The 107190-nt window shown below is 39.6% G+C and overlaps 2 protein-coding genes across 10 annotated transcripts; one reads left to right on the forward strand and one right to left on the reverse strand.

The window, feature by feature from the left end:
* The first annotated feature begins 27836 nt into the window (after window positions 1-27836).
* Window positions 27837-79724, forward strand: LYN (LYN proto-oncogene, Src family tyrosine kinase). Of its 5 annotated transcripts, none has more exons than XM_027638848.1 (13): window positions 27837-27901; window positions 49726-49862; window positions 51077-51125; window positions 51218-51323; window positions 51797-51895; window positions 52001-52104; window positions 53553-53702; window positions 54980-55132; window positions 61861-62043; window positions 62928-63004; window positions 71012-71165; window positions 72929-73060; window positions 78094-79724. In XM_027638848.1, the coding sequence occupies exons 2-13, from the start codon at window positions 49731-49733 to the stop codon at window positions 78294-78296; spliced, it is 1542 nt and encodes a 513-aa protein (XP_027494649.1). In that variant the 5' UTR covers window positions 27837-27901; window positions 49726-49730; the 3' UTR covers window positions 78297-79724. The 5 variants fall into 5 exon arrangements, with proteins under 5 accessions (XP_027494649.1, XP_027494652.1, XP_027494650.1 ...); XM_027638851.1 differs by having other exon boundaries at window positions 49726-49799; XM_027638849.1 differs by lacking the exon at window positions 27837-27901 and adding an exon at window positions 28034-28111.
* On the reverse strand, window positions 76317-106848 carry LOC113945027 (kinesin-like protein KIF20A). Of its 5 annotated transcripts, none has more exons than XM_027638843.1 (19): window positions 106306-106690; window positions 105009-105083; window positions 101789-101908; window positions 100775-100913; window positions 100504-100688; window positions 97031-97127; window positions 96372-96566; window positions 96172-96283; window positions 94624-94695; window positions 92527-92673; window positions 91135-91300; window positions 89188-89358; window positions 88365-88504; window positions 86772-86937; window positions 85016-85133; window positions 84866-84933; window positions 83113-83232; window positions 81632-81910; window positions 76317-76327 (listed from the first exon to the last, which is right to left on the reverse strand). In XM_027638843.1, exons 1-18 carry the CDS (start codon window positions 106489-106491, stop codon window positions 81635-81637), a joined length of 2553 nt encoding a protein of 850 aa, XP_027494644.1. In that variant the 5' UTR covers window positions 106492-106690; the 3' UTR covers window positions 76317-76327; window positions 81632-81634. The 5 variants fall into 5 exon arrangements, with proteins under 5 accessions (XP_027494644.1, XP_027494646.1, XP_027494648.1 ...); XM_027638845.1 differs by lacking the exon at window positions 76317-76327 and adding an exon at window positions 106812-106848 and having other exon boundaries at window positions 81010-81910; window positions 106306-106454; XM_027638847.1 differs by lacking the exon at window positions 76317-76327 and having other exon boundaries at window positions 81010-81910; window positions 106306-106454; window positions 106585-106696.
* Window positions 106849-107190: the final 342 nt, after the last annotated feature.

A 107190-nucleotide genomic window follows, 5' to 3' on the forward strand; every position in this document is an offset into this window, starting at 1 on the left:
TAGAAAGATTAAACACAACCAGCTTTGTTTAGGAGAACTCCAAACTGGCAGAGCCCATCACCCCAGAGGGTCACTTGTGGGGGGCTACTTGTGCCAAATGCCTGGGCTGGTGCAAGAATGATTTCTGTGGGTGCAGGTTGCAGCTGAACTTATCCAAGGGGTTCTCTCAGGAGTCTGAACATTCGGGTGTTCCCAGCAGATGCAATGCTATTTGTAGCTCAGGCTCTGACCTGTACGTCTGGAAAGCTCCAAAGCAGAAGCTGGAGTTCCCCAGGAAGCAACTGTGTGGGGAACTCTGGGCTGTGGCTCCTGCTACAGGAGAAACCGTGTTCTAGGAAGTGCTTTTAGTGATGGATGGGCTTTGACACCAAAAAGCCCAGTTCTCCCAGGAAAAGTGAGCATTGTGGGGGTTCTTCACCTTATACAGAAATTACCCACCAGGGTATTCATTAACTCTCCCAAGAGGAGGTGCTGTTAGGAGTCAGGTTTGAGAACAACTCTTCCGGTCATGTAATGTAGAGTGGGACATCAACAAGCAGGGGGTCCTGATTGCCCAAGGCTGAGCTGAGTACTGGGAGCAGGACAGAGCACGGGGCCAGCAGAGCCGTGTTCAGTCTGCAGAGCTGAATGCCGTGGTGCCTAGGTTGTGGTTTCTGCAAGACACAGTGCTTGTGTTCACTTTTGCTTCTTGCTGCCAAGTTTTGTGACTTCACTGTCAGTCTTTTGATTTTTTTTCTCCAACTTGTAAAGAGCATTCTCTGAGAAAAAACCTCCAATCTTTATCTAAAAATAAATCTGTAGTCCTTGCAGCTAAAAAAAAAACAAACCCAAACAAAAATAGCTGACACAGAAACAAGACCTGAATGCACTATAATAGTTCAGAAATCAGATAAGAATGTCTGAAATGTAAGTAATTTGCAATTGCTTTGTAGGTAGGTTCACCTCATATTTTGCCCTGAGGCATAGAGATAGAGGCTGACATGATTTTTCAGCAGTTTGGATTGACCATGCTGCTTGTCCCTGCTGCTACTCTGATTTATCAACTTTGTTTAAAGATCAAAGCATTTAGTATAAATAAGTTAAAGTAGGAAAGTCTGACTTCTTGCACGTTTATTTTCTCTATTAATGTGAAGAATGACAATCTGGATGAATTGACAAAATTACCACTGTCCAGTTAGCTAAAAAATAGCTATACTGGTACAGAAGATGCAAAAAACCCTGGAAGATTCATGATCTCTACCGAGCTCAGAGGAGGAACCAGCAGTGAGCAGCTGTTTGATGGCTACGAACCATGAGGGAAGTGAACCTGAGTATCTGGTCAGCTCAGAGCATGTTGGCAGACATGATAAGTGACAGGGATTAGGGACATGAGAAAACTGCCAAGAGGAGAAATTCAAAGGAGCACTGGGTCCCAGCTTGGAAGTCACCTGTTTGGGTGAGAATTAAAAAGAGCCAGAATTTATAGATCACATTTTATATGTATCTGGTCCTGCAGAAAGTTCATGAGTCTTAAGAGAGAAAGAAGCAGCAGATTGTCTTACCCAGGCTAGTGCAGGTGCTTGAGGGTGTGTCTGGGAGCCAGCCTGGATTACTGCATAGTTTTTGCTGGTGCTAAAAGATGCTGCTGCCTTGCAATGCTGCAGAACCATCATCAGCAAAGAGGAATAGCAAAAATCCATGGCAATTTGCAATAGCTTAAATGAAGCAGGATTAAGAAAGATCAAATTCCTGCTGGAGTCCATGTTGCGTTAAGCAAACACTGCCCCTTCCTTTCCTCTCTTCATCTGCAATATGAGTTTTGTATTGCTTTTGGACCATGCAGGGATCTTTACTCTTCATTTACTCAAGAAAAACAATCAGGCGACCTTGGTGACAGGTATCAAGTCATGTTTTTGAGACCACACGCTGAGCAGCAATGCTAGGATCCCCACCAGCACTATCAATTTCCACAGCTTACTGCAGAGGAAGTAAACACACAAGTTGCTCCATGCTGGCCACAGCAGGACTCTCAAGCCCTGTAGCACATCAGGCAAACTGCGTTTTCAAGAAAAATACCACAGATGCTTCAACTGGTAGGCGTGGGAGCCATGCTGGGAGTAAAGAATAACTGGCCAATGTGACACAAACAGGTACCAGGTATCTTCTTCACAGCATCTGAAACTCTTCAAGCTCCCCATGGGTCTCTGAAGAAAACCAGGGTAAGGAGGCAGTGCAACCAGTGGTCAACCCCCATCTAGGCAGGGTGGCACCTGCACTGTCCTTTCCTGGTTAGATCTTCATTAAAAGCAGGTCAAAATGAGTCAGTGTCCTAAGGCAGTGACACCTGCTGGGGTGTGATAACTGTTAGCTTTCTGACCTTAAGAAAAAATAACAATGCTGCAGTTTGCTGCTTGCACTATAAAATGTATTTGCTAAGACCATTGGGGGTTAATTATTGGGTTAATACAAAGAGCTGTGAGTACACAATATCAGTAAGAGTATACAGTAGAAGTTCTGAAGTCATGACTTCTAGCTGATGCCTGGTTATTCCAGGTGAATGTTTACTTGGTACCACAGGCAGCATGAACCCTAAATCCCTTTCTTGTAGCTGAAGAGAGATTCCCAGACTTCTTTCTGTCATTCCTACTAGGGCAACCCAGATTCCGATCCCAAAATCGGTATCGAAACATGCCGGAGAAGTTACCACAGCTAGGTGTGCGTAATCAAGTCATGCAACACCCTGGGAAGGGAGCTACAGAGGAGCAGCCAGAGCAGAGGTCCATGCAACACACATCACTGTGATTTTATCACAGACTAGCTCTCACTCAGTCCTGTGGGTCACATGTGCACTGGTGGTTGGAGTGATCCGATTAAGTTTCCTCTGGCAGGAATCCAGATTGCACACTCCAGGGACTATGCTGCGATGTGAGCCACAATAAGGGGAGCAGCCACAAAATTAATTCTAAAAATGTGTCCATGATCCAAATTAAACTACCAGCCTGTAAATACCTAGAGATAACTAGTGCCTTACCCAGTGCCTAAATTCAGCACCTTGTGGGTCGCTAAACCCCATCCAGCTCAGCATCCCAACACTCTCTAACTGGGAGAACTGGAGGACCAATTGTAGCTGATAAAAAAGAAAGAATCACTGCTAGCATCTGTCCTTCTCCATATTTCTGTGTGTGTCTGTCTCTACAGACAGCAACTGAATGCTTATACTTTTCAAAATAATTTCAGTCTGCTTTCACTTAAAATTTGTTTCATTTTGAGGTGGGTGATGTCAGGCTGGCTAATGACCAGTATCTCAGTCTCTAGGGAACAGCAGTCCCAGATGGGACTGTACAAGCAGGGGCCACTAGCTGCCAGCAAGGTCCCTGTGGTTGCAGAGCCTGCATCCAAGCCATGAAGGCTGGTTTGAAGGAGCAAAAGGCAGCCGGGAATTGGAGTAGCACTGACATAGCCCAGGAAAGGGAACACCCAGATCCTGGCTTCCTCTCCAAAATTATAATTCTTTCCTTTTCATGGCATTCTCTAAGGACTAAAACTATGTGTCATCTCATGTGAGAGCTGCAGATATGCTGCCCACCCTTACAGGTATTGGCTCAGAGATTAATTTAAAAATAAATATTATTCTGTTAATTATGTGTCTGCCATGGGTTTTCTTAAAATACCAGATGCTGCTATGTAAACACCACAGTTATCTAGATAGGTTATCTCACACCCTGCCTCCACCTCTTTCCCATTTCTCTCCATCATGTGATGCCCCAAATGCACACAGCTGCTGGCCATCCTTATGCCCATAGGTTCTTGGGACAGCACGGCCTCAGAGCTGCAATGCAGAAGTGGATCTGCTGGGTGTAACTCAGAGAAGAAATGATGCAACCCTTAGAAATTAATGAAGTAGTAGCAAGTAGGGCAAGATTGTTTTGAAATGAGAATTAATTATTATTGCATACTAAGCTGGTTATGCATCCAGGTTGAGATGTACAGAGTGGGTGGGCTACACTATAGCTGGGAGAAGTGAGGCACACAGCCAACTCCATACAATGTGTGTGTTTGTGTGGCTGGTGGCAAGAAAATCCGTCACCCTCTTTGGAGAGTACTGTAAATGTGAGCAGAGTCTGCCAGATGGCAGACATCCGGAGAGACACAAGGAGGGAGCAAAGTGTAACTGCATTGTGCATGGCAGTGCGCACACTGGGTCTGTCCACACATGGAAATTTGCAAATCCCAGCCCTTGGGTGAGCTCATGGGAAAACGCTGGCAAAGTCAGACCTCAACTCCCCAGACTCCTCTGAGAAACTGAAAAACCAGGACAAGATCCAGATCAATCTCATTTTCTAAGGCTGTACAAATCTGGAAGAAATGGCAAGCCTGGATGTGGCTGAGCTACTCTTGGTGCAGGGTGCACAGAGAGACTTTAGAAAGACAAACTGACTGACAGCTCATTAGCTCTGGGACTAATTAGAGTCTGGATTATAATCTACAGACGTATTCTCTGTCTATAAACCTGTCTATGGAGTAGACAGAATAATATTTCAAAATCAGAAAGCACAAGGAATGCAAATAATGTTCCTTTTTCCTCCTCTGGCTTCCTTTGCTTGTCACTCTCCCTGGGCAGCCACAGGGCAAGGTATCCTAGAGCTCCTGAATGCCAATGTGGAATAGGGAGGGGGAATTTTTATGTAGCTGTTTTCTTAGTTGCATCATGCTACTATTTCCAAAAATTGAATTCCATGAAATGAAGACAAGAATGACTGTAAGAAAAGAAAGTTTGTTTCTTTTTTCCCCCTACAGAATTCTGTCTGTATTTGACTAAATTACTTCCTTCTTTGCAAAACTTTTTGTCTGTTTTCTCCTTCAAGGCAGGCTGAGAAAACAGAGAGCAACATGGAACTTGTGTCTGTGTCCTCCTCCTTTGCCTCGCCTGCCTCAACTCAAGACACAGGAGGGCAAAGATGGGGAGAGGGTGCTTACCTGAGACTTCTGACTTAGGCAACTGACTGTGAAACACACTTTCTGAATCACTCCTCTATATGACAAATAGGGCTAGTCTTTTTGCTTCATGTGTCCTTTAGTTTTATTCTTATCCCAAGTAAGAGAAGCCTAAGATGTCTATCTCAATCCAAATGAAAACAGATAGCTTGGAATAGTTGATTTGATTTACACCAAAGGACAAACCTGTTTAGACAAACTGGTATGTGTTTTGAAGCCAGGTACTGATAAGTCTTCCTGATAAGTTCTTCTGAGTTGTGCTTTACTCCAGAAACAAAAAGACCTAGCAGAAACACCATAATTTGGGTGTTGATCTGTGATATATTTTAACATCTTCTATGCAGCAGCTCTTGAGACTACGTTGGGGTGTGTATATGTGTCAAGGATCTACAGAAGGGTGCTTTGTAAAGGTACAAGGCTCTTCCATGCTGCTGTGATATAATGGTTTGTTAGTGGCTTGTCAGTTCATGTTTTCAATTACTGTTATTACTATTATTTTAAAACTGTGGGTGTTTCCAAAATTGCTTTATATCAGATAATAAGTATACTCATTCTTCAGTTACACTAATTAGTGTTCTTAGTTTGATTCTGCCACCTCAATGGCTCCAAGAGCTGGGACTGGTTACCATACACACAAAGCTCTTAGCTCTTTTCCATAAATAAATTACAACCTCATAGTTTTAACTCTTAATGTCCCAAAGATGATCATTCCTTCCTCTGGCTTTTCCGTGGCTCATTGCTGTTACTTCTTTAGAGTTTCTCTCCCACCCGATGATGTATTTTGCAAAAGAATTAATCTTTTTGACCAAAATAAAAATGCAATCCCTAAGCAATACCCATTCCATAGCATGTTGCTGTAGAGCACATTTATTTGAAGTGTCCCTAGTGAACAGCTTCCACATTAGCCTCTCCTAGGCCACTCTTATGTTTCCTCCCAATTTTGCATGTATTCCCCAGCCCTGCAAGGGTACACTTCTGACCACTGCCAGGCTACAGCCTGGAGTAGCCTGAAAATGCTGTGTGTGCACATCTAGCCGAAAACAAAGCTGATCAGCAGTGAGTAGATCAGAGAAAAATCTTGCTTTTAAAAGCTGCCTTAAGAAAATATCTGAATCTGGCCTAAAAAGAAGCAAAGTAGAAGAGCAAGTCAATCAGAGCAAAGAGAGGAGAGGATTCAGTAGTGTGGCACTGCTGCATGCAATGAGGCTTAAGGTAGGTTATCATACCAGAAAAAAATACTTTCCTGAAAATCTTGTGGTATTCACTGGAGAAATCTCTAAAGGGGCATTTCAAAGGAAGAAGAAACCAAAGAAACAAAAAAAAATCCAGACCATAGGAAACCTTGGAAGATGGTCCACAAGGACTTGCATTAAACTGAGGAAAAGAGGAAGGGTTATCTAATAGAAGTGACTGAATTTTTTTTTAAAGCCTTCTGAGGAGTGTGTATGCATTTTATGGTCCACCTCCTGTCTGAAGAATATAATTTTCTCAGTGAAAATCAAAATATGCCTTTTTAATGATTGGGAGATACCTAGAGTCCTGAAACTGTGGCACAACTAAATCTATTTAATGAGGTAAACTGTTTTTCTCTTCACTGGCCTATACTTGCATATCTTACCTACTTACCTTCTCATCCAGAGGTTTGTTGGTCTCCAGTCACCAGATGAAGCATCTCAGCTTATTTTCTTACAATATGAACATAAAGCAGCTGCTGGTAGGTATAAGCTATGAAGCTCACTTCACACCTTAGGTTTACCATCAAACGAGTCCCTTCACTTTCCAGGCCCACTATAAACCTACTCCTTTTCTCATCACTGATACTGGGTTTTCTGTTTATGCAGTAGCTTGAATGGCTCACATAGCAGATGCCCATTCCATTGAACTGCCAACATGGCGAGAGATGACATGGTCATCTTGGAGCTAAGGATAGAACCAGGTCTGTTGATGGCTGCCTGGGTGTGTTGGCACACAGGACACTTCACTACAGCCACCATCCAACAGCTGTGAACTGATATGTGGCTTCACTAAAGGTGCAAAAAGAGTCAAAGTGACTCTTCACTTGAAAATGCCAGGATTAGAAGATATTGTGTTTATTTTAAGAAAAAAATATACAAATGCTCCTATTTATAGGATATTGATTTGATTTCTAGCAGGTCTATTTGTAGCACATGTTTCCATCAACACTAGGAGACAGCTTCCCAATCTAACCAACCAATGGTCCACTTACTGCATTAAATCAATACATCTTCCTTACTGTGGTAGTTGTATTAATAAAGCAAACAACAACCAAATCATAAAAATGAGCTCAAAACACTGCTCCTGGCTTGGCTTCTGCCAGGGGACACATTGTAGATGTGATGAACTCAGACGCTTTCCCTTGTTTTTGATGTGCTGGGGACATGTCTTGGGGTGCCAGAAATACCATAGAAGCTGTTTAACTCTTCCTTGAAGGCTGAATCCCAAAATAAACCCCCTGCCTTCAGGAGAACAGTGCCAACCCATTATTCACTGCTGTTGAGGAGGATTGTAGCTTGTTAAGATGCAGTGAGTAATATGTTTGAGAATGTAATTAAAAAGTTTTTCTATCATTAATGGAAACTCTTTTAATGCAGAATAAAGCTTGATAATGTCTGTGATTGTACTTTGACCTGATGAAAGCTCTGAACGGAAACTTGTACAGTAGGTAATATTTATTCTGGCAGTGTGTCAGTAGGCAATGTCTACTGCTTTTATTGCTCTGTGGAATAAAAGTTTTGAATTTTGCTCTGTACTGAACCATTTATTGTCTTGAAATTGGCACCAGTAACACCCAGCTGGATGCCGGTATGTTTTGTGTTTGTGAACAGACTGATCCATGGGAAACAATCTAGCAGACAAATCAACCTCATTAGGAATTAAGCAAAATCTTTACTTGGGTATGAGACATTTGAGCCTGAGGGAGCTATTATTTTGGAAAAGGCCCATAAAAGGACTTTTTAAGACATGGACATCGTGAGTCTTAAGTGTGATACTCTTAGATTGCCTTTAGTTATGCCTTGCTTTGCATAACACAGCGGACTTTTATAAAACAACTGCTTCTATGTAAATGGTGCTGCAATCCCAAGCTCTGAGTTGAAAGTCAGAACAGAGCTTAGTGTCTTGCAAAGCCAGTGAGATGCTTAAATTCTTCTTCTTCTGCCTCCCACCTTTTTTTTCTGCCCATCCCTGGGACAGGAACTGCCACTTCCTATCTGTACCTCTATTGCAGAGCACTGAAAAATTGCTTAGTATAAGCAAAGAGAGAGGTAGAAAGTTTACCCAGAAATAACTGAGTGTTCAGTACCAAAAATAAGCATAGCATGAAGAGATAATTCTGTGTGCTTAGAGCCAGTCCTATCGACTCTCACAGTCTTGTGGATGTCATGGGATCTGATGTTTTCTTAGTTCCCCGGCTGATGGTAATCGAGGAACCACATGATAACCTTGATTTCATTAACACAATAAAAAAAAGTCACATGTAAATTTCTCTCTTTGTGGTTGTTGAGAAAATATGAAGCCAGTTTTAAATTTCAAAGGTAAATAAAATCACCTGATGGTCATTCTGACCCTTTTTTTTACTCTTTCTCTGTTAACATGCCTAATGTTTCTAAGCTTCTTCTTAGGCATGGCCACACAAAACATTAGGTCATCATGAAATATCCTGTAACAGTCTTTGCATTTACTCCAAGTCAGCCATCTTTATGATTTTTTTTCTCCTTCACTGGTCCAAAAGTGTGTGCTGACAATCAGCCCACACCGGTATATGTTGGATATTCTCACAACTTACAAGCTACAGCTTGTTCTTGCTGTAGCTTTAACAAAGGCCTCACGTGGTTTTTTTCTTCCTAAAATGCTGTATACTCAGGCTAATACTCATTGGAAATAGTTTCCATTCTCACAGACTTCCCACATGACTTTGGGAAAGCCACCATAACAGTCCCATTATTTTTTCTATATGAAATGAGGAAAATTGTATTTCTGTCCCTGATCTGTTTGGGACAGATCGTTTCTTAACACAGGTATGTACAGGGCAGTACTCAGCCAGGCTTTATAATTAATCTCTGTTTACTTTATAATCAATCTCTGTTTACTTTATATGTCCTTTGAAGCAGGGACTGGGATTCAACTTTCCCCCCTGTCAGGCTGGGCCAGAGGAGATGTGACAAAGGGAGGAAGCAGACCAAACTTCCCCACAGCTGTGCACAGGCCATGTGCCAGTGATCCACAGCCTGGACACTCAGAGGTGAGCAACCTTGCACTGGGTTCCATAAAACACAAATCAGGAGTTTAAGGTTGTTAATGCTGCTGTGAATTGGGGTGAGCACGACTAACCATCCATGGGACTTTTTTAAATTACAAAAAAAAAAATCAGGTTCAGTCTTTAATCTATGTCAAAGAATATGCCCTGGGCAGGACTTTTCCTAGTGATTGGGATGATACTGTTTGCTTTCTTGTTGCATAGCTTTCAGAGATGGGCAGGCAGGTTTTTGTCACGTGACTTTTTTCTGGACTATGACAAGCTTCAAAGATAGACTAAGTTTCCTTATTCTTTCCTTGAATTCATATAGCTTTAAGATATTGCCTTTAGCCATGTTTCACAGTTTGAACGCTTGATATTTTCAGGAAGAAATGTGAGAAAGAAAGAAAAACATAATAGTTTCCGATCATCAAATATTTTGGGTGACTCAGTCGCCTGCATCGCCAGATAAATGCAACAGGACATCCTGTAACTGTTGGGCAGTTTCTTTAACTTCTCCTTTTTTATCCCTACAACATAAATAGTGAAGTAGGGAAGACAGTGGCAGTGGAGTCCTGTCCAGACACTCCCCTTTGCTTGTATTCTTTCCCAGCAGAGGGGGAAAGAATCAGTAGAGGGAAGTCAGTCACCTGTGGTGGTACTACCTACCTTGGTACTCGGATGTACAGATGTATTGTGCTTTGCTCCCTGTCGGTGGCAGAGAATTCAAAGGCAAAGCCTCCTGAGGGATTTATGAGAAGCTGATGTTATTTTCGTGAGCATTTTGCCTTGTGGAGGAGTTTCTGCCATCAGAGGGAGAGTAAAGCTATGAGTCTTCACTGGAGCTTTCCTGGAAAAGACCTGGAAGGAGGATTTCTGTACCACCAGTCCTTTCTCTCACCCACAGTCTTGAGACTAAGCTCCCCCAGTCATTTTTTAGCTCTTGTATGATGCCAGTATTTTTCTAAGAGATTTCTTGTCTTTCTTTGGATGCTGATAAAGGGATACAGTTGATCAGAATACCAATAAGAGTGATATAACTCTTATTGCAGTCAAGCAAATGCTGCTTCCAAAACAAGAAAGAAAGAAATCAGAAGACCAGAATTCTGGTCATAGACTTGACATATTTAAAGGTAACAGAGACAGAAGGAAAAAGTGAAAACTTGGCAAAATAAAATGTACTTTCTTCTTTCCACTCCATCTGCAAGTACAAACAAAGCTTTGAAACTCAGATCTATCAAAAGCCAATCTGATCTTACCCAAAAGCTTTGGAAAAAAAAATCTGATCTGTGGAAGATATATATCTAGTCGGAAGTCTTAGAGGAGGCCTGAGAAACAGTTTGCATATGTGTGAGTATACATATATAATCACCAAAAATTAAACAGACAACTTTATGTTGACAGATCAAGTGAAAGGAAATTAGTGGAGAGATAGCAAATTAATAAAGCAAAACTTTCAGCAATAATTCTTGACAGAACTTTGGAGGCATGACTTCACATGAAATAGCTGGAATCTCCTGAAACTCATCTCCATCCTCAAAATCCCTTTTCAAGACTTGTCCCTACTATGACACTTAAAAGCTGATGAAACTGGAATGGTCATGTATTACAGAGGATTTTTTTTTCATTTTTCATTGTCAGTTCTTATATATTCCCTTTACTTCATGTCAGTAAATGCCTTTCTGTGTTTACAAAGTACATAGTAGAGTGGTCTTCAGTTGTGGAAATGGTTTCAAGTAACCCCATTAATAAGTACCAGGAGACAATTCTGTCAATAATAAGTCTCATAACTTCGTGATCTGACAGTGAAATGGGGAAGTCAATGTCCAGCTACTATCATATGTGTTTAATTGTGGCACTGTTCTTCTCCTCTCTCCCATACGCACACAGCCTCAGCAGACAGAACAATAAAGATGAGGCTCCTTGGTTTCATTAGTTACTTACATCAGCATTTTCTTCAGGGTGAGCAGTTCCCAATAGTTCTTTTGAACACATCTCATCTGCACTTCTCCCACTCCCTCATTCTTTGAGTCTTTTCCTGATCTGATACAGGTATGTTGGCAGCCGGCATTTTAGCTTTTGTATTGGCAAACTTTTTTTTCCCATTTTTCAATCACTGATTCTCCTGTCCTCTTCAAGTGGAAGAATCACAACAGGTTTTGTCAACAAAGCATCTTCCACTCCCTATCTGCTCTTCACATCAGATTCATGCCTAAAGTCAAGACTGAGAAGTCTATGGGACAGGGACTGTCTCTAGGCTAACATGTATGTATGTTTACTTATTCTCAAAAAACCCCAGCCCCAAACCTCAGAGTCCTGTTAGAGTAACTAATATTGGTGTGGGTGAAAAAGCTTTAGTCTATTTATTCCAGGAAACACTCTAAACACTCTTTTCTGACCTTAACCAAAAGGCAAAGGTTACTATCCACTTCTTCATTGCCCTCCTAACCCTTGAGCTCTTCTTTCATCCAGCTTCAGGCTGTTTGACAATAGTAATAGGGAGCCTTTTCTTTTCTCCCTTTTTATATTGCCTTCCTGAATAATTGGGGCTTTCCCTGCTTTTTTTCAAATACTACCTAAATCGTATCTACCTCTCCTAGTCGTTCTTACAGTATTGTTTTCTAAAACTTTTGATTTAGTTGGCTTAGTAATATATGCTATGAAAAAATGCCACAGGAAAGAAAGTGTTGCTTTGTTCTAGGTGGTATTTTTATTTCTGTAATAACTGGGAACACTTTACAATTTACCCACTAACCTGCTTTCAGTGTTTGTTGTTGTTGATTGTGGTATCCCTTTTCTTTTATGTTCTTATCACCTAGTCTAGTGTAATCACTGCAGTCCTTTACTGCTCTTTGTACTTCAGAGTACAACTAACACACCAGTTTAGAGTTGTTCTTATTTCCTTTATCTTTGATGACTGACACAGTTGAGTCAGTTCACAAAAATAGACTTTTCTGAGTAGTTAATTGAAAGGTTTTGTTTAAATTGTCACAGAAAATAAATAGTGAAGGTGGGAAGGGAAAGAGAGTTTTTGTTATGCTGCTGTTAGATCTTTACATTCATCATTGTGTGTATTTATTTTTGTAAAGCCTGTTTCAACATAACCTACATACTGGATAATGTCAAGAAGCATAATACTCACAAAGCATATGCAGCAGTGTGTTAAGAAGCAACGTGCTTGTTTTCACATGAGGTAATTCTCTGCCCACTGTCCATATCTAACCTGCTTCATCTGGCCAAAATACTTCTCTGTCAGAGGACTGCTGTATGGCTTATATGGAGGTCATCACTGTCCCTTTCCTTTAGTACAGCAAAAACCATCCTCAGGGTCCATGTTGTTGTTTGCAGGCAATGCAGGAGAATGATAAGGGAACAAAGGAAACTGCCCTTTCATGGCTTGGCTTTGCCCCAGTCTCCTGGGGCTGGAAAAGGCTGGGTGATGGAGCCTGAAGCTGAAGGCAGTGGTGTCCAGGGAGGGGAATATGGTGTTACTTCCCAGAAGCCATGACCTGTGCCTGCAGTTGCATGAGGCTCTGGCAAATGCTGCATGACTCCTCTGCACAGGAGTTTGATCCTAGCTGATGCACTCAGCCTCGGAGGGCTGTACACAGCTGCTGTCAGAGGTAGGTGTGCAGTGTGGTGCTCTTGGGCAGGTGCTTCCTGACTGTCTTGGAGCTGAGGCAGGATTAAACACCCCTCCTCTGCATAGCCTTCCCTTCACCCACACAACCAGATGAACAAGAACCATAAGACTGTCCTACAGATGTCTTTGTGGCTCACAAACTTCTACTTCTGCCTCTCTTTGCCTTCATGTCCTGCCCCAGTAAAGTGTGGCAGACATATTCCCAGTACCAGGAAAGCTGTCCTGGGATCCTGGCTGAAGCTCACCCCCATAGCTGGGGGTCTTGTTCCCACAAGACCTTGTTGCATTCACACACTCCCTATCTGAGGGTCCACACGGTTTTGGGATCTCCTTGTCAGCTCCTTCCTGGCACATGCCAGCAAAGTGTGGCTGCTCAGTGGAGAAGTCCTCTACACTACCAAGTCCCTCTTTCCTCCACTGTGTCCTTCAACCTGACAGTTTCTTTGAGCAGTGGGAGTCCCATAGGACTCCTTCACAGAGATTTTTGCTGTTTCTCTTTTTAAAGAAGTGGCTCATACCAGTTCCTGTTTATCTTCATTAGTGTTCTCCACTGTGCAGTTGAGGGGGAAGCCACAAGATCAAAAGTAAATGGGCTGCTTAGTCCTTGAAGACTTTATCTGCTGTGCCTGGGGGATCTGTCATGTCAATGGCATTTTTAAGTGCTAAAATTAAATATTTTTATCATTCTAAGCAGTTTGTGTTATGCGCTAATTCTTTTAGGAAACTTCAGTGAGCTAGGTTTCTGTGTGTTTACGAGTGAGGGTCTTAACTTTGCTCTGCATGCCATGATAAAAAGTTGATACCGTTGTTGGTAATCAGAACTAGACTCTTGCCAAAACTGGTATTCATAACTTGCCTTCCAAGAAATAATATACTACTGACTGCTGCTACCATGCAGTTCTCAGGCATTTGCTACTTTGATTTTTGTTTATATGTAATTAAATATTAGGCTTTTTTTATACACTTTGCCACAGTGATAAACTTGGAACAAATGTGTCTTAATATCTGTTATGTTTTTATGGTTTTTCATCAGGATTTTTCAATTCTTGTCATTACAGTAAATTGGATGTTAAAAACTGTATTTCTAAATCCGGGGTTTAATTATCAAGCAGGGAAATAGCTGCACACAGTGTAAGGAAGTGCTGTCCTATGCACTCACTGGATACAGCATCAGGATGCAATCTGGATGGGTGGGCTCAACCTCATATGCAACAAGCTGGGTGTGACTCTTTCAGCAGTTTTATTTTTGTTCAGTAGATTTCTTCCAGTCACTACCTGCAGAGCAGTGAAGAGCTAAAGGAACTTCTTCCAGTTTAAAGACAGTCAGGCAGGGGAGAGCATGATAAAAAATTGCAGCGTGGACAGTGTGCACGTGAATGAATAGCATGGTCTCACTTTGGGGCCACTGTTGCTGATGGTGACCAGGTAGAGCAGAAGGCTTGACTGGGGTGGGTTAAAATGAAGCTTATTTGAAACCAAAACCTTAAGAAAACAGAGGTTAGCAGACCAAGATAAAACCAGAGAACAATTTATGTTGGAGTTCAACTTCTCACTAATATCAGGGCTAGCTTCAAAGTTGTATTGGGTTGATGAGGGCCCTCTCTCGGAGTTTTGAGTATCTCCAAGAATGGAGATCCTACAGGCTCTCTGGGCACCTGTACATTTAACCACTCTCATGAAGAAAATACTTTTCCTTAGATACATCTGGGATTTTTACTTCTGTAACTTCAGCTATTGCATCTTATCATCTCATTCTGCACACCCAAGAATCTGGCACCTTCTCTATAACACGTCTTCAAGTAGCTGAAGAGTATGATTAAAACTTCACTGAGCCATCTCTTCTTCATGATGAACACAGGTTTCAGATTTTCCTCATGCATCATGTGATCCAGTTCTCCAATCATCTTTGTGGCCCTCTGCTGAACCAGCTCCAGTTTGCAAATTGATCCCTGATGACAAGAGTTGAAAGATAACAGGATAGGAAAAAAGGCAGAAGAATAAAGAGAACAAGGAGGGAAACCTTCAAAAACCAAAACCCAGAGCAGTTAGAATACTGCATGCAAAAGAAAATGGAAGGCAGGAAGACAAAAAAATAGTATGAGAAAAGTGGCCATATAGTTCCAGCTCTACTCTGTAGTAGCTCTTTGGCTAGAGCATCTTAAGAATTTGTTCCAAAAAGCTTTCATTGGAGAGGGCTGTTGTTCCACTGATTCATTTCAAAGGTTAGTGTTGATGTGGGTTTCTCTCAAAAATGGCTTACTAAAAATCTAATTAATTTTGCAGTGGTGTGCATAAATTATGGAGAGTATGAAATGGAAGGTTACTCACATAAGACAATTATCCAGAAAAGTGAGTGATTCCAGGTTTTGCACTAGGCTTATTCTCTCACAGACACAGATGCCTAAGACAGATAACTCTGAGACACAGATGTAGGGGTAGCAGATAGTGATGCCCAGGCTCCAATTCCTTAATATTCTTTAACATAAAAGGCATATCCACTCACTTGCTGTGCAGTCACATTCCCATCTGTTTTGCAGCATACTCATCTTCTGGAATCCACTCTCATAAGAGTCACTTGACAGTTTTTGCTAAAAATGGTCATCAGGGCTGTGGCTATCACTAGTAGCAAGTTCCTCTACTGCTTCAGGACTTCTGTGAACCATTCCTCTGATCATGAGCTTGACGGATCAACTGGCTGCTGCTCAGTGACCCTGTCACTGTAGCTGGCAGACATGGATTTGACACATCAGGGCACGCAGGTACTTTGGAGGCCGGGTAACGTCAGTCCCTGACAACGCACTACACTCATGTAGAGGTGATGGCAAAGCAGAGCAACATTTTGAGTAATGTTACCAAGCAATGGGACAGTAGCTACCATGGTTAAAATATGTGCACATTTCTGTTTCTAGAGAAATCATTTAGTGTATTACTCAGTCAAGAGATATTTTACATTTTCAGCAACATCTGCAAATTAAGAAGTATCTACCTCTGCTGTGAGTGGTTTTTTTCCCATTTTTAAAAATATTTCTATAACTAATCAATCTCATTAAGCATCTAAGTAGATGTCAATAGTTATCCAAAACGGTGACCTGTTCTGCAATAATAATGTTATTGATAAAGAGCATTTGAAAATTTACAGAAAGAGATGAAATCTTCATAGTTCCTCTATATACTCTTATATAAGTCTAAATGCCAAATTGAAGAGGAAATCAGAAGTCAGAGAAGTAGAACATGCAGTGTCAGATATGGTCATCTGTGTCCCATTTTAGCCCATTTAAGAGCCTGAAAATGATGCAGTTTCACAAAGAGTAAGTTCTGTCTGTCCAACCTAGTGGCCTTGTACGATTGAGTGACTACATCAGTGGACAAGGGAATGGTTACAGATATCATTTGTCTGGACCGCTGTAAAACCTTTGACACAGTCTTCCACAACATCCTTCTCTCTTAATTGGAGAGAAGTGGATTTAATGAGTGGACTGTTAGATGGATAAGAAATTGATGGGACTGTTGCATTCAAGGGTAGTAGTCAATGGCTCAGACTCTCAGTGTACATCAGTGACAAGTGGTGCCCCTCAGGTGTCTGTATTGGGACCGGTGTTATTTCCTACCTTCATTAATGACATAGATCAAGGAATCGAGTGCACCCTCAGCAAATTTGCAGATTACCCCAAGCTGAGTGGTGCAGTTGACCCACCTGAAGGACAGGATGCCATCCAGAGGGACCTGGAAAAGCCCAAGAAGTGGACCCATGAGAATCTCATGAGGTTTAACAAGACCAAGTGCGAGGTGCTCTACCTGGGCTGGGGAAACCTCCTGTATCAACATAGGCTAGTGGATGAACAGATTGAGAGCAGCCCTGCCAAGAAGGATTTGGGGTGCTGGTGGATGAGAGGCTGGATGTGAGCCAGCAATATGTGCTCACAGCCCACAAAGCCAATGGTATCCTGGGCTGCATCACAAGCAGTGTGGCCAGCAGGTCAAGGGAGGTGACTCTGCCCCTCTACTCCACTCTGGTGAGACCCCACATAGAGAGCTCTGGGGTCCCCCCAACACAAGAAGGACATTGACCTGCTGGAGCAAGTCCAAAAGAGTGTCACCAAGATGATTAAAGGGATAGAGCACTTCTCCTACGAGGAAAGGCTGAAAGCATTGTGTTGGTTCAGCCTAGAAAAGACTTGAGGGTAACTTAATTATGACCTTCTAGCACCTGAAGGTAGCCTTGAAGAAAGATGGAGAGGGACTTTTTATGAGAGCATGTAGTAACAGGACAAGGGGGAATGGATTCAAACAGAAGAAGAGTAGGTTTAGGTTAGATATTAGGAAGAAATTCTTTACTGTGAGAGTGGTAAGGCCCTGGCACAGGTTGCCCAGAGAAGCTGTGGATGCCCCATCCCTGGCAGTGTTCAAGGCTAAGCTGGATGGAGCTCTGAGAAACCTGGTCTAGTAATAGGTGTCCCTGCCCATGGTAGGGGCTTGGAACTAGATGATCTTTAAGGTCCTTTCCAACCTGAACCATTCTATGATTCTATGAATCCAAGTGAGCTCTTTTAGTGACAATGTCCAAGATGCTGGGAGACCCTTAGCAGCTACACATCTTCTGGACGGTTCTGATAGCCAACACTCTCCTTGTAGTTCCCTATTTGGTGGTCTTCCCAGGAGAAAAAAGACTTGGAAAAGACATATTATCCTTTTGACTTTTCAGGTCCGAAATAAGAGGGTTTTTTTTCCTATTTACTTTCAACAGCTTTATTTAGCGTAAGTTGTAAAGGCTGGAAAAAATGTTGCTACAGTAATTTACATAGTACATTAGAATCAGATTAGAATCTACTCTGTATCACATAGTTAAGAATGTTAAAGATTGGGTTCATTCAGTTTATCCCTGGGCTTGCACATTTTACAAGGCCCCATTTTACAAGCCCCCCACCTGAAGAAATGCTGTTATAGACACACAAATAGCAAATTAGGCATACTTATCATTAAGCAATTTGCATGCCTAATGCAATGTATGCCTCTCTGTTGGTTTGGGGAGTATACAGTGCATGTCTGCGTTTCCTTTTTCGAGCAAGGTTTATTTACTGCTGAGTACCAGAGTGCCTAAATTTAATCCTTTGTGAGCAAGAGGACAGTGACAGTGACAGCAGTGTGTGCACACATATGGGACCTAATTGCAGTTCTGATAACCTCGCATTGGTAGCGTGAACTGTTTTATTTGTTAATGGAAGTTGTTAAATAAAATTTAATGTTACAGTATGGACCACAGAAAAAAATTTGTCCATATGCTTTTCAATTTACTTCATACGAATGTTACTTCATATGAAAATTAACTTAGCTAATCTGACATCTCTTAACAGGCATGCCATCTACAACAATAGCCTAATCCCTCCAGAGCTCAGTCTGAAATTGATTTTGACATTTGGGTTGTATTTATAGTGCCACCCTTGCCTCCAAGGCTGTTGTTCAACACAACAGTAAAACTCACTTTAAATAATACTGGACCATCACTACAGTGGCTATCTAATACAAAACACTGCCCTGATACATACAGTAGAATATTTTGATGGATTAAATTTGTATCAATTTATTTTAAGCTGGCTTTGCTGTAGTATAAATTCAGTGGCTCTCTCACAGCTAGCACCACTCCAAGAGTCTGCTCCGATGCCCTCTTGCCTCCACTCTGTTCAAAGATAACTATCCTTGGATGTAACCTGCAAACGTCTCATCTTACATGCACGGCTGTCTCTACTGGACACTCACCAGTCAGACTTCATTTTCGTAGATCTTACCCTAGATTCATGCCTTGTCTCACATCTCTTCATCAGTTCTTTTCCTTAACCCTTCTCTTTGCCTCAGCATTCTCACAGAGAGTCTGCTAATACATCATTGTCATTGACTCAGAGCCAAGCTAACTAAAGTCAAGCCATAAATCTGTGCAAGCCATAAATATAACTGGTGTTCCTCAGAAACCACCCCTGAGGCTGCACCACACTGCAGACCTTTGTAGGCAGTATATAGCAAGATACAGTTCACCATTTCCCACAGATGCTTCAGTGGGGACATCAAAGGGACTTGGGAAAGTTCAGGGCAGAAGACACACCTCTGAAAAAATCTGCAAGGTGGTTAGGGGCAACAGTGGAAAGGAAAGGATGGGTGCTGACAGCTTTATGGTGTCATTATGGACCATATCCTAAGCAGGGACGTACACATACTTTCAAAGAAAAGGGATTCCATGTCATAGAATATAGGTATTCCTTTGTTATACTTAAGTATACCACTCACTTTAAGGTAGAGGACAAATCTGAGCAGAAAACCTGCCCAAATGGAAAAGACAGTCAAGGAGAAATTAAATAGCCTCAGTAGCCAAAAGCCCAATCAATTCACAAGTGCTCCAAGAAGGCTTTATTTTTTTCTCTTTTCCTGGATTATCTTAGCATTTTTTAGGCATTCACTCTGGTCTCAAGTACTATACCAACAAACTAGCACACAAGGGATGCTGCCCTCTTACTCTTGCATGCCCTTAAGTCTATGCCAGAGGCTTCTGCCTTGGTTTGTCCCAGGCTTGTGCTCTATGGTACCTCCCCATTACTACCCAACACGTCCTGACCCCCACACCACCACAGTGTTTGTCAGGTTGGATTGCATGTCATACTTCTGCAAGCCTTCCAGGTCTGTGATTGCAGTGCATCCCAGTATTGCTCTCTAATCCCCAGAAGCCCCCTCCCTTGGAAAGTGCCACTTACCACATTTTCAAGAGTTAGTCTTGTCTGTAAAGTAGAAGAGGTGTCACCAGTGAAGCAATCTGCCTTTGCTGTCATCCACCTTGTTGCAAGTCCACACTTATTTTCTGTCTCCAAGGCATCATGCCATGCATCCTTCAGAAATGTATATGCTTCCACTCATCCTAGGAGGTCTCGTTTTCCCCAAAACCCAACATAAGTTTGTCATCCCTCACTCCAGCCCACAGCCCTTCACAGCTAAGGACCCATCTATCCAAAGAATATGCTCACAGAAGCTGCCAACAGCTGAGCCGATCCAGGCAGGGCAGGAGCTGCTGATGTACACTTTCAAATAACCTTTGGAAAGTTTAATGGTTTATTTAGATAAGGAAAGAAGAAGGATTACTTTTATTTACTTACTAAACCAATTCTGCTAACTGTGGCAAAAAAAGAACAGCAAGCACAGGGTATGCATGGTAGCCAGTAAGCTCAACAGTTCTGTGGCAGCAAATGTGTGGATGCAATGAAGATGTGATGACAAGAAAGAACAGCCTTCATCCTGGACTAAACAAAATAACATAGAACATCCAAAGAGTGGAACCAGGTGACAAATACATCCTCTGGTGAGATCACATGTGCTAATATAGAGTCAGAATAGGTTGGTTACACCATAATTAACATTAGTAACTCCTACTTTCTCAGAATCTCTTGCTACCTCAGGCTTAACCTTCCTGACCCCTTCATATCCTATCCTAAACGCTTCCATGCCAGATAACTTAGTTGAGGCTCAGTGGCTGCTAAGGAACAACTCCTACTAGAGCAGGCACTGCCCACAGGAGACACTGTATGAGATATTTGCAACAAGCTGATCCAGGACAGGAACTCTGGTAATGCCCATCTTCCACACTCCAAGTGTGTGTGAAAATAGTTTCTGCTTACAATTTTGTTCAAGATTTGATTTTCTTTTTGCCTTTGTTTTTCAATTACTTCCTACTTTTAATTTGTTTCCAGCTGAGATCATTATTTGGGGGGTCTCACAGCAGGGCTGGGTGGCATCAAAGGTGTTCAGGGTTGAAATTTCAAACATTTCAAAGCCTGGGGCAAAGACCATTGCAGAACTGCAATGGATGGGACAGCACAGCTGGGATTCCAAAGTCAGCAGGGCCTGGCTCCAAGAACGGGATACAAAGGGGCTTCAGGGTAAAACAACAACTAGAAACAGGAAAGTCAGAGAAAAGTTGATTTACTGCTTGTCCAACATAGGCACGATTTCAAGTTACAGCAAACAGCTGTCAACCACTCAACAGAAAATGATTAGTCAGGTTGTCCCTCACAATGTGACCCACCCAAATTTCACAGGAAACGATCAAGTTACAGCTGGCGGAGGGACTGGCTGTAGTTCCACTTGTTACACTCCTACCCTGCCACCATCTGCTCTTTTGGCTTTCCGGGTTTTTGTAAAGGACGCAGCATGCAAACGAGAGCCTGGTTCGGAAGGGAAGTTCAGTAGCCCTCCAGTATCCTTCTAGACATGCTGGACAGACATTTTGAAGCCTGACCCTGAGGTGGTAAACAAGAGATTCTAGCAACAGCTAAGTTGCTGCTAAGTGCAAGAAGAGGTAAGCAGGCTCATCTAGTACGAGGGCGATTCAGCAGCTCCATTGCTCCAAATGGACTCAGCAGCAGGCTTGGCAAGGCTGCACAGCATCAGACAGGCAGGAGATATGAAAGACTTGAGTTCCATATGCCTTGCCAGACCAGCCAGCCTGAGCTGACAACAGTAAAGTATCTGTAAAAATGATCCAAGATGGCTCCTCTAAACATTCCTGATGATGGAAACTTGTACCAGGTCAGGAGATGGGGAATAAAGAGATATTACCATTACAGGTAGCGTAGCCTTCTAATACATCCTCCCTGTCCACAGAGGATGCAGGATGAGAACTTTATGGGTTGCAGGTGTCACCTCCTAACCTACACAGGTAGTTGTCATATTCCTAAGCCCAGGCTGATGAGTAATGTACCAGCAAAAGTTAGATGTTTCCAGGTTTTACATAACCAAGGCAATCTTCTTCTTGATGCCCAGAGTTGCTCCAGTGATAACTATTTTCTGTCCCAGATAAGAGCTACTTCTCACAAACTCTGTGCAACAAGGGAAGGGGTTTGGTAACTTTAACTGGTATCAATTTTTATCCCTCAGTGCTGCCAGCTTTGACATAATTAACTCAACATCAACGTATGTTGCCTGATGTTCTTCTCCCAGAGGAAAATGAAAGCTGCATGTGGTACATGGATGCTTCATACTGCTGTGTGTCTGTGTCCAGCAATGGGACTACCTGCCTACTGCTACTGCAGCTGTTAAAGAGCAACGTGAGCACAGCAGCAATGCTAACAATGGTCCAGTGCCTTTCCACGAGGAAATTTTCTGTAGCAAATGCCGAATCCTTGAAAAGGAAAGCTACTCTCCCACAGCAGACCACTGTGGAAGCTGCCTCCAGAAACAGCCATGTTGTTTCTGAACTAACAATTCATGTGGTACAGGACAGGCAAGATGCAGGCTGGATGCCCATCCAGGCTAACGATACTAGGTGTAATGCCCTGAGTATAAGGCAGAAAACAAACAAGCAGACCAAAATATCACCACCGTGTGATCTTGCTAATTTGAAATGATCACATACCTGCTTCTGAATTGGCTCATATATGTTCTTTCAGGTAATTCAATATTAGTGATCACAGAACTGTGTACTAAATTAGTCATCAGTTAAACACATTCTTTAGTAGCCTCTTCAGACCAATAAGGGTATCTGCAAATGGCCACAAATCTTTGAAAGCAGAGGGCTCCCGTAACAGCTTGTTTCCAGCTCACCCTTCTCATTGCTTATCCAAATGAGTTGTGAAGAACCATCAGTCCAGCTGCTTTTCTTGGCTCTGAAAGATGATATTCTTAGCACAGCAATCCTTTATTTGAGCTGCCATTTCTACAGAAAGGCAATTGGGATATTCTATAAAGTCCATGTAGACCATTTGCAGCCTCCATCAGGTTACTCAGGATACGGTCCCACCAACACAACCTAGTTCATTCCAGACTGTTCTCAAACTGGTTTCCAGTGTTGGATGCATTTTGATTCACTAAATAGCAATTTTTCTGCTCAGAGTCATGAAAGAAATGGGAACAAAATGGAAAAGATTCCTATGTATAAAAACAGGCAATAGGAGGTGAATAAAATATTTAAAATCAGCAAAGACAGAAGGAGTAGCATTTATTAACTTTCAGAATTAGAGTACCTCAAGACAAGCACTTTTTCTATGTGCTGTAATATTTTGAGTTGTTCATCGGAATTGGAAGTAACAAGATGAAACAAAAAAGGCTGAATTTAGGATTTATGGTCAGAAAATATAGGTGTAATAAAATGTAAGTGGCTGTACATTAGGTGGACCACTGTCTACAGAAAAGATGCCAGCTTTCCCAGCTTTAGCCTATTGAGTATGTGTAGTGTTCAGGTCATGAACAACAGGTCAGTAGAGGGACCTGTGTATTATTCGTCAAAGTATTTTTAAATATTTTCCAAAATTTTAGTCATAAATTTAGTCAAGATTGTAAATTATTGTGTGATACATTTCAAATAAACACAGTGGAACTACCATTAGAAATTAAGAATGTTTTTCTTTGTTTGTTTTCATTTCTCTTAAGTGTTGTAAAACTTGTTTTCCCAGGCTCCAAACTGGAAACAAGAACAGGAACTGATGAATATCCACACATCAAAGTGCAACTTATTGCCTTATACTTGAAAGTAAAATTTATTTCCTACATTATTTTTCCTTGAACAAATAAAAGCAACCCATCTTTATCACATGAAGAGCACATTTCTTAGAATCAAATTTGTAAATATTCTTATTACATTGGTCAACATGACTTTCTCTAAAATAGTAGGAAATAAGAATACACTACAATAAGAAAGGAAATGATGAAAAAAATAATGTCAAAACATACTGCTTTTATTTTCTGGGGATTTGGGGTTTTTTCTGGGACAATATTGGGTGAAGAATGTCTGACTCGGATTGCATTTTTTGTAATCCACTCTTCACTACTTGTTTTAAAACTGCTACATTATTATAAAGTAGGTTGACAATTTGGACTTTAAGTACTTAATGATAATGCCTTGAGGAAGAAATAATATACAGAAAACCAATGCAAGTGGTGACCAGGTAAATGCTGGAATTTCTAGAGAAAAGACATTCTACCCTGTTAACAAATTGAGAATGAGTTTCCAAAACTCTGGCTCATACATGCCTCAGTGGTTTAGTTTTACATATGTCTTTGCTTTATCTTTGCCTCTTCTTCTATGAAGAATGTAAATCCTTGTAAACCTAATTTTATACAGTGAACTTTTCCCTGTGTTTTTTTCATTGAATGAACTCAAGTGTTCCTTGGAGTCTCTCTCAAATTGCTGTCCTGTCTGTGCCACTTATGTTTTAATGAGTGTCTATTATTTTTCTATTACTGCTTCTTTTATATTATTTTAAATTCTTTTATTATATTCTGAGTTGTGAGGGACCCACAAGGATCATCGAGTCCAACTCTTAAGTGAATGGCCCATTCAGGGATCAAACCCACAACCCTGGTGTTGTTAGCACCATGCTCTGACCAACTGAGCTAAGCTCAGGCTATGCATTCAAGCATCCTATAGAAAGTACTCAGCAACAATGAGATTAAGGACTATATAAAATATAGAGTGAAGTTTGCTGTCTGCTTTCATTGTCCATGACAAAGTTTGATTTACTGCTGAGAGCCACTGTTCCCCACAGTTTGTGCAACTTCACGCTCCCGGACACAATCCAAACAGTGATCAGCAGCTACCATACATGGGTATGTAGCTGGATTGGTCTGGACCCTACAGGGCGATGTACAGGGCTCTGAGTCTACTGACAAATTTCTGGACTGATCCCTGGCCCAGGCCACTCACCACTCAAAAAAAATCCTGAGGTGAGTTGGAAGTAAACATGGTGTTATGGTTTAACCCCAACTGGCAACGGGGTTACCCCGATACCATGCAACTGCTTGCTCACTGTCCCTCCCCCATGGGATGGGGAGGAGAGTTAGAAAAAAGTAAAAACTCAAGGGTTGAGAAAAGAACAGTTTAATAATTGAAACAAAATAAAATATAATACAAGTAACTGTGATACTGATAACAATAATATTATTATTAATAATAACAACAACAACTGTAATGTAAAGGAGAGAGAGAGAGGAATAAAACCCAAGAAAATACAAGTGGTTCCCGATACGGTTGCTCACCACTCACTGCTTGATGCCTAGCCCATTCTTGAGCCATTATTGGCCTCTTCCTGGGAAACTCCCCTCAGTTTATATACTGAGCACAACATTTCGAGGTATGGAATATCCCTTTGGCTAGTTCAGATCAGCTGCCCTGGCTGTGCTCCCTCCCAGCTTGTTGTGCACCTGCCTGCTGGCAGACCATGGGAACCTGAAAAGTCCTTGACTTAGGGTAAGCACTACTGAGCAACAACTAAACTGCAGCGTGTTATCAGCATTATTCTCATACTAAATCCAAAACATCACACTGCACCAGCTAATAAGAAGAAAATGAACTCTATCCCAGCAGAAACCAGGATACATGGGCCGGTTTGGTATGGTCCTCATGTTCTGGGTGCCAAGAGCACAGACATGGACTCCTACATCACCAGTTGGTCTCCATACTGGAGACCAATTAAGCAAGCCTTGCAGCCTTGCTTAATTCAGCAGTAGAGACATTGCCTGGGATTCAAATCTTCCCAAAGCAGAAAATCAATTGCTGAGCGTGAACACTGGCTGGCTAACGTGACTCACAGTCCTTCCTACAAGGACTTCCACTTCAGTAACAAGCTTGAAGTTCAGTTCTTACCCTGTTTTATACCACCCCCAACTTTCTTGATCTATACACAAAGACATTTAAAACACATGAAGAACAGCTGATCTACAGATGTAAGGGAGGTTGGAATCAGCTCTTTTTCCCTTTTGATGAATATATAATGAGAGAGAGAATTACTTTTCTGCTTATGCTTTCTAAAGTAGATTTTGTACATATTCCTCTAAGCAATGGCAACAAGGATACACAAAACCACAACTTATTTCACATTATACTAACAATTTGTCTTTGTTTTTATTTCTTATGAAGCACAGTGTATTTATTCCTCTCTAACCCTTTTTTATATTACTTCTTTCAGGGCAGAACTGATGAGTTTGTGCTATGCCTCCTCAATCTACTAATGCACAGCAGCCTATTAAGGGTAATTCAGCATCTCTTTTATTTTTCCAGATTAATCACATTATAGGCAAGTGTGTATTCTACTAGACTTCTAGACTCTATTATGCACTTATTTTATGCACTAAATTTTATTTTCACTAACGCTTTGATAGGAGAAGGTGAGTGTTAAACTTAGTGGAATACTTGATAATGAAATGAAGAAACAAGGAGGAAAGGAGAGAGAACAAGATAGATGTGGGATCTGTACCCTATTTCTCCAAGAAGAAAGATACAATATCAAAGTACTTACCTGATAGAGAAAATGGAAACATGAGGCACTAACAGTGAACTTCCAAACAGAGATAGCTCATTTTACATAAACTTTTGGAATCCAAATCTCCTACCAAAAAAAAAAAATCTCCAAACCCAAGATGATGTATATTTAGTTAGATCTTTCCTTTTCGCATAAACTTGTCATATGTAACAAGGTTGCTATGTGGTTGTTGGGGTTTTTTTGTTTTATTGTTTGTTGTTGTTGTTGTTATTATACACCTTTACATAGATTGGGGGAAGGGAGAAAACGTTTACCAACCTTTCATTAATACCAACTTTTTATTAATTATTGAGGAATTTCGTACTGTCTCACCTTATAATAGTTACACCGAGTATCTACATGAGTTTATTTTAATAACTGATGATGCAATTAAAAGAATACCAGAAACTATTGCCCACTGCATTTCAGAGATGCTGAGGGATATCTGGGACTGATTACGAAATGTGACAGATTATGGTCTCACTGTATATACAGACTGTTTCTTCCACAGGATCATCAAGCCTGTGTGCTGGAGTCACAGACCAAGACAGGACTGCAGCAAACACTAGAGAGAAAGGATTGTGCCAATTGCACATCACCATGAGTGGTAGGTCTTTATATCAGCACTAAAGATCTTTAAGTCCTATTGGCACGATTCAAGTTCTCCAAAACTCAGCAGAGTGTGAGCTGCACTGAGCTATTTTCAGCTATTTATATGCCCCCTTACAAATCCCCATCAGCTCCCCAGTCAACTTCAACATACAATTAGACTGTATCGGTGGACTTCAGGAAAGTGCACAGAGGTACCTTTGAATATCTAGCATTCCATACCACTTTGACTGTTCCTCAAGCAGCGTCCACTATTGTCAACACTTTATGTCGAAACCTTAAATGCTTTTCTTTTGATATTTTGCCTTTGAAATCTCCGTAACCTGAACTTGCCCATGTGGTCTGGCAGCATATATATGACACCTTGACTCCAGTTCTTGTAAAGCTTTTCAGCTGCATCCTCTGGCTGTTACGTCCACGCATTCATATTTCCTGTTTTGCTGACCTGTGAAATTTTTATTTCACTTTTCATCAGGCTAGTAAATCATTCTTAAAATAAAAGAAAATTTGAAAGATAAGCTTACTTGTTCTTTGCTTCTCCCAACCCAGCCTCCAAGGGACCTTAAAAGCTCCTTGCAGTGGAATTTTGGAGTTCAAGATGTTTTTCAGACTGCTGGTTGAACAAGACAGCCTTTTCTGTTTTGTCTCTCAGACTAACGCCGTTTTATTTAGCTGTAACTTTTAGCGGAGGGTCGCTTCCCTCACGAAGTTGGCTCTGGGGCACACAGGCGCTCGCTCCCCAGCGGCAGCGCGGCGGGGGCATACCCCGCATCCCTTGCCCCACCTCGTCCCCATCACAGCCCCCCCCTCCGCGCGGCGCTCCCTTCTCCAGCCGGAGGAGCAGCGCCTGCCTCCCCGCCCGGAGCCGCCGAGCCCGGGCCGGGGCCGCCCCCCGCTCTGCCCCTCTCCGCGCTCTCCCCTCGCAGCCCCGCATGCAAATGTGCCGCGGCAGCAGGAAGTCACCCGGCGGGCCGTGAGCCAACCGCGGGCCGGGCGAGGCTCCTGCCCGGCCGTTCCCCTCTCCCGGCCGGCGGGGCAGGAGCGCCGCGCCCCGCCCGCACGCCCAGAGCAGCGCGCCGGGACCCCCCGCTCCGCACCCCGGCGCTCACCGCGGAGTTCCCTCGCTACCGCTCAACTTGCGCACCAGGGAAAGTAAGTGCCTTCCCCCGGGAGCGGCGAGGGGCAGCGGTGCCGGCTCTCCCCGCCTCACCCGCGGGGTGCTGCGGGCAGGAGCGGGGGGTGCCCGCCCCGCTGCCTCCGTGCCCCCGCCCCGGCACGGTACGGGAGTACCAGGCGCTTTCCGGGAGGGTTACCCTCGCTCCTGCCCCCGCGAGGAGGTGCCGCTGCCGCCCGACCTTCCCGGTAGGACTGGATGGGGTCTTAAGGGAAATACTGCATTGGGGATAAAATAATCTTTCTCAGAAGCATGGTTTATCTCATACCCCTTTGCCTGTCTTCTGCTGTGGTCTGGAGGGCTCGGGAGCTTTCGGGCTGTTTCGTGCCGGGAAGCGTGTGAAATTAGCTGATCATAGTCTGCAGTCGGCGTTTCAAGCCAGAGCGATAGCCTTGGCTGAGGTGAGGTGGCTCTTGAGTATCCCTTGTTACACTGTTTTTTTCTATTAGAGTAATTCCTGATCTGTCTTCCAAGCTAAAGCTGCTTCCTCTTAACTGTACGTTCAAATGTGCTTCGAATTAAAGGACAGATGAGAAAATGGTATTGTGATGTTTGGTGCATGGTGTTTCCTCCAGACTACTATTGTAATGGTACTGTGTGCCTAAGGAATGATCTAGAGGAGTTTTCTTCTAGCAATTTGAGTTTAGGAGCTGATGTCATACCTTCAGTAAAGCAGTAAAGAGTTGCTGTTGAAATTGCATCTTTCTAGTGTTTGCAGTGAATGCCTTAGCAAGAACTCCTGTTGCCTTCCTCCCTTCTGTTGGCACTAAAGACCAAAGGGATTAACATTTAAAACTTGTTTAACCAGATCATATTCCTGTGGGTATACATAGGGAGCACAAAGCTGGTTTCATCTGAAACTCCTAATCAATATACCATCCCCTGCCTTTAGTTCCCACCTTTGAAAAAAGAGAAACAGTCTGATCAATCTTAATGTATTTTAGCACATTGCAATACAAATTGGAAATTACATTTTTTTAGCTTGATCCCATAAAACTACTGTAATACTTTTGTAATTTAGAAATATTAATGTTAGTTGCAAGTATTTGTAAAGTACAAGTGCCACGTCGATAAGTCTGAACTCATCATAATATCATTGTAGAGTTGCTAAAACAAAAAGCGGAAGATATGTGTTGAGAAATTACAAAACTATGTTGGGGAAATGTAGCTCAGTTTTACCAAAAGGATAGTCAAATTGTGTTTGTGTGAATTCTTTCCCACTCAGCACTGAGGGCAGAGTACGTGTTACTTATCTTTTATGTGTCAAGACTTTTTATCTTTTTAATAGGTACTATCAACAACACTCAAAGTATGGATGAGAAAAAATTAGTAGTTTTCTCTGAAAAAGTAGCAACAGGCTAAAAATCAGTTAGATACTGTTATTAGGATATTATGAAATCTTGGGCAATGATTGAAATTAATGAACTCTGAGATCAATAGATTTCTCATTCTGTAGATCTCTTCTGAGATTTATAGCATTTCTTTCTCTATTTCAGCTTTGTGAGCTACAGAGTAGTTAGAAAAGAATCCTTGATTTAATAATATAAAAATCTATTTTAATTATGTGTTGTTGAGATATATTATTTTTTTAACCATGATGGTACAGAATGATCATCTTTGTACAGCAGCTGGCAGATTTGAAGCTAGTCTTTTCTCTATTTTTGAGTAAATAAGGGTTTTTTCCTAAATAAATATACAGAGGACAAGGTAAAGTTTAGGCCTTTTCTTATAAGTCCCTTGACCAGTGGAGTTGTGCAATGACTCTTTCTGACAAGGCAATGAATTGTGAAACTTTCCAGTACAAAGTTAAACCCCGTTCCCTTTAAAATGTTTAGTATTCTGGGATTTAATGTTACCCTTTTAAGAGAGTTTCTATAAATGTGAAATTATTCCTTGCATGTATTTATGAATATATAAGTATTTATGAATGTACAAGTAACTATTTCATAATACTTCCCCCTTACAATTTATCTGTGTACTTGAAGTAACCTATCTTCTTATGACCTTATTGACTCCTGTAAGCTTAATGGCATCATAGAACAGCAAGTCTTGCAGGAAGCAATTCCTAAAACAGGCAGTGAAAAAAAGTCCAAAGTCCTCCTGGACTTGGACTTCGGTTAAGATCAGCTTAGTACCTGATCTTCAGTGCGGTATCTCAAAAGACCAGAGACGCTACATCTGACCCTTCTTGTGGTACACATCAGGGAGCAACATTTGACCTCCACGTAGTTATTTGGGAAAGTTTAAGAATTGCTTTCTTTAATCTCAGATGTGATTCTATTTCTGTCACATAAAGGAGATGTTTGTGTGCCTATACGTTACTTGGAATCTTAATGGGAATCTTTGAGGTTTTGGGATGAACACATGTTGACCATGAACCAATTTTTATTATTGTCAAAGGGCTAGGTGATCTGGGGAGGGTATGAGGTCTCTCCTCCTTTCCATATGTGCATATTCTGAGGGACTGAGCGACTTTATTTCTTCACTGTTGGGGTTTAGGGAGCCCTTTGCAAAACTAAATGAATGCAGAAGACAAGTAGATAGGGCATGAATGAATAAATAAATAAAGGCATGGGGTGGGCATTAGGTGTAGACTAGGATTTCTAGCACTCTACTGTAGTAGCATGGCTGTACACAGAGGTGTACCTCTGCAGCAATAGTGATCCCTGAAGGACGTGAGCTGTCATGTGCTAATGCAAGGGATAGGAGGAGAATCCATGGGCCAGGGATCCTGAGGATTGTATGAGCTTTGTATGTGGGGGGTGATACTTCCTTTTGAAGCTATGGAGCCGAGTGTGTAAATAATTACACCAAACCATGTGATTCTGTTAAGTAGTATTTATCATAATTTTACCACTTTAGGATTTCCATCAGAAGAACAGCTTTATTCTGTAGAAGCAGCAGTTGCCCAGCTGAGAATTGGGATTTTTCTCCTGCAGATCATATTCCTATTTCCTTTTTTTCCCATTTATTTCTCTCCCATCTTTCATGAGGGTGCAGGAGTGCTACAGATGGTATAGAGAGAAAGGCTTAGAGACTTGCTAAGCCATACCACAGGAAACTATGTAGATAAAAAATGTAAAATTACATTAGTATGAAAACAGTCTTTAGTGACGCATATATAGGAGGAGACTGCTGCCCTATAAACAGTAATGGTACGTTCTCAAAGAAATTAGCATCTACTGATAAAAGACAAATGCAATGTAACTGTCCTTAGTGTGACTGTTCCTAGTTTAAACTTCATTGTCCTTCAGGGAAGGATGGAAAGGTCTGTGCTTTCATATTTATTTTTGCCTGATTCAAATACATTTCCTGTTGACATTGTCATTAAATGCTGTAATTTCCGAGACTGAATCACTCACATTTGTGTTCAGCATCTTTCCTGAAAAATGTGGGTTCATGGAACAAAATGCTAAGACAGGATTATTCTTGTCCTGGACGCATTTCCTCCAAATATTTATGAGATACTTGTATTTGTTGTATGCCCTAAAGAAATACTCACAGAGGTAAATAGATCAGTTATTTTTGTCAGCCAAACATCAGAAGAGAGAGGGTATTTTGGTAGTAACACTTTGCTGGGAGAGAAGGACAAGACCAGGGAAGGGTGGAGGGGGTAATGGTTAGATCTCATTTCTCTGAAGGGAAAAAAGTGTAGATTAGTACCATTCAGGCCAGCAATTGCTCTCCATTAGGTCAGTGTCACCTATCTTTTTCAAACTGCTGGCATCTTAAGTATCTACAACTGGTTCCTCTGTTTGCGCAGTGTCGTTTCTTACTTCTTCAGTTCAAAGGACCCAAATGATAAACAGTCTGAACAAAGTGTCCTTCTTCCTCTATGGTCTCTGCTGCATGAGGCACGAGGCTACTTCTTCCTGTGACTGATATGTTGTAGAAATTGCTACTTTAATTTGCAAAGGCCAGCTGTGCTAGGAAATAGTACAGTCTTAGACTGGAAAATGTGATAGCTCACCACAGGGGCTGAAGTATGGGATGCAGCTACTCTTCTGGAATGGTAATTTTTGCTGTTTTCTCTGGTTTAGCAGGCTGCTCTAAGTGTGGAAATGATAAAAGTTTGGAGGGAATGGATTCCCTCTGAGATGTGTTTTTAACTATTCCTTTGTTGGTTTAACAGAAAGCTGTTTCAGGAAGTTCATCAACAAAAACAATCTGTTAAGTCAGCTTTTTGATGTGGCATCTACAATATATTGCTTTGCCTTTCATGTTTCCTTCATTAGTTTGTATATAGGTTCATACAAACCTGTTCAATAATTTTTTTTTTTATTAATTACTCAGGTTTTATCTCAGGTGTTAGTGCAGAAGTATATTTGTCTGCTAAGCAGGTTTGTTCTTTCCACATATGACTGTACTAGGGGCTTAGAACAAAATTAATATCAAAAGCTAAAGAATATATCTGAGTGAATTCCTGTGTAATGATAGCACATTTATAAATCAGTAGGTCTGACCTATGACTAGATTTTACTTTATTCAGACAAAGAAAATATTTCCTGGTGGTATCAACTGAGTAGGGAAAGGTCTGGATAGTACCACATCTATTGAATGTATCGAAATTGCTTGCTTGAGTATCCACTGCCAGTATTGTGAAGCTTACATTCATTAGGTGTAGTGGAGACAAAATGGTTTTCTGCAGGGCAGCCTCAGCCTTACCAGCCGTTTTGATGAGATTTTTAAAACCCTTCAGTAAGTGCTAAATGCCCTGGGGTATGTGTGATTCAGGTCTGGGTGGACAAGAGCTGGAGAACCAGCCTTAAGTGGTTGCCAGAGCTGGTGTCAGTGTCACTGAGGAAGTGAAAGTTTTTGGTAAACACACAGGAAGGGGATGGGCAGGAGAAAGAGGAAATCCTATATTGGATGTTTTATGTGCAACTTGTTCAAAATACATTGCGAGAGTCATTTGAATGTGCTGTTGTGGCGTAGCAGAATGTGCAAATGGGATTGAAAGTACATTTTTGTAACTTCAGACCTACCATTGCAAAAGATCTGCTAAACTGTGCAAAGGCTAGAGAGAAGCATAACAGACCACGAGGGATGTAGGAAAACTTGCCTTTTAAGCAATTCTTCTGCTGTATTGCTGGTGTGGCACTTTGTCTTCCTTTTTCTGTCCAGCTGTATTTGGATTGGCTTCAAGAGAGATTGCAGCCACTGTCCTGACACCAGTGGAGGAGCACCAAGCCATACTGAAGTGAACACTAAGCCCATTTCTCTTGGGATGTAGATGGCCTGATAGATAGTTTCTGCTAGGCACGCAGTAGATAGCAGTATTTCCACTAAGCCTGACCAGTAGAACTTGTCTCTTCTGAAAATCCCCTGCTAAATTTCCTTGGAAGCAGTTCCCATCCCTCTGCCACAATGCTTGCCAGTGTTTCTGAAAAGGTCCTAGACCCATACTACTTCAAATGCCTTCATCAGTAATAATGTGCTGTTTGTTTGGGGCTTTTTCTCCCCAGTTTCCCAGAAAAACCCATGTTTCAGTCTTTACCCCGCTGTAGCAGTACTCCCTGCTGCTGTTACCTTTATTGCTTCTCCCATCATTCTTTTATTTTACCAACATAATTTTGCTGTTTCTTTCTCTCCAGCTTTGTCTTCAAGACTGTCAGTGGTATAAACTGTTTGTTTCATCTCTTGGTTTAGATGTCTGTAGGAAATTTTCATTTCCCTTTCCAGTAGAGTAAGCCTCAAATCCTTTCATAATCCAATTATCATTTGTAATCTATTCGTGCTACCTTATTAGGGAATATGTGCCCAGAAATATATAACCTCAGCTTCATGAAGAAGTCTGGTGGAGTACCAACCTGGCAGTACTGACATGGTCTTCAAAGTGTTTTAAGAAGACTGCGCCTCCGTAAAGGGCAGCTTTGTACTTCTGTAGATGGTCAACAAGACTCTTCTATCTAGAGTACAGTTTATGTGTAGGTGCAATCTGTCCTTAGAGACTACTGCTGTTTGCCACATCTGATTTAAAACGGTGACCTCAACCTGACTTGAAATGGGTTAGTTTCTACTATGAAAATGGTCAGTGAGGGTTGTCTGTTGCCCCTTTGTCTGCCCTTCTGTGATGTCGTTTGACCTTCTCTGGTCAAGTTTCATTTCTGTCGCATGCGGGTTTTTCTATGCTGTGTAGTGGCACATGGAAAAGGTTTTTGAGCCAGCGTTGACTCTCCGTGTAAACACGGATCAGTGAAGCAGAGTATGGATTTACCAGCATGTGTGCTGGCCTGAAGAAGAAACTAAGGCTTGGTGTTGTGGGGGTGTGGTGCTAAGACAACAGCTCTTGCTCCAGGGTCTTGCTGTGCTCCTTGGTGTTGGTGTGCTGTACACTGAACCCACAGAAAGTGAAACTTAAGAAACTTAGTTTTGAGAAGGCAGTGCAAGTTGCACTAGCAGAAAAGAGGTTTGGCTGGTGGAGTGAACAAGTGGGAGGAATACGCTTTAGGTGAGATACTTCTGCTCTTGATGGAGCATTTAAGCAGCGTTGAGGGCATTGGATACGAGTGTAAAAAAAATGGAAAGCTCAGCATTTGAGTGGTTGATTAAAATCAGAGATCAGAACAGTATTCTCTTCTGTAATGCATTTGACTAGGTTAGATGGGTGAAAGGTCCTTTTCCTTACTCCTGCAATAAGCAAAAATGTCAAGATGGTATGGTACGACACAGGAAAGAGATTTCTCCCTTGAGCACAGAATACAGTTTCAGTGATGTGACTGTATTGTTTATTACGGATTCTATATCTTGTCATACTGACTGAGAATATATGCTTTCCTAGGGTATACGCTCTCTCTATTAGTTATCATCCTTTGCATTTGATTGTTTTTCCTCATTTTCTCTCTCTGCTTCTGCAGTCTTCCTGCTTCATTTATTTCTCAGCATTAAGCCCAATTCTGACTTCTTAGGGATTTTGGCCTCCTCTCCTGCACCTTTTATTATATGCTTTGTGTTGTCCTGAAAACTTCCTGTGCATGTCCAAACAATGAAGGAGTCTTATTGGTTTTTTCAAGTATTTTCTTTGCACAATGCTTAATACTGTGGAATTTAAGTGTAAGTTGTGGACTCATTGCTGTCCTCCTGAAACAAAATTGGATAACCATTGTGAACACTGATTTGTTCTTAGTTCTTACTTTGAAAGTTAGCTGTGTGGACTCTGAGTGCTGAAGTCACAAATAAACATATGGGCTTGTGCACAATGTAAGATAGTTTTTTAAAGTACAGTATAACCACATGTCCTGCCTATGAGCTATATACCTGATACATGAAGTTACAGAGGTTAAAAACTTTAATGAGCAGCCAGTATGGTTGTAATAATAGTGTTGTGAAATTCTTCCAGTCTGTAGTATGAATGTGAAAATTATATTCATGGACCTCCGGTTTACCGTGAGTCTAAATCTGCCAAAATTATCACGTGTGCTGGCCTACTCTTTAGGGTCCGTGTCCTGCCCTTTGTGGAGACAGTCCTGATGTGAGTCTCTCGAAGTCTGTAGGGGTCATGCAAGCTATGTGCTGCCACTTACAGGATCAGAGCCTGGTTCAGTGGAACTGGCTGTGGTTGTAACTGCTAGATCTTCATCTGCTATCAACTGCAAGGCTCTTGGCCATTCAGCAGGACTAGAAGCAACAGAAAATACTAAATCCTGTGCAATCCAGTAATGATATGTCATGAATACAGAAAGGTTTGTTGTTTTTCGAGGGTGAAAACAAGAAATGTCCAGGCAAAGTCAAAATAGCAGCAGAGGTCAAGGTATTAGTCCGTTTTTGAAAATGCAATAAATTAATGTGTTGAGAAGATGCAACATGCTTCTTCAAGTCAGTTCTCTATTGAGATCCTCTATTTAGTATAGAATAACTTCTCCCAAATGTAAAAGAACTTCAATCAAATAGTATACTTGCACAGCTATTGTCCTGGTAATTTGGTGAACTATGTTCATTCTTGCCCTTGAGGGAGATCATCTGCAAAAACATACATGTGTTTAAAATCAAGGGTCTCCAGGTCTTCCTTATAAAGTTTGAAGCTGGAACAGTCAACTGAACTATCAGACCAGCTATTCACAACCCTTCCTCAAAGAGAGTTCCCAGATTCTCGCTCTCACTCCTCTGTGAGAACGGAAAGAATGTAAAATATTTTAAATTTTGGTTAACTTTAGAGAAACTTCTTATTCATGCTCAAATGTGCAACAAATGTGAAAAATATGCTTAGAAACTTGGATGTGAATTCTTATTCATGTTCATTCAGTGACATATTTCCTTCAATGACGTATTTCTTTTTACACTCTTACTGTCACCCCAGCTTGAACATGTAGTTTACAAGACTTTAGTTAGAGTATGATTGTGACTTTCAGACCTGAACTGATGAAATTTTGCTGTCCCTTTGGATATGTTTGGTAGACTTAAGTGAAGTGTACCTGTATCTGTTTAAAAAAAAAACCCAATGTCAAGGACTTCAAGTAAAAAACATTCAAAAATTGCTTATCATATTGTTCGTTTAGTTCTATTTATCATGTTTGCAGCAAACTGTTGGTTCAGATGATATCCTTTGGTGCCTCTGCATGTTTACCAAATTGCAACAGTTGCTTGAAACAGTTTACTAAGCTGGGCCAGAAATCAACTGGTACGTTCCTGGTTTAGATTGGTGCCCTTGAAGGAATATAATTAACACAGAATTTAAAATTAAGTAAAATAAACAAGTTAGGAATAGACTTTTGTGAAGAGCCAGAACCTGGAGGATATTCTTGCACCCTTGAAGTTAAGGGAGGTTCTGCTACTTAAGATCAGTGAGAACAAGACAATGTGGTTCCTCCCAAGGATACTTACACAGTTAGTGCTGAATGTTGTTCTAGTATCCCTGTAAAGATTAAACGGCACAGAATTTCATTTCTACTAGTGTAATTTACTGGCACCAGATTTGACACTGTCTGATTTTTTTTTTCAAGAACTGTGGCAACTTCCTCTTGTGACTTAAGAAAACTTGTCCTAGGTTTGCAAACTTCCAGGAGGAAGTGAGCTCTGAGTGTTAGCTCATGTCAGCATGAAGGATTTAACCCCAAATTTTCATCTGAGCATGGAATTCATTCTTGAGTCCGTGTTATATACCCCAGTATAATGTCCTGTGTTTCAGGAGGGTTCTTCTGTGTATATCTAGTGCTGTACAGCTAATGAAATACAATACAGTCTGCTGGAGAAAAGTGTATATTGGAGTTCGAAATAGTGAAAAAAAAAATTCTTTTTTTCTTTTGTGAATGTTAGTGCTTTAGACGTGCTCAAGACATTAGATGATGCTATTATAACCAATGCTATGTTTTAGTTGCAAGTTTGGTCAAGAGTAGATATCAACATTCAAAAATGGAGGTGACAGCAGCTGAAGAAGCTCTCTGACCGATGGAGCGGGATGATAAATGCAGCACGGTGCAAAGTAATATGAGTTACAAAAGGACTAGGCTATTAGGAGCCATAGTTAGGATCCACTAACACAGAAGTCATTCTGCACTGATTTAGTCATAACTGACGTAATCCGTATTGAAAGCAAATTGTAGAATGCATAAAACCATGTAGGTTTATAATAATTGATTTATTCCCTGGTTACCTAGTTAGTGGAATTTGACAAAACAAAACCTAAAATACAATAATGTTCTGGTCCCCATTTCTCTCTTTTATTAAACACACTGAAAACAGAAGATGAACCCAAAGGAGAAGTGTTATACTTTCTATGAGGCCACCCTCAAAACCTTCATCAGGGCTTGCTGGCTGTGTATTTGCTGCCATCCGTCATGTTTTCTTTCATTGGCTAGTTGAGGGATTTGGACAGGCTGGATCGATGGGTTGAGGCCAATTGTATGAGATTCAACAAGGCCAAATGCCGGGTGCTGCCCTTGGGTCACAACAACCCCATGCAGCACTACAGGCTGGGGGCAATGTGGCTGGAGCACTGTCTGGCAGAAAAGGACCTGGGGGTGCTGGGTGGCAGCTGCTGACCGTGAGCCAGCAGTGTGCTCACGTGACTAAGAAGGTCAATGGCATCCTGACTTGTATCTGAAACAGTGTGGCCAGCAGGACCAGAGAAGTGATCATCCCCCTGTGCATGACACCAGTGAGGCTGCACCTCAAGTCCTGTGTTCAGTTCTGGGCCCCTCACTACAGGAAAGACATTGAGGTGCTGGAGTGTGTCCAGAGAAGAGCAACGAAGCTGGTGAAGGGATTGGAGCATAAATCTGATGAAGAGTGGCATAAGGAGCTGAGGTTGTTTAATCTGGAGAATGGAGGCTCAGGGGAGGCCTTATCACTCTCTATAACTACTGAAAAGAAGGTTGTATGAAGTAGGGATGGGTCTCTTCTTCCAAACAACAAGAGGAAATTGGCTCAACTTGTGCCAGGGGAGACTTAGATTGGATATTAGGAAAAATTTCCTAACTGAAAAAGTGATCAGGTGTTAGAACAGGCTGCCTAGGGCAGTGTTAGACTCTCCATCTCTGGAGGCATTCAAAATACCTCTAAATGTGGCACTTGGGGACATGGTTTGGACTCAATGATGTCAGAGGTCTTTTCCAACCTTAACAGTTCTATGATTCTATGTTGTGATAATTTCAAGGTCTTCATGATCTTTGCATTCTATTTACACTATAGCAATGGGTTTGAATTACAGGCACACCTCAAAGCAAGAGAACACACCTGCAAAATACTCTTTATTGCCAGCAGCATCTTTAACTAGTTGAAGGCTGCATTCATAAATAACCATCCTCTCCCTTTAGTCATAGTAGCTATTAATATTCACTCAATAAGTGGCCTGTCAATACATTTGTCCAGGCATGTGGATGTTGAGCATTATGCTCCCTTGCTTGAATGAGACAAAGGTTTCAAGTATCAGCTGCTACCTGCAAATATACCTTCCTTTGCACCTTCTGGAGAGGGCAGACAGAGTAACAGATTTCAGCTGAAGAGCTAGTTGGAGAACAGCCTGGTGATGATTCCCCAAACTTACTATACCTTACCAAGTTGCTCGCTTCATCCCTTGTTGTCTTCTGAGTCCCAGTGTAAACAAGGAGAAGCTCTTGTTTCTCTTTCATATGTCACGTGGTAAATGCAGACATGGGGTACTGCACAGTAGCTCATGCAGGGCCACTTGTTCCTTAGGGTAGTTTGTTTGTGTGGCTGTGCCTTTGGTTTCAAGTACATTGATCAGTGTACTGAAATCAACACCTGAGTAAACCCACCATGGGTAATGAACCAGGCCTTTTGGACTGATGTAGAAGCCCTTGTTGCACTCCTCTCAACTACACCTTGTTTTGGGAGGCAAAGTGTTTGTGTGTGAAGAAGGGGAGGGCAGAGAACTAGGTAAGTACTGCTGGGAGCGAAGAAGGATAGTTCCGAGATCTGCTTTCTCCAAAGAAACAGTGTGAAGCTTGTCCTATCCTTCTGTCACATCATTTGTTATGAGAATGAAGACCTTTGGGCTACTCCTGGACCTCACTCCAACCCCCTGCTGATTTAAGGGTAGTTTCTCGTTTTCCTATGCCACAGTTACTGCTCTAGTTGTTAAAAAGGAAGGAGAGAAGGATCCTCATCCTTGTGGTAGACATGGACATACGTAAAGCTCAGGGCAAATACTAGACTACTGAAACTTTAGCACACTGCCATTATTGGCCAAAATGATAATTTTAAATCTGAAAAAAAATTTATGTGAGTCATAGATACACTCGGCTTGGAATGTAGACATAGTCCTTGGGGTTTGCTAGCTGGAGTGACACACTTCCTAATAGGAAAAATGTTGATCCTCTTCAGTGTAGTGGTTTGGCCAAATTCTCTTTTGGAAATGCATATTTGGTTATATGGAGCTGCTGTTTGTAATTACTGAGTGTTTTTACGAGTCAAGAAAATGACATTTTTACTTATAGTTTGCATGACACTTTTAAGTCTTTAAAGTATTTTGGGAACCTTCACTTTAAGTTGGTTAACATTGGTACAGTTTTTCTGTTCCATGTCATATGATCCTTTCCAAGAATTTCATAGAGGTATTTATTCTGTTAGGTCAAACTAAGATGTTATTTGACCTTTTCCTCTATCTTCAAAAGATATAGTGCAGTGGAAAAAAGCTGAGGAAATGGAAGATGTGGTTGCCTGAGGGCTGGCAAAGTGAATTAATTCATTGTTGATATTGATTCAAAATTCTGGAGGATGCAGTTGAGGCAAATGATTGTAATAAAATGAAGAGAGTATTATAAGGTCAGAAAACAGATGTTAGTTTAATGTAAGACTTGTTTTACAATTAATGCCAAAAATACTGACTACATGAATCTGAAACATTTTTATAATATATAAAGTCTATTATACAATGTTAACAAAATTACAGTCTTGTGTGAACTAACTTTATTGTGTTTTGGTATTTTTTTTCTTAAATCAAATAAACAAGAATCAGTAGTTTGTACAAATTTGGTTTCATTTCAGTGTAATGTTTCAGAATTTTGTTTTCATCCTTCTGAAAGCATTTTCACATTATTATACCACCACAATGACATTAGTTATTCTCAGTGTTTCTTTCTGATTTTTATTTCCTTTTTATTTGTTTTGTTTTTTTTTAACCACTGCCATTATTCCTGCATGAAACCAAGCTTTTAACTAATCTAGACAAAACTGTAATGGATTTACAGAAAAGTAGAGGATGCTGCTTTCTTGGTCAAACTCCCCATCCCTGTTAGAGCTACCTTTCATGTCATCAACTATGTTGATATTTATTATATGTGTTATGCTGTCATTTATGAGTTCCAACAAATATTGTGTATCATTTATCTGAGCACTGAATAAACTTATCCTCTCCCTGGACACTTGAAGGCAAGACAGGTAAAGGTTGGAAAGTGGATTAGTGTCACTTGAATACAGAAAAATGTTTACTTTGACTAATACAGTTAGTTTTACCAAAGCCCTCCTCTTACAAAGGCTGTGCAGAGAAGTACATAATCTGTAAACCTCCCCTGATCACACCTCATTTCTATATAGCTGTATTGGATCACTTCACACTTCGAAGTTTGAGATATGATAACTTAAGTCAGTTATTTGCCGTTTAGTATAGTAATATGCCAATTAATGTTGGTTCTTGCATCACTAAAGAACCTGGTCTAGTAAGTAAAAACAAAATAAAAAAAAATGTACAGTATAGGAGAAAAGATTTTCATTATGATCCAGTTGTGCTGCTCAGAATGGCTCTGCCTATCCCAGAAACACATCAATACAGCATGAGTACAGCAAATCCAGATATCTTATCTGACCAAAAGTTTCCTTATGTTCTTTTGTCAACTGTTCTTTCGTCAAGTGTTGGGGGATTTCTGCTGAATGACCTCTCCTGTGAAGACAGGCTGAGGTGGGGTTGTTCAGCCTAGAGAAGAGAAGGCTCCGGGGAGACCTTGGAGCAGCCTTCCAGTATCTAAAGGGAGCCTACAAGAGAGCTGCAGAGGGACTTTTTACAAGGGTATGTAGTGACAGGACAAGGGGAAATGGATTCAAACTGAAAGAGAGTAGGTTTAGATTAGATATTAGGAAGAAATTCTTTACCCTGAGAGTGGTGAGGCACTGGACCAGGTTGCCTAGTGAAGCTCTGGATGCCCCATCCCTGGAAGTGTTCTAGTCCAAGTTGGGCAGGGCTCCAAGTAACCTGGTCTTATGGAAGGTATCCTTGCTCACAGCAGGGGGCTTGGAACTAGATGATCTTTAAGGTCCTTTCCATTTTCTAATGCACAGTCCACTTCCACTATGGTTGTATGGCAGCACACCTTTTTGCCCTCTTGTAATTTGAATTCTTATTTTAGAAGTATTTAAATTAGAAAACGGACTTGAGTTATGAATGTTGCAAAGTCCTAACCCCTGATTTCAATATGAAGGCAAATGTTGGAAAGGAAAACAGGTTACCAAAGGGTGGAGGACATGGCAATGAGAATTTCAATGAGAACAGTAGTCAGCTTGGTAATTGATTCAAGAAAGATGTCTGCTAACCCAGATTGGTTTAGTTGGACTGAGATATTTGTACATTAATGTGAATCAGGGCTCTGAAGAGGAGGGTAAGAAATACTGGTGCAGAGCTTAAAACTGAGTGTTGCAGAGGAAGTAGAAATGTGATGGATTTATAACTGTAGTAGGAATGCAAGTGTTCGGGAGCATGAAGGTGATAGGATGATACTTTCTGTGACTGATATAAGAAAGCATAAAATTTAATCTGAGATAGCATGGCCAAAGTAGAATTTGTCTTGGTCACAATTGCTAAGGAAGAAATTGTGAAAGGAGCTCAACAGGGTTGTGGTTCCTGTCTGCTGCACTTCCCCAAACTCTTGGCAGGACCACTGTCTGTTGCCTGTTACATTAGCATTACATTGAGACTTTTTTTAAATACTTTCATTTGCAATGAAAAAATAAGGGTCCCCTTGTGATATTAAGAGGCATTAGAAACACACAGGTGGCTGAGAATATTGTGCAGAACAAATAGTCTGGCAAAATAATGGGGAGAAATTTAATATCAGAGTGTAAGGTAATGCCACTGGAGATGTGAAAGTCTGCTGTGACAACAGTTTGCCATTATGAAAAATGAGGCAAACCTAGATGTCTTATTGGATCACCAAATGTTTATAAAAGGCTAGTGTGATGAAAGTGTGAAACTAATAAAGTAATTTCTGGAATATATATACATCTTGGTAATGTATTTCTGTAGATGGAAGAAGTAATAATACTATTTGCTTCAAGGCATTGCTGAAAGTCATCTTGGAACACCTGGCCAGCTCCAGCCTCTTGTTCTTAGAAGAATGAGTTCAAAGTGCAACAGATGTAGAGAAGGGCTGCTAGGATAATCAGTGGAAGTGAAAAAGACTGACAGGGTTTGGTCTTTAAAGCCTAGAGAAGAGGCTGAAAAAGATGTGACCTCTCAATCTCCCAAGAGGATGAAGGGCTAAATGCCATTATTGTCCTCAAAATGTGCTTAAGACTGGGAATTATGAGACAGCTTCTAAACCAAGTGGAATGAGATTCTGAAACCTTTCAGCAATAATATTTTGTTCTTCTGCACCATCACCCATTAACCTCTCTAAAAACGGAGTGTGGTAAACTCGCTTCTGAGCTTGTATAATGTGATTCCATTGCTCAGAACAGGTCTGCCTTTCCCAGAAAGTAATTTTTGGCCCTTTGCTCTGATCATGGGTCATAAACTAGATAGCTATGTGATCTTGCTCTGATAGATATGCACCTTTGCAGTGTTTGACTTAAACGAGACTAACTTTGAGGAAATTCTACAGTAACATGCTTGTTGCAGACTTTTCCACTACAGTGGTGTTGGTTACACTACTTATTTCTCTTATTTGCCTGTTTATATAGATATGTATGTCAAAATATTATTTTAGCTTTGTCTCACCTTTTCCACAAAAAAAAAAATTGAAGCAGTTAAAAGAATTCCGCATTATTATTCCTTTTTTAAAAATGCTGTCACCTGGGCTAGTGCTCCTCATATCACAGGAGCAATGACAGTCCACACAGGACAAGTCTGTCCTAGTTAAACACTGAGTAGATTCAGGTTATCCATGCTCCTTTTTATATGCTTTGCAGGGAGCACATGGTGATTTGTGCCCATGTCTGTGTGTGTGTATGCCATGTATATGTGTATCATATAAGGGCTAAATTCTGTTTGGAAAACATAGAAATTATATGATCCAGACCTATAGAAAATAAGCTAAATTTAAAAAGATATTAAAATACACAAGGCAAGGGTTGAGTGAGATGCAGATAACCATTTAGCAGAAAGACAAGGGAAGAACAAACTGCTTAAGTTCCCCTAACTGGTCTCAAGTGCCAAAACAAGATGTGGGAAGTGAAACAAGCCCAAAATGAAAGCTGACCCGGGATTTCTGTATTTGCATGAGTCTAGTTAGATGAAAGTTACCAGACAATCAGGTCTTACAGTAAAATTTAAATGTGTACCTATAGATAATACTGTATTGTATTATTAAATAAATATATATATACACACATTTTTTATATTTATGTGGTGAATTGCAGGTAAAAGAATAAAACTGAACAGAGGCAAAACTAATAATTTTTGTGACATGCAAAAAGAGTAGGAATCTACTTCAGTTCAGTTACTCTCCATTTTGGTTCTTTCACTTTACTCTCAACCACAAATTATTTATTTTTGTCGCTCTTATTCTCACTCTGGTCTAGTAGCAAATCTTCACTGGCACAAATATGTGTAGAGCAGTACTGATCAGCCTTTTCTGAGCTCCACCACCTCAAGTTAAATTCCTCCTCTGTTGGCAACTTGCCAGTTGCTTTGCCATGTGATGATGGGTCAAAAATGAACCCAGGTTTCACAGGCCACTCAGAGGTAGTCCTTCTCATAGTCCAGTAACAGAGGTATAGAAGATCGTGCAACACTTGGGTGCTACAGATGATGTGGAAGAAGATCAATATAAAGTGGAGGTCAGCAGTAACAGGGAAGATAAATTAATTCCTTAAATTTAAGATTTTTCCCATTTTTTTCATGGAATGGTAAACTTGAGCAGTTGATTAAGTGATGTAGAAAATTGGATGGGCTTCTGAGAAAGCAGGTTTTTGTGTCCCTGAGCAGAGTGGGCTTATGATTCTTCCTCCCAAGCAGTTTTAATCTAAGTTGATCACTCTGACTTTGAGACACTTCTGCTTTGACCTTGAGGGAAATGCAGAGAAGTTTCATGTGCTCGGTTGTTAGATCTGATGAAGACATCACTATGTTACCTCTGACTTTATAACTTGTGAAGTAGCAGCAAACTGACTGGCATTAAAGGTCAGAATGAAACACCTAAAACAAAGGAGAGCAAATATATTATTTTCAATTTTTGAAAAAAGTGTTAAAAATAAAACTATTTACTCCTTTGGTCTCTAAACTGCTTTAAAGCTCCATGTGTGATAACAGTTTTTTATATATATAGGTGTAAACAATTGCTTCCTGTTCTTTGGTTCAGAAGTTTAAATATAGAGCAACATTCAATACTCAGAGTAAGCTGGGGGTCTTGATTATTTTTTTTATTATTCTTGTGCATAAGAAATTTGTGGTTTAAATGAAGAGTTTAATCTTCATATTCAGTTAAATACAAATGTATGTACCTGTTAAAATGCATATGTATATAGCCGATAAAAGTCTAAGCCGTGCAGAGAATTCATGTTTAGATACATGATTATTCATCTTTTGAACAGATATTTCTTTGATAAATAGAGTTGCCTGTATACTCAGTGTTGTAGTTCTATTTATTTTAAAAATTACTTTATTATTGGAAAAGCCAAAGTATAATCTGTGAGGATTTGAGAATCATTTTCATGAAGACATGATTTCAGTCAAGAAAAGGCCAGACATGTCAGGTGGATTTTTAGGAAATTGTTTCTAATGTACAACATATATACTATATACGTAACAGAATCACAAGGAAGAGAATGGTTGTAACCATAAACAAAACGAAAAATGAGATCACCTTTGTAGATGATGTAAAGGGCAACTACCGGGAGGAAATGAAACCTCCAATGCTGCTGATGGTGGATGGACAGGGGATGGTCACATGAACCTTGACTACTTGCAGTAGAAAGTATTGTGGCTTTAGACACCTTACATGGTGGTAATGTAGAAAAAGGCTGGTAAAACAATAACATTCTGGAGACAGACAGCAGCTTTTAACCCTGGAAAAATGTTTCACTTCTGACTTCTGCTCCCTGCAATCTATTTTGGAAATATGACTCGTGTGTTGCTGTAGCAAGATGAAATAGGGCATTCAGAGGGAAAATTCAAGGTAAATGTCTTGTAGACATCAAAATCTATGTCTGTGGAACAACCTGCTGCAGAGGCTCTGTATGATGGTGCTTATGGATACCCCTGGGGCTTTTTGAAGTGTGCCTCAACTTAGATACTTGTTGCCACACTGCATCTGTTGACCCAAGTACTTGTCTTTACCTTTTAGCCATGAAATACAGTATTCTCTTTGTTAAAAGAGAAGCTGTTACTTTTTTAGAGATCTGTTTATAAAGATTAGCAGCTGTGTTAAGTAGAGTTTCTTTTAATTCAGTGTTTATCTTTCATGTCTACTTGTGTGGACAGGGCAATAAATGAAAAGCAGGGATGAAAAGTAGTGTCTCCTGTGTTGCAAAAGTGTTGGGATGGGAAACATCTGAGTGAGGACTGACAGCATTTTCTCTGTTGTCTAAATTATTTTTGTCTCTGACAAACAATAATGTACTTTCATTTGTGATGATGCTGTGCTGTCTGTATTACTCTTTGCTTACTGTGTTCTCTGTCTCTTTATATATCTGCACAAAACACTTTCTTGATGCTCCTTGTGATAGGGCAACAGAGCACTATGCAAATGAACATTTTACACCAAGTGAAATATTTTATTTATGCATGAATGTACTCCCCCCTCTTCAGATTTTCCTTATGACTACTGTATAAGCTAAGATAGATGTACACTGCAAACAGATTTTATATTTCAAAGTTTCTTTTTTTGTATGGGTAATTTGCTAGGATAGAATGTTTGGAAAGATAACTTTGGCAATTATATAATATTCTGATTTTGAATATTTACAGTGGGTGTTGACTGAAACTCTCCCATCAGTGTCTGCTGTTCATAGCAGCCCTATGAATCTTTACATTGATACCACTCTCAAAAACCTGGAAAAGGCCCAGATCAGATTTCAGTATAAAAATGTATAATACTGTGCTGGAAACAAATACATCTGTCACTGCAGGTGAACTGGGCAATCACTGAACGGAAGCTTTTGAAACCAGTACAGTTACGTTTGCTTTGGGTGTAGGACTAATCTAACAGAATTTTGGATGTGCAGTCTGGAACCCAGTGTGCATAGCTTTACAAAGGTCTAGCATGTACAGAGATATAAAATCCTGTGGCCTTTGAAGAGTTCAAAAGTGTTTTGTTTCGCACTATCAAAAGAACATGTCCTCATTGATGCAGTTTTGACTGCTTAGAAGCTATTTTTCAACTCTGTTTGTGTTTTGTCTCCATTGCCTGTCTATACCTGTTTAGGACAGGACTGCTTTAGGAGGTTACTTTTAGGTAAACCCTTGATATCAACTTGCTCCTACTTAATGTTCAGTCCTTGGGACTATACTATAATAAAGGGTACAGTAGGCCCCATTGAACCGGCTATGAGCTTCAGCATTAACTGTTGGGGCTATTTGCTAATGCAGAACTAGCTAAATCCTTTGAGGACTGTGGAGTTTCATCTCTATGAGGAAAAGAAGCCATTAAAAACAGTGCTTCATAATGAGGCTCAGGATCTTCTCTTTGTTGGAAGCCATCACATATGTTATCTCACATACTGTATTTGTGTGATTTCATGTGACATCAAGTAGACTTCTGTGTGGTTATGAAGCACCTCCACATAGGCATGACAGATCTGTTGTTGTTACTCTCATGAACAAATGATAACCTTGAGCTTATCAGCACAGCCTCACAGCAGTCTTAAGTTTGTCTGCTTTAAGCTGCAGAAAAAAATCTGAGTAAAAATACTTCTCTCTGGGTCTACACCAGCACTGAGCACAATGCAGTCTTTAAAGATATGTTCAGCTTTCTTACAGGAATAGGGAAAGGGCTTTTTGGCTGACAACTTAGATCAAATTACGTTATGTCCTCTGCTTTAGCTGTTTGTTCTGTAGAAGCAGAACTATTCAAGAGCAAAAAGGTTAGCCTTTAGGTGGATAAATACCTGATCTTGCAGATACATCAGGTAATTAAACACTGGGCTTCCTGATGTCTAGGGTGAGTTCGCAAACACCAGTCTGCCTCTGGGTGTACAGAAATTTCCTATGAACCATTAACAGCAGAACAAGAGTCATCAATATACTTACAGTTATAAATAAATAAAATAAATAAAAAATCCTTCTCAGTATTTCAAAACAACCTATGTGGAGCTGAGAATTTGGAAAACTCTCCCAGTGGGTGTTTTCACAAACTAAAATTAAGCATTAAAGATACTTGCTTCTAAGGGAAGATTCTGGCTGAAGATGCCCCCCAGTGTCTTTAGATAAGTATGGTAACACTGAAATGCTAACAGTCAAGAAGAGGAAACTGTATTCTCTGCCTGATCAGTGCCTATTGATTTTCTGTAGGATTCCTTTTATTTTTATTTCAAGTGAAGACGAGAAGGGGCACAGTGGGTTCTAATGGTGCTTTTAAACCAATATCACAGTTCACTGCATCACTGAACTTATCCACCAAATCCAGGGTTTGTGGGCAATAGGTGACAGATAATTTGCAGAAATGGTAGGAAAGGAAGTACCTTCCTCTCATGTTTAGAAGAAAACATTCTGTGGATATGTCAATGCATCTGTCATTATGTGGTGCTTCCTCAATTGAAGGATGGGAGATTGAGTAAAGGTCATATGGGAAGTTGAGACTTGCCATGTGGGACTGCTTGTTGCCTTGGTTTATTGGTATAGTCAGTTAGGATTGTGATTATCATCAATATTGTTACAAAAGCACAAGTCTTAATAAGAACTCACACCAATCTGGTTATTGTTCTTACTTGCAGGATGTGTAAGGCACCATTCCATTGAAACAGTTGTATCTGCAAGTGGGTACCTATACTACTACTTTACCTGTTTTTCTATATTTTCTATCTGAGAGATGAAGGTAAAAGTGAGATGTAGTATAGGGTGTTACAATCTGCTTTAGCTTCTCCAGCTGTGTTTTAGTCACTGTTTGTTTACTTGAGCCCATATTTGCACTGAGCTCTTATTTTAAGTTTTATGTTGTTCTTCAAAAAACTGGCTTTAAAGATTAATTAGGGCAAGGGGGAGTATGACTGTGTGCCTGCAAGGGAAAATGTGACTGTGAACCTAGCATTAGAGCAGTGACCTGAAAGGAGGGAGAGAGGAAGGAAGAAGAGGTTTGAAAAGCATTCGTAGTGGATTCTTTGAAGAGTAAGTATAATTACTCTCCTCTGAGGGAGGAATGTAGAAATAATGTTGTATATATGCTTGCTGAAGTACTATGTAATTACATCATGGGATCAGGAATTGGGTTCCAGTCATGCAGATGCTAACAGCTGTATCTCATCTGATTTAGCGTGGATGCACATCCTGAGAGAAGGATTATCCTTCTAAATTGTATTGGAAAAGAAATACTTGTAATTTGCCATCACTGATATACACATCGACTATTTCAGACTGCTGTAACTGGCCTGTGTGAACAAGGAGATTCATTACTGAACGTCACAATATCAGTTTGTCTGCCATGGAGCTGGGACTGCACAAGTCATCAGCTTCATGTGAGAGTGGGGATTTGAAACAAACAGAGCTCCCTGCTAGACTGGCGTCTGCAAAATGAAATGGGGAGATACAAGCATTGCTAGATCCAGCTGCAGTTTTCATAATTTGGATTGGAATTTCTTCCTGTGTTTTCCAAAGCAGTCTTTTCTTTAAAACATAGATAAAAGTTGCCACTACAGTAATTGCATTTTTGTTATATCTATTCCAAAGCTCAGAGAAGTATCAGAAAGATACAATGGGTTTTGTCAGGGGAGAGTAGGTTGGAGAGAAAATAAAATAATTCTGAAAATGTGGAAATGGTAAATAACTATTTACTTCATATGTGGATTGAGACAAGAAGAAATTTCTTTCCTTTGCAACTGAAAAGAGCTTTCAGCATGTGTGCCTAACCTTCAGTTGTTCTTCCCATGAACTATTGTGTATGAGAAGGAAGCATGTTTTTGCTATGTAGCCCAGATGATTTCATGGGAAAGGGCTTGGTTTATGGCATAATGATTTTGTTTAATACCTTTTTTATTTCAACAGGAAATATGGGATGTATAAAATCAAAAAGGAAAGAGAATCTGCATGGAGATGGGCTAGATTTGAAGAATCAACCAGTACGTAAAACTGAACGAACTATTTATGTGAGGGATCCAACGTCCAATAAACAGCAAAGGCCAGTAAGTAGATAGTCTCAGGGGAGAATTCCTGTAGCAAGATCAAAGCATGACTGGCATAACTTAAATTTCAATCTGAAACATGTGCATGGAAAAATTCAAATGATCATTAATCCACAGTTGGGCTTTTGGAGTTGTGCAGTTCACCCTCAATGAATAAGTACTTAGGGAAATAAAAATTAAAACTTGATGATTTGCTACTTTATGTTTGTCATATTTTCTGCATGAAAACAGTAATCCTTGGCAATGTTTGATATAGATATAACTATGACTGTAGAAGACTGCTACATGAATGTAGAAAACCTGCAGTAGTTTAGAACCATTTTAAAAAGCATCGGTGTTGGGATTTTAATAGCTGTGGGATCCAGGTGCTAATTATTATACTTAGAGGCTGAAGTAATCACAGGCAATTCTTTACCAGCTCTGGTTAACTTTCCTTTTACTCCCTGAAGGCCACTACCTGACCTTGCGTGAGGTGTGTAGGTAAGGTTGGGAGGAGAGGGTGCAGTGGTGAAGGGAGCAGAGCTGTGCTGCGGGAGGAACAGGATAAGGGTACCTTCATGTGTGCTGGTATTGGAAAAGAAGGGTGTTGGGATGGGGAATACCACTGGGTACCAAGTGGGTTTGCTAATTTTTAGGTTGACTGGTACCTTTTTTTCCCCACCTTCTCTACCGTGCTGAGGAAACTGTGGCTCCTGACTGCCCTTTTTAAGGGACCATGGTCTCTTCAGGTGTGAATGGCACCCTTCTCTCCTCTCTCACCAGCTGATACAGTGAACTCAGCATGCTCTCAGTCAATGTACACACAGTACAAACTACCATTATTTTTTTTTTTTTTGGATTACCCTTTTTCTTCTTGCACACTTCCAGTGACATAACCATGCTTGTAGTTCTCTGGCATGACAGCTACGTGGTAATAACTGTCTTGCTAAAGTGCCCTACCTAAAGCCTCTTCAGCAGAAGTCCCAAAGCTGTGAACTTCATCCCCACAGCTTGTGGCCCATCTTCCTGAGGTCTGAGCTGCTCAATTTAAAATCTAGTGGCGACTTACTATACTTTTATATTGTAATTTGCGTTTGAAGAATGGTGGGGAAATACTGGAGCATTTCCTCTTAATTTAAGACATGTAAGATGATACCAAAGCAACTGAATACTATGTTATTTAAGATCATCATAAAGATCTAAAACTGCTTAATTAAAGACATATTTTGTTGTAGGCAAATCCAGAAGCACAGCTATTACCAGGACAGAGGTTTGTCAGTGAAGGTACGTTTTTATAGAAATCTTACAACTGCATGCTGTGTCCATGTCAGCCTGCAAAATGATGTGAACATTCCTTTGTCTTTCTACTTTCCTAGACACAGAGGAGCATGGAGTCATTGTAATAGCTTTGTATCCCTATGATGGCATTCATGAAGAGGACTTGTCCTTCAAAAAAGGAGAAAAATTGAAAGTTCTTGAGGAGTAAGTGTGACAGTACTGGTTGTATTGTAGATTTTCTTTGGGTTCACCTAATTCCCTTTATAATGTCTTGCTACCCTACTCGTAACATAGGTCTATGAATGGTAAGTGAGCTCCCTTATATATGATAATACAAATGCATGTGGAGTTGTGCCAAGTTGAATGGGACTTTGAGCAACCTGCTGTAGTGGAAGGTGTCCCTGCCCATTTCAGGGGAGTTGCAACCAGATGATCTTAAAGGTCCCCTCCATCCCAGACTGTTCTATGGGTCTGTAATTCTCTGACTTGACAGCTGCCCTCAGTAACAGCGGTCAACATTGATCCAGTGGAGCCAATGGTTTCTCAGGTAGCTTGAGTTTACAGGAAAGATTATGCTTCTCTCTCCAGCACGGGCAGAGCTCTCAACACACTATAATATAAGTAACAAATTATCTTTTTTTTTCATTGTGAATACTAGTACTGTTTCTGTTTTTCAGGCTGGGAGAATGGTGGAGAGCAAAATCTCTCACGACAAGGAAAGAAGGCTTCATTCCCAGTAACTATGTGGCTAAAGTAAACACCCTGGAAACAGAAGAGTAAGTTCTCCCAGGCTCTAAATACTGGCTAACTTCTTCACCATGGTGGTGTATCCTTTGTGGATGGGGAGACAAACAGTTGTAACTCTTTGAAATACTTTTCAGATGGTTCTTCAAAGACATAACCCGAAAAGATGCTGAAAGATTACTCCTGGCTCCTGGAAATGGTCCTGGAGCTTTCCTTATCAGAGAAAGTGAAACATTAAAAGGTAGGCTTTGGGGTGGGTTACTTTGGAATTGATATAGAGTTAAAAACACACAGTCAGTCTTCACAAAAAATGGCATCAAATGGCACTGGATGTGGAGAAGTCATAGTGTGTCCTATTGTGTGAATTTTCTGCAGTTCTGTAGGAGTGAGAAGGATGAGAAAACCACCAGGAAAATAGAGAAGAGAATAACACCTAAAGCTGAGATAGGGGAAAAAAGAAGTGTGATTACAGTGACAAGAAGCAGGAATTGATGAAGTGCCATCTTTTCTCGACTTAATGTTTATAACTCCGTTATTGAAAGACTCTTTACTGTAATAGTGGTTGCTGCGTTCTATAGTCCTCCATTATTGGGTCTGCATCCATTGCTGCAAGTTTAAATTATAGTTACTGCATAATGAGGGTTTTCACTTCTACAGTGTAGTGTGATTCTGCCCAAAAATCTTTTAGGTAAAGTTTTGTGCTGTAGGCAGAGCGCTTTGCGCTGAAAAGCTTAGTGAATTTTCCAGGCTCTTCAGCTGGGATTTTGGAAAGAACATAGGAAGTTCTGCCACAGCCTCTGGACTCTGACAGCAGTCTGACTGGATGTTCCAACTGAATGCTGTAACACTGCATCCTCCAGAGGAAGACACATGAAGCCCTTCAGCAGATCATGCCTGTCCACTCCACAGGGTAGCTTTTTTGGCCCCCATGCTGCAGGTTCTTGATTAGGTGTAGCTCTGTAATTGGGTCTATATCATTGTTTCTGTGCTCTCAGATGAAGACTCCTAAATGAAGTTTTCAAAGGAAGACTCCTAAATTCTGCTTAGAGTGAGGCAAAGTACCCCCACTGACACTGGATCTGTATGTGAGGAGAGATAAGGGGGTGAAGTGGTTTCTTATCCTTTGAAAATGAACGAGAATTGTGTGAGTAGAAGAAAGGAAGAGAGCTGTAGCTAAGGGTAGATGCTCTCCTGCCCCAGCTTAAATCCCAGCTGATGTTAGACTCCCTAGGACTAACAGATATGCTCTCCCTCCTGTATGCCTCAAGCCATCTCCAAGCTATCCTTTTGTTAGCTGGTCCACAACAAACAGAGTGTTCCTTTTTTGAAATGCTGATCTCTGATTTTCAGCTTCTGTCTGAGTAGTGTGACAGCCCCGGTCTTGATTTCCCAGCCAAGCTGGGGGACTTTCCGCAAAACTGGGCATTGAATGTGGAGCTGCCTGGAATATGGAACTCCTGAGTTTGTTGAGTAAGATTGAAAAAGAAAGTGTCATTGTAAGCATTTTGGTGACCAGTTCAGGACTGGCTATGGGCTAACCTCCTCCTGTTGATTGCAAAATGGTTTTTGAGGAAATAAGGGAGTAAAAAGGAAAACAGACAAAAGGGTGATTTTGTTAAGCTCAACTGTATATGTGTGGGCACTGTAGGCTTTTCTATCTGTTAATGATAATTTCTTCTTTATCCACAGGCAGCTATTCTCTCTCCATAAGAGACTATGATCCACAACATGGCGATGTTATTAAGCACTACAAAATCAGGAGTCTAGACAATGGAGGATTTTACATCTCTCCAAGAATAACTTTTCCCAACATCAATGATATGATCAAACATTATCAAAGTAAGTTAAAACAATTAATGAATTACTCAATAGAATGCAACCATTATTTCCTGGGATGGAAAATAAATGCTTTCTTCTTTTGTTTCAAAGCTTTTCATCTTTTTTATTTTAATTTTCCTAAATAACTCAGGCATGCATGTTATCGAAGATAAAGTAAAACCGATTGAAACCCAAGTAATGTTGTTATCATAATCAGACCTAATGCCGTTTGTCCTGTGGCATACCATTGTGAAATAAAGACTAGCTTTATAAAACATCTCATCAAAGTTATGATGATGTGAAGCTGTAATAAGAATTGCCTTCAATTTAAGTAAATTAATTCTGTATTTAAGAGTAAATTCTTATTGACAATTAGCAGAAATATATATAGACTTGTGAATGTCATCCTGTACCTTATGTTGAGCGTGAAATCATTTTTATTTTTCCTATATATGTATTTTTTTAATCATTTTTAATAGCATTTTGAAGGAAAATTCCATAGACTTCAAAGAAAGAAAATTACACCCACACAGAATGTATACATTTATTTTAAAAAAGAGGGGGGAGAGGGGAGGGACAAGTTTCTGCCTATGTTTTACTACAAAACTGGCTTTTAATGCTGCATGATCTCCTAGTGAATAGCTCCAAAATACAGGGGTTTTTTGTCTTGTAATTGGGAAGACAGAAAAGAAAAAAAATAGGACATAAAATTACATAGTTATTTTTCAAAACCATTCTGAGGACTTGGCCATGAAATTTTTCAGAGTTGTTAGATGTGTGTGCTAGTTCTTTGGCACAGCTGGAAAACCCAAGAATTATTCAATATTTATATAAAAGTTATAGCTGGTCAGTGTCTAGAGAAAAAATAATGTTGACCTACTTAGGCTTGCATGCACATCTCTGAAACCATGTTGCAAGAAAATTTAATGACAAATTCAGAATACAGGTCCCAAACCTGACTCCAGTGTGGATCTTAATCAACATACTGTTAGTAATCAGATCTGATATTGTATTTATTTGGTACCAATTGTACTAAAACCCCTTAATAATCTGCCAGTAACCAGATGCATGTGATATTTCTTTATTAAATTTGTCTCTGGAAACCAAATTTCAGATCAGAGGCACTTAAAGTTATGTGAAAGCACCAGGAAGGCTACATTCTAATCACAGCATCTGATTATTTTGGCATTATTTGAGGTAGTGCACACCTATAATTAAGTGATATTTGTCTCAAGTCATGAGTCACAGAAGTGTAACGTATTTTGTATTTTCTTTTTTTTTTTTTCTTTGAAAACCAGAGCAATCAGATGGTTTATGTAGAAAGCTGGAAAAAGCTTGTATTAGTCCCAAGCCTCAAAAACCATGGGATAAAGATGCATGGGAAATTCCACGGGAATCTATTAAATTAGTGAAGAAACTTGGAGCTGGTCAGTTTGGAGAAGTCTGGATGGGTAAGTTTATTCTTTTGAAATAAGTATTAAACTCTGAAAGAAGTGTCATTTTGGAGTCATTAAAAAATGTAGTGGACATGAACCTGGTCCAATATACTTGTAAAACAGCCAAATTAGGTCCAGAATATGTCTTCTTGTGAGGAGAGAGGGTTTGTAAAAGAGGGTAGATACCTGACAAATAAGTGGAATAAATCCTTTTGGAGTCTTTTAAAGGGAAATACTAGTGAGTGAGCACTGTGATTTAGAAGGTTAAATACAAAAAGGTTTTTTTGGTAGGGTTTTGTGGGGGAAATAGAAGGTTATAGTAAGATGTGGCTCCCAAGTCTCAAAATTGATGGGTCTCTCAGAACTTTGTTTCAAATCAGAAAGTGTTAAAGAATATGAAATAAAAAGAAACAATGTCTTTTAGTGAATTGCCTATTGAGACTTCATTGTATCTTCATAAAGAAGATACTGTAATGCAGTGCATGGGGCTGCCAGACTGGGTGAAAAAAGAGAGCAGACTTGACCCAAGTGTATTGTCTGCCAGTGTCTGCTTAGAAAGTAGGTGACTTACGTAGTAAGAAGACTAGAGATTGAACAGCCTCTACCTTGAATTATCATGCAAGTTCCCAATAATAAAACTGTCATAAGACGGTTGTAAATGTTAATATATACACAGCAAAAAATGATAGCATTAATTATTATCACCTAAATAATTAACTTTGTTGGCTTACAAGCAGTATTTTCTCAGCCTTGATGACTTCCTTTGGCAAGGGTCTATGTCCAGTGTCACATGGGCATAGTGAAAATGGTTTAATCATCTTGCTTTTGAAATGCTGCCTCTTCTGACATCTGAGTATTCTTATGGCTTCTGTATTGCATGTTCTGTGTGCTATTCATTACTTACACTCTTTTTACCAGTTACCATCTTGTTTGGGGTAAACTATATCTTCCTCCCGAAGTCCTCATTAGGAAGTTTTTTAAGGCCAAATCATTCTCAGTCATTAACATTTCCTTGAATCTCTTTTTTGGATGTTATATTTAAATTGGAATAAAATTGTTACAGTTATAATAGTAATAGATCAGATGAAGGTGATAATGATTATTATTAATTTTAAGGTGTAAGATTCTATAGGTAAGGTATTTCTGAGCAATTTAAGAGTGTATCCCAAAGCTTGCTAGAAAACACCATAAGAGTGGGTCAGTCTGGCAAGAATGTCACTGCTTTGAAGAGATGCTCTCATTTAGAAAAGCAAAGCACAGATTGGTGCTGTTTGAGTAGCAAATTATACACACAACCACAGCGTCATTCAGAAAGCTCTAGTTCAGTCATAGGTGTAATCTTTTGGTGTAAATCATATAAAAATGCAAGCAACACATCACTATAGAATAATATAGCCAAATTCAGCCTTTTATCTGCCTTCATGAGAAAAGGCTTAAGAAACCCTTTAGCTATGACATACATGAATGACAGTTTAGATATTAGTCAGGACAAGTGTCAGTCATTGTGCAGTTGTTTCTGTTTAATAAATCAGGGCCAGAAATGTTCAACTGACACTGAAATACTGTGGAAGACTTTTTGGTAGGAGGTAATCAACTACTTGAAGACATAGATCATTTTGAGAAGTGACTAATTCTGCACAAAGGAATAAAACTTTAAAAGGGTGTTTCTGGTTCAAGATGTTTCCTCTTGTTTGTGTCATTATTTTAACATCTAAATTGGGCCTAACTCCTGTGTCTGAAATGCTGCACTGTGAGAAAAATTAATGTACTGTAAAAGCGATCACTGTGTTTCCTCTTCTCTGCTTCCTTTCTGAAGCAAAAGAAGATGATTTGCATGGCACAAGTCTACTAAAATCAGGAGCATGATTAATACTATAACCAAGGAAGTTCAAACTGGAAAGCGAATATTAGGTCAGCTGTGTGGTGCAGGGTGTCAGCAAACACTGTGTGTTGTAATGATCAACCAGGGACATTGGGAGGTATGTAAAGGTACTGAGAAACAACCTAGTTGCTACGCTGTCCTGTCTAGAGAGCTGGTTGTTATGATACCACCTCACATACAGCAAAATTATTTTTCAGCTGTAGTGTGAATTAAAGAGCAATACTATCCCATGGCTTAATTACTAAATAGATTTCTTCTTGATAAAGGGTACTTAGAATTGTGGTTTCAGAGGGAACAGTGTCCCACTCAGAGGAACTGTGCTTCCTAGTAAAGAAAGATGCAGAGCTACTAGACCTTTGTGGTAAAGGGCCACAAAGACTATGAAAGGACTGGAGCACCTCTCTCTTGAGGAAAGGCTAAGAGACCTGAGACTATTCAGCCTTGAAAAGGCTTGGGGATCTTATCAATGTATGTAAATAGCTGAAGGAGGTATGCAGAGAGGACAGGAGCCAGGCCCTTCTCAGTGGTGCCCAGTGACAAGACCAGAAGCAAAGTGCACAGACTGAAACACAGGAAGCTCCCTTTGAACATCAGGAAACCCTTTTTCATTGAGTGACCAAGCACTGGCATAGGTTGCCCAGAGAGGCTGTAGTGTCTCCATCCTTGAAGAGAATCAAAAGCCAACTTGACACAGTCCTGGACAACCAGCTTGATTGAGCATGTTAGACCCTGGTGCCTTCCGGAGGCCCCTTCCAACCTGAACCCTTCTGTGATTCTGTGAGACATGGGAATATAGAGATAATACTGGTACTGCAATGTAAAGATAGGAAAGCGTATCTTTTATAGTATTTTCTTTTTAGTATGTCCATAAGTACTTTCTGGGCTTACACGTTGATATCTTCCTTGTGAATATTTTGGAGCTTATACTGTGGGACAACTAAGAAAACTCTAGGAACAAAAAACAAGCCCCTATACCCCCGAAGCACTTGGCTGTGTTCCTGTATGACCCATGCAGAGAGTCTTTGTCACCTATGGAGTGGGCAGCTGAATCTCCTCCAATTCTGAAGAGTTCCTTTTACACTGAGAAACCTTGCTACCAATTTCTCATATTGTTTATCGCTGCAAGTGTAATTTCTTCATTACAGTTATGTGCAATTTTATGCATTTTATAAAGGCTTTCTGTTTTTAGGTTATCAAATTAGTGTTTAAGTGTGAATTTGGGCATCAGCTGTAGTGACACAATAGATGAAAACAACATGGCAGAATTGTGCTCACGTTTTATGCACTGTACCATGGAAGTGGTTAGAAAGCTTCAGCCTCTGCTCTCTGCCTTCCTATTTAATGGGCTGTATGGAGATGAGCAAGAGATGGAGCTACTTTGTTGTGTTGTTCTGTTCTTCAGCTGCGTGATGACTGTAGCTGGTGAAGAAGTTAAGTGCTGACCTCCAATAGGATGCAGAGAAACTGCTGTTCTCAGTCTCTTCCCTGGTCTCCCCTGCAACAGTAACCGCCTGAGATATAATCTTTCTTTGTAGCCCAAACAAGTTGTTTCCAGTATACGCTGCAGGGAATTACTGCAAAAGCAGAGGAAGGAGAAACTGCATGTTGTAGGCTAGTTCACAAAGTTGTTCATCTTTAGACCTAGAGATCTGGTCAGAAATGGTAGGCTCAACTTCATTATTGTCTGTTGTTAGTTCATATCACAGTTTGACCTGATTAATCCTGTGCAAGAATCTGAGGGCAACCTGGCTGTCCAAGATACTACTCTGTTAAAATAACAGTAATCAGCTCCAAGATAGATACCTGAAACCTTAAATTTTTTTGAGGATTCTATTCTAAGATGTAGAGAAGAACATTGCTCATAGTGTGAGACATCATCATACATTCCTCAAACTTTCATACTACTGCTTGCTTCACATTTGATTTTTAACAGAAGCTGAAACTGCAGAGAAACTCACTTCCTGCCATGGTATGAAAGGTTTTTAGACCATGGAGTTCAGTGCATCTGGGCAGCTACTTTGGTGATGTGACGAAACAGAGCAGCACTTGAAGAGCAGGGTCTATGTTTTATGCATTTTTGTTCCTCGTGTGCACTGATTTGAAATGAATCATGATGCTCTGTGGCATCAATAATCCATGAAGAGAATTCTCAAGCAGGGCTAAGAGGAAAGTTAACAAGGCAAATGCAGCCATTATAGTGTATTTTATTAATGAACCACATCTTGCTTGCATTTCAGGTGTAAAAGATTCTCTTATTCAATAACCTCTGAATTAGAATATTAGTAATATTTGTTTTGAAGGTGTATTTTCTTTTGCAGCTGTTAGAAAAAAACAGTAAATAGTATCACAGAAATCCTTTTGTTACAATAAAAGACATCTAAAATGAACCAAGAAAACTTACTGGTACATCTCATTAGCATTAGAAAAGAAATTTGACAATACATAGATGAGCTGAATGTTAGTTGCAAAAAATGTGAATTTTATGTCAGATGTTCTAGATCTGAGCAAGAATTTCATTGCTTATCTATCTTCTTGAATTCACATTTAGGTAGCAGTCCTAAGTTCATTCAGCAGACCATAGTTCATTCGTATGATATGGCAAGCAACACTGTGACACAGCAAGCACTGGGTCTACACCCAGAGTCGGGTTCAGTTCAGCCAAGGCAGGTGTTAGTGAATAGTTCAGAGCCCCAGGCACTGTAGGAAGCTGGGGGATGATACCATAGTCACCCCTTCCCACAGCTCCTGGTACATTACTGGAATCCTTCTGCGATGCAGATTAAACCTTAAATTTGCTGTCACTAAAGCTCTTTGAGGTCATCAGTTTTCTCTCCACCTGAACAAAGGCTGCAGTTCCTTACCTGAACGTAAGAGTCTGCTTGCAAAGTAGATTATCTTTTTGGGCACTACCACAGGTGTTCTCATAGCAATGATAGGTGACCTGGCATGAGGACTAGGACTTTGTTGGGCTGGGGTGGTACAGATGCATACTAAAAAGATGCTGCCTGCTCCAGGTCCAGCCTAAACAAAGTTAACACTGGTTTTGCTGATAATGTGGGTGGGAAAGGTGACAAATTCCAGTTTTGCCAAGCTCTTAAGGTCCACTTTTTTGTGTGTGCTCATAGAGCTCATGACTGCCTTTCCTCAGGGTTTTGGTGTCCCATCCCTGCCAATACCTGATTTAATAAACTAATATAGAAGTAATCAAGATCAGTTATCTCTAGTGCTCCCACCAACTATTTACTTTGTATATTATGACCAGAGGGTCAGGGTAGACTTTTTTACAGCAGAAAACCTCAGTGTCACTGAGGCATTGCAGTAAAGCCAAGTTTCTGTAAGACCCTAGTTTGATAGATCTCTGTAGTGAACCTAAAATATTGTTACATAGCTACTGGTATGTTGCTCATAATTGCTTCACAGAAATAATGATATTGATTAGTGTGTTCAATAGAGACTTCAACAAATTGGGAGTGGAAATCATGCTCTGTTTTAGGGTATGGGATGGAATAGTAGAAATGATAGAAATAAACTTTCTGATTCTTAAGCAGAAAGAAATATATTTTATATCTTTTTCTCTAGTAGATATAAATATATGCCTGAGCTTTAGCAGTAGATTTGACCTGTAGCTGTAATTTTTTACTGTTAGGTAATTTAGAGAAATGTCTATGTTATGCTTTGACCTGACCATGTTTGGAAAAATGGGTTTAATAATTGTGCAGGTGAATATTTTGTGATTGACATAGTGGCTTTTCTCAGGTGATGATTCTTCTTCAAAAAAAGAAGATGCAGTGGTTAGAGCAATCACTTAAGATCTGGGAAATAGGTCCTTGCTTTGCCACTGATTTCTTTTGTTAGGATGATAGTATAAGGAAGCAGTAGATTCCAGTTTGGAGGTGGTGATAGTCTGCATTGTTGCTGTATAAGGCAATGAGTCTATATCATTGAGTCATGAAAGTTTTACCTCTTCTGAGAAATATTTCTGCTATGTTGCAATGGGTATGACGGGGTACAAAAGTTACATTTATATCCCTATCTCTTTCTTTCTTTCTATTTCTTTTATTTTTCAAATTAAATGACTACATGAGATAAACTTTAGTATCAGTGCTTGCTACTCTATTTTTAATACTATTTTAACATTTATTTAATGTTTGGAAAAATCAGAAAATTATTCTCTCTACTTTTTTTGTAACTAGACTATTACATTAGAAAGTTTGATAAACAAAGAAATGAACCACAGCCACAGTCTCCTTCACTTTTGGCATGAACTATGTGATAACAAGTTATCACATTTTAAATCTTGTGCTGAACACTGCAGGATTGCAGTCCTGGCAGCATATCCTTGTTGGTCACAAGAACACTTGTTTGATTGCACTTTCCCGTAATGCTCCATTTTGAGCACTGAGGGTTACGGAAAGGATTAGAAGCATGAGACTGGCATGCATAAAATAGCAAAAATCATGGGATTTAAAGATACTCCAGAATCTTGCAGTCAGTCCTTGGACGCTATTGGATTCTGAGAAAATTTAAGTGGACACTCATTAAAACATGTCTTGACAAGTTTTTATGCGCTACTTGTGAATGAAAACTTGGTATGAAGTAAGATCATTTGCTTGCTTTATTTTTTTTTTTTTTTTTAGATAACTGATTTCTAAATATGGGGAATGGATCATTTTTCACTGCAATGTTGTATCAGTTGCAAAATAAAAAGGAATTCTAGCATTTGTGCTACTTCTGGCACTTGTTTTCAGACTCTTAGCTATTCCTGGAATTTAACATCACCTGCTTTACAAATTCCTGCTAGTCCGGGTGCTGTGTGGTGCAGAGTGACTTCAAATGCACTGATTGTATTCCCTCTTTGTAGGTTACTATCACAATAGTACGAAAGTAGCTGTGAAGACCTTGAAGCCTGGAACAATGTCTGTGCAAGCCTTCCTGGAAGAAGCCAATCTGATGAAAACACTTCAGCATGATAAGCTCGTTAGGCTTTATGCTGTAGTGACCAAAGAAGAGCCTATTTATATTATAACAGAATTCATGGCGAAAGGTGAGAAAAACATTGGATCTGCAAGCAGTGTTTTAGGTGAACTCTTCTGCTTCTCCTAAATTAGTCCCCTTTCTTTAAAAAGGAAGGAATGATAGAGTTATTTTTTGAGTGCTCAGATATTAATCGAAGAAGAACCTATCCTTAAGATGGGCTGAGGCTTTAATTTTATGATCTATTGCTGCATTTGTGAATCTGAATTTACAGTTTTCTTAAATGCAGCATTTTTAATTGTTTCTGAATCAGAGGATAACCCCAAAATAGCCCTGGTTCCTTTGGACTCCCTACCTAACTTTTGTTTCTGGTATCATAGCAAAGCAATTAAAATATACCTTAGAAATTGCCTTATGTGGCCCTTGAATTGATAAAGGTGTGTGTAATAAGGTGAATGAGGTGTGGTCTTGCAAGGATGGCTGCACTACTAGAAAAGGACAACCTTTATAGAGCATTACTGCAAAAAATATGCAAGGTTTCCTTCTCAGATTGTCTTGGGTGATAGTTTTTCTTGTTTTGTTCTGTTTTCAAGCACTTTTGTGTTGAGGTATTTATTCTTCATGACTGGGAAAGGACTGATGTGAGTACTTCTACTAGACAGTTCCTGATGGTCCGTAGACCAGCATGTTTACCAAACTCAACACCACTAAACTGAGATGTGGTCTGATGGGAGTTTTCTACACCCAGGAAAATGGCTAAACTCAGATGTCTGACATGCAGACTTGGATGTTACAGTTGCTAAGTCATGTGAAGAGACTGTCTTATTATGGTCAACTTGAAAATACATCAAAACACTTCACTGCATCAATTTTGTGATCCATAACATTGGGGACTGGTGTGACCTTTCTTTTGGTAATAAGCTGCACTGACTTAATCTTTCTCTGTTGTAACAGGAAGTTTGCTGGATTTCCTGAAGAGTGATGAAGGAAGTAAATTGTTGCTTCCAAAGCTAATTGACTTCTCTGCTCAGGTAAAGTTTAGGAAATATGCTCAGAATTAGTGGGGTTTTATTTTTTTCATAGTCTGAAACTCATGCTGGGCAGCTTTATCTTCAGGGGGTTTTACATAAAAAATTAATTTTCAAATAAATTTTTAGCAAATAAGGTTATTTGAAAGGAGGAAATACATAAAAGAGGTTTCAAAGGGAATGTGTGAGGTCACTGCTGGTAACTTACCTCGATGTCGGTGAAACCCTGATTAGATGGCAGCAGTCCACATCTGCTTTCCTTTGTGGAAAGGCTGCTTTCAATTTGAGCAGCTATGTGTTGAAAGTGTAAGTACAAGTTTGTGATTTTGTGCTTAGGAGATTCCTTAAATGTTAATAAATGTGTCATTTTTTTACTTCTTAAGTTGGGTTAATTGGTCAAACGTCTCTTAACCTCAATTGACTACTCGGTTTCAAATTCTTATGTAAATTATTATGAAATGATGTTTCAGTATACTAGTATACGATTCATGAACCAGGATGATTGTTTCAAAATATACAAGTTATCCCATGTCATAAATGAAACCTGGAGAGAGAGACCCCAAGTGATTTGTGTTTCACAGCCTGGATCAGAGGGGCCCAGAGCCCAGTGTTTTGTCTTCGACAGTTACCAGCACTAGATGTCCAGGGAGGCATGTAACAAAAATAGAGTAATAATTGTGGTTTTGTGAGTTGTAGTTCATGTTACTAATAGGTAATTAAGGCATTTCTGTTAGGTTATTTTTAATCAATTTTTTAGGGTTTTTATTATGCATTGGAGTTTACAGATATCTGTACCCTATTGCAGTAACTTGTTGTAACTCACGAAGAAAGATGGGAAAACTTTAAAAGGTATGGTAAAACATTCAGGACTTATACCAAAAATTCACAATAAGAATATTATATAAATGTTTTATATAACCATTGATATACAGATAAATATAAGATTGGAAATATTTCTTTACCAAGAGGGTTGTCAAACAGTAAAATAGGCTTCTTAGAGAGGTGATCAATGCCCCAAACCTGTTTAAGAGGCATTTGGACACGCCCTTAATAACATGTTTTAACTTTTGGTTAAAATGACCTGAAGTGGTCAAGCAGTTGGACCAGATGATCACTGGAGGTCCTTTCCAAATAGAATTATTCTATCCTATAGTATATTGCATATCACGTGTTGTTATGTAGATGTTCAATATATCAAATACAGATTTTTATTTAATATAGGTTCAATGCAAGAGCAATTTTTGTTATAATTATTGGTTTTGTGTAGCTATAGGCTTTCTAAGTTTTATGAATTCTTTGAGTACTTTGTCCTTGAGAATTTAGTGGGATAAAAGCTTTGTAGATGTAGAAAACCTGCTGGATCCCAGGTCATTGCCTGAAGAGATGAATAACAGTGGGCAGAAAAGAAGAAAAAAAAGGGAGCTTTGAAAATAGTGCGTAAAATTCAAGGGAAAGAAGAACATCTGTGAGCAGTGATATGAAAGAAGACCTGAGATGTAAAGAGAAAAGCACATGTAGTTTCAGAGCAGTGGAGTTAGGGATGTTATGTTCATTTTAAATATTGTGTTTACAGAAATTTAAGGCTTAAAAAGTGCAATGAACTAGAGCAGAACTCTAACTGTGTACAACTCGGGTAAGTCACTTCAAGATAACAGGGGTCAGAGATTGTCATTTACAAAACTTTGAAGGTCAGGTCACTTGAAATGAACATCACTTGTCACCGTGATCTGACAGCAACCTCTCAGAGCTGATTCCTGCACTTGGCCTCGGAGGCCAGGACCTTGTGCTGCACAGGTGATGTGAGAAATCCCTCTTGTCACCTCTTTCAAAAGAAATTCCTGAGAGCGAGCTGTGCATTGGCTTGGAGTGATCCTGAAGGGGTTTTCAGGAATGCCTCCCTGAGCATTTCTGGCTGCAGCCCAAACAAAACTTTGGAACAGAGATAGCAGGATTTTTGTTGTGGAAAGAATCTGTAGAGTTTTTGAGCACATTTGTAAAGAGCCTTAATGCCATTGGGTAATAACAGGACTGTGTAGAATAGACTTGCAGGCTGCATGTGTGTGGTTCCAGACTGGAGATTTCCCTCTGACCAACACAGATGTTCCACTGGTCTTCTCTATCTCTGACAGTCTGAATGTTAATCGATGGGTCTTTAGGGTAAAAGATGGACAAAAATATTTTCAGACTTTTGCTAAGGTAGTGGCAATTTTACTGCAGACCTGTGGATCACTTTTCCAGAATGTAGGCTGTATATAAAGGAGAACACAAAATGTATGTAAACATTTTTGGTATGCCTATAGTTTGTACAAATGGAGCACTAATTTACTCTTACAGCAATGATGTTAAGCTCTCTTTAGAGCTAAGGGGAATGAAATTTGGAGAGGTATGTTTCAGAAGAGGTTAAAAATAATATGGAAGGAAGCTTGTGGTGAAGTTCTTAACATCAGGTTGTTTTTTTTTCCTTGGTGGACACACGGTTGAGCTCTTCATTACTGTCTAATCACACCGTTCTGGCAAGGCAGTTTGCCAGACTGTCCCAGCTTCTCACCAACACTGGAAATGCAAGAAATTGTAGCTGAGCATTAGCTTGTTTTTCCCCTCATACATCTGTGATGTTACATGACACAGGAGGGACTGAGAATGGGAGAAAGAGAGGGAAGGATGTGGTCTAGGTACTATTAGAGGGCTGAAGAATATAGTGCAGGTAGATGTACAGGAACCCTCAGCTGAAGTTGATTTTCCAAGTGTTATTGGAGAGCAACAACAGCTGTGAGTTGTTGTTTGCATTGCCAGGCTGTCATTTAGTGCTCCACTTGCTGAGCTTATTATGCCTTTGCCTTAAACAGTCTTGAAAAAAAAATGTGTTTACAAGAGGTGAAACATTCTGATTTTGAAAATGAGGACTGCTGAAATAATACCTTTTTAAAAGTAAGCCTTTTTCAAGCAATATAATCAAGTACATAATCAAATATACTCCTGCTCTGCTAAACTGATTTTGCTGTTAAGTTAGATGAACACACTCACTGATGGCCATTTTTGACAGAGATAGCTGTTACTTGGTTACACTTACATCTAATGCCTACTGTAACTTACAGCTGTGGATTCTGGATTTTGATGGTTTTCTTTCTGTACTAATGGTCATGATTTATGAAATTAAGTTTGTAGAAAAGATGGCAAAAAAATGCTTATTAGGAAGGTGGTCCAGCTCAGATTCTAAAGCAACCTGCCCTCTGACAGAGCTGAAGATATCTCTTGTGTTTTAATTAGTGCATATGAGCAGGGGCAGGGGGAATCTAGTGTTAGCTGTGCCCTGGCAAAGACAGTTTTATTCACTGGAGATGAAGGTTAGATGTCTCTGAAATGAGCATGTTTTAAAGGAAGATGAGATTTGCAAACAAAACTTCAGGAAGGTACTATCTGCTTTAGTACAGAGCAGAGCTGTGGCATCTCCCGTAGAAGTCAGCAGAATTCTCAGTATGTCAAACATGCCAGAAACAGCCAGGAATATGGAAAAAAACCCCCCAAGCCTGCCTCTCTGCCTGCATGGCCACTGTTTGTGCATGGGTCAGCAGCATGGCAACATCTTTGGCTGCTCTCATGGCTGCCTCACGTCTGGCAGGCATTACCTGGCACAGGTGATGAGTGGTTCCCAGTGGTTCCCCTTGCTGGGCTCTGCCTGCCAGCTCAGCCAGCAGACTCGGGGAATCCAAAGGTGCCATTAGCTGTTGATTCCTGGTTGCAAGACGGACTGTAAGCGAATTTCATTGCTTTGTCCATGGTCTACTGCCAGATCTTGCTAATGCAGCGGGCCAAGGCGGTCCACATGGACATTGCCCAAATTCTTCTTGGTCATTTACAGGCAAAAGCGTGGCTCCTTCAGCACTTAAGCAACTGGCAAACTCTGGATTTTACTAGTTGGTTTCTGTCTTGCCTTAGAGGAAATTTACCCAAAGAGCCTCCGGTTCTTTGTTTCACAGTTCTTGAATTTGTACTTGCTTCTGTTTGATGAGATCTGCTGAAAACGTATGATGGGAATTCAGAGAACCTTTTGTATGTGTAAACTCTTCCTGCTTCTTATGCAAATCCATTACCTTCCTTGTAGCACACACATGCATAGTGGCTGTGGTTAGGAAAATGATACCTGTTTTTACTGAACACACTCATGGTATAACTTTTGAACTGGTCAAAGCTTTGTCCTAAAAACAGTCTTCTTCTTTCCCATGCAGTGCCGATACTTTCATTAGTTCTTCTATGACCTACAGCTTCACTGGCAACTACTTTCTGCCTTCTAAAGCTACAGTGGCATTGAAATAATAGTAAACTTAGAATAAAATTAATAGGGATTTTTAATGCAGTGTTTTAATCCCTCCCGCCCCTCTATTTTAAGGTCATAGGGAAAAGTCCTAGATTACAATTAATTTTAAGTCTTATTTGGCATTGTGACATTTCTACTGCATATTCCTTTTCAGGTTTCTTTGATTTTTAATGATACCCTCTGATGTTCTAGTGCATAATTATATACATTACTTTAATAATACCTTTTTTCCCTGTGGGTCTGCTTTGACTACATAGCTACTTGACTGGATCAAGAGGAATATGATTTTGCAACCTTTCCTGACTTCACCTTTAGGATAAGCACTGCTGCAAACTGAAAATTTTTATTCCACCGATAAATCACTTGAAGATATGTGTCTTTTGCAATAGTTCTTCATAGACAAAGAGTCACATGAGGATGAACTCTCTTTTTGAAAACTCTGTGATCAAGAAGTGTGTTTTATTTTATTATGCGTTTGGACATTATTGAAAGGTACCTGAAAGGTACCATTATTGAAAGGTTAATCCTAGACCAAAGACAGCTCTGTCCAGATGAACAACATATCTGCTTCAAACCTTTCAAAACTGCAGACTGCTTTTAGTGAGGCTTCTCCCTAGGAACTGAGAGAATTACCAAATTTAAGGCAATGTGAAACTCGGGATATCCTCTGCTTAAAAATGCACCAACAAAATGCTTGTGTCCACCTAAGAGTTTTGCACTCATTGCCAGTCGGGTTTTTGGGATGCTCTGACTCACCACCAGCTATGGGCCTGGGCAGCCCATGTGGGCAGCTGAGAGCAACTCTAAGGCCACTGTCCCACACCTGCCATGACTTTTAGCTGAAGCTTTACAGTTACAGAGGCTGTCTTGTGGAATGATTTCTTTCTCCCAGAAGACCTTTCTCCCATTCTTGCCCTGTGTGCATAGTTCCTAGTATGTAGGGATTTGTTGGTTGATTGTTTTTAAAAGGATTTAATTTGGGTATTTCTAAAAGTGTGTCAGTAGTTCATTAAAGGTGATGGGGAATTGCTCCTTTCTTGGCAGTAACACTTTGTGCGGTGTAGGCAGAATCCTCTCTTAAAGGCCACAAAACATATTTGTGAAGCTCAAATTAGCTTTCCCATCCTCCCTCCTGAATAGAAGTTACATGTAGCCGAACAGTCTTGATAGGTACCAATGATCATTAAAAGACAGGGAAAAAGGCTTTAATTTTCTTTTGTTCACATGAATTTCTCTACCATTAAAATATCATTTGGCAATGAAAACCCAACAATTATCATTAGAGGTTATCACTTGGGCTCTGGCACCCATTCCCTTGATCAAAAAAATCTTAATTTTTTTCTTTCTTCTTTTCCCACAAGCAAAGAATTAACATGACTAGACATGTGAATTCAGTTGTCCAGTTGCTGCGTTTCCCCTCCTTCTCCCATTCAAAATTCCTTCCCATTATTCTTTTCCTGCTTTGGAATTTTTTGCATGCCCAAGTACTTGAATATGCATGGTTTCTTTGAATTTTTCTGATTCTGATGCAGTCAAAACCATTGTCCTGGAATTTTACAGAAATATAGTTTGTATTTGCTGAAAATGTAATGAATAATTTGTTTTCACATTCTTACTTGTGACTAATCAGATGACAACTTCGGTGAATCTAGCAAAAATAAGAGGAAATAAAATGGTCTTTCCAATGGCTTTTCTTGGTTGGACTTAGGAATTAAATATCATCATCACAAATGTCTCTTTTGTGAAGCGGTTCTTCACTCCCTAGCCAGCAGTTTGCCCAAATATTAAATCTGTGCAGGGAAGAAGGAGAAAAGTTGATTCCTCTGTGATATTTGATGTATTTTTGGTGATATTAGTGGACCTGTCTGCATTTTGAGTGTATTTTTGGTGATATTAGTGGACCTGTCTGCATTTTGAGTGTATCTACCAAGCTGGCTTGTCCAGCCTCAGCACTGATCTTACACCAAAACCTTCCCTTTCATCTCTCCTTCTTCCCAAACACAAGTAATGGCATGGGGAGGAGAGAGAGGCAGAGCAAGCTCTGAATTAAATACTGCTCTTCTATTGTGAAGCAATTATTGTGTAAGTGTCTAGTAAGACTTTCTGTGGCAATTATTCACCAGTAGCTGCTTCTTTCATTATAAAACATCTTACTTATTTTTAGAAAATGTGAAATGCAGGTATTCTTCATTCTCTTAATTGTTGGAGTTTCTTTCTGGTTTGGTGTGAGAACCCTCCCTGCGTTGTATGAGGGCAGTATCACACTGCTCTGAAGAATATATTGGTTTGTAAGAAGAGGTTTGCAGTGGAAGGAGGTGGGAGGGCAAGTGGCTCTATTTTTCCATTGCTTAAACCGAAAAAGAGGAACAAAGACCATGTGGTTTTGTGTTGTAAGTGTGTGCCTTTGCAGAAACCCTCGGGGACTTTTTAGAAACGGATAAGCAGAAGTGATGTTAATGCTTTCTTAAAATTTTGTCAAGTGCTCCTGCCTGCTTTACTGCACAGCAGAAATGAGCACCTCTGGTGCTGAGAAGGGATCTGTGTATATGTCTTCTCCTGAGGTGGAGAGGAAAGAGCCTGTGAGGAGGGCACTGGGGACTGGCACTGGCAAAGGATCCTTACTGCTTTACTGCTGCTTCACTGGCAAATCTGAGAGTTTGTGTGTTCCTCAAACCATGTGGTCAAGAGTGAGTGGTCTGTCACCCACCCATCCCAGAGAGGTACTTGTGGCACAGGTTGGACTGTGGTTCTTGCCTGGGAATGGCCCATCAACAGTCTCACAAGAAAGATAAAAACTGACAGCTCAGAAGAACAGGTTTTACTTCTGTTTTTTTCTTAGCTTCTCCTAAACTTTTGGACAGAATAGTCTACACATCAGTTTATTTCTCTGAGTTTAGAAACTATTATTTCAGTTTGGATTTTTTTTCTGATAAGTAAAATGTTTTTCTTTAGGAAAAAAAAGGCAATCTGGACAAATACTAAAACAATCATCCCTAGTGCCTATTTTGAGGACATTAATCCTCTTTTACTTGGTCTGGAAATCAGTTTGGGCTGCTGAAATGGAGTTATATTTCCTTATGGTAGTATCCGAAAACTGGCTGTTGCTAAACGCTCCTCGTGTATGAACAGGTACATGTTGTTGTAGAATAAAATAAAGTTGTTTGCCCTATCTTAGTAATTGTTTCCTGATTGTCCAGGCCTTTACTGAGTAAATAGAAAGCTGTTGGTTTTGGTGTTTTTTTTAACACACTCTGCTCTGTTGCTTCATCAGACCTTAAATGGAACATCTGTATCTTAACTTATTCATTCCTTCCATTTTCCTAGTACTTGGAAAATAAACCAGTTAGTAGTTTGGGAAAGAGAATATTTTAATAGAAATCTTAGGAACATTTTAATTAAGATTTTGTTTCAGGAAATGGCTCTCATACATGTCTAATCCTGCTAGCTGTTATTCACCCAAACAATTCTTTCAGAGCTGTTACTACTGTAAGCATAGTTTTACAGGACTGGATCTGCACATAGGTTTTCCATGGCAACCCCCTTTTCCTTGCTTCCATGTAAAAAATGCTCCAAAGACACCAATAATGAATAAATGGATGCGGCTTTGCTGATACCTTGGAAAAACAGACAGGTCAGAGCTGCTAATGGAGTTGTGTGGTGTCAAAATATCAAAATAGCTGTTCTTTTGCTTACAGATTGCAGAAGGGATGGCATACATAGAAAGAAAAAATTATATCCATCGAGATTTGAGAGCAGCGAATGTTCTGGTTTCAGACTTACTGATGTGCAAAATTGCTGATTTTGGACTAGCGAGAGTCATTGAAGACAATGAATACACAGCAAGGGAAGGTATGTCTTTTCATTTTTGTCTTTAAAACTTCAGCCTCTGGGAGGCAGTGAGGCTGTATTTAACAGTAACATGGTCACCAAGGACAGAAAGTCCTGTAAAGACTTCCTAGAAGCAGCATTCTAATGCCAACAACTTCTAAAAAGAATAAGGAAACAAATAACCTTTCTGTGCTCTCCAGGCTTTTTGATGAGTTTATTTTAAATAGATTTGAAAAACAGAGAAAAATGAGAGTACTTAACTGCACACAATTTTTTTTTTAATTGAAGAAATTAATTACACAGCCACAGCTTCCATCTCACAGAATCAAATGCCAAGAAAATATGATCTTTTATTCTCTTCACAACCTTAATTCCTAATTTCAGATAGGGAAAGGAAGGAGCCCTAGCAGGTGTAGTTGCTGGTAACAAGAAAAGCTTTAGCAGGACTGGTTCCCTTTTAAAGCTGCTTTGGGAGCTGCAACATTAATTTGCATGTTCAGCAGCACTGCTGCTACTTGTAGGGATACTGGAAGACTGGGTCATGTCCCTGTTCAGCACATGGATGGAAGCTAAGAGTGCAACAGGGTCAGGAATGGCAAGAGGAAAAACATGCTGTTAAAGATACATGTTTGGGGTTTGCCAGGTGTGTTTTGCTAATGTTGTCAAGGATCCTTTCAGGAAGTGCACAGCCAATTCGTTGTTGTGAATAGTCTTTATTTATGTTTCCATGCACAGATTGCATAAGGGTAACTTTTCAGAGTGAGTTTGTTGGCTTCTCATTTCAAAGACACTATGTCAGGTTTTCACACAGTCTGGATGGAAACTGGTAATGTAGGACAAGGGGGGAAGAACTAAGGTATGAGGAAGAAAGAGAACAATGCGCTACAGTTGAGATTAAAGGAAGATGAGCTATTCAGCAGTCACTGAATTACAGTAATTCAGTATATCAGAGCAAAGGGTCTGATTAAGCTAAGCAGTTTTCAGAGGTACAGACCCATATGTGTGTGTTTTAGTTATCTCTGAACATTGTGTATTGATTAAATTAACTTTTCACATTATACATTTTTTATGTTGAGTTTCTTTGATGTGTTTTCTGCCATTCATAAAAGTTTTCTAGCTTACCTGGTATTTTGTGTAAGAATGATAGAGCAGGCTAAAAAGGGCTTAGAGACAATCTGCTTATATTGCTTCTCATTGTCAAAAGAACTAATGTAGTATTCCCAACAAATGCTGCCTGAACATTTTCCATTTAACTGGAAGGAGTTTGCTTTTATTTGGCAATTTCTGGAATCAGTTAGTTATATACGAAGGACAGTAACCTAAGATATGATTTTTTTTTAAGGTATGTCTTGCTACTGCTTTTGCATCTATGGCTGAATGTGAAATGCATTCAAGTCTATGTTCAAGCCAGACTGACGTTATTTAAAATAGGGAAAGTTAGTTAGTCTTGTGAAGTTCCAGGTGATGGGAATTGTAAGATTGTTGCCTGACCACTGGGCAGAAGGGAAAAGAGTGACTGTAATTTTAGCAACAATTCACCATACCTAGGGATCAGAAGGTGCTATGTAACTTCCAGCATCTTATTTGCCCCTCTGACGCAGGACATGCAGTGTGGCAATGTGCATCCTGCAGCACATCTCTGCTGATAACTCTTGTATAGAAGGAATTTTGGTAATTTTGCTAACTTAGGTGTATCAAAGGCGAGTCATTTATGACCTTTTACTGACTTGATATTGAATGTTTAAATTCGCCTTTGACTGTTTGTGACTGTACTTCTTTTTTAGGTGCAAAATTCCCTATTAAATGGACAGCACCAGAGGCAATTAACTATGGATCTTTCACTATCAAATCTGATGTGTGGTCATTTGGGATTCTCCTGTATGAAATTGTTACATATGGAAAGATTCCTTATCCAGGTATGGGCCTGGGTTTTTACTCTGTATTTATACTTTGGTGTTAAAAAGCAAAGAAAATACGCAGAGAAAGAGCTGGCATCTGACAGTAAGTGACCCCAGTGATTTGAAAAATATCTTACAGGTAATCTTACTGCTTTGAGAACTTACAGTCACTGTACATGTAAACCACATGCCTCACTGGGGTGAATTTTAGCTAGGAGACTAAAGGCACCATGAACACGTAGCTGGTTTTATACATTCCAAAGGTGTTACATTTGCAGCAAATGCTGCATCGTCACAGATCTCTGCTTTATGAACAGAAGCACATTCCCACTGTGAGGATGCAGTGCTGCAAGTTCTAACAGTGCTGTGTAAGCTGATGGGGTTTTTTATAGGGTAATATGTGAAAGTACTAAGACAGCATGTTTTCACAAACAAATAGGCTGTAATAATTTGTCAGTGCTGGCTAATCTAAACAAATATGAAAGCAGACCCTAAGGCAGTGTTGATTTACCGCTAGGAATATTTACTGTTCGTTGTTCCATGTAGCTCAGGTATGAGGCTGCAGAGGTGTACACATCAATTGTAGCTGCATTTAGGTAGCTGTGAGGTGGTTATGTGCTTCATGTTTCATTTTTCATTGTGAAACACAATATGTGTTAATGTTTCCAGCACACAGACACTGCTTGTATGAAGGGGTTTTTTAATGCACATGAAATGGTGACATCTCAGGCATAGATGATTAATTCTGGGCAACAGACTGCATTCATTTAAGCTTACTGAGGTTATGGAAAATTGACCTAAATTCTCTCCTCTTGTGGGCAAATGGGGAAAGTACAGCCTTGCTCACCTGTACTGCACATATCATAAGATGGAGTAACTTCTGAGAAGAACCCTTGGGATCTTGACGGGAAAGGGAGAACAGATACTTCATCCAAGCAAAACTTTCCCAGTGCTTCCAGTGCTGCAGCTCTTGCTGTTTAAACAGTGAAAACATTTTCACTACCACTTCATGAGCAGCTGGAATTCTGCATCCTGAACTGCCAGAGATGGTTAAGAGGCAGACCCAATTCCCTCAAATGACTGAACACCTCTGGCCACAGGGAGATGGGACCTCCCATGAGACTCAGGCAGCAGGAAAGGGGTGATGGCAGCCAACTTTATGTTATGGAAGAACATTTCGACCTTCCATACAAGAGGTAGAGCCAAACCAGACATTCTCATTGCACTGTAAGGTTCTAGTCCAGGAAAACACTTAAGCTCAGGACTAGCCCCCTTAAACTTCAAGAGGTGATAGGGCTGCACTTAGCACAGCTAAGTGTTTAAACATATGCTCTGGGTTGGTTTGTAAGTAAGGGCTATAAAATATGTGATTGCATAGCAGGTCCTCCCAAAGCTACTCTAAAAAGCGCTCCTGTCCCCAGAAAGGATTAGGAGTTGTATGCAGCCAAGTTAACAAACGTTTCTTCCCACAGTCAAGATATCTTTTTTTTCCCCTGTTAGCACATGCCTATGTATCCAGACAGTTGCCTGTGCTTAGCCAGGCTCACAAGTTTATTTCTGGATGCCTTGAAAATTGTCCTTGCCTGAGCAAACCTACACACTAACCTGGAAACCAGCACTACAAAAATACAAAACCCAACCCAATACTTAATTCTGCAGCTAAGTCTGCTTTCTCTTTACCTCCATAAACCATATCATATTTTTATTTAGGAACAAAGTCAATCTGTACAGCAGACACTGTACAGCTGTAGTACTGTGGGAAAATATCTCTTCTAGGGCAAGTCTGGGCAATATATTTTTAAAATCTGGGATCATTTTTATGAGCACCATAAATAGTCCATGCACTGTGGATTCATTTGTCAACCAACAATTAGAAGGCTCTTGAATGCATATTGGAAGATTTTAATAGTTTGCAGGTATTGCTTGCATTAAAAAGGAAGAGGTATATATATTCATTTTAAATAGAAGTATAAATTGAAATAGCCTCTTAGACTGAAAGTTGATACTGAGAATCAGAATCACAGGAAAATAAATGGGTGACCCATTTACTTTATGTGAAGAAATATGACAGATTTGGGCAAATTACCCCAGCATGACAATAGTAACCTGATGATAGGTTGTAACCAGCAGCCACTGGAAAGAGTAAACTGATTTTTCACTTCTAATTGGAATGCTTCAAATTATTATTTTCAATTATTAACCAGCTCTAGCAACCAGAGAGTATTCAGCATAAAGCTGCATATGAAATGGTTTGAGCTGAAACTGGCAAGTAGTTAATACCTGTGAGGAGAATCTAGGTAAGCAACTTGGTAGGAAGCCTCTCTAATCAAGAAACTTGGAGCTTTTGTGATCTTTGTTCTTAAATTTCGAAAGCTGTTTCTCTTCCTAAGAAACTCAAAGCAATTAGTGGGACTATAGGTTCAGGAACTACCTCTGAAATATGAAACAAGTTTTAAGATTCTCTTAAAACTAATTTCCGGGTGATTATATAGTATGTCAAATACTGGCAGCATCCACACTTGCATTCCAGTTGTGTCTGCTGCTCTTCACAAGGTATGACCCTTTCTGTACAGTGGGACTCTTCCTTCGTACCACTGTGTTCACAAAATTTGCCAGGCTCCAACATAAGCAAATATGTCTTTGAGAAGCCTAACAGGTACTGCAGCATAAATTAACAGACATGTACTAAAACTTTAGAGCTAATGTCCCTTACTAGCATTCAAGAGGGTGTAAGTGTAATAAATATGCATGTGGGATAGATTTCTTTTACTAATTAGGATGTAGTTATGATGAGACAGTTAATTCTCTAGGCACAAAAAAAAAAAAAAAGAAAAGGAAAAGTTAAACAAGTAGCTATTTTGAGAATATTGCATGGACTGTGGGTAAGCATTTTTCTTTTAAATAAAACCCTAAACACGTGTAAGTATGTACATGACATATTTACTATAGGATACTGATGAAAGTATTTTAATTTTTTGCTTCTGAGCTCCAGTAGTTATTTAACATAGTTTTCTTGTGGGGCAGATGAAACACATGCTTTGTCTTTAGCATTTGGGATGTAGTAATTGGTCCTGCAGACACTAGATCTAAGCACAATCCTGTAAAGTACTTAAACCCAAAAAATCAGTCCCACTCTGCCCAACAGCAGCAGTCCTCATGTAGCAGCACACAGTTAACTAAGACTTTGCATAATATTAGTAACTATTTTACTGCACATATTATATAAAATCCCTTTCTTTAAGCTCAAGCAGTCAGATCACTGTTCTCTATAAAATGCTTTATTGACTTTCTTCCTGTATTTAATTTGTCTCTATATAGCAGTAATTCCTTATTCTGTGACAACATGCCATTCCACTACTTCAAAATACTTCTTTTCTGCATATGGGCAGTATTAGCTCAGGAAAACTTCCCTTCTCTTTCCAAAGAGGAACTGAAAATACAAAAGATGTGCCCAAAGTAAGCACTTTAATCAATACTCAGATTACACAGCTGATGGTATTTCTGGAATAGGCTAAAGCTAAAAGGCTTGAGCTGAAGTCAGTTATATGAACTATAGTTATCTTGAATAATCCAAGTAGTTATACTGGATAAAGTTGTCATTTGGTTGTAATTCAAATATGACCTTACCTGCCAAGTGGCTTAAATCACAGCCATAGTAGTCAGACAATGTATACAAAGATCTGCACAGTCTGCAGCAACAGAGCTGCACAGCCACCAAGTACTCGTGGGAGCACCACATCTGAATCTCACTGCTGACCTTGCCCAGAGCAGGACCCGTCCTGCATCCTCTCAGCCAAGCGTAGCTGCTCTCCCCACACCTCTGGGGAGTTGGTGTATGCAGCAGCAGTGACTGTCACACATGGACCTGACCAGAGGCAGAATTGCCTGAGAAAACCACGAGAAACTGTAGTCTTGGGTAGAACTGCACCACGTGGAACATTCAGCCTGAGAAGCGGCCAGTGGCTGTGGGTGTTTCTTGCATGGCCAGTCATCAGAACAAACAGCATTCACTGAGTACAGAAAACTTAGAGTCTGTGTCCCAGAGAAGGTAATCCTGGCACCATTACTCACTGGGTTGCGTTAGATTTGCACAGAAAGTGACAAGCCAAAAGGCAGGTTTCTGGGTAAGCCTAAAAAAGGAAAAGCTGGCCCTAGCATAGCTGACCTTCCAAGAGAAGGTGTTGAAATCATTCTGTGAAGCAGTCTCTCAAGGGTTTGATAAAGCGGGAGGGAGGCATGATGGGAAATAAAAAAAGTATGGAAGAAGATGATGGAGTCTAGGGTAAGACTCTCTCATGTGACATTAGTTGGCATGTGAGACTCAGGACGCACTTCTTATAGTTACAATTCATACTCTGAAAGAAAACCATAACAGGGAAACAAAGCAAAGCTCAGCACAGATGGCAAGATGGTTTTGCATGACAGTTACAGGACAAGGAACAAAGGAGAGGAACTTGCCTGTTACAAGTAAGGATTTTATGAGTGACTGTCTAGTATCTTGCAATCAGCAGCACTTACAGAAAAGCTGATGTAGAAGAAAATCTGAAAGTGTGTTACTACATTGGGCGGGGTGACTTGGCAGCAGAGTCCAACAGGTAGGCTGCTCTCCATCTCAATATGGATGGGGTCTACACCAAGCGGGTTAGTAACACTGCAGCTAGAGACAAAGGCTGATGCCAGGGTGGCCTTTTGCTGTGAATCTCACTGCCACTGAAAGCAGAATAAATGGTGGCAGAACTGGTCAGATGAACAGAACGGAGATGGTTCTGGAGACAAGAATTATGATCTTGTTAGACTTGGCTTTACAGACATTGCAACACTCAACTGCAGAAATGGAAATCTTCTCCCCAGGATTTTCAGAGCAAGTCCCTCATTGTGGTGCACACCTCAGCCTTGTTTATTGAACCCATGCTAGTAGCTACTCTTTAAAAGTAGCACTAGTCTTGTATTACTGGGTGAAGGTCTTTAAAGTGAAGTAAATAAAAAAAGTAATTTCTCTAGGAATGGAGATAATTTCATAAAAATTTTTTTATTTTTTTTTTTTGTTAAAGGTATGAGCAATTCAGATGTGATGGTTGCTCTTCAGCGTGGGTACCGAATGCCACGCATGGAAACCTGTCCAGCTGAGCTTTACGATATCATGAAAACATGCTGGAAAGACAAAGCAGAAGAGAGGCCAACATTCGATTATCTACAGAGTGTGCTTGATGACTTCTACACAGCAACAGAAGGGCAGTATCAACAACAGCCATAGAACAAAGAACACTTTTTCTATTGACATGGATCATTGGCACAGACTATCATTTGGAGAGACTGCTCAAAACCAATCACTTCATGAGTTCAGATGTCTTAACTGAGTGTGGAAGCTGAAACACTGAAGGAAAGAGTAATTCTGCAGAGAAATAATGTTTTTATTTGGTTAAACCAGTTCTTCTAAAAGTTGAATTTCTCCTTAAACGTTCTGTGTTTTGCATCTGTAGAAACATCCTAAAGCAAACAGGCTTTTTGGGGTGGGGAAGGAGAAGGAGGGAAAGCCATCAGGCCCTGGTACAGCTTGACTATGCCTCCTTAGGTTCTAAGTCATGCAAATATGTTACAAGGAGACCTTTATAAAGGGGTGAGAGGATCCAGGAACAGCTGTTTTCAAAAGAACAAGTCACGAAGAAGAACTTACAGATTTAAGACATGCTGATGTTCTTAAATAATCTTTTTTGAAATACAGCATATTGTGAAAATTATTTTTATATACTTGATTCACATTAGTATCTGGCATACTGTCACCTCTTGTAAGACTTTCTAAACAGATTTCCTTTGAGGAAGAGTTATGTATGTAATTCTTTACACAGAAAATAGTTCTGGTTTACTGCTGTATTACTCATACTAAGTTTAAAATCATTTTCAAAGCATCACAGATGCAGAAGTACAAGATGAACACCCGTGACAGCAGAAGCAGCAGCACACCTGGCTCTGTGTTCAACTTTCAGCTTCCCACAAGGCCAAAGTCATCATCTGAAGTCCACGGGAAAGCACAGGATTGTGAAGGAAGTTAACACTTTCATTGCAGTTGCTGAAACTGTTACCAGTGAAAATATTTTAATCTTCATTTTTAATCCTCTGTGATTATTCATGAATATTCCTTATATTTTTGCTGCTTTAATCAACTAACCTCAAATGTGTTTTAAAGCTAAAACTAGCTCTAGCACTATCAAAACCAATTTGTGGAAATATGCAATAGGATATCAAGTTACATTGCAGTGACACTGTAGTTTGTTGCTCTGTATACAAATCTAATTCTTAAAGTGAATGCAATTTGCTAAGCTCTGTATATTGAATTGTTCTATCAAATTACTTACCAAAACAGATGAACTAGTGCAATTGCAATGTAACTACCTTTTGTTTTTCAAAGTGACACTGGTTCTTACAACTGAAACCCAGTACACATCTTTGCCACCCTTCAGCCCAATTATTTAGGCAAATGGTACTTTGCAGAAGCTTAAAACCTTTCTGATAAAGCTTCAGTGTGCCTGCAGTTAAAGTTCAGCAGCAGAAATATTCATAGCTTTTCTTTTCCATTGGCTTCCTTCAGTCAAACTGTGCAGTTTAAGCAGATTATCAGTTAAATATGTAAATAGTTTTCTATTGTATGGTGATTTTTAATTTTAATAAACACACTTAATCTGAAGCAAGTTGTGTGGTAGTAATTTGAGATAAAACAAATGGTTGATGTTGTATCCACAGTGGTAGCTTCATGTGGAACAGGGAAACATCTGTTCATCACCACTCACAAGATTAGTGGATTCTGGTTTCCTTACAGCCATTCAGCCTTGAGAACCTGTAAAGGACCAAGCTAACCATTTTTGCATCCTTCTTGTGGTTTCTTTTTGACGTAGAGAGCATGAAGAGAGGAAGCCAGTCCTCAGGTATCCTTTAAAACAGCTTCTCAAAATCCTTTAATTTAATAGCAACACAGTCCTTTAGCAACTGTTTGGAAAACATTACAGTTAAGTACAGGCTAATACTTCACTACAGGCTTCATTTTATTTTAAGACAAAAAAAAAAAGGCATAAGAGCAGTGGCTCTGGGAACAAGAGGTTAGTGTTGGTAACATACACTCTAAGACAAGAACATAGTCAAGGTATAGCACTAGATAGTTTGAAATGCTATTATGAAAAGTTTCCAGTAGTAGCCTGTTCTGACGATTTTTTAACTTCTGTTTGAATATTGCTGTTCCTAAAGCAATTTGTACCTAACAGCTTTCTTACTCAGGGGATCAACAGTCAGTGTCTGGTATAACTACACCAAAATATTTTTTAATAGCTGGAATGGTTTGTGTGGGAGTAGAAAAATATTTTATAAATTCTACCTTGCAGGGATTATAGGCCTTTAGAACTACTGAAGCCAGATAACCCTGTTCAACAGAAACAGTTCAAAACATGAGAAAAGTAGTGGCTGAAGTGCAACATCTACAGCCTGGTTAAAGAGGTATCAGAGTGATTCCTGATACCAGCATTTGTGTAGACAGACCCAAAACTCTAAAGACCTGGCAAGAACAGTCATACCAGAGAAGGACTGTCCTCAGTGTCACACAAGAAGGCTGCACCACCTAGTGTCTCCCCAGGGAACTTGGTCCCCTTTCCACTATGAAAAACACCATTACAGGGACTGATCCATCCAATTTACTTATAGATTCTACAGCAAGCCTCCAGCACTTGCAGGCATGGTACCTTCACAGTAGTTAGAAAAAAGCTCCCCCTCATTGACTGAAAAGGCTCTAAGAAGTCTATTTCAAATTTTATCATGTTCCCATCTTCCAACCTTAAGTTACTAGATAACAGCTAAGTAATATAATCAGGGTTGTGATTCTTGCAACTCAAGATCATCCTATATCAATCACTATGATCATTCGGCCTCTAATTTTATTATCTTTCTTTATCTTGATTTTACTGCTTTATAAAATGAACAGCAACTTAATTTAGCAATAGAAAATTTTATTAAGTAGATTTTTCAAAGTTTAATGTATATTCTTAGTGAAAATTCAAATGATATTAAAACAAGTTTCTTTACAAAGCCAAGTTAGCTGAAAAATAGCAAGGAGCCAGATAAGGTCTCATTTTATTGCCTCTTTTAGCAGTTTGCTTAGTTTGGTCCCAGAAAGGCAATCTCCAGGTCAAAGCCAGAATTATTAACTGAAGAATCAAGCTATTTTAGCTACTTGAGGTTAAGTTTACAAGCCATCTGATTTCTACAAATCAACAAGGAAATAAAATAATTTAAAAACATAATTAGCAGCAGATTAGAATCATCCCACTTTGCATGAACCACACATTTATCAGTATAGAAGACCATGATAGCAGTTACTTAAGAATTAAAATATATATTTGTCAAATCCCACCCCTATATCAACAGTAAAAGCACAAGTTTAGAAGTAAACTTACATAGCTCTAAATTCAAACCCAACTCAGTTGAAGAAGTTCTGTATTAAACATTTTGCTGTCAGTTAACATGACAGTGAAGATGGTAGCTAAGAGTGAGAAAGAGCTATCAGCAGTTTAATACTGATAAAGAAGCCCAGAAATTGTACACTTTGACTTATTATTCTTTTGCTTTATGAGGCAACAGTACTTTCTTTCTTGAATAGGGTGAAGCCTCTTCATACTTCCCCCAGCCTTTACCAAGAGGTGTACAAGCAGTGGTTGCTACTGGGGATTTCAGGCTGGCCAGCAAACCTCTCCTGGGTTTCTGTTGTTTTGGCTTCTCTACAAAGAAATGTTTTTTCTGTTCTTCAAGTTGTTTTTGCAGGGAAGACACTGTTTCTTCAAGCTCAAGAACACATTTACCCCAGATCTGAAGACTACTTATTTCTTGATCCTATGAGGATAAGGCTGTGTTAGGTAAGTGAACACTCCAAGGTCTTTCATATGTAGTTAATTTTCTGGTTCAGATTATTCTACTGTACCCATGAACACCCTTTATTACTATGCCAAATGGCTATTCAGTACCCATTTCCTCTAAATTACATTAAAGTAATTAAAAAACCAGCAAACTATAGGGCTGCCAAATCTAATTAGAGACAAAGTCTGACTAAAAAGCTGATGCTAAAATGCTTAGCCACACTTTGCAAAGAATTCATGTTGTTCTAGGAACCAAATAAGGGTGGTTTTCCTGTCTTGCAATATCTGAAAGCAAAATTGGTCAAATCAAAACTCTTATCATGTCATGAATCTGCTAACCAGGACTGAATAAATGCTTTGAGTGGGCAAAATACAGAGTATTAAATATGCTCTCTAATCTTTGTGGTTAACAAAAAGTCACCTTCTTATTAAGAATGAACAGGAAGATGACTTCCAATTAAGAAGGTCAAGTCAAATGATTTTCAGTCTCAGATTAAAAAGTATGCAGAAAGTAATTTAATGCTCAAAGAAAATCATCACTAATGAGTATTATAGCCACCTTGCTTCACTTGCAGATTACAAGTGAATCTCAGACGCAAAGTGTCAAGAGTTCAAAATTTTCATTTGTTTTTTTTTCTAGGAATCTAGTTGATATCTGAGGTCAGATGCTGTAAACTTTAGGAAGTCCCTGCTTTTGAAGGAAAGATTTCTACTTCCATATTAAACATTTTACCTGCCCATATCTCTTATCCAGCTTGGCCACCCCTGGCAGGACTGTCAGTGTAGCTTTAAAGCCATAAATACTTAGGCCTCGTTGCACTAACATTTGTGCACTGACACCTTGCTTGCCTCAGCAACACACTTCATGACTAGAATTCTAAGTAGTATTTTCTTTGCTTGACAATAATTTGTGGCATCTTTAGATTAGCAAGATTTGTCAGCAGAGAGTTACCCTCTTGATCAAGTCTATGCCTTAAGCTGAAAATTGAGTCAAAAAAGATTCAAAGTCAAAGAGTGAAAACACAAGGGCTTCGAATTCATGATTCAGGAAGTTAGGAGCAGAAAGAAGTGCTAACATCAAAACAAATTGCTAATCTTAAATGTATAAAGATGCAAAAGCATCCAGTACACCTATAGATACAAGCCATATTAAAGTTGCTTTTAAAATTGTTGACAAACCTTGAGCATGATTGTGTGTTTCAGTTGACTGTTTTCTTCTGCCATTTTTCTGTAGCCTTCATTAGCTTCTAGCAGGGTTTCATTTAGTTTCTGTATTTTAAACTTCAGAGCCTTTATAAGCTGAAAATAAAGCCCATACATGCTGAAGTTCATGACAGCATGTTTTACATTAATTTTTTTTATGACTAGAACAGTGCAAACTGCAAGATCAAAACAATGAAGATGAAGTCTGCTTCTCTCAACCTCTAACGTCCCAACTCATCGTTTTGGGTGATAAAATACAGTTGGAGCATTCAAAGGCTATTGTGCTGAAGCTACTAGATTTCCATAGACTTGTCAATCACAGAACAGCAGCACAGACTAATCTACTTCTGGAACAGCCTGCTCCATGTCAGTAAGGGTATTTAAAAGAACATTTTTGTCTCATTAACACCATTCATATAAAGAATTGGAGCACAGTTACAACAGAAGACCTCACCTTTCTGATGGGAATATTAATGGATTAAGTCCCAAGAGGCAAAAGAAACTCTTAAGCAGAAACATTAATGTTATAATTAATTTACTTTTACAAGGTCAGAAGGAAAATATATAGACTGCTAAAAAAACCCCACACCCTTTGCCCATGTTTAATGGCTAAATGGGAAGAAAAAAAAGTGGTGAATTACTCATCACACATGCACTGATATGTGAGGCAAAGTAGCAGAAGGGCACTGATGGAACCAGCTGTTTTAAACTGTTGTCACATCAGTTATTGCCAGGCAATCTCACCACTCTAACACTTTGTAGCCACATGAAACAACCAATAACTGTATACCCATGTCAAGTGTAAAAGCCAAGCTTTCACCAGAATTTGAAAAATAACATAGGAAAATCATGTAGAGAGCTACACCTTCATCAAGAATAGGAGTAGAAAACAAATGCCAGGGCCATTCCATGAGACATTAAAATTGGTAAGGCCAAACTTATTTTTGGAGTACTCTTTCTCAATAGAATGAGATTTAAGTTCACTTTCCATTTACATGTTTTATTAGACCCAGCTGGAAACTATTTCTCCAATCCCTACTCTTATTTGTTACTAGTGAAAGGAGCAAGGCTTGTCTCTCCCCTTCTTCCCACCCTCTTTAAACATGGGAAACTAACTGTAGCCTTACAGGAAGATCACTCAAGGTATACATTAAAAATGCATACCTAATAAAAAAAAGTAATGTTTTCCATAACAGAACCTGAAGCTCATAATTCCCACCTCTATATGCTATTCAGAACACAGGGATCTTGTTTGAAGAACAGAAGCATTACTCTTCACTTAAGTTTAAGGGGATAGTGGAGTTTAGTACTTCCAGAAAGGACTAGTTTAAGGCACTGTTTTGGCTCTAGATCAAAACTATTACCAGATTCTGTAACTGGTCCCCTGTGCAGGAGCAGGCAGCATTTCAGGAAAGAAAACACTGAGGCCATGGCAGCAGCGTTTACAATAAATTCCAACACAAGGCTACATACTTCCTCACTTCCAACTTACTCCATGTTCACAATACTTGTTACAGTAGTAGATTCCTTTACAAACTAAAGTCAAGTCAGAACACAGACAAGCTCTGGCAAAAGTCATCCACAATTGGGCAAGGGCTTTCTTGTAAACTTGATGCCCATTTGCAGGAATCTTCATGCTTTTGTCTACACTGCAGATTTTTAAGCATTGAACCATGACAGAGCTTACAACTGTTATCCCCAAATTTGTTACATACTAAGCAAGAGCTACCTCGTCCTTCTCTTCACATTGTTTCTGTAATCCTTCATTGGCTCTCTTCATTGTCCTTTCCATAAGACCTATAGGCAAAAGAGAAGTTTGCTTCTTTATATTCATTACCAAAAGTAAATTGAACTTTGAATACTCAGATTAGATTCCTACCTTGTTCCATGTTATTTTCAGTAGTCAAAACATCTGAGTTCAGACTATCCAGAGCCAATAGCTTCCCTGACTGTTCATCAAGTTGCCTTTCCAATTGCAGTATTTTCCTCTCTCTATCCTGAAAAAATAAGGGCACATGGTAGAATTTGTCTATATTTCTACTTGATCTGATGCACTACTGCACATCCTTCAATTACGTCACACATGTATATATAATTTTAAATAATTTCACAGGTAGAAGGTGCAATGGTTATGGTTAGGAAATCACAGTAAAGAATAACACTCAGATCAGAAGACCTTCTAGGAAGAAGTTACTTTACATAGGAGTCAACTCTTCCAGTCTGAAGATTTCCAAACTGTACTAGAAGTAACCATATGGCAGAAAGGAAACTTTAGTGCATCTGTGTTAAACACTGTTGCCAATTAGTTTGCTAAATAAGGAAGAACATACTTCAGAGAACTACATTTTAATCTCAATCTCTTTTTCAGTACCTGTCAGATTGCTAGGATGGAGAAATAAAACAAGTGCCACCATAAAGAAAAGTTATTCATCTGATTCTGGTTCTCTGAAGCTGCCTGCTCAGATTTCACATTATGCTCTCCTGTGTGAACTAACACTTTTACATCTTAGAGATTTCATTAGTTTCTTATCTGACTTGCTACTAAATCCATCTTGTTCTTTGAATCTTCCCTCATGCAGCCTTTTGGCCAGTGTAAGATGCAGATATAAATACAGAGAGCACCATTGGACTACTGAACTCTTCTCCGCCACCCCTACATCGTGTATAGGTAGTATTTAAGTGAACATAAGAACGGTCTAAGTGAGGGAAAAAAGACAAATGTGAAGGAGCTAGAAAAAGAGACGCCATTACATAATACAGTGTTGCATGTCAGCAGCCGAATGGAAAGCAGTAAAAGCAGAAGGGTTTTTATATCATAATCTACAACAGAAATGCAGTTCTCTCACATCTGAAAGCAATCTGCCTACTCATGGAATGCAGTGTCTTACCAGTTCCAGAACAGGAGACTGCAGTGAGAAAGCCCCTCTGGTGTACACCACAGTTCTATTCTTCCACTACTTATCCTTCTGAAAAGAGCGAGACCCACAGGTCTCATCTGCTGCCTGGATACACTTTACCATCTATGCAGAGGTTAGAACACTGAGTTGCTCGTGGCTAACGTGGCTGAGTTGCAAAAGGAACAACAACTTACTGATGCCAACTCTGAGCGTTTCCACATTTAAATACGTCCAGGAGATTCAGTTCTCTCCTGCACAAAGTTTGATTTCGGATTAGTTTGTCCCACAATCCTCCCCCTGTCACCTTCAGAGCAGAGATCCCTTATGATTAAAATAGCTACCCTGTACCAAATTCCCCACTGCCCTTTCAGAACTAGCATTTTACTCTACACCCAAAGATCTCCAGAAAGCCAGACTGCTGTATACATCATTCCTCTAGGTGATCCAGTCATTGCACTGCAGAGATAAAGATGACTTGGATTTAACTGAACTGTAGCCTCAAAGTTCAGGAAGTTCAGATATGCACTAGGTAGTGCACTAGATATGCACTAGGTAGTGTCAGACGACATCGGTATCCTTATGGTTAGTGCTGAACACCAGAAGAGCAAGGCTGAACAACTGCTAGTTATTTTGACTGCTCAGTGTTATATTTAGAAATTCAGAATGATTCTGCTACAGAAAAGCAAAATTTACAGTTAAAAGGCTAGTACACATTTTTTAGTGGCAGTCAAGTCATACCTCAACTTTCTCTTGTTCAGCTAGAAATTCTTCTACGGGCACATAATGGTCTTCAATTTGTTCCATTGCACACATATATGCATGTTTCTTAATGGCCTCTTTATACATTTCAAATTTGCTCTCCAGTTTTTCTTCATAACTGTCTTTCATATCTTCCAAGCGGTTGCTGAGGAGAACGTGTTAGTTTTATTTAATATTTTTGCATTCCAGCTATTGTATTTGGCTACCTGTATTCAACTGGCAATATCAAAGTTATTTGTGTAATCATAAATAGTGAAGTTAAGAGATCAAGTATTGTTCTCCTTTTTAATCTCAGTGATCCTACAGACTTGCCCCAAAGCATAACTTCTACTTGGCATATACCAAAAAAAAATGCTGTAGAAGAACATATATTTAATGTCTTATAAACAAAAAGTCTTATAAAAAAAAAAATCTACCAACATAGAGCAATAGAAATGATTAGATGTGATATTTGAAGCATATTTCCAGGGGGTATCTTTCACTTTGGGTTTCAGATGTTGGTTTGTTTTTTTTTTTCGATTAAAGATAAATGCCAAATTCATTTTCATAGAATCATAGGATGGCCTGGATTGGAACTGACCTTAAAGATCATCTAGTTCTAACCTCCCTGTGATGGGCAGTGACACCTCAGAGCTCCATCCAACCTGTCCTTAAACACTTCCAGGAATGGGGCATCCACAACTTCTCTGGGCAACCTGGTCCAGTGCCTCACCAGCCTCACAGTAAAGAATTTTTTCCTGATATCTAAACTAAACCTGCACTCTTTCAGTTTGAATCCACTCCCCCTTGTCCTGTCACTACATGCTCTTGTGAAAAGTCCCTCTCCATCTATTATTTCAATACATCACACATTGCTCCTGCCACAATTTAAAAATATGCCCCATCAGTGACACAGAACATCACCTCAGAGGAAATACATCAACGTTGTTTCATGTGTTTGGCCAAAGGCAACCAAACAATTCTAAAGTCAGTGCAGGTGTTAAACCATAGTGTGCTCAGCTGGCAACTTGGTGTTATTCTCTGTTAACAACTCAAACAGCAGGAAACTGATTTAAAGAAGAGTTAAGAGGAAGTGAATTCAGTTTGAGCAATCTGGACACACTTAAGAAAAATCCCCAAGTTAATAACATCAGTGTAGGCAGGCATGTAATTTATAAGATAGTAAATTAACAGTGGCTCATAAGTCACGCAGAAGAGCTCACAAGAGAGATACAATTCAAGCTACCTTAAGCACATGCATGCATGTGTATGTTTTGGCACAATCGTAAGCCTCAGTGGGGTACCTGTAAAAATCTTGCACATCTGCTAAATAGTAATAACATGTCAGGACAAGCTCCAGTAATTACAAATGAAACAGAGAAAAGTTCAACAGAACGCAGCATTACTTTTTCATTGTACATGGGAAGAGTCTGATCTGTACAAGGTTAATATTCTTTCTCCCCTTTCCATCAGAGATTTTGAAACTGTCCAGCCCTAACTTCTCTAAGCAACATATATGTATATACGTAAACATGCAAGCATTTACATATGTGGAATCCTTTCAGTCTCAGAGAAGACTGAAACACGACTTGCCTCCAGGCTTCTTCTGTTTCCAACAGCTGTCGAAACATTGCTTCTGCCATCTCTTTACGTATCTTCACCTCCAGAAGGAGCTTACTTTGCCTTTCTGCAACTAGCTTCTCCTTCAAGTTCTCTGTAGTTTTCAAGAGGTCCTAAATTTAACATATTTCAGTTCAGAAAACAAGCTAGAAACACATATTGATATGCATGTCAAACAAAATAATCATACAGGCAGCCGTCCACAGAGGGTATGTTTACAAGTCTGTGTTTTCAGGGTGACTGCACCAAAGGTTAAGTATTTTCAAACATGAATTTCTACTGCAAAGACAACCTTTGTCCTTCTTCACGGTTTCTGCTATCAAAAGCTTCACTGCTGTTTTGGCATTTAAGTGTTAATTTCTATAACAGTTTAGCATAAAGCCTACTCGAGTTTTACAGTTTATTACTATTAGATTGTGTTACTTTGCTTTTAAAATGTTGTATCTTAACTCATTTCTGCTGTCTCCAAGAAAGCAAGAGCAACTAAATAATGTTATTTTAAACATACATGCTGCTTCCTTACTCTTCTCGTTGAGCAATCGGTTGAATTTCAAATTTAGCACTTGATCTAACTAGAAAGCCACAGGCATCCTTCCACAACTACACTGAACTAGGCCACTTTGAAGTCTAGGTCTGTCTGACACTAAGCATAAGCTTAAACTTCCCATTTGATGCAGCTCCCAGCACAAATCCTACGATAAAAGATTATATAATTATCTAATATAGATTATATTAGATGTTATAACTAATAGCAATTGCTTTCTTGGGTTCAGTTTTAAGTAGATGTATTATCTACCTCATGACTCAGAATGGTGATGTCCACTTCCTCTTCTGCAGAGGTTTCAGTACTGTCAGGAAAGTCATCTACAGACGTGTTAGCATCAAAGTGGATGACAGGTTTGCCATCACCTCCAACGAGCTTGGGTGAAAAATAACCAAAACTTTTGGGTAGGATTGTCTGGACAACCTGGAAAATCCAGAGTTGATTAATCAATGCTGTCAGTATTGCAGAATACCAGGAAGAAGTGGCAAGAGTGCATTGTTGTATTTACACAATATTTAACGCTTACAAGAACATTAATTATGTCTTTAAACAGAAAAAAAAAATCAATATGAATATGACTTTAATACTCAAAAAAAAAAAGAAAAATGGAAAGATCATCTACCAGTAAACTCAGTATGCTTGTCTAGAAAGGCAGTTTCTCTCCCTCTAAAATAAAAGGGTTGTAGTATAGTTTCCTGCAAAGGTAGTGAAAAGCAGCAAATCCGTAAAACATTTGCTCCTTCCTGAAATACCATGACCAGAATTCAGCAACTCATGGTAGTTACATAAAGATTTTAACCATCTATGTTGTAGGACAACATACCAGAGAAGTTTGCCTCTGCAGTGCACACTCATGATGAAAGTTGCAGCTGAAGAAAATTAGAAGAATCATCCTCTCTGAGATCATATTAGACATGCTATTACAGACTTGTAACATGTCAGAACTAATCCATGGCCCCAGACTAGAAAATTATTATTTCTGTCATGAAATAAAGCATAGCCCACTATCGATAGAGGCCCACTCCCTGCAAGCAGCAGCTTCCAGGGAACCTGAATGAAATTAAGGTCAAACATCAAGTCCTGAATTTAATGGGAGATTTATAAACAGAGGTAGCAGAAAAAGCTCAAAAGCACGTTAGTAAGCAGCCCATCCCTATGTGTCAAAAGATAAGACAGAAAGCAAAAAGACTCTCCTGGCTGGATAGAAAATTTGGCTGAAACGTGGGGAAAAAGAAAAAAAAAAAAAAGAAGGCAGGCAAGTCAAGAGGACAAGGATATCATGAGGTTATGCAGGAAAAAAACAGAATACAAGCCCAACTAGAATTAAATCTGGCTCCTGTCATGAAAGACAACAAAAAATATTTTTTACAAATACATCAGCAATAAAAGGAGGGCTAAGAATAATCACCATCCTTTATTGGATGCAGACAGAAATATATAGTGACAAAGGACGACGAAAAGGCTGAGGTACTTAATGCCTTCTTTGCCTCAGACTTTAATAGCTGTCCTCTGGGTACTCAGCCCTCTGAGCTGGAAGACAGAGACAGGGAGCAGAAGGAAGCCCCCATAAACCAAGAGAAAATGGTCAGCGACCTGCTACAACACTTAGACACATGCAAGTCTGTGGGGCCAGATGGGATCCACCCAAGGGTACCCAGGAACCTGGAGGAAGGGCTTGTTAAGCTGCTTTGTTATTAATTACTTGCACTTAGCTAAACAGGAGAAATGCAAGTGCAAAAGATCTCAGGCAGCAGATAAGAAAGCAGTTACTCCTTTTACTACCAACTGTCCAAGAAGTTGTGAATAACTGTCATCTTGTGCAACAGATGTTTAACTGCACACAGGTTAAATAATGCATCAGAAGTTTGAACTGAAAGCTTGAATCTGTTCAGATATATAATATAATCAGTCATATCTGAAAGTGCCCTGACTACTTTTTTTTTTTTTTAAACACAGAACATGGGTGGTATAAAACTGAACAGCCAGCCAGCTACAGTTACTTTAATTTCTTACCACCAAAATAGTTTTGAGGATGGGCAAGACTACTAGAAGCCTTTCAGAGGGAAGCCACATGCAGAAGAATTAATATGATGCATCAGAAACCAGAATCACACTCAAATCCATACAACTTTATCATTTCACAAACCAATAGTGATTTAAAAAAATGCAGAATAGCAGAGAAAGTAGATGCACTCTTACCTGTCTGGCTATAGCTGAAAATTTCATTACATGCAATGTTTCATCATATGTGGAAGCATGCTGATTGATGTTTACAATCATACAAGCTTTGCCTTTCCCACAAAAAAATGGCTGAAACAGACGAGTCAGTTTGCTTTCTCTGAATGGAATATAGCTTGGCTTCATCCTCATGGAGAAAAAAAGAATTGTGAAACAAAATTTTTAAAACTGTGGGATATTGTAGCTTACCTCAATTCTGGTTTTCTCTTTCAGGAAAGAGATTCTGTAGCATGCTCATATTTAAGCCTAAGCTATTTCACATCAAAGAGCAAGGTCTTTGCTGGATCTCAAAAGCTCTCCAACAAGCTGAACTATTTAAAAGTAATCTAGTGTCTGCATTGCAGTTCCCTAGTGTTACAAAGCAGATAGTGGAACAAGCCAAAAGTTAAATACAAGACATCTGTCAGCTGCCTGATGAATCTACCTGTATAAGTTGGAGGTGGAAGGGAAGAGGACTGTGGTGGTTTGGGCTAGGCCTTCCTTGGTGACCAGTTTGTAACCAAGGAAGGGGCCAGATTTACCCAGTATTCCCTACGATTTTTACGTAAGCCAGATTATAAGAAGAAAGGAGGAGAGGCTTTTGCTCTCTTTCCTTCCGGCGGCTTGGAGGTGCAGGTTCCCTGCTGTTGAGTCTGCCGTGTTGGGGAGCGAGGCCTGGTGAGGCCTTGTCGACCTTGGGAGACGGAGGTTGCCGGCGATCATCCCGGAGCAACTCTCAGTTGTCCCAAGGAGAGTGGTGATATATTTCCTTTGCTAACTCTCTAGTTACTAGATCTCGGGCTACTGATTTGGGAGATATATATATATATATATATATATATATATATATAATTTTGGTTTTGTTCCCTTCCCCTTTCCCTTTCCCTTCCCTTGTGAAAATTGTATATATTTTAAATGATATATATAAGTGTAAATATATTTATATATATCACTTTAGCTGTCTCTCTCGTTTCGGGTTATTTCTTAGTTGGTTGTTTTTCTCCCTCTTCTCCCTGAGGTTTGGGGGGGGGGGACTTCTGGTGGTAAGGTTTGGAGACTTGGCAGGGAGCCAGCTTCAAACCATATCAGGACAAAATGAGAGTTCTGTACAAAGTACATTGTTTATATGCACAAATGCACAAAAAAAAGGTCATAGGAGTTTTCTGCAAATTGCCTTTTTTAGTTCTCCACAAACAACAGTTTTAGAGAAAGAATGTTCTTTTCAGGTATTCCAGTGACATCTGTAATAAAGAAGGCTTACAAATTTTTCTAGATTTCCATTTTTCTGACTCTGCAAACTACTTGCAGAAACATAAAGGGATACTTAGGGTTTCATCCTAAAACTTGGCATGTTGTAAACAACTTGACACTTACTTTGGATTTTGATTTTGCTTCAATGCTGCAATGCATTTTCCAAGGATATGAAGAGAATTGTTAATATTTCCTGCTTCTTTTAGTCTATCTCCAAAGACATGTGTTTTATTACACCTCTCTGATCCAGCCAAGTCACAGAAAGACAACCTGCACAAAAGTTATCCAGAACACACATATGAACTTATTTCTAAATAGTATGAAAATAGAACATCACAACTTCTTATTTTTTAGTGTGTCTGAAGCACAAATGAGTGATTTTTTTCAGCCTACCTAGATCACAGAATTAGTTGTACTTCAATGTCGAGCTGCTGTCCAGAAGGCACTACACACAGTATTCAGCACTAACCTATCTATCTTCCCATTGCATATAAAGATCCTTAAACAAAATTGCTAATCCTAAGAATAGTCTACTAAGCACAAAGTAGTCTGCTTGTAGCATTCATCTAAAACTTTGTAGGCATTCTAACACAGAATTCAGTTTAGAAGCCCATATTTTGTTGTAATTCTAAAGTAAGTACTCCCAGACAGGATGAGATGAATTTCTGAAACAGTTTTGCACAGTGAGGCTATAGTACAGAAGCTCCTTGGCAGTCACCTTAACCAATTCAAGTGCTGAGAGGACTGCAGGATAGTAGTGAGCTTCAGTGCACTGCAGTCTGCCTGGTTTGGATACAGAACCACCTGTTCCCTTTTGCAAATAGGCCAGAAGTCCTTCCCAGCTCACCTTAGAGCTGGTTTGCTTGGCTATAGCAATGTGTGCTACTAAATTCAGACCACTGAACTGTCTCTGATAGCCAAGGAATTTAATCAATTTTACTTCATAGTAGGAGAGTCCTTGAAATACAGGAAGCTCTGGAAGTTGGATAATTTATGTGACCAAACCATTACTCACTTATCCATAAATCTATTTAAATAAAATAATGCCTTTGTGAAGACCATAGCCTTTCACACAGCTGAAGTGAGTCCTATATATATTATTAAGGCACATATTTCAACTGTGTGAAAGGGTATGGTCTTATGTTCTTTATCTGTTTCAGTACAAGATGAAAAGATTTTTTCTTCCTTAAGCAATATACAAACTCTGTCATTCACCTAACAGCTGCTACAAGCTTTGCCAGGGTAATACAGCAAAAAGCACAGATGCAGTCATTTTCTCAAGTTATCTTTTCTTAAGAGTATTTATCACTGTAGTATCTGACATTAGAAGGTGTTAACTCACAGTGAGGTATATTTATTACCATCTCTGCTTAGCAGAGAAAAAGAGAGAAATCAGTAGGATCTAGGACTGAACATTCTGGTACAGGCTGTCTTCATGTTTCCATATAAAGTTAAATGGACAATTAATCAGAAGGAAAAAAGACACCACCCAAATAAAGTTCTCTTAATGGCTTCAAGACAAAAGATTAGTCTGCTTCCTCTAAATCACAAAAGAACAAACTTAAGCATAAGGACTTAATGCTCTCAGTGTGCACCTACATTAGCATTTTAGATTAGGAGAACGGTTTAAGCAAATCACTTGATGATTCCCCTCCTACTGTAGAGTGGGCCATGGAGCAGTCTCAGAGCATGTCACCTGCATTCTTTTTGGGTGATAGACTTTAATTTGAATTCTAGGAACACATCAAATATGTTGCCACAAACGTTCAACTGATAAACTCTAATCTGGTCCCAAAGTAGAAAGATTATATACTGGCATAGTTTGCACCTTGGGTCTTCAGCACTAACTGCTGCACCCCAGCTTTAGAGATCAGCTTCTATCAGCCAGCCACCTGAATTCTGCTTACCAGAACATATAGTGCTGTGTTATATAGTACTACTCTGTCACCACCTCCCCATTATGTAAGACAGTATCCATATTTCCCTCAATTTATGTACTACTGACAGTTTTAACAGGTTACCTCCAGCCAAACCTTAACAGAATAAGAGACATCTGTCCCTTTTGGGCTTCAGTCAGTTTTACGTGGCCAGTCCTGATTTCTGTCTCAGCTCTCAGAGAATTTATTTATTAACAGAAAGTTCACCAGTTTACCGTGCTTACACCTTATCAACTTTTCCAAAATATTTACATTCTGGTAATCATGTGAAGCATTCACTTACTCTGAAACTCCAAGAACACGCGGCTGTTGCTCGTCAGTTAGCTTTAGCAGCCTGATGGAAAATATACTGTGACTGGAATGGAACAAAGTCCTTTTAATAATCACAGTTATGAAAATTAAGCAGTCACTGAAGCAAAGTAAAATCTGTGTGCTACAGAAAGCTCAGTGCTCAAGAAAGAGTAAGAATTAATTCATTACTTTACATTAGTTACCTCTGCAATGCATTCATTCAGTAGCAAAAAGCAGCAATAAAAGCTGTAATTTGTGACTTTCTATTTCCTTACATACAGGAAAAGGAAAAATATCACATGAAGCGTACAAACTGTCTTGGAGAAAAAACAAGCCATTTCACTTAAGTCTGCTCTTCAAAAGAAGAGTACTCAGGTAGCCACTTTGTATAGAAATTTTAGGCAGTATCTAAACTCAGTATATCTGAGGAATCAACTTAGAAATAAATGGTGGAGGGACGGGACTAAGTTAAAGTTAAACAGTTCTATAATTTTGCCTACTTCAATATGCACGGTTATTTCTTCAGTTTTGAAATAATTCTGTTTTCTAGAAAGGTTGAATTTGTAACACTCGAAATGCAGTTACTCTTGTTTTGTCATCAAGCTAGAAAAGCAGTGGACATGCTGTCTGAAACCAAACAGAGAAGTCACAGAAGCAGAAGTGCCCTGTTCCCAGTTTATCTGATAAGTCAAGAAACACAGAAGACAAACTTCTCCAGTATATGCCTAAAGCAGCAGGCATTCTAAACACAAAACTCTTTCAGAAAAGCATGAAATTTAACAGCAACTGTCTTTGGCTAATACAGAATAATATAACTCTTGCTTTTTAGCCAAAAAAAAAAAGCAGGCTTACTAACACTATGATTATATAAGCTAAAAATACAAGATGGCCCTTCCACATTTAAAGGACAAATTAGTAAGAGGTCATTAAAATCAAGAAAGGCAACATTTTCAATAGAAATTATTCCACCTTCTCTATTTTCTCCCACTCTATCAAAAGCCAGGTTCTCCCTGGTCCCTCTCCAGAGCTGGGTAAAAGCTAGGAGTTCAATTCTTAAGGTAGCAAGTAAACTCATCTTGAACACAGCAGTCGAAAAGCATCTAGATAATCTAGCAGCACTGCAAGATACTGCATGACTTGCTCCTTCCCACATCCCCTAGTGACAGGCTCAAGGTTTACAAGAATTATGCTGCCAGTAATGAAGAGTTAATCAGTTTTTCCTTCAACATCCTCACACAGCCATTCTCACTCAGCACCCATTAGCATTTGCCAAGATGTATAGCCCTGTTGGCACTCAAAAATTAGTGTGATTTGATATTTTTGGTTGTACAAAGACACAAATAGCAACCCAAGTCCAGCTATTAATAAAGTCATAGAGTCTCTCCTAGTTTTCTTTCAGAGAGAATTTCATAACAAAACTAAAATAGTCAAGGAAAGTATTAAACTACTATTGGAGAGTGGTTCATTTCAAACGTATTCTAAAGTCAGTCCCCTCTTTCCCCTCCTCCTTTAGAATATGCTTATAATTAGAGGAACAAACCTTCTACTTGATTGCTCATTCATTCTAGTACAAGCAAAGCTTCGGTTCTTGTTTCCTATTTTTAGTATTTTGCAGGCTTCTTCAGTGCTTTGAACATTAATCCACTTTAAATCTGTGCAAAAAAAAAGACCTTTTACATACACTTCTGATTGTTAAAGAAATTCCGTGAAACTGCCTAAGACATAAAACAGCATTATTACCTTTAATATAAGAATTTCCTTCTTGATCCTCACAAATTCTTAAAACTCTGCGCCTTTGAGTCTTTGTAGATAATACATTTAATAGGTCATACACATATTCATTATAAATTTCACAAAAGGAAATCCACACAGATGCTTGTGTTCTTTGGTGCATATTAGTCCTATGAATGTCAAGTGGAACAAAGTTCTTCTCTGCTAACCCAAAACAGAAAAAAGTTCAAAGACCATCCGACTCATTAATAAATCTTCATTCAATATATAGAACCTTCTCAGAGGAGAAGGCTTGGATACACCTGATTAGATAAACAGTACTGTGTAACTTGTATTTTACCCAAGAATGTTCAAACTTCTCAGTAGTCATCTGTACCCAGAATATGCCCAAGTTCTAAGCTATTGCCCCCACTTTACCACAAGCTTCCAGCAGTTTATACATTATCTTTGCAGAACTAAGTCTGCCTCTTCCCCAAAAGGACCGAAACTATTGAAATATTTTTACAGTTGCTTCTTCTTCAGAGCTGAGACATTAAAGTTTGGTCAAAAAGTATATATATTTACTTTGTAGTATAATACAGAGATTTTTTTAATCCACCAATAGTTACCCACTTATATTTCTTAGTTTCTATTATTTTTACCCCCCTCACAAAAGTTTTCTGCTTTACCTAGTGAATTAGAAGGATGACTGTTTGAAGTACAGCTGGAAGGCTCCGACTTCACATCACAGATGTTTGTCATAGTATTTAAGATGTTCTCTGTCTCCTTGAGAAAATAAGAGACCATTATATCCACATGGACAAACTATGAGGACAGCAGAAGTTAAAAATTATAGTAATTCCAGTATTTAAGATTTAAATAATGAAGTAGTTTTAAGTGCTATACCACCCTTACTATGGCTTCAGGTGAAATATTTTTAACAACAATGAACTATCATCAATAAACACTCTTTCCTTCACAAGAATTATTGCTCACTGCTACTTCCAGTAACCTGTTTTGGTGGCTAATTGCTGGTAACAGAGATTTAACTTCACAGTCCTGAGAGAAACAAGATTCTGTCAGACTGCAGCAGCCCGGACTGCCTTTATGACCTACTGGACAAATCTGAACAGTGCTTCAGTCAACCAAAAGAACTGGAGAAGTAGGTTTCCCCTAGGAGTAATTAACAGGGTGGTAGACAATGGACAAACCAAAACAGAGATTACTGATTTGTCTGCTTGTTGCGAATCACTCGCTTGTGCCAGGTCTGTGAAAGTATGAGTCAAACTTACTTTAAGAGTGGAATAATAGCTTCATAAAGGACTTAAAGATCTGAAAAACCAACAGTCTAGGTTGGTTTAATTCAGACTGAATTAAAAGGCCATTAAAAATAGATAAAAGCATAGTTTCTTTAAGCACACACATTTGCTGAATTTCTTCACATGAGCGAAGTTATTTAGAACCTGTGCAGATTCACCAAAGCACAGGCTTCAAATTACCTCTGGAAAAACTAGTGTAACAAAGTAGCAACTCCCATTATTTAGAGATTCCAACATCTTTACATACTACCTCCCTGTATTTTATAGCCCCACATAATTCAGGACATTCACTCTAATTTCCTGAAACGCACTGCTGATAGAGGGTCATCCTACAGTAGAAGGGAACAGATTCAGAGAAGCAAACCTTCATGTCTTAGCTATTCAAATGCAGCACTAAGTTGGTTATGGATTGACTACTGACACCAGTGTTACCCACTTGGCATATCCAAACCAGATTTCTTACAGAGAAGCATGAAGTCATACTTTCAGATCTTCCATATTAAAGATAAATAGCATAAAATAAATTACAACAAAATCATACAAGTGATCATTTTGCAAAGACTGTACTGTCTATATGATTGTGTTTCTTGAGTAGTTAGAATTATAAGCACAGCATGGATTCTATTCATTGTTTGTGAAGTACAAAGCAGAACTCTAAAACAGGGTATGGGACTGATACAGATGGTATCCCATCTATGCATGTCAAAAATGTAACAGTAGGAAACCCAGTAACCACAGTGCTTGTGTGCATGGTAAGATTTTTTAAAGGTATTGCAACAAAAGTGAGTGAATTAGCTACACTGTTCTTCAAATCATAACACCAAATACAGAAGAGCATGAAAATGACTCCCTGAAAACAAGTGGGAACAGGAACTGACATGGCTAACAACAGAAGATGGCATTAATAGAAAATACAAGGACAGGTGGGAATAGGAACGCAAATGACTTTTAATCCAGTAAAAAACAGTATTTAATCCCATGAATGGAACCAAGAAAGGGAAGGAAGGAGAGGGTGTGAACCATGCTAAGCAAGAGCTTTTGCAACAGTTCTGTATATGGAACACAAACAGTAGAACAGTAAGCACTGCAGTAACTCCAGGCAGTTAAAACAGAATGAAAGGAACAGCAAGCTCTTTCTGCATGACGTGTAAACTGAGCCTGGGAAGTGAGCCTACAGAAATCCATGTAAACTAAAACCAAGCCCACTAAACCATATCTCTTGTCAGATTACAAGCTTGAGTGAGCATCCAAACAGTGATGCTATTCATTCACAAACTATCAAGAAGCACAGCTTCAGAACTGGGGACTGCTGAGTTATCAACTATGAAGCATTGTACCACACAAACCAAGTCTTGCCATGTAATAGCTTCCTGATGCATTTTTACCTTTCCTTCCTGATAGTGGAGGATTGCTTGTTTTTCACAGCAGGGCATCAGCATCTAGATCACCTACTGCAACATTCAGTAACTAAGCCATTAATAAGTCAGACTGATTTAACAGAAGGGAATATTTGTACAGAGTAATCTTCAAAATAAGATATTTGACTTCCTGTTCCAGACATTGAGCTCCTGCTTCTTCCTTTTTCCAAAGTTGTAGTTTCCATAAAGTTTTGAAAAATATTTACCTACTATCCTCCTGATCATCTCAATTTTTCTTTAAGATCCTCATCCCTGTACATGCACACACAGACACTTTCAAAATAAATATGCAGTCTTTAGCATCTTTTAGGTTTTTTGTCCAAGATATTTCCTCAAGAGTTAACCAGACTCAGACTAAACAAAGTTTGGGTTTGCAGAGTTTAAATTAAGCAACAGAATTTAGAGTGGAACTTTACATATGAATTTGATTCATAGAAGGATATTCTTTCAGGGTTAACTGGAGTACTTTAACAATGTTAGTATTAAAGACCACAGAAAAAAGAAAATCCAGTCAGTTATTACTTCTGTAATTCCCAGAATTCATTCAGAGTTGCCTTGAATGTTAATCAGCTGAGCTTTCTGGGATTAAATTCACAAAATCACAGTTCAGGTTAAAAATGTTCTGAACAAAAGGAAACAAGCCAGACATCTTGTGACAAGTTGCAACTGGGCTTAAATGTAGAATAGTCACAGGAAGATGCCCATTTTCTGGTGAGACCAGTTTCTTACACTGGAAACAGAAATTACTATATAATAAGAACAGGAGGTTGCTACAATAAAGACTTCTCTATTCTACCTACAATCTTCAAAGACCAGAGTTAAAAGACAACATACTATCCCCTAAAGCAGACTGGAATCCTTCAGGACATTCATTTTGTGGCATCTCACTTCACTTGCTGAATCAAAGTTTTCTTATGAAGGTACATAAAACACAGATTTATAAACTTTTTAATCTGCCTTAAGACTATCTTCCACCAAAAGGGATTCTTCTTGCCATCATCTCTCCTGAGCTAGTAATGTCACTTGAATGACTGCACCGAGGTCCAGCCTGGGAACCTGACCTACAAGAAAAATCACTTAACAAAAAGCAGGTTTTACATAGGTCCTATAACTCTCAGACTTTTCAAGGGCAAGTGTCACCACAGTGTCAGAACTGCTCTTCTAGAGAGGAAACTTTTTCTAGAAATTCAGATTTGGCTTTGCAATGGTTTTTGGTTTGAACTGTGTGCTGCAGAAGTTCTTCCAGTTTACCCTGAGCTCCAAAACCAGCCAATTCTCTTATACAAAGGTTCAACAAGTATCCATATTGTAGATTTATATAAATCTAAAGAATCAATAGTGGAATAGAGATTTTAAAAACTTCCTGTCTTACAGAACAGCTTTAGGGAGCTTAATTCAGCAACAAGGAAGTATTTGGTCACTGACCTCTTTCAGTGATGCAAGAATAGCAGTTTTTAAGGCTTCTTCTTGTTTAACTTGTGCATCTTCTAGTTTCTTAACATCATTGCTCAAATATGGTTTGAAGTTCATCTTCAGATAACGTCTTTCCTTTATGTGGTTAAAAATCACATCAAGTGAGCGAGGTAAAATACCAAGATCTTTTGAAGTCCCTTAAAAATATTAAAAGATTAGGTGTAGACATTCATATGAGCTTGGTTTTTATAGGTGTACTTTTCTACATGCAAATATTTTATACCTTGGATAGTGAATGTCTTGCCTGCATTTGTAACCCCGTAAGTAAACACCAGTCCATTCACTCCATTAACATACGCTCTTACTATTTCTTTCATTGAGCTTTCAAAAAATTCACTCTGAGTAGTTTCTGGTCCAAAAACCTTGGGGAGAAGGGGAGAAAGGAAAAAAAGGAGTGACAAATGGCACAAAGAAGTTTAATAAATCAAAATATTAAGCGCTCATTAACAGTGACTAGTTTTTCAGAGCGAGCTGGGTAAGAGATACCAGCTTAGTTTTCTGTCTTGCCTGAACCTCTTCTGATTCAACGTCTTCTCTTGGGTTCTCACAGGATGCCTGCTTAATTCTGAGAGGCACTCAGGCTTGCACTCATTTTTGAATATTTTCCTACTCCTAAAATAAACTGCTCAGAATGCTACTGAGCACATGCTGTGGATATTTTCAAGAGTTCTGCTGGTGATGTAAAGCTCCCTTCTCACTCAACACCAGTTACCCACAACTGATGAGAAAAATCAGCATTACAACAGTCTAAATGATTCAATCCCTGGAGCTGTTTATCTTTTGATATGGTAAGAATAGGATTTCTTGCAGTAGGCAACAGAGTTAAGAAATTTACCTTCAGTATAGAAGGCTTAAACAGTTAGGCTGCTATTCTTTCAAAAGTAAGTTCATAAATACATGCTTACAAACTTAAGATTTCCTGTACCACTTCCCAGATGAGAGCATCTGCAGGAACAGCAGAGTAAGTTTGTGCCTACAAAAAGCTTCTGTAGCATCTAATCAAAGAAAACCACAGAACTGCCAAAGCAGCTTCCTTGTCTCATCTAATAGGCACCTCCACTGTAACACAGCTTTCTTGACAGATTATTAGTAATTAAGGAGCAGTCTTTTCTTTAAAGGCAAGTACCACCACATGTAATTAAAAGAAGAAAAATTAAATTGCATGATATGGTACAAAATTCAGCTTTCATTACAGTGAAAAAAAACAAAACTAAAAATTTGAAACAAGTTTGCCTACCTGAGAAAAAGTGAACCTGTGCACAGCATGACCAATCCCTCTTTCACTGTTTTTCATTGCAGAAGACTCTTTGGGTGCATTAAGAATTACTGTCTGGGCATCTTCAATAGTTACACAACCCTAAAAAAAAAAAACCAAAACAAGACAAGGTAAACCAAAACACCACACAAAATTATTCAGGAACAAAGCTATCTGAACAAAACAAAAAACAAACAAACTCAACACCCCTCTAAAAAAACTCCCAAACAAACAGCCAAAAAGCCTGTTGGCTTCACCTATTTACTAGATCTATAAAGGGTTACCCAATTTACATATATCATCTTGAGGCACATAACTACAAGATATCCAACTTCACATGAGAGCCAGAGTGTAGAAAAAGTTAAGGAAATCCTCTGGGGTTTTCTAAGAGGTAAAAACTTTTTCTAGTGTTTCTTCCAGCAACTTTTTTTTTTTCTTGGAAACACTTTCTAAAGGCTGGTATTTTTTGACAGTGACTTACACAAACAAAGCTATACCGAAATCTCCTGGTTTTCCACATCAATCATTTTCAATGTGAAACAGACTATGAGCAGTATTAATAAAATAAAATAAGTCTGAATCATTATCCTTTGATTGATAGATGGTCTTACCAGTAATGAAGGAAATTGAATTAGTTTCAAGTAATTTGATTGCCATTTCTCAATTAAATAAAGATGAAATACAATTACCCAGAACTCACTAACTAGATAAATGTAGGATGCAGTGTCAAAGGAAAATTTATTTTACACCAGACTGGTTACCAAAAATGCAAACTGAGCTACCAGTATGCCTTAACAATGTCTTGATGCATCAGCTGCAAGGATTGATTGTAGCTAAATCTGACATTTATATTCAGACACTGGCCAGAGCTGTTAAGACTAATAATCCATATGTAGCATGTACATAGGAAGTACTGCTCTTCCTAGGAGCCTCAATCAACAAGTATGTTTATTAGCTGCTATTGATCTCATAGCTGTCTACAACTTGCTCATCAGGGGAAGAGGGGCAGGCACTGATCTTTTCTCTCGGGTGACCACTGACAGGACCTGAGGGAATGGCAGGAAGCTGTATCAGGGGAGGTTTAGGTTGGATATTACAAAAAGGTTCTTTGCTCAGAGGGTGGTTGTGCCTGGAACAGGCTCCCAGGGAAGTGGTCAGAGCACCAAGCCTGTCTGAGTTCGAGAAGCATTTGGACAATGCTCTCAGGCACGTGGTGTGACTCTTGGGGTTGTTCTGTGCAGGGCCAGGAGCTGGATTTTGACGAGCCTTGTCAGTCCCTTCCAACTGAGAGTATTCTAATTCTGAGAAGATCTAAGAAGCTGCTTTCTGAACTTTGACCAACCACTTGCTCACTGTGCCAGGCTCTAAACATAGTCTTTAACATTCCTTCCACACCACCGGGAACAGGAATGCAGGTCAGATGTACCAAACCCTAGGGAGCTACCAAATAATCCAATATCTGTAGCATGTGCCATCAGCTGCCACTGGCCTCATAGAAATTTGTGAATAGAGGCCTTGAAGTAGTCACATCTGCAAATACAGGGGCCAGTTGGTAGCATGTCACTCTGCTTGTCACCTCCAGCTAATCCCACAGCTAAAGTGGCAGGAGCTAGGCCACTCTGGCACTATGCACATTGTTTATATCCAAAAAACAAAACTTCCTGCTCTCCTGTAAGTGACTCTGGAGAATCACTGACTGTATCAAGAGTACAGCATTTCTTCCAGAGGTCTTTAGCTTTACTTGCAGAAATCATTGTCGCTATAAGCAACAACAGATGAGTTAATCTGTTGGTTGTCTCTTTTTAAAGCATCAGCCTGCAGCTATAAAAAACTGGTTTTGGGTTCTACTTTTGTCTTTTCTTGCCACATATTTGGAACAAAGATGCTTTCCTGAAAATTACGCACGGCAGGGAGGAAAAAAAAGAGGTAAAAATAAAATTAATCTGATCGATTAAAGAGGTAGGAAGGGGGGATTACTTGATTGTTTTGTGGGGTGGGGTTTTTTTCATTTGTCACCAAGCATTCTCCTCTTGGATTCAGGTGATAGTAAAGAAAATAGAAAACACTGAAGATGTTAAAGATCTTTCAATCACTCCATTTTTGGACACTGAGAAAAAAGTCTTAATCCCATGCAAAACAGGTTATACAGCTAATATGTTGGAAGTTCAACTATTTTAGCATGAACTACATGAAGACAAGAGCTTTAGAAAAATCTAGTACAAACTTCAATGATCACTTTTCCTCCCTGTTTCTAAGAATAAATAGTTTCTCTAATGGTCAGGAGGTCAGAAATGTCAAACCCCAAAGAGCAATGAGACAAACAACTCATAAAACAGTCTGATTTTGCAAATGAATTTACACTTAGAGCCAGTTCAGACTGTGGAATTTACCATATTGAAGCACGGTGGCAGTACACACTATTCAGTAAGAGCTGCCTAAGGAAAGGTGAATGGAAGTTGAGGGCAGGGAGGGGGCTGGTGTGTGAGGATAATCCAAATGAAAACAATACAAAGGGTTCCAGCTCTTGTAGATCAAATGCAAGAATGCATTTTTTAAAACCAATTTGAAAAACATAGATCAGCACTAATATTAAATCCTTTGAACAAGTCAGGAACTAGAGGTCTATCAGAGACCTTGCAAAGACAAGGGCTGAGAGATACACTGCAGGGACTTTGTCCTCCAAAGACAGCTAAAGGAATTCTTTGCATCAGTGATCACGATGGAGGGGAGCATTTCTGCATGTTTGTGTGTGCACTTGTGTGTAAAACACCGAAACATCTGAATCTGACAGCATAAATGGTACAGGTTATAGAGCATTTTGACAGGATGAGCAGCAGGTAACCAGGATAAGGTAGGAAACTACTCAAGCATTTCAGAGAAGCTCGAGGGTCAGATATCCAAATTACTCCTAGAATTGCATAATCTCTTCTATGAAATTCCTTTTTTTCTTGAGCAATGTACAGAGTTAAGAGTCACACCAATTTTTAAACAACATACCCAGTGGACTTTTGCAGAGCTACAGGTGTGCATGTCTGTACCCCACAAATCATTAAAAATTGTGGTTTAAAAAAATTTAAAAAAAAAATCCCATTTATCTAGGTGTCCAGTAATTCTATTTGAAAGCTTATGTAAAAAAGTTCCACCCTACAATATTGCATGTTCTTTGGGAGAGAAGAAAAACTTATTTCTTAATTCTACTAACCTGAGATTCATGGCTTTCAAGCTCTGCTATAGAAAAGGGCCTCACTCTCAAGAAGACTTTCAGAGGTTGGTATACCTATTCAATAAAAAAAAATGGCACAAAACAGTTACAATTGCCACTTTTTAAGCAGAACAGCCCCAAATCACTCATATCAGCATACATATCTGATGTAGTATTTCCTATTTCATCCTAATGCCTCACTTTTTCCTTCCTTGTGAAGTTCAGACTCTAACCTTCCATTTGCTTCTTTATCTTTTACTGTCCTTAAGTAACACCTTTTTTGTGTGCTACCCCTTCTTAGCATTCTTTCATGGTAAAGCTAGTACTTTGATTTTAAAAGAGCACACTATCCCAGGCATAAACTGCACTGCTTCCACCTTCTGGTCTCCCTCTGTATTGAATTCAAGCTGTGTTTTCTAACACCTGCTAAACAGTACTGCACTTCCATTTTGTATGGAGCACGTTCAATTAATAGATTGACACATTCTTAGCCTCAAGAGACCACTTCCTTACCATCCATCATCCAGGCACCAGCCACTCATCTTCCTCACAGTAACAGCCATGAAACAGTTCTCAGCTGCTAAGAAGGGCTTTTCCATCCCCCAATCGTTACACAGTGGTCTCCCCACACAGGTAAAGCAATAATAGCAGGGAGCTTTTCAGAGGGATTCTAGCATTCTTTCCTTTCTCACAGAGCTTCAAAGTCTTTACTTCGGCAACTTTTCATTCAGCAGATGGATTTACTCCAGCCATCCCATGACCAGCACTCCACTAATCATACAAAATTAGATCACCTGAGGAAGAGTCACCCAGGAAACTTACCACTCCAAAAAGGAGAGATTGCTATACTATCTTCTCCTCAAGTGCAGAGCACAGCATTACAGATTTTATTTCCAAGCACCTAACAAGTTTTAAACACAGGTTCGTATGCTTTGTCATCTTACTAAAAAGAACAGCATAGTCTCATTACATTCAAAGTGTAATTACTGAAGTCCCTTACTTTTTTTTCAAAAGCTTAGTACATGACATAGCACTGACCACGTGTATTTGATACTGGCTATGACCTGTGTGTAAGCAATGAGAAATAAGCAGAAGAGTCAAACACATCTTAGGGGTGGAGGAGCAGAGTAGTTCTTGTGAAAGACGTATTTGTCAGAATTAAAGCTTTTTTTAAAAAAAAAAAAAACAAAGAATAACAAAAAACCCACACAAAACCCCAAAACAAAACCCCAGACAAACAAAAAAAAAAAAAACACACCAGCACCACCAGAAGACATCTTGTAAAACCAATCCACACCTGCTGTTCCTCCATATTAGGCAATACTGTTGACTCCAAGGGTGAAGGTTTACCCTCAACATTCAGAAAAGAAATTGATTCCAACACATCGGATACTTCTGTAGAAACATAGTTTTTCCCCTCATCATCCATTGTTCCGTGCAAAGGAACTTGTAAGGAAAAAAAAGAGAAAGAAAAGCCCATCATTTTCTCAGAGAACAGACAAAAATACAGGCGGAACAAAACAAAGACGAGGGCAGCTTGTATATAAACAAGCACTTCTGAGGACGATAAGGCCACCTGGAGAAGTTTGGGAGTATGAAGGAATCTTAAAAAAACAACTGGCAGGTTATGCTAGGAAAGGAACACACAAGGGAAAGCAAGCTAACAGCCTCACTGGGCTGGAAGTGCTGCCGCCCCCACCCCGCAAGGCTCAACACCCCGCAGTCCGCCCCAGGGGCCGATCCATCCCCACTCCCCGAGGCCCCCGGGCCCCTCCTCAGGGAGCGCGCGGGCAGCGCCGCTACCTTGGCGCGCGCGGGAACCCGCGGGCCGAGCGCGCGCAGGGGGGAGCGTTTTGGGCTGGGGGAGGCGGGCGCTGATTGGCCGAGCGCGGGCACGGGCGCCGCCCCCCTCTGCCCGGCAGGGGGCGCTGCTTCACAGCGCAAGGGCAGCGGCGGCGGCGGCGGCGCCGGAGCTGTGGGAGCTGCTCCCGCCGGCCCGGGAGGGAGGGAGGGAGGGAGGGAGGGAGGGCGAGGACGGAGTGGAGCGGGACGGAGCTGCGTGTGCTCGGGATGCGGCGTTTGTAGAGCGTCCTTAATGAGGCAGGGCGGTAAAGAAGAGGTTTGAACGGACAGCGGCCGTTCCGACGAGGGACGAGGATTGTACCGCCCCAACAAAACCGTG

This window comes from Corapipo altera, unplaced genomic scaffold (assembly GCF_003945725.1).
Source record: "Corapipo altera isolate COAL_440 unplaced genomic scaffold, ASM394572v1 49, whole genome shotgun sequence".
Taxonomy (NCBI): domain Eukaryota; kingdom Metazoa; phylum Chordata; class Aves; order Passeriformes; family Pipridae; genus Corapipo; species Corapipo altera.

Excerpts from the sequence above, each read along its gene's own strand:
- LYN (XM_027638848.1), top strand. The coding sequence starts at position 49,731 with ATGGGATGTATAAAATCAAAAAGGAAAGAGAATCTGCATGGAGATGGG. Across the intron at positions 62,044-62,927 it reads AACAGAATTCATGGCGAAAG|GAAGTTTGCTGGATTTCCTG; the intron begins GTGAGAAAAACA and ends CTGTTGTAACAG. Across the intron at positions 63,005-71,011 it reads TAATTGACTTCTCTGCTCAG|ATTGCAGAAGGGATGGCATA; the intron begins GTAAAGTTTAGG and ends TTTTGCTTACAG.
- LOC113945027 (XM_027638843.1), bottom strand. The coding sequence starts at position 106,491 with ATGATGGGCTTTTCTTTCTCTTTTTTTTCCTTACAAGTTCCTTTGCAC. Across the intron at positions 105,084-106,305 it reads CTAATATGGAGGAACAGCAG|GTATACCAACCTCTGAAAGT; the intron begins GTGTGGATTGGT and ends TTTATTGAATAG. Across the intron at positions 96,567-97,030 it reads TCATCCTTCTAATTCACTAG|CAGAGAAGAACTTTGTTCCA; the intron begins GTAAAGCAGAAA and ends GTTTTGGGTTAG.